The 144,179-nt window shown below is 38.8% G+C and overlaps 5 protein-coding genes across 13 annotated transcripts in view; 3 read left to right on the forward strand and 2 right to left on the reverse strand.

The window, feature by feature from the left end:
- The first annotated feature begins 4,205 nt into the window (after window positions 1-4,205).
- LOC306854588 (rab5 GDP/GTP exchange factor-like) lies at window positions 4,206-52,327 on the forward strand. Of its 3 annotated transcripts, none has more exons than XM_079392731.1 (17): window positions 4,206-4,362; window positions 14,192-14,266; window positions 15,268-15,367; window positions 18,674-18,748; window positions 19,396-19,478; window positions 19,573-19,681; window positions 21,197-21,270; window positions 22,388-22,519; window positions 36,728-36,838; window positions 45,102-45,286; window positions 45,375-45,511; window positions 47,205-47,383; window positions 47,525-47,609; window positions 48,194-48,326; window positions 48,412-48,503; window positions 48,895-49,151; window positions 50,611-52,327. In XM_079392731.1, the coding sequence occupies exons 1-17, from the start codon at window positions 4,333-4,335 to the stop codon at window positions 50,986-50,988; spliced, it is 2,235 nt and encodes a 744-aa protein (XP_079248857.1). In that variant the 5' UTR covers window positions 4,206-4,332; the 3' UTR covers window positions 50,989-52,327. The 3 variants fall into 3 exon arrangements, with proteins under 3 accessions (XP_079248857.1, XP_079248858.1, XP_079248859.1); XM_079392732.1 differs by having other exon boundaries at window positions 47,208-47,383; XM_079392733.1 differs by lacking the exon at window positions 4,206-4,362 and adding an exon at window positions 5,125-5,172.
- Window positions 10,752-11,910, forward strand: LOC306853747 (uncharacterized protein; the record flags this gene model as incomplete). The annotated part of the gene is made up of 3 exons (XM_079391394.1): window positions 10,752-11,013; window positions 11,269-11,394; window positions 11,651-11,910. The coding sequence occupies exons 1-3, from the start codon at window positions 10,920-10,922 to the stop codon at window positions 11,908-11,910; spliced, it is 480 nt and encodes a 159-aa protein (XP_079247520.1). The 5' UTR covers window positions 10,752-10,919.
- Window positions 52,328-56,236: 3,909 nt separating the features above from the next.
- On the reverse strand, window positions 56,237-60,112 carry LOC306854153 (uncharacterized protein; the record flags this gene model as incomplete). The annotated part of the gene is made up of 4 exons (XM_079391972.1): window positions 56,237-57,120; window positions 57,200-57,271; window positions 57,376-57,465; window positions 59,713-60,112. 4 exons carry the CDS (start codon window positions 60,110-60,112, stop codon window positions 56,237-56,239), a joined length of 1,446 nt encoding a protein of 481 aa, XP_079248098.1.
- Window positions 60,113-93,618: 33,506 nt separating this feature from the next.
- LOC306854605 (60S ribosomal export protein NMD3-like) lies at window positions 93,619-107,760 on the reverse strand. 6 transcript variants are annotated; one of them, XR_013782856.1, is made up of 17 exons: window positions 107,656-107,760; window positions 107,066-107,111; window positions 106,800-106,934; window positions 105,923-106,019; window positions 105,762-105,842; window positions 105,552-105,680; window positions 105,223-105,313; window positions 105,042-105,120; window positions 104,587-104,683; window positions 103,403-103,520; window positions 100,651-100,796; window positions 99,492-99,604; window positions 99,335-99,407; window positions 97,660-97,766; window positions 95,763-95,833; window positions 94,169-94,409; window positions 93,625-93,915 (listed from the first exon to the last, which is right to left on the reverse strand). XR_013782856.1 is itself a non-coding variant. In XM_079392767.1 (17 exons), the coding sequence occupies exons 2-16, from the start codon at window positions 107,107-107,109 to the stop codon at window positions 94,273-94,275; spliced, it is 1,518 nt and encodes a 505-aa protein (XP_079248893.1). In that variant the 5' UTR covers window positions 107,110-107,111; window positions 107,656-107,760; the 3' UTR covers window positions 93,625-93,915; window positions 94,251-94,272. The 6 variants fall into 6 exon arrangements, 4 of the variants coding, with proteins under 4 accessions (XP_079248891.1, XP_079248892.1, XP_079248893.1 ...); XM_079392767.1 differs by having other exon boundaries at window positions 94,251-94,409; XM_079392768.1 differs by having other exon boundaries at window positions 94,251-94,409; window positions 107,601-107,750.
- A 19,117-nt stretch (window positions 107,761-126,877) lies between these two features.
- LOC306854181 (protein phosphatase 1L-like) overlaps window positions 126,878-144,179 on the forward strand; it is a 24,236-nt gene continuing 6,934 nt past the window's right edge. The window contains exon 1 of one of the 2 annotated variants that reach the window (XM_079392001.1): window positions 126,878-127,558. In XM_079392001.1, the coding sequence (XP_079248127.1) occupies window positions 127,211-127,558 (348 nt within the window). In that variant the 5' untranslated portion in view covers window positions 126,878-127,210. The remainder of the gene's footprint in view (window positions 127,559-144,179) is intronic. The other variant, XM_079392002.1, reaches the window with a different exon arrangement.

Raw genomic sequence — 144,179 nt, forward strand, 5'->3', positions numbered from 1 at the left:
GCAGACTCACACAGACATCAAGAATCAGTTTGTGAACCTAAACAATGGTGACAAATTAAGTAAAAAGTTTAATTTTTTCATTCTTGCCTGAACTAAATTAATGTAGAAATTACATTTATGTAGTATTTACTTCACCAAAAAATCATTGTTATGTGTTTTGCCGTTTCATCAGTTGCTTGTGTTGGTTTCCTGTGATGTTCCTGCCTGAGGATATGTTATTAAAGGACATTAGTTGCTTTTCTACTTCTGCGTCGTGTGATTTATGTAACCAGCACATGACATAAAATGTTTTACAAACGATTACAAAGGGGGTTACATATTAATCTTTTCACACACACAGATTTGTATGATTTCTTTCCCAAATTGCATTGACTGCTTTAAAATATGAGACACCAATGTTTCAGGAGTTTAGGACACAGAATAGGACACATGCTTATTCGATAACTGTTTTATTTCCTATTTTGGATGTATGTATATGCTTTTTTCCCCCTCAAAGAATTGTTAGATGCCAGTGTTTCCTGACATAGCTATGATACTGTTTTTGAAATCAAATCTTTGCAGAGCTATTTCATTTTATGATTTACAGGTGCATCTCAATAAATTACAATGTTGTGAAAAAGTTCATTTTTTCTTGTAAGTTATTTCAAAAAGTGAAACTTTCATATATTTTACATTCATTGCATGTAAAGTAAAACATTTAAAAAGTTTTTTTTGTTTTAATTTTGATGATTAGAGCTTACAGCTCATGAAAGTCAAAAATCAGTTTCTCAAAATATTAGAATATTTACATTTGAGTTTCAATTAATGACCATCCCTACAGTATAAATTCAGCGTATCTCTCGTTCTTTGAAACCACAATAATGGAGAAAACTGCTGACTTGGCAATGATCCAGAAGACGAACATTGACGTCCTCCACAAAGAGTGTAAGTCACAGAGGGTCATTACTGAAAGATGTGGCTGTTCACAGAGTGCTGTATCGAAGCATATTAAATGCAAAGTTGACTGGAAGGAAGAATTTGGGTAGGAAAAGGTGCACAAGCAACAGGGATGACCGCAAGCTTGAGAATACTGTCAAGCAAAGCTGATTCAAACACTTGTGAGAGCTTCACAAGGAGTGGACTGAAGCTGGAGTCAGTGCATCAAGAGTCTCCACGCTCAGACGTCTTCAGGAAAAGGGCTACCAAGCCACTTCTGAACCAGAGACAACGTCAGAAGCGTCTTACCTGGGCTGTGGAGAAAAAGAACTGGACTGTTGCTCAGTGCTCCAAAGTCAGAGCTCTGTAGCGTCGACCAGACAGTAACAGTTCAAAGAAGGAGTGTGCTGGATGTGAGGGGTCCAGAGTGATTTTACCACCCCTTTTGCTCACTCTGGATGAGTACAGTTCTTGGAGAGTGGGGAGGGTTCGATCAATGATTCGCTCAGCAGTCCGGACTACCCTCCGTAGTCTTCTGAGGTCAGATTTGATAGCTGAGCTGAACCAGACAGTTATTGAGGTGCAGAGGATGGATTCAATGATGGCAGAGTAGAACTGTTTCAGCAGCTCCTGTGGCAGGTTGAACTTCCTCAGCTGGTGAAGAAAGTACAACCTCTGCTGATGTGAATGTCCCACTTCAGGACCTGAGAGATGGAATCTGAATGTCTCCACTGTTGTTGCGGTACTGTTCATGATGGTGAGTGGGGGGAGAGCAGGGGGGTTTCTCCTGAAGTCCATGATCATCTCCACTGTTTTGAGCGTGTTAAGCTCCAGGTTAAGACTACACCAGACAGCCAGCTCTTTAACCTCCCTGCAAACAAGCCTGCACTGGCCCTTTACGGGCTGCCAGCGCAGGGCCCCTGAGAATTTGCTCATTGGCAAAACGTTGGGCCCTTAACACTGGCCCTGCACGGGCAGCCCTCACTTAGCCTCCAGGAAGCGCTGTTTTATTGAAAATAATACAGTTTGAAGTCACCGTTATGGAGGAAAGCACTTGCTTTAGTTTGGCTCTTGACCCTTGACTTCTTAACTTTAATGTTTCTCTGGCTGCTGTAACTGTGTGTTTCTGAAGCACATTTGTTATAAAAACAGTTGCAAATAGATAAACTGATTTGATGATTCAGTCATCACGTAGTGGCCTAATTCCCTGATCTTACCCAGAGTTTGATCTCTGAGGTGATTATTAAGATTAAGGCCCAGGACCTAAATATATTGCTGATATGCTCACTGAATATAAACCGAACAGACCACTCAGATCATTAGGATCGAGTCAGTTAGAAACACCAAGGGTTCACACAAAACAAGGGGAGTCTGCTTTTAGCTATTATGCGGCCCGCAGTATAACCAGCTTCCAGAAGAGATCAGATGTGCTAAAACATTAGCCACATTTAAATCAAGACTCAAAACTCATCTGTTTAACTGTGTTACGTCTGAACTGATTGCACTTTGTATAATCATTTTCTATTCTTAACTGTTTTAAATTAATTTTAAATCAATGTTTATATCATTTTGTTTTTATTGTTGTGATTCATATTATTTTAATTCTTTGTTTTTATTATTATTTTTAATGACTATTTCACTTCCTTTTATGTAAAGCACTTTGAATTACCACTGTGTATGAAATGTGCTATATAAATAAACTTGCCTTGCCTTGCCTATTACATTTTAATTAGGGTAAATTGTAATCTGTAACCTATTCCTTATTATTTCCAAACTAACCTTCCCAACACTGGAGATTACCAAATAAAACTGTAAGAGAAATGGAGAAAGACTTTTTTGAATCTAATCTTTTCCAAACTCTTCAACAACAATTATCATTTTGATGGTTCTTTGCGATAATTTCACTATTTCTTTCATTTAGAGGGAACAAACGAATGGCGTTTTTCGTCTTTCAGCATCTCTTTCTTGAACGAACAACACAAGTTATGTAATGAATTTAGGTGTCTGAGGTGACTTTGTCACACAGATGCACTAACTTATGCATTTCTTTTTAAGACACTAATATATTGCCAGAGTTGCTAGATTACTTACAAATTGTAATCGCTTACCGATTCCAAATTACATGACCAAAATTGTAGTTAGTAACGTAATCCATTACATTACACATTCTAGGTAATGTAATCAGACTACTTTTAGATTACTTTTGACCTCTCTTGTTTATTGCATTGATTTAAATAGGATAATCTTGTACCATATTGATATTAAAATAGATATAAAATAAGAGTAAGAAAGTATATTCCATTTGTTGCTTTCAACAACAAGAAGTGAATTAAACATTATATTATGTCAAGGTTTCCCAAACTGAGTTCATGAGGGAACTGCAGGGGATTTGTAAGTTTATTGAAAAGCTATTTTTTTTATATAATAAAAATGTTACATCAAAACAATTTTAAAATGAATCAAAATAAAACACTGAAAAAATGAAATATTTTATCTGCATGTCATGTGACCATGAACGTCACAGAAGCATGAACATGCAAATGTGATATTTCATTGTTAAAATATTTATTTTCCAATCTCGGGGGTACTTCAAATAAAATATAGATGATCAGGTGACAAAAAAAATGGTGAATTTGTGCATTTTAATTTGTTTGAAAGACAAACGCCTTCCAAATTAATACATGGTAAAATAACCGACTGAGCGATAATTTAAATAAAATGATTGTGTTCATCAGTAGTTGATGCAATGAAACTCTTATTAAACCTGAAATGATTTTTGTAAATGCAGTGGTCAAATACAATGTAGCACCTGACTGATCTCTGTGTGAATGTCCAAGCAGTAGACTATTTTAGAAAGGAACATTTAAAAGATGGAAAAGAGGAATTATTATAATAATAATAATGCGTTACATTTATATAGCGCTTTTCTGGGCATTCAAAGCGCTTATTATGGAATTATGGATAATCAATAAATTATTACTATTGTGTAAATAATATGTAATCATGTAATCCATAAAAGTAACTGTAGTCTGATTACGAGTATTTTAAAATGTAGTTAATTTAATCTAATAAATACTTAATTTTCGGAATCTAATTACATTACTGAGACTACATGTAATCAGTTAGACTACTGTGTAAACATACCTGGCCAATAAAGTTCATTCTGGTTCTGATGCTTCTCTGGATATTGATTATTGAACCTGGTGATGCAACAATTGAACTTTTTTATACTTCGCTTCGGGATCACTGGAGAACACACAGGCAGGCGTGCTGAAGCAGTAAATAAAGGTTGCAGGACTCCTGCTGATGATCTCTGTCCGTGTGTGTGTGTGTGTGTGTGTGTGTGGTGTGGAGTGAGCGCGTGCGTCACAGACTTTCTCCGCGAGCGGTGAACGCGTCGGACTGACTAAATGAAACATGAAGGACCGCACACAAGAGCTCAAACATGTAAGTATTCAGTCAGGCTGAACTTTATATTGATGCTCGAGGAGGGACAGAAAAGAATAATTCATACTGACGACAACGAGCATGTTTTTTCTTTCTTTGATGATTTGGTATTGATTTCTGTTCAGAATCACTCAGATCGGCAGTGTTGATGGCTCATGTTTGCTGTGCAGCAGCTGTATTTAATGTGTGAATATGAGATGAGCACGGAAACGAGTTGTTTTATCACTTAGTTACACTCACTTTTGGATAGACTATCATTTCCTTGATTTGAGTTGAATAGATTGAAAGAGACTGGCGGTGATTGACAGGAGCAGAAATCATCCTTCATGAGTTTACCTGCTCGTAAGAAGAGCTGTTAACATGTGAGACTGAAACTATTCAAATAAAAAGGGTTTTGTGTTCGTGTAGATGACCAAAGTACAGGCTCGTTTGCATATACAGCAAAAGTAATGATTGTGTCATAGAGCAGAAAACTGATTTATCATCATAAAGTTCACTGAGCAGATGTGATCGACTGGATCTTTATATGATAAATGATGCTTTAACTCTGTGATTTTCTAAATGGAGTGATCTGAGTTGAGCACAGTAATCATTAACCAGCTATCACTGAACAAACAGAGGACATGAGAGGGATTCTGTCCTGTTGTGTGTCATGTATTGACATGGCTTTAGCTTTTAGTTCACTTCAGGTTCAAACCAGCATCAACGCACTGCTCCACTGTTAGTATCCAGTTATTTGTGACACATTGCAGGTGTCCAGTGTGTGAATGAACACATCACTCATCCCGTGCTGACACAGTCATGATGAAGGTGAGCTGAACTGCCTGAGGGGTAAAACTGACCCTCTGTAGTCTGTCAGACGCTGTGATGCTACAGTGTGTTGACAAGTGAAATGAAAAAGCCTTATTGTTTACATCGACCCAAGTTTCATTTCTGAATCAGAATCAGAAAGAGCTTTATTATGCTTGCGCATTCAAGGAATTTGTTTTAGTGTCACAAGCTTCCAGTACACAGACACTACACACAGACAATAAAAATAAGATGAGAATAAAAAATACACACATGTGAATATAAATAAACAAAAATAGAATAATAAATTAAAAGTCAAATAAATTAAAATAATAATATTAAAAATAAATTAAAAAGTAAAATAAATTGTATGTACAGTTGTGCTATAGATAGAACAGAACAGAACAGAATAGAATAAGATGTAGGGATGTACTATGATGGAGGTGGTAACGAATAAATATAAGGTTATTGCACATATTTTTATTGTACAATGGGGGGGAACATTTAACTGTTGATCATAAGGTAGATTGCCTGAGGGAAGAAACTGTTCCTGGCTGTCCTGGTATTTGGTGCTCTGTAGCATCGGATAGACGGCAAACGTTCAAAAAGGGGATGGCTTGGATGTGAGGGATCCAGAATGATTTTCTGAGCTTATTCTGGATGTATACAGTTCTTGGAGGGTGGGCAGGGGAGCACCAATAATCCATTTAGCAGTTCGAACCGTTCTCTGTAGTCTTCTGATCCCTGATTTTTGACATCATACATCAGAAGACTACTGATTATTGATTCTGATTTCTCTGTCAATATAGGGGTGTATGATATTGACAAAGGAAAAATGTTTTAATATTCTCTGTGATTTTGTTGATACTGATAATTAGAGTTTTTTTTGTAGTGGTATCTTGGCTGGTTTCCCAAAGTTTTTCATATTCTGTGCAGTGGTCTGTTTAGTGACTTTTTCATCAAGGGGCAACACATGCCAAGTATAAGTATTTACTGGGGCATTTTTACCTTTATAAGGGCAACTTTCTTACCTTCTCAGGTGAAAAACAAGTGCACTTCCATAATGTACTTAAAGTGCTCTATTTTCTATTTACTTGAACCCATCTTTCATACACTAGTACACTCAAGTGTACTACAAGTGGTAGCTAAATGCATTTTTTAAATACAAAAATAGTATGTTAAAAGTGCATTTTAGTTCATATTCATGGTGTTTGAGTACACTTAGATGATCTTACGTTTATCTTAAGAAGTACTAAAGGGTTATTTTTAGTATATTAAGTACAAAATTAGTGCGCGAAAATAGAGCACTTTAAGTACATTATGGAAGTGCACTTGTTTTTCACCTGGGATTATAATATATGCATCATCTTTTGTGAAATTCTTACATTCAGTCAATAAATTCAGTTAGAATAATAAGACACTGTTATCAATTAAATTAAATCAATAACAAAATCTATTTTTTGTAAGTGGCACAGAAGCTGCATCTAAATCAGCATTTACATGCACTGCAATTAAGATTGCATAAATAATGCTATGAGATGATTGTTTTAAAAAATAATATTTTGAACATTGAAATATATATTTTTTTAAATTAAATGATAAATACGAAACTAAAATTGCCAGTAGGTGGCAGCAAGTCACTGTCTTAATGTTTGAGCCATTGAATCATTTATTCAACCGATTAATTTAAATGGCTGATTACAACTATGTCGTTCAGATAAATGAAACACTTCTGTTGCGACGTGTTTGGAACTATTTTAATTGGTGATATAGAGCAAAAACAGATAATATTAACAATATTGTGTCTAAAAAGTAACTCACAGTATTAACTTCTTGTTTATTGAACAAATTAGTTTATTACAAATACATACAGTTGCTTTGACTATATCATGTAGAAATATATGACAAAAACTCAGAAGCGCATATTTGCTCCCATGTCTTGAATTTCAGGGTCATTTGAAATGCAGTGTACTTGGCTACATTAGTGAAAGTGTGCTCTTAAGGTGTTCTTGTTTGTTTTTGCAAAGTTAGTGACATACTTGATAATGTCAGATTCCATATCTTTGAAACAACAATTACGATATTATCATAGACTATATTACCATAATGAGACACACTGTGTGAAGCCGTCTTTCCTGAGGGTTGTTTTTATGTGTTTTCAGGGCATATGGAGGTTGTGCTCTAAATAAAGACTCATCTGGCTGTGAGAATTAAATTTCCGTTCATTTACTGTGCTCTGGTTATTCTCAAACACATGCTGAAAATGAGCCCTCTCAGTTACCAAGTATTACAGCAATTAATTATAATGAGTAGTCTTTTATATTTTAATTTCTTCTGTTTAAATATATATATACACACATACACATACATACATACATATGAAATTAATTAATTTGAATTTCACTCTTAAAAGTTTGTACAAACCCTGTTTAAAATATTTAATATTTATGATCCTTACAAATCCTTATAAGGATCCTTATCCATAACGAACCGAAGCCTCTAATGAAATTGATGAAGATGAGGTTAGATGTTGGTAAAGCGTAGGGACTGTTGTAATTTCTTGATGGTGTTTGGTGTGGTCCACTTGAGTACTGCATAAACCTTATTCTTATCCATCATCACGCCTTGAAAACACTCCAAATCCACTGGACCGTACAGCCCGTGATGTCATTAGCAGAGTGCCGGGAAGTATAAGAGGGCACCTGTAAAGCACGTTAGGGGTGGTATGGACTAGCCTTGAAGAGATGGGGCAGACTATGTCTAAACAAGACCTCAGAGTGGAGCAGAAAATGTCAGTAGTACTTTTAGCATTATGTGTTGAGAACTGTTTAGGGGGAGGAAGCTAAGATGAAACCATAGCAGATAGCTCAGAGAGTGCGTGTAGGTTATGTCGAAAGGTGACATGTGGAGGAGTACGTGCTGTGTCAGGAACCATGTTGAGGGTAAGAGTGAGGAGGAAGTCATCTGTGGTGTGCATTAGAGCAGCACATGATCAGTTGAGCAGTGATGTGTGTAAATAAGGTCCAGTTGGTTACTTGATTTGTGAGTACCCACAGTCAACTCACGTTTGAGATCAAAAGAAGCAAGCAGAGTTTGAAAGCCTGCAGCCTGAGGTTCTAGGTGGATGTTGATGTCTCCAAACATAACCAGAGGAGTACCATCCTCACGGAAGGTTGAGAGCAACACAACCATCTCCTTCACAAAGTTTCCTAGCGGACCTTGGGGTTGAAAAACAACTACAAAATGGATTTTAAAGAGCAGGTCATATGGTTTTTAAAGTTAAGTTTTTAAAGTGTCCTACAACAGGTTTAAATGCATCGAAGGGTGAAAGGGCCGAGGGCTGAGTCTGGGACTCAGAGGCTGCAGGCGGAGACAAGGGATACTCCAGCCATGACACCGACTGGCAGAAACTTTGCGATCCCACAACACAGATGACACAGTGTTGAGGCTCACGTTGTAGAACGATCAGAGCGCATCGTCCGGGAGGCTGGCGTGATGAGCCACTTCCAGAAACAGTCTGGTATGGTCCTCGAGAGATCGCTTCCCCTGCTCCAGCAGGAGGAGGAGGAGGAAGGTTGGATTGTCCATGAATAAATAAAAAAGAAAAACTTTCAACAAACAGAAACAAAACGCGGGGACACAGGGGTCTTTTGTCATGTATCGGTGTGTCAAATGAATACGCACAAAGATGAAGATGATGGTAAACAGTCATTAATAAATCTACATAGGTTAATCCACACAACAAGGGCTGGAAACACACGTATACAATAGACGAGACCCGACAAACTAAAACTGAACAAAATGAAAAAACTTAAATACACAAGCAAATGAGGGTAATGACTGAATAAACTAGACACAGGTGAACAGAATGACACAATATAAGAGACAGGAACTAGGTCAAGGGACACATGGGATGAATGAAAACAAAGTCCAAGTGATGGTGACACATATTTGCACAAAAAATCAATATAAAAAACTTGATATTTTGAGCACTCAATTGAAAACATAACGTATCAATTGTACTTACAGGTTGTGGTTCCGTCGCGATCCATCCAGGGCACTTTTCCATCGGCGATGAAAGGGCAAGGCCCAACTGCTCAACACCACCCCCCAACACCCGTGCATGCCACTGCTTTTTTATCAACAATACAAACTTGCTTACACAGTGCAGAGCACAACGTCTTCTCGACATGATGTAAACACACTAACTAGCGGATGTGTTTGTGGGCAGATCAGAGTGTTCGTATTTCGTGGGCAGGTGGGATTATGCAAATATAGGGCCTAGTGACATATACCGGTAACAGGCAGAAGATTCTAAAATATGACGACTCGTTAAGGTGGTTCAGAGTCGACTCTTTCTTTTGAGAGACAATATCTTTATTTATCATGCACGTTTTTCATTAATAACTTTGCAGACTGTTTACATTGAAGGATAGCTACGTTACAAACTGCAAAACAGATTATTTTTTGAAAACCCACATGACCTGCTCTTTAAGAGGGTGGGTGACACTTTAAGTAAGTGAATGTGATTCAAAGGAGCTGTTGATACCCAGAGATGGTAAAGGATGAAATTTCCAATCATTAGGGATAAGCAGACCAGAACCTCCACATCTTCCAGACTGACGGGGGATGTGAGAAAATGAAAAATTATTGGAGAGGGCTGCAAGCATGGCAGTGTCCTCTGGTTTGATGCAGTTCTCTGTTAGGGCCATGAGGTCGAATTTAGAGTGACTAGTAATAGATGTAATGAAATCTGCTTTATTTTCCACAGACTGACAATTCCAGAGACCAATAGGAAAAGAAGTAGTGATTTAGCAGACATAGGCAAAATGCACATATTGTCAGGATTGTGCTGCCTGTTGTAATAGACTTGGTTCTTCTCAATGCACTTTAGGTCTGTTTTGTTCCAATGTCTATTGTTTTCAGTATGAGTGCATTTATGTTTGCTATGAGGCTATGTTTGCTAATGTTAGTCATCCTTTGTATTTATAGAAAAAAGGACTTCTTGATACATATTATTGACTGCTTTCTGGGTTATTCGTGAAATGGGAGATCAAATGGATTTCTATTCATGAACTTTGTTGGCATCGCTTGTGGATCCTATTGGATTTGGTGCACAAGTATTAAGAACAAACTTTGGTGTAAATCTTGGATGGACTATTTTGGATTAGTGTTTTTCTCTCTCTTATATTTCTCTGCATGCAAGGATTACAAGGATCTCTTTCATTCATCAATGGACAATTTCAAGGGTTTTTTGTAACTATCTTACATACATTTAAATTTCATTATTTGAATTGTTTTTTTTTATTTACATAAAGATACAAATCCAACAAGTGTTATTATACCTGTAACAAATTAGCTCAAAGTGAGATGAACATAATTAATCATAACGGGTTATCAATTATATATTCATTCAGACCCGCTAGATTTAAATCAGCACAGTCAGCGAAGGATTGAACGCAACTTTTTTGTTTGAAGAAACGCACCTTTTTGTATCAACCAAAAATGGCTGTTTCATGGTCTATTGAGGAAGTACAGACGTTCCTCTCGTTGATAGCCGAGGAGCGGATCCAGCGAGAGCTTGATGGGGCGACGCGGAATGAAAAAGTTTTTCAGGAGGTCGCTAAGCTCTTGGCCGCACACGGCTACCACCGGACTTACAAACAGTGTAGGGACAAGTTAAAAAACTGAAGAGCGACTACAGAAGCATAAAGGACCACAACAGCCGGAGTGGTTCAAACAGACGATCATGGAAGTGGTTCGACCAAATGGACGCAATCTACGGAGGTAGCCCAACGAGCAATGGGAGGGAGCGTGCCCTGGACTCGGCCACGCCGTTGTTGGAGGACACGATTGAGGATGGTACGTTGTGTTATGTTATCTAAATATAACGCTTGAAATCTTAATTTACTGATTTTATTGACCGTCGATTCCTATTTTATTTCTCAATTTCACTGTAAAATCATAGCGTAATGAAGCACAAAGTCCTAGTAGCTAACAGTTATCAGCGGTTATCATGCTATTGTTCATGATGTTCATGTTTTTTTTTTTGTTTTTTTTTGGTGTGTTGCAGTAATTTGTGCATTCCCAACTAATTAGACAAACTTTGCGTTTCAGACTCATTGTCCACGATTGATTCACTTGCACTTTCTCCATCGGTGCTAGCAGCGTCTCCACCACGCCCGCCAACACCATCACCATCAACCTCCAGATGCATGACGACACCGCAGCGTGTGGTAACAGGTATAATACAAATTTGATATTTCATATATCATAATATGTACAAATAGGATATATATCATTATATACCGTGTCTCATGAATTCCTGTTGCTTACCATAAATACATTATTGGTAGCTACTGTAAATGTGATAAGGTAGATATTTTAAGGATGTTACTGTACAGTTACTGTACAGTTCTTTCATAAATTAATTTATACAAAATCACATTTCAAAATAATTACTCCCAATTTTAACTCTATTTTCTTCATTTTGGTCCAGGCAGGAGGAAACGGAGCCTGCACCATCAGGAACATCTTGCGGTATTAAGAGAGATGCAGGTGGCAGACATTCAGCAGCAGGAGCTGAACCGTGCCCAGAGGGAGTGCCACTTGCAGATGGCACTTGAAGAGTCCAGACAAGCGAGGGAGCAGGAAGCGGCCTTGAGGGCAGAGGAACACTCTCAGACGGCTGCTTTCAATCAAGCATTCCTCAATGTTATGGGGATGCTTGTACAGGCAATGAGTGGCCGACGGGAATAGAACTCTCTTGCCGACTAATGCCATAGGCTTTTGTGTTTTTGTGTTTGTTTTTTTGATAATGTTTGCACTACATGTCTGCACACTGTTAACAGTTTCTTCTGTTTACTTTAAAATTTATTTTTGTTCTATTTGTCTTTTGTAAATCCGTTGTGCACTACATACATGTGCACATTGTTTAAAGTTTGCTGTTTACATTTTCACTAATTTAATTTATATCAGCCAATTGTGCAGGTCTTGCACAAGGTACACTTGCACACTTGCATTTTTAGAGTGGTTTCTGTTTATATTTTTACCTTTTGTATTTGTGTTTTGCTTCAATAAAATCTGATCGAATACATGTACCCCCAGACTATATTAAAGATTTATATAAAGATCATTTTGATATCAAGAAAGAAACATCTAACATATATTAAACCGGAGATCCATTCATACACTTGAAAATTAGTGTTTACAGCTTACTAATACAAATAACGAGTGGTCACTAGGCTAATATAATAAGGAAACATACAAACAACACATGCCTATACCAGATACCTTTGTAGCTGATTAAGTATGGTCTAAATAAAGGAAATGTCTCTATGAGTGTGTTATGTGTGTTGTACTCATGGAGGTAGTCCACTGGTCAGCCAGGCCTGGTACCGAGGGTCATTTAGTTCCCTTGGAATGTGTTTGAAGTCCGATGGAGAGAACAGATAGTCAATTCTGCTTAGCATCTTTTTGACAGTGGGGGGACAACCACTGGAAATTTAGCACCCATATAAAGGTAGAATGTGGGGCCAGGCTGTGAATTATATGCAAATGTAAAAAGGCTAAAAGGGTCTCTTAAGACATGAAGTCCTAATGACCATCAAGGATCATAAGCAGATGCTACATACCAAACAATAGCAATGGGAAATTACTGCTTTACAATATCATCCTGTGACATTAAAAACTTTGAAAAGAAGACATTCTCTTATCTCTTACTCACGAAGACAAATAGCCCTTGAAGCCACACATAAGAAGACTAAATAACAATGGAAAAATAGTATAAAAAAATACATAATAAAATTATTAAAAGATAAATGAATGAATAATAAATTAATATAAAAGAAAGAAAGTAAAACAATATAAATGTATGGTTGCTCTCTTAAAGCAAAACACAGTTAGCATTTGAGGATCCTTAGATCCTTCAGAGCTGTTTCTTACATTTACATTTATTCATTTAGCTGACGCTTTTATCCAAAGCGACTTACAATTGCTATATATGTCAGAGGTCGCACGCCTCTGGAGCAACTAGGGGTTAAGTGTCTTGCTCAGGGACACATTGGTGTCTCACAGTGGATTCGAACCCGGGTCTCTCACACCAAAGGCATGTGTCTTATCCACTGCGCCATCACCACCCATTGGCAGTTGGGTGGTGATGGCGCAGTGGATAAAACAGTGGATAAAACTTGCATTGGCAGTTTTATTTTAGGCAGTTTTACAAAGAATAGTGAGTCACAAACAACCCAATTTGCATGCCAGGAATGATACTAATGACAGTAAACTGAAGCTTCTGTTAAGTTATGAAGTTAATTCAATTATGTGCTGACTGACTGATATTTATATTGTTGTTTTAGGAAGATACTCACAGAACTTAACAAATACAAGTGTACAACTTGCTGCCTACATTCTCCTGGATAGGCTTGAAAATTATGTTGACCTTTTCGGGCAGGTATTAGCATGGTATGGGTCTTACCTATACAGTTGCTATCAGTTTCTTTGTGTTACTGACAATGTCTGTCACAAGTTAAGTATGGAGTGCCACAGGGCTCAATATTAGGCATTCTACTTTTCTCCTTGTGTATTCTTCCCTTATTGTGGTCCCATGAATGCAAGTTCAGTCTAGCATGTATTACACATGGCAGGATTGTTTGTTTTATAATTTTGTAAAACTTTTGCACACTTTACTGTATCATCTCTATCATGACTTTCTCATGTTCTTCTACCCGGCTCTATACATGGCTCTGGTACTCATGTGGTCAAAATGTTTCGTTGCCAGATCAAAAGACTATTTGCAAAGTAAAATATCAGTGGACAATTTTTTGTTGTTGACATAGTTGAGTGATTTGGCCCTAGTGATTGTATGGACACTAACAAATAGCTTGAATGCACTTTTCTTGATGTCAAGTTTGATAAAAGCGCTTGCTAAATAAATACATTTGAAATTACATTACATCTGTTCATGCAATTATTACAATGACAAGTTAATTTATTTAACGATAATGAATCACCTAAAAACTATTGTATTTCCATTCATCAGGGAAAAGACCCAGAAGAGGTGGAGGAGGTGGCTGTCAGCATTGAAAAGGGTTTCTTGGACGAGTTCTTTGAGCAGGTTTGATATTAACATTGCTTTTTCACTAGTGAAATCTCCTCTGGGATTGCTGTTTCCTAATCAGCCACACACAGAAAGATGCTGCTGCATAATGCTCTATAATGACAGAAGATGAACACGTCATGTTCAAGACTGCCATAAAACAGATTCACAGAAGGACAGAGTCAGCACTAAACATTGCTGTTGCGCTCTATTTATCAAGTAACACTGATTTCTTCTTTTAACCTGTTATATAAGATACATATGCAAACATACACAATACATACTGTATATAAATCAGTATTCGACATATGCACAGGAAAACAAATGTGACCCTGGAGCACAAAACCAGTCTTAAGTCGCTGGGGTAAATTTGTAGCAATAGCCAAAAATACATTGTATGGGTCAAAATTATTGATTGTTGATTATTTCTTTTATGCCAAAAATCATTAGGATATTAAGTAAAGATCATGTTCCATGAAGATATTTTGTAAATTTCCTACTGTAAATATGTAAAACTTAATTTTTTATTAGTAATATTCATTGCTAAGAACTTCATTTGAACAACTTTAAAGACAGTTTTCTCAATATTTTTAATTTTTTTGCACCCTCAGATTCCAGATTTTCAAATAGTTGTATCTCGGCCAAACATTGTCCTATCCTAACAAACCATACATCAATGGAAAGATTATTTATTCAACTTTCAGATGATGTATAAATCTCAATTTCGAAAAATTTACCCTTATGACTGGTTTTGTGGTCCAGGGTCACAAATGACTGCTGATCAGATTTGTGTTTGAAATATGAAAACATATTGATAAATATTAAATTATTACATTTTTGTAAAAACTCTCTATATTGTTGTGACTCTTAATCCATTTATTTGTGAATCAACTATCCGTGTGTGAATTTATTTGAAAATGTGAGTCAGGTCTATCCCTACAGAGATGTGTGAAAGAACATCAGATGTGTTAATGATCAACATGTATTCGATCCATTCTGATCTTCCTCTTCTCTCTCAGGTAGAGGAGATTCGAGGGTTCATTGAGTCTCTGGCAGAGAAAGTAGAAGACGTGAAAATAAAGCACAGCGCCATCCTGGCCGCTCCAAACCCAGACGAGAGTAAGACCCTGCGACACATAAAGCCTTCATAAACTCACAAAAGCAAATAAAAAAAAGATTATAGTCTGTTGATCAGCTTTACCATAATATAAATATTTGTGAGTAAGAACTTAAGTGAACATTTAACTAGATTTCAGGCATAACAACAGGTCTTATCCATGTGTTTGAAAATGCACAGTGTTTAGTGTATTTTAATGCCAACAGTATATTACTGCATTGGTTGCATCATTATTAATTTTTAATTTTATTGTCATTCACTGGCCTTTTTCATATTGTGATATATTTGCAAGACAGCCGCATTTAAATCAACATAAAAATCAAAACTGACCAAAATGTAAGATTAAAATTCTTAATACACAATCCCTTTCTCTGCACTCACACAGCTACAGAATATGTTGGTCAGTCCTGGTTCAGATGTTCAATACACTTCTGTTTACACTTGCTTCACTTATTAAAAAAGAATGACTACTTCATCCAAGAACCGAAGTGACTCCATAAACCCTCAGAGATTTACAAGCCATTTTACCATTTAGGTTAATCCTAAGGTTAGTGTTGTTACATCCAAACCACCATGGGTGATTATCGCTGACCCTTACCCAAAATTATATATGACTGCTGTCTGGTTACACTTCATCTTTTTCTTATTTTATTATTGTTTCTGTAGCTTGTGGGTTTGATTCTGAGAGAATGAACTGAGCTAATAAAATGTATACCTTGAATGCAGTGTAAGCTGCTTTGGATAGAAGCATTTGCCAAATGCAAGCAAAGTACAATATATTTCAGTCGGCCTGTGATCTCTTTGTCTCTCATGTTTCTGTATAAAGCACAAACACACTCTGCTCCTGCTGATTGCAATGTCAGTCTTCACCGCTCTGGCCATGTTTGACATCATGAAATATAACATTAGAAGGTGAATGTTAGCCCCGGATCTGGTACAGATTTTTATAGCCACAACTGCACCAAAACATTGCCGGGACTCTGATGGAGTGAGTCACAAAAGAGAAGCAGATGTGGTCCAACTGTAAGACATCACACTGACTTCTTGTCCGGTTGGGTTGTGTTAAAGCCTGATGATGCTCATGAGTCATGACTGACTAAAAGCCAGTGTTCTCCCACAATGACAGCAGGTCTCTGTTCTTTAATTTACTCACAGTAAATGACTGTACTCTGTACTGACACAGGAAGTATTAATGGATTGATAGATCTTGTGGGTAGTGGCGCACGAGATGGCTAAAACAGTTCCTGAGGACAGGAAGAGCAGCACAGGACTTCAGCCTCAGGAAAAGACTCTAATGTGAGCTGGGAGTCACATCTTTCAACACAAAGCCAGTGGCGATCACAGCCCAGCAGATAGGCTATTTTAGGTGCAAAAAGGTTTTGGTGCAAATTTCGAGAAATCAAGATTAATAAAAGCACAACATGAAATACATATAGAAATACCAAAAAAAAACATTCCGGGGAGGAACGAGAAATATGAGACATGGAGTAAACTCAAATTAAACAGTCTTTAATACAAACAAGGCAGGGCAGACACACAGGAACAGTGAAGTGACATTCAGCCAAGTATGGTGACCCATACTCGGAATTCGTGCTCTGCATTTAACCCATCCAACGTGCACACACACAGCAGTGAACACACACACACACACACAGCAGTGAACACACACACAGCAGTGAACACACACACACACACACACACACAGCAGTGAACACACACACACACCGTGAACATACACCCGGAGCAGTGGGCAGCCAATGCTGCGGCGCCCGGGGAGCAGTTGGGGGTTCGGTGCCTTGCTCAAGGGCACCTCAGTCGTGGTATTGAGGGTGGAGAGAGCGCTGGACATTCACTCCCCCCACCTACAATCCCTGCCGGCCGGAGACTCAAACCCGCAACCTTTGGATTACAAGTCCGACTCTCTAACCATTAGGCCATGACTTCCCCACCGGGAGTAACGAGTTTGTTAGTTTTTAACAAGAACTTACTAGTTAGAATTCCATAAACAATAATGAAGGTTTTTTGACAGCACATTGAAGCTTTGAAAATAACTATATATCAATCGCTGCATTTTTTTCCCCCAGAAAGGTGCAGTGTTAACCCTAACATTTTATTTTAAGATTTAACATTTGTTGATTGTCTAAAGCAAAAGAGTTGTAAAAATTATGAATTTACAACTCTTATGATTTGTTTTAAAAAAAAGACAGCATTAATGAATAAATCAGTATATATATAAAATTATTTATTATTTTTAATGTTTGTGATTTGTTTTTCATGTAAGCTATAGCTTCTATCCTTTAAATCAAAACATACTCATAATTTTATGACATCAATTACTGCTTATTTGCCGATTATTTAATCAGAAACACAGTCTAAATGTTATTTGTGTAGGCTATTTTACTTTTAATCTAATTAGAAGTAGGCCAACAGCGCCCCCTACAGATTAAAACTGCTTAACGAGCGGGTGTTAGGACCCGGGGGAGGCTGTCACTGCTGCCGCTGCACGTGCTATTACTGTTTACTCTATCACACACCAAAGGCTTCATTCTGTACGTGCTTTCACACATGAAATGCAGCGATCCATAACATTCAATCTTTGTTCCAAGAATGAGCCACACTGCTGACGTGATCTAATCACTAGCACACCATGTGAGTTAACATATTCCTCTTATCGGCGAGACATATCGGCATAATTTCTCATATCGGGCCAATGCCGATATTTACATTTAAAGCCGATATCAGTCCGATAATATCGCGTATCCCTACTATAATGCATTATAATTATTCATAATGTGCATTATAGATTATATCTTGTGATAAATATTTATAATCAAATTTAAAATAGTGTAACAATGAATTTATAAGTGTTATAATGTATTAACTGTGGTTACAATTATTCATGAGAATGTACACTGCGTTGTAAGGTGCATTACAAGGCATAATTAATGTATTATAACTACTTTAATAATGCATTATACATAAAGGCTTTAAGTAAAATGTTTCCCCTACCACTTTCAGAGGAACGGACCATAAATCAAAATACAGACAGTCAAAACACTGTAACTCTCTATTATGACAAATAAGTTAATTCAAAGACTGCAGAAAATTTCTAAAAATGCATTGCATTAAATGAAGCACGTCTTATTCCTTATACCATGTTTTAAGGGGATAGTTGGAAAATAATAATATGTATATTCTGATATTCTGAATATGCTGAATACATTACATACAGGAATATTTCAGTAGCTGGAGATCAGAAATTATGTTCATGTAAACGTTCTGTGTCTTTCTCTTCAATTTTATAACAGAAACAAAAGCGGATTTGGAGGAGTTGATGACAGAAATCAAGAAGTTGGCTAATAAAGTGCGCTCCAAGTTACAAAGTGAGTCCAACCAGTTACATGTTGAAGCATTAGAGAATCCTCTAAGGCTCTCAGTCACACTTCAATCAATGCCCTACAGACCTGCTTACTTCAGTTTAGACTTAAACTGATAGAGTGTGTCTGGATCCCAAACAATGCTAGGCAAGGCTATTCCTGAGTTTCTACAGCAGATTTTCTGATATTCTGGGTATTATCTGGCAGGAATCGTGCTATTGCAAAGACTGTGATGGACTGTAGTGAGATAGGAGCTCACTTAAAGCTTTATAAGCCATTAGCAGAATGTGTATGAAATGTAATCAATCTAATGACAATAAAATCGTCTGATATGAGCACTCAGGCTTCAGCTGGTTCAAAATGCAGCAGCTAAATGTATAACCGTCCTCCCAGTACTGCATTACAATAATCTAGTCTTGAGGTCATGAATGCATGAATAAGCTTTTTGGCGTTAGAAATAGAGAGCAGTCCATATCATTTGGATTTACTCTCATTCACTAATGTTCCATAAGATGATGAAGTGATGAAGTTACTCACCGTAACATCATAACACTGATTCCAGAGGGATTTGGAATAACTTTGGTTTTTATTTGTTTATCATTACCCTCTTTAGCATTAATAAGTGATTAACCACAGGGATTACTTTTTTTTAGATATCCAGCAGACCATAGTGCAGGAAGAGACACTAAACCATTCAAAAAATCCATCAGCTGAGTTGAGGATACGGAAAACACAGGTGAGAGACGACTCTATTAAAACCTGTTACTCACTGATGACTGGTGGATATGTTGTTGTGTGTACATTAATGTAAGAGGTTTCTGTTTTTCTAGCACTCCACCCTGTCACGTAAATTTGTGGAGGTGATGACGGAATATAATGCAACGCAATCAGATTACAGGGAGCGCTGTAAAGGACGGATACAGAGACAGCTGGAGATCAGTGAGTAAACACACACACTGGTAACACTTTAGTTTAGGGACCAGTTCTCACTATTAACTAGTTGCTTATTATCATAAGAGTAAATTTTTTATTTCCAGTAGGAAATTTACAAAATATCTTCATGGAACATGATCTTAATATCCTAATGATTTTTGTCATAAAAGAGAAATGTATAATTTTGATCCATACAATGTATTGTTGGCTATTGCTACAAATATACCTGTGTTACTCATGACTGCTTTTGTGCTGCAGGCAGGGTCACATATTACTATCACATTGGCTGTTTATTAGTACTTATAAAGCACATATTAATGTCTTATTCTGCATGACCATCTTTTAGATCTCTTAATCCACCCCATACCTAAACTTAACAACTACCTTACTAACTATTAATAAGCAGCTAGTTAGGAGTTTATTGAGGCTAAAGTCATAGTTATTAGTTAGTTAATAGTGAGAATCGGTCCCCAAACTAAAGTGTGACTGATATATGCTTTACCAACATCTGGATTAAGTTTGAGGATGATTTTCACAGGGAAGAACAGATGACCCCCATCCATCTGCCATAGGCTTGAAGCTGGAACCATAATAATCATCCTGCCAGCTTGGATGAAAGACTGCTAGTGTTTGCAATCTGTTACTGACTACCAGGAAAATGTAGTAAAGCTGCCCTGCCGGGTCACGCCACACTGCGTCCGCAGGATAGCTCTGGATTCAGTGTGTAATCAAGTCTGAGTCACGATACATACAGATCACAGATGTGTGATCACTCCACACAGTTCATTATTAACTTAATGAGCCACTAATTACAGACTGTCAGGGGGGGACAATGGTGTATGTCACCTCATTGTTTCAGGCTATTCTCTATTCTCATTTCAGAAAGTGCAGTACGCTTTTTTGTGTAATTAGACTTTTAGAGAAACATTTCCTCCATAATTAATTTCCTCGTAACTTTTACAATTTTGGTAAAAAAAAGAAGGTAGACTATTACTAGCAGTAATGTTAACAGGTTTTGATTTGGGCTCAGTCAGACTGTCCTTTCATCACAGTTGTTGCATATTTCTGTTGTTTGGTGAAAAACATGGTAACACTTTAGATTAAGGAGCACATATTCACTAACTTTTCCCTCAATAAACTCCTGTGTTGCTTATTGGTAGTAAGGAAGTTGTTGTAGTTAAGTTTAGGTATGGGGTCTTGCAGAATAAGGCATTAATATGTATTTTATTAAGTACTAATAAAGAGAGTAAAATGTATAAAGAGCTAGTACTATGTATGCTAATAAGCAATAGTTAATAGTGAATAGTGTTCCCTATAATCTTACTCGCCAACCCCTACGTCATAGATGTGACACTAAACCTCTCAGATTTAACAAGTCACCTGACATTGAAATGTATGCATATATCAAATATGCAATGTATATGTTTGTTATTTTACTTCAGAGATTTTAACCCATGCTACCTTGTGCTATAACACTAGCAAGCTATTAAAATGTTGTTGTGTTTTTTCCCCTCTTTGTAGCGGGAAGAAATACAACAAATGAGGAGTTGGAGACCATGTTAGAAAGTAACAACCCCTCCGTCTTCACTTCAGGGGTGAGTGGATGTATACAGCATCATATATTAGTACAGTAAATATCTGCATTCTATAAAGAAATACAATTAATGAAACTCAAACATTAAGCAAAGTTATAGTTTTTGAGTGTAATGTACGTTTGGAATAGAATTGTATTTGTACTGTTTACACTCCACTATTTAAAAATACTATGTGAACCACTATGCAACAATAAACATTCTAAACTATTATGTTGTTACAATGGTTACATGCAATATGGTGATTTGGCATTTTTACTGCATGTTGAATCAAATGCACCCTATGATGTCATGACATTTTGAATTTTCTGAAAAATTCAAGTGTTTCTGAAAAACACTTAGTTGTCCTAGTTTTTCTGATTTTGTCCTTTCGGTTTTCCCATGTCGGACATTTTGGGACACAGCCCTCTTTGAAATTTGGTTTCAAAAGTTGTATTTTATGAACACAGTATCTTATGAAACTTTATTAGGGCCGGCGCATGAATATAACAAAATTTACAAATATGCTTACAGTCTTTGTGAATTTCATCTGATAGCCATGAATCTGCCACTACTTTTTATTCCTTGGGTCATACAAAATCAATACTTTTTGTGACAGTCTGCTTTTTTTTTTTTTTCTGTCCACCATATCCAGGCCAAAACTTTCTATTTTAAACTCCTCCTAGACTGTTTGTCCAATACTTACCAAATTTCACTCAGACCATGCTGGAAATGGTTCATTTAAAAAAAATTAAAAAAATAAAATAAAATAAAAAATAAAAATCTACTTGAAAGAGGCTTTGAGAAATGATGACTAGGGGATGGCAATGGCAATTTTATTTATATAGCACTATTTACTAAAACCAGAGTTGACCAATGTGTTTTACAATAGAATAACTAAAAACAGCAATAACAATGAAAAATAGGGAGAAAAAAATAAATAAAAATACATCATAACATGCAACAAAAACATAGGACAAGGATAAAGAGTGCTTCAACCAGAATTAAAAGCCTTATCAAACAGATAGATTTTTTTGTGATGTGGCGCTAACGCATGTTTTTTGAGCTTTAAAGAATTCGATGTTGGAAAACTCCCTCATTCTCATTCTCACTTTCTAATATCTATTATTTTTTGCTCCAGATCCAGTGCAACATCAGTGAACAGGCCATGAATGAGATTGAGACGAGACACAATGAAATCATCAAACTGGAGAACAGCATCCGTGAGCTGCATGATATGTTCATGGATATGGCCATGCTGGTGGAGAGCCAGGTGAGAGCAGAGATGGCTTCACTGTTAGAGCAAGTGATTAAACATGGCAGCTATCAGAACGGTCTTGTTTACAGAGATGAACTGACAGCATAGAAGCTCTTTCCTGAGATTTGAATTCTGTTGCACGAGGTCGCTGTTGTAATGAGGGGTTAGAAGCATGTGGATCCATTTGCAGATATCTTTAATAATCAAAGTCAGGGTCAAACAGGCAGTGTTCAAAACAACAGTGGCAGGAATATCAGAGGCAGAGCAGAGACATAAACGATACCGGGCTTGAGTCAGGGCAGGACCACAAAGCAGTCAGAGTGATGATGGGAGGGGTCCTCTCGTCAGCGACCTCTTCCTGGTCCCTCTCTCCTCTGGGACCACCGGCAGGCTTAAGCAGGGAGACATGAAAGGTGGGTGAGATACGATAATTGGCAGGTAAAGCTAAACGATATGAAACTGGAGTGATTTGTCGGAGTATTTTGAATGGACCTACGTACCTGGGACTTAATTTCTTGCTGGGCAGTTGTAGTCGTAGGCCTCTAGTGGAGAGCCAGACCCATTGTCCAGGGGCATATTCTGGTCCCTCCCTTCTCTGGCGATCAGCTTGTTCCCTAGTTCGCCATACAGCTCGTTATAGATGCGCATGGGCTGCGGATTGTGGATGGTAACCTGAAGTGAGACTGACGTTGATGTTGAGTTGTTGACAGAAGGATTTCCAAACTCGTGGCGTGAATTGTGGACCCCGGTCTGAAACAATGTCCTCGGGGAGTCCATAGAATCGGAAGACCTGCTCTAATAGTACCTCTGCTGTCTCGAAGGCTGTAGGTAGTTTTGGTAAGGGTATGAGTCGGCATGCCTTGGAGAATCGATCGATTACGGTTAGAATGGTTGTGATTTCTGGAGTTGGGAAGGTCAGTAACAAAGTCCATGGCAATATGAGACCATGGGCGTTGAGGAACGGGCAGAGGCTGTAACAATCCAGCGGGGCGTTGATGTGACGATTTGGACATATTACAAGTTGGGCATTGTTGGACGAATGCGATGGTGTCATGAAGTTGAAATTGCAGGCATTCCTTTTGACAGGGTTCTGACCATTGTTGAATCTGTTTAGTGATCCAGGAAATGCGAGGGTTGTGTTTCTCCAGCCAGGGTAAGCAGAGAATTACCGGATTTTGTGGTGAATCAATAGCGAAGAGACGAATGATTTCAGTGTGGAAGGATCCAACTTTAAGAATGAGGTCCTGGGTAGTGAATTTGACCAGTCCTGTGCCTAAAGGGCGACCGTCTAGCACTGCCACTGCACATGGAAGGAGAGGAAGTTTGTGAGAATTAGCAAAGTTGAATACAATGAAGTTCCCCGCTGCCCCAGAGTCAATTAAAGCCATCGTCTCAACCGTAACATTCATGTGGGTTAGAGAGATGGGTACATTTAAACTATTAGAAGATGAACTCACCGCCGTGGTATCCTTGGTGGATGGTCGAGTGGGACAGTTGGCTCGTAGGTGACCCGCAATATAGACAGAGGTGGTTTCGTACTCTGCGTTCCCTCTCCTCCGCAGACAGATGAGTAACTCCTACTTGCATGGGTTCAGGTTCTGGAGTGAAAGTGAAGGTTGGCGTTTGAGTGGGTGAGTGTCGTGAACGTAGCAGATTATCGAGGCGGATGGCTAGATCGATAAACTGTTCCAGCGTCCTTCCTTCATCGCGACCAGCCAGTTCAGTTTGAAGTTCAATCGATAGACCCTTTCGATATAGCAGTTTCAAGGAACCATTACCCCAACCTGTCTGAGCTGCGAGTGTGCGAAAAGTGAGAGAGTAGTCAGTTGCCGTGTCTCTCCCTTGGCGGAGCGCGAGCAGTTGTTCACCTGCCTCTTTGCCACCAGCCGTGTGTTTCTAAGACTTCTCGAAATTGCCTGAGAAAGTTGGTGTATGAGGGGAATGCCATGCTTCCACCCTCCCATACTGCAGTAGCTCAGGCGAGAGCTCGGCCAGTTAATAGGGAACAGATAAATGATACGCGGCTCTTGTCAGTGGCGTATAACAATGGCTGCTGGGCCATAAACAGAGAGCATTGCAACAAAAATCCCTTACACTTGTCCGGAGAGCCATCAAGTTTCTCAGGGAAGGATAGTCGCGGATTCGCTGTGGAGAGGTTCATATTAGGGCTCATGGGCTAAGGCTCAGGTACTGGCGGGCTCGGCGGTGGTGTGGTTAGCTGCAGTGCTTGCAGAGTCCTCACCAGTTCCTCCGTGACAGACGTAAAGCGGTGGAGTTGTTGTTGGTGGGATGTTAACATGGCAGCCTGAGCTGAAACCTCGGAGGTGAGTTGATACACGGCTGCTGGAGCCGTATATTGCGAAGCCTTCTGTAATGAGGGGTCATAAGCGTGTGGATCCATTTGCAGATATCTTTAATAATCAAAGTCAGGGTCAAACAGCCAGTGTTCAAAACAACAGTGGCAGGAATATTAGAGGTAGAGCAGAGACATAAACGATACTGGGCTTGAGTCAGGGCAGGCAGCAAAGCAGTCAGAGTTCCAGAAAGCAAGATCACAAGGGCAGGCAGCAGAGAATCAACAGTAGTCAAACAATCCAAAGTCATGCACAGAAGGGTCACAGAATCACAAGGTAAACACTTAGACATGTCAGCCAGGGCAAAACACAACTTCGCAATGAGAGTGAGAGTGAATGCTGTTTAAGTAGTGTGGATAATGGGGAACACCTCTGCAGGTGATTAGTCTCTGAACGGGGTGTATGGGAAATGGAGTCCGGGAAAGTCAATACTTAGGAGAGGGTGCCCTCCGGTGGCCATCGGAGAGAGCCACAGAGGTCTGATTCATGACAGCTGTAATACGACCTCATAATAATTTGTAAGTCGCTTTGGACAAAAGCGTCTGCTAAATGACAAAAGTAAAAAGTAAAGATTGTAAAGACCATCAACTCTACCGTGCGACTCCACCGGGCAGGGACACCGGCAAGGGATAGAAGTATCGCTTTTTATTTTAGTTTTTTTCATTTATATGTTTATTATTGAAATGTTGTTATATGCATGTGTCAATTTTATTTAATTTATTTATTTTCTTAAATATGTGGATATATAGTATTTATAGAGTTGTAACTTTTAGTTTTAGTTACTTTTTCGTATTTGCAAGTCGCTTTGGACAAAAGCGTCTGCTAAAGGACAAAAGTAAAAGTAAGTAAAGTAATACAGAGCAGTGATTGGATTGGATGACTTAATTTCTCAGTAATACTGAGAAAAGCTCAGAAAACTGATGACGTAGACACGTACTCTCCAGCCACAGCAGTCAATCACTACTCTGAATTAACGCATATACGTCACTTTTCGTGACGTGGGTTCAACTTTGCTTTTTGAACATGAAGAATGGAATAGCTCCAAAAAATAAAAATAAAACACTTTTCCCTTAATAATAGACATAATGAGTGCTATTGTTAGTTTCACTGTTGTGCAATCTGTTCAAATATGTTAACATTTAAAAATAATAATAATAATAACCTTAATGATCAGGGGGAATTCCTATTTTTTTTTTCAGGGAAACATGTAAATATATCTTGTAGCTGCTGAAGGACAGTAGTAAATAAACAAAATAAGATCTTTAAATAAAATTAGAAGTTTATACCAGTTATCAAAGGGAAATTAACTAAACTAGACACAGGTGAACATGATGGGTAACCAAGGAAACAAGAACACAGGAACATAAGAACAATGGAACAAAATCAACTTCAAAACCCATGACCACTCCATTGGATCCCATTTCTTCTTGTTTTTCAAAGACCTGTTTAATACTCTAGGATTGGGGTTATCAACTCTGGCCTTCGAGGTCTATTTTCCTGCAGAGTTCAGCTCCAACTCTTATCAAACACACCTGAACAAGCTAATCAAGGTCTTCTGGATCATTAGAAAGTTACAGGCAGGTGCGTTTTCATCAAGGTTGGAGCAAATCTCTGCAGCAAAGTATACCTCGTCGGCCAGAACCCCTGCTCTTGGACCTATTGCTCAGTCTGTTATCAATTGTGCATTATTAATGCAGTAATATTCTGCCCTGTCTTGAACAATCAGTGGCTCAGAAACAAAATAAAAAAAATTAAATCTCTCCAAAAACTGAAATCAAGTCCCGTCTTACATTTTTTTTTTCTAATTCAAGAAACTCACTCATCTATTCATACTAGATAAGGAAAGACAATTGCAATTTCCGAGTTCGAGTCTTGCTGATTTAAACATTCAAGCGAATTGAGCTCTCTTTTGTGTCTTATTGTAACGAGGAGGCTGAGGCTGAGTTAGAATCAATGTGTGAAGGTTTATTGACAGCAGACTTCAATAACAACAATGTGAAGACAGGCAGTGAGTCAAATCCAGAGTAGCAGTCCAGTCCATCGACATACACAGGGGTAATCCAAAAAAGGCTAGTGTGAGTAGGCAGGCAAAAGGTCAAACACAAACATCGGTCCAATGAGGCAACCAAAACAAGAGGGATAATCCAGGCAATCAGGAAACAGGTAAACAGGCAGAATCATACACTAGACAGTCAGGCAGATAAATAGGGAAACCGCGCAGTAAGGCAGTGGAACTGGCAATACTTTGCAGTGAGCACAAGAACAGTCTCTGGCTACAAAGTAACCAAACAGAAAATGAATGTAAGCAAACAGAGGGAGCGGAACACAGTCAGTACTCAGGTGAGGGCTCCCTCTGCTGGATTGGCATTACACTTATTAAGATTGAACAGACAAATACACAGAAAATTCTATCAAAATTACCATTTTGGCACATGTCCTCATAAGTGTAGTCAGTTATGTCTTAAAGGAACGCTCCACTTTTTTTGAAAATAGGCTCATTTTACAACTCCCCTAGAGTTAAACAGTTGAGTTTTACCGTTTTTGAATCCATTCAGCTGATCTCCGGGTCTGGCGGTAGCGATCATTGAATCGGATTAGACCGCATCTCGCTCAAAAATGACCAAAGACTTTCGATAACTTTATTATTTAAAACTTTACTTTTATATAGTTACATCGTGTACAAAGACCGACGGAAAATGAAAAGCTGCGATTTTATAGGCTGAAATGGCTAGGAACTATACTTTCATTTCGGCGTAATAATCAAGGAACTTTGCTGCCGTACCATGGGTGCAGCAGGCGCAATGATATGACGCAGCGCCTGAAAGTAGTCCCCAGCTATATCATAATTAGTTACCTAGCTGGGGACTACTTTCAGGCGCTGCGTCATATCATTGCGCCTGCTGCACCCATGATTTTCATTTTCCGTCGGTGTAACTACAGAGAAGTCAAGTTTTAAATAGAAAAATTCTCAAAACTGTTTGGTCATTTTTGAGCGAGATGCTAATGGTCTAATCCGATTCAATGATCTATGCTAAACTAAGCTAAAAGCGCTACCGCCAGACCCGGAGATCGGCTGGATGGATTCAAAAACGGTAAAACTCTACTGTTTAACTCTAGGGGATTTGTAAAGTGAGCTTATTTTTTAAAAAAGTGGAGTGTTCCTTTAAGTGGATGTAAACAGTTAGGAGAAACTCGATTGTGTCTGTATATTAGAGCCGTGCATGAGGTGTTAAAGTGCAACTATTATTAGACATCAAAGGAGCTTGAGCACATGGCCTTTTTTTTTCCTCGAGAGAAAGTGCCCTTTTTTTCTGGCCGACGGGGAGGATCCGGAGAGCCAAGGCGGAACAGATGGCTGTGGTGAAGCCGGAGCATCTGAAAACCAAGGTGAAGCCGGAGGGAAGGAGGAGCCTGACAGAGCCGGAGGAACGAGGCGCAGCCGGAGGAGTGGAGTACCGAGGAGGTGGATGGTCGACGACTGACTAAGGTGGAGCTGGAGGGACGAGGGAGCCCGGCAGAGCTGGTGGCCTGATGGGTCATGGTGGAGATGAGTGAGCTAGGAACCATGGTGGAGCCGCTGGGTCGAGGGGCCAAGGCGGAGTCTGGGACTCAGCGGCCGGAAGCAGAGACAAGGGATCCTCCAGCCACAACGCTGATGGAGACTGGCAGATCCGCGGTGATCCCACCGCACAGACGGTGCGCTGAGGGTGACCAGAGGGGTTGACAGGCAACAGTGGTGGCGGAGCTGAAGATGCAGGGATGACAGGAGGAGGCAGGAGAGGGAGGTTGAGTGGGAATTTGTGAGCATCCAAAATTGAGTAAATAAAGTCCTCAGGGTCTAGTACCAGCTCACCCTCAGCGGTGGCGCAGTGGGCGGGCCTTTTCTCCAAGCCCTTGCACTCCCTTGCTTCATCCACTGGCACACGCTCAGTTGCTGGCTCTCGCACCTGGTCAGACAGGTCAGGCTCTGGCTCCAGGGTGATTCTCGGCTCTGTCACTCTCTCTGGCGATTGCTCGTCTATTGCGGCGGGCTTTGACTCTCTGTCTGTGGTGGGCTCAGTCTCTGCGCAGCGGGGTGATGGTGGGCTGGGCTCTGGGTCGAGCGATGTTCTGGATCGGGGACAGACACTCTCCATACACCGGATGATCTCCTCCCTCCAGCTCAGTCCTTTGGTGTCTGGGAGTTTAACAGCATGGCGATGACAATTTGCCCCGATCCAGAACAGGGACTTCAGCATCTCATCATCGAAAGTCAAGTCAATATTATTTGTGTAGCGCTTTTAACAATGCAAATTGTGTCGAAGCAGCTTTACATCGGCTTGATATAAAGCTGGGTGGCTTTATATCAGCTTTACAGTATTTAGACGGGGAAATAGTTTGTCGAAATAGTGTCATTCTCCTCTGGCCAGACAAAATCAGCAGTTTAAATCTAGGCTAAAGCAGAATCAGATTGTGCAAAGGACTCATATGGTCCCTGTGGTCTTGTCCCGATGGCCGTCTTGGAGACAGGGTCTTCACTGGGGATCAGTCTCTGAGGCTCATCTAGGTATCCTGGCTGTAGAGGTCATCTCTAGATGCTGATCCACCATCTGATCTGGATACAGTCTGGATCTGGGTGACTACGGTGACCTCGGAATAAGAAAGAAACAGACTAATATTAGCATAGATGCCATTCTTCTAACAATGTAACAAGTACATCAGGTGTTTTGGGAAGTCTTCCCGGTTCTGGTTGACCTAATTAATGCAGCCTAACAATCCTTTAACGGATTTAACGGACGTGAAGGACTATAATGCGATAAGAGCTCACTCAAATACTGAGGTGCCAAACCATTCAGGGCTTTATAGGTAATTAGCAAGATCTTAAAATGTATACAATGTTTAATAGGGAGCCAGTGCAGTGTTGACAGAACCGGGCTAATGTGGTCATACTTCCTGGTTCTAGTAAGAACTCTAGCTGCTGTATTTTGAACCAGCTGGAGTTTTTTTATTAAATGTGCAGCGCAACCTCCCAATAAAGCATTACAATAATCTAGCCTTGAGGTGTTATTCATGAATTAATGTTTCTGCATTTGACATTGAGAGCATTGGTCGAAATTTAGATATATTTTTAAGATGGAAAAATGCCGTTTTACAAATGCTAGAAATATTTTTTGTCTAAGGAAAGCTTGCTATCAAAAAGTATGCCTAGGTTCCTAACTGATGACGAAGAATTTACAGAGCAGCCATCAAGTATTAGACAGTGACCTAGGTTATTACATGCAAAAGTTTTTGGTCCAGTAATTAACACCTCTGTTTTTTCAGAATTTAGCAGTAAGAAATTGCTACTCCTCCAGTTTTTTATATCAACTATACATTCCGTTAGTTTTGCAAATTGGTAAGTTTCATCAGGTCGCTAAAGAAATATAGAGCTGGGTATCATCAGCATAACAGTGAAAGCCAACACTGAGCCTTGAGGTACTCCATACTGCACTTGTGATTGGTCTGATACCTCTTCATTTACTGTCACAAATTGATGGCAGTCAGATAAGTACGATTTGAACCATGCCAGTGCACGTCCTCTAATGCCAGCATAATTTTCTAGTCTATTTAAAAGAATGTTGTGGTCGATAGTGTCAAACGCGGCGCTAAGATCCAGTAGCACTAATATAGAGGTACAACCACGATCAGATGATAAGAGCTGGTCGTTTGTAACTCAAATGAGAGCAGTCTCAGTACTATGATATGGTCTAAAACCGGATTGGAAATCCTCACATATATAATTTTTCTCTAAGAAGGAACATACAGTCAGGTCCATAAATATTGGGACATCGACACAATTCTAACATTTTTGGCTCTAGACACCACCACAATGAATTTCAAATGAAACGAACAAGATGTGCTTTAACTGCAGACTGTCAGCTTTAATTTGAGGGTATTTACATCCAAATCAGGTGAATGGTGTAGGAATTACAACAGTTTGAATATGTGCCTCCCACTTGTTAAGGGACCAAAAGTAATGGGACAGAATAATAATCATAAATCAAACTTTCACTTTTTAATACTTGGTTGCAAATCCTTTGCAGTCATTTACAGCCTGAAGTCTGGAACGCATAGACATCACCAGACGCTGGGTTTCATCCCTGGTGATGCTCTGCCAGGCCTCTACTGCAACTGTCTTCGGTTCCTGCTTGTTCTTGGGGGAATTTTCCCTTCAGTTTTGTCTTCAGCAAGTGAAATGCATGCTCAATCGGATTCAGGCCGGTGATTGACTTGGCCATTGCATAACAGTCCACTTCTTTCCCTTCAAAAACTCTTTGGTTGCTTTTGCAGTATGCTTTGGGTCATTGTCCATCTGCACTGTGAAGCGCCATCCAGTGAGTTCTGAAGCATTTGGCTGAATATGAGCAGATAATATTGCCCGAAACACTTCAGAATGCATCCTGCTGCTTATGTCAGCTGTCACATCATCAATAAATACAAGAAAACCAGTTCCACTGGCAGCCATACATGCCCACGCCATGACACAACCACCACCATGCTTCACTGATGAGGTGGTATGCTTAGGATCATGACCAGTTCCTTTCCTTCTCCATACTCTTCTCTTCCCATCACTCTGGTACAAGTTGATCTTGGTCTCATCTGTCCATAGGATGTTGTTCCAGAACTGTGAAGGCTTTTTTAGATGTCGTTTGGCAAACTCTAATCTGGCCTTCCTGTTTTTGAGGCTCACCAATGGTTTACATCTTGTGGTGAACCCTCTGTATTCACTCTGGTGAAGTCTTCTCTTGATTGTTGACTTTGACACACATACACCTACCTCCTGGAGAGTGTTCTTGATCTGGCCAACTGTTGTGAAGGGTGTTTTCTTCACCAGGGAAAGAATTCTTTGGTCATCCACCACAGTTGTTTTCCGTGGTCTTCCGGGTCTTTTGGTGTTGCTGAGCTCACCGGTGCTTTCCTTCTTTTTAAAAATGTTCCAAACAGTTGTTTTGGCCACGCCTAATGTTTTTGCTATCTCTCTGTTGGGTTTGTTTTGTTTTTTCAGCCTAATGACGGCTTGCTTCACTGATAGTGACAGCTCTTTGGATCTCATCTTGACAGTTGACAGCAACAGATTCCAAATGCAAATAGCACACTTGAAGTGAACTCTGGACCTTTTATCTGCTCATTGTAATTGGGATAATGAGGGAATAACACACACCTGGCCATGGAACAGCTGAGAAGCCAATTGTCCCATTACTTTTGGTCCCTTAACAAGTGGGAGGCACATATGCAAACTGTTGTAATTCCTACACCGTTCACCTGATTTGGATGTAAATACCCTCAAATTAAAGCTGACAGTCTGCAGTTAAAGCACATCTTGTTCGTTTCATTTGAAATCCATTGTGGTGGTGTATAGAGTCAAAAAGTTTAGAATTGTGTCGATGTCCCAATATTTATGGACCTGACTGTAGTTGTGATGATACTGTGAGGCGTGGCCCGAGCACCTATCAGCGTCGCCCTGGCAACAGAGGAGAAACACCTGCTCCCAATCACCACGGGCTGATCGGTCCCAGCTGAGAGGACTTCACACACGGCTACAAAAGCCGTGTGGATGCACACATGGGTGAGCAATGTCTCCCGACGCAAGGAAACTAACAAACCTATCTTCTGTCCCGCAGAGAGCTCGGAGTGACCGATCAGCCCGACACCTCCCGCACTGTCTCCCGAAGCACCGAGCACAGCAGCACGAGGAGGAACGCGACACTCTGCACGCCCCACGGACACGGGAGTTGTTAGCACCTGCGCCTTTTCTGTTTGAGCACAATAAATACACCCTCCGGGGCATTTATTGCACTTTCGCCTGTCGTGTGATCCTTCAGCCCGCTACACTGGTGGATCTGTGGGCATTGGCTCATCCTGGGCGCCGGGAACCGCTGGCCTGCCAACTGCGCGCTGGGTGCCCTCCGGCGTGCGTCGCTCCGGGAACACCCTCTGGGGAAAAGGCGGTGCTCGCTCCCCAGCCTCCCGGCGTTGCGTTGCCTCCGCCAGCTCGATGGCCTCCACTAATTCCCCGATGGTTTGCGGGTTCCGCATACCCGCCGCCTGCCGAAGAGGACGGGGAAGTGCTCGAAGGAACCGGTCCACCACGACTCGTTCGGCGACCTGGGCGGCGCTGGGTTCTCCAGTCAATAGCCAGTGTTGGGAGAGACGCGATAGTTCGGCAGCTTGGGCACGGGCTGGCAACCGGCTGTTGTACTCCCATGTGTGAAACAGCTGGGCGGCCGAAATGGGGGAGAGGCCGACGCGGGCCAGACTTTCCTTCCGCAACTCATCGTATGACTCCATTAGGGAGGTGGGAAGTGAGAAATACACCTGCTGCGGTTCTCCGGTGAGAAGCGGTGCCAGTACCCGTGCCCATTCTTCCCGCGGCCACGCCTCCCGCGTCGCGATGGCCTCGAACATCTTCAGATAGTTCTCGATGTCATCGTGTGCCGTCATCTTCGGCAAAAGTTGGGCGGCTTGTACGCAGGGGTCGGGCAGCGGAACCCGCTGGGCAGTGGAAAGGCGGAGGGCAGCGATCTCTCTCTCCGTCTCTCCCTGGCGAGCGGCCATGTGCTCCACTATTTGCTGCTGGCGAATGCTTACTTCTGTTAGATGCTTTAACAGTTCCTCCATGGCTGGGGAGCGGCGGCCGCCGATACCTGTCTGAAACAGAGTGAAGAGCAAGAGGGGGAAAAACCAAAAAAAATTACTTGGGGCTGTTATGAAAGTCAGCGATCCTTCAGCAATCTGCTCGCATTCTCCACCAGTGTAGCGGGCTGAAGGATCACACGACAGGCGAAAGTGCAATAAATGCCCCGGAGGGTGTATTTATTGTGCTCAAACAGAAAAGGTGCAGGTGCTAACAACTCCCGTGTCCGTGGGGCGTGCAGAGTGTCGCGTTCCTCCTCGTGCTGCTGTGCTCGGTGCTTCGGGAGACAGTGCGGGAGGTGTCGGGCTGATCGGTCACTCCGAGCTCTCTGCGGGACAGAAGATAGGTTTGTTAGTTTCCTTGCGTCGGGAGCCATTGCTCACCCATGTGTGCATCCACACGGCTTTTGTAGCCGTGTGTGAAGTCCTCTCAGCTGGGACCGATCAGCCCGTGGTGATTGGGAGCAGGTGTTTCTCCTCTGTTGCCAGGGCGACGCTGATAGGTGCTCGGGCCACGCCTCACAATACTACCTTTTCTAATATCTTTGACAGAAAATGAGATTCGAGATCGGTCTGTAATTAATTAATTCTTTGGGGTCAAGTTGTGTTTTTTTAATGAGAGGCTTAATAACAGCCAGTTTGAAGGTTTTTGGGACATATCCTAATGACAACGATGAGTTAATAATATTCAGAAGAGGATCTATTACTTCTGGAATCACCTCTTTTAGGAGCTTAGATGGAACAGGGTCTAAAATACAGGTTGTTGGTTTAGATGATTTAACAAGTTTATACAATTCTTCATTTCCAATAGAAGAGAATGAGTGGAATTGTTCCTCAGGGGATCTAAAGTGCACTATCTGATGCGATACTGTGGCTGACAGCTGCATGGTTACAATTGTATCTCTAATAGTTTCGATCTTGGAAGTAAAGTAGTTCATAAAGTCATTACTACTGTGCTGCTGGTTAATGTCTGCACCTGCTGATGTTATATTTTTTGTTAATTTAGCCACTGTATTAAATAAATACTTGGGGTTGTGTTTGTTTTCTTCTAAAAGATATGTAAAGTAATCAGATCTAGCTGTTTTAATGCTTTTCTGTAGGATAGGGTACTTTCCCATCAAGCAATATGAAATAATTCTAATTTTGTTTTTCTCCAGCTGCGCTCCATTTTCCGGGCTGCTCTCTTTAGGTCCCGAGTGTGCTCATTATACCACGGTGTTGGACTCTTTTCCTGAATCTTCCTTAAGCATAAAGGAGCAACCGTACCTAAAGTGCTAGAAAAGAGAGAGTCAATATTTTCTGTTACATCAAGTTGTTCTGAGCTACTGGATATCCTGAGGAATTGAGATAAATCAGGAAGATTATTTATAAAGTAGTCTTTTGTGGTAGAAGTGATGGTTCTACCATATTTGTAACAAGGAGTTGGCTTTACAGCTTTAGCTATATGGAATATACACACGAAACTAGATAATGATCTGAGATATCATCACTCTGCTGCAATATTTCAACGCCACTGACATCAATTTCATATGACAGTATTAAATCTAGAGTATGATCTCGACAATGAGTAGGTCCTTAAACGTGTTGTTTAACACCAATGGAGTTTAGAATGTCTATAAATGCTGAAGTGAAGGTGGAGACGGCTGAAGTGTTGTTTTTATGAGTTTACAGAAAATTCAAACTGATTTAAGAATGTTTCATTATCAATAAACAAAGCTGTTGCCTTGAAAATAAAAGCAGTGCGGTTGTATTGAGTACACAATTACACCTATTTGCTACAGTTCATTGAGGGAACCATGAATGCCAAAATGTACTGTGACATAATGACGCAGAGACTGGGCCGCAGCACAATATTCCAACATTATAACGACCCCAAACACACCTCCAAGATGACCACTGCCTTGCTAAAGAAACTGAGGGTAAAGGTGATGGACTGGCCAAGCATGTCTCCAGACCTAAACCCTATTGAGCATCTGTGGGGCATCCTCAAACGGAAGGTGGAGGAGCGCAAAGTCTCTAACATCCACCAGCTCCGTGATGTCATCATGGAGTGGAAGAGGACCCCAGTGGACACCTGTGAAGCTCTGTTGAACTCCATGCCCAAGAGGGTTAAGGCAGTGCTGGAAAATAATGGTGGCCACACAAAATATTGACACTTTGGGCCCAATTTGGACATTTTCACTTAGGGGTGTACTAACTTTTGTGGCCAGCGGTTTATACATTAATGTCTGTGTGTTGAGTTATTTTGAGGGGACAGCAAATTTACACTGTTATACAAGCTGTACACTCACTACTTTACATTGTAGCAAAGTGTCATTTCTTCAGTGTTGTCACATGAAAATGTATAATAAAATATTTACAAAAATGTGAGTGGTAGTTTTGTAGGCAAACATTAATGCCTTGAATTTTATGCGAGCAGCTATTGGTTGGTATAACATGCTTTCTTTTCGGCTCATTAAAAATTAATCTTACATCCACATTCTGTATTAATTGTAAAGGTTTGATAGAACCGATTCCACCCCCCTCGCTCTACCACTTCACTTCCAGTCTGTCTATACTGTCCTGTCGCAATAAATGCAAAACTGCCAAAAAATAAAAGAGGATTGGAAAAACATTGGATTGGCTTTCCTGAGATGGTACCTATACACTACACATTTTCGATTGGCCATCATTGGAGATGTAATTTTGTTAATTACAGCATCTACCAGCAGGGGTTAAAACTTTGACCTCCTGTACACCTTCTGTCATGGAATACCAGGAGAAGGCAAAATTGGATCCAAGTGCAGTTTAATTAAATACAAACAATAATCCAGAACAAAGCAGCAAGCAAAACCGTGGCCAATGTAATCCAACAACACAGGGTAACTGATTCAATACTGCAGCAACAAAAGTCACGAGTGAGCATGGTATACATAGTGATGGGATAATGAGTAAATGACCTACAGGTGATGATAATCAGAACAGAAAAGACTAGGCAAAGGACTATGGGAAATAGAGTTCATAGCATGTAACAGTGAAAGGGGAGAGCGCCATCAAGTGGCCATTCCAGGGCACAACAATCAGACACTGTGACACCTTGAGCCCTATTATGAACACATCTTCTGAAAAGGCTAAATATACTTACCACAGTGTACCGATACTACCCAACATATTCTCAATGAAAACGTTCATTCAGTAAATAGTATTTGGTGAGCTGTACTTTCCTGTTTTCTTTCAGGGAGAGTTAATAAACAATATAGAGAAGAATGTCTGCAGTGCTCAGGAATATGTGGAAAAGGCCAAAGAGGAAACCAAAGCAGCTGTCAAAGTCCGGAAGACTAGCAGGACGGTGAGATAGACAACGAATCCAGTATACTCCTCTGAAATCACCTTTCTCTTTTTCTTTCCTCTTTCTCTGGTGCCGTCCGTCTCCTGCTCTGGTCAGGGAGATATGATAGACCGTATAGAGTATAATGTGGATCATACAGTGGATTACATTAAGGATGCCTTGTTAAACACCAAGACGGCTGTAAAGTACCAGAGTAAAGCGCGAAGGGTGAGTGAAGGATAAGTCAGTGCCTGCTGTCTGTCCTGCATGAGCTCCTTTCTCCCCTTTTTCCATTCCCACTCCTTGTTATGGGAAGCTTTGTCTGTGTGCTGTCAACATTAATCTAATGCTGATGGGTCAGATTGTTTTCTCAATCGTTGAAGTGTTGAATTCACTGACAGATAAAAACTAGCCACCAGTAGTTCACCCAAATATGAACATTTGTTGAAAATGTGCTTGCTCTCAGTTCATCAAAGATTAGGATGAGTTTGTTTCTTCATCAGGTTTGTAGAGATGTGTCTCTGCATCAGTGTCTCAGCAATGGATGCTCTGCAGTGAATGGGTGCCGTCAGAATGAGAGTCCAAACAGCTGATAAAAACATCACAATAATCCACACCACTCCAGTCCATCAGTTAACATCTGGAGAAGACAAAAGATGAAATAAATCCATCACTAAGACGTTTTTAACTTCAAACCATTGCTTTCGGCTAAAATAGGAGTAATTTTATTCATAATATAACTTTCTCCATGGAAAAGAGCAGTGCAGCTGAGCTCCATTCTCACTTGTGTTTTACTGTAGGGTTTGTAACGGGAGGAATAACCTAGTTGTTGAGGTTTGTAATACTTTTAGCACTGAGATGTCATGAACTGATGGCCTGAAGTGAAAATCCCTCATTTTCTGTCCATATCGCCCACAGAAGTTGATCCTGATAGGCGGCTGTGTGTCCGTGTGTCTTCTCATCCTCATCATCTCTCTAGCCATTGGATTGAGCTAAACAAGACACTGCTGTCTGTGTGCTGCTTGTGACACACAGGAACTCAGGACCATCTATTTGTGATATAGCCGATAGATTCAGTAGATTTAGTTAAAAACAAAAAGTCACAGACGTGCTGGGAAATTACATACAGACTGAGTGTTACATGTACTGAAAGATAAATGAGATGGTACGTGAAATTATGTGCGATGTACAGTGTTTAGAACAAGTATTCACTGTCTGGAAAGTTGTGTTATTGTTTTACAGTAACTTTATGACTTTTTTTTAATTGATCAAGAAAATACTCAAAGAAGGCACAAATTATTCTGTTTACAGAAGCAGACATGAACTTAGTAACTGAGTAGCTAAACATTTCATATTTGACAACCCAGAATTATGAAATATTAGATGACCGACAGGAAGCTGTTCTCAGCATATTAAATTTAAGATTAAGAGTAAAAATGAAAATGTTATGTTCTATATCCTATTCAAATTGTGTCATTCCAGGCCCAAATGCTTTTTTTCATTAAATTAGTTCTTTGTTTTTTCCCCACTGACACAGAGGACAATGAAAAAGGCTGACATGGTTTAAAGCTACTGTTGTCCCATTTTTGCCTTCTCAACGTCTTAAAATGCACATATGTAGATCAGGGAAATCTAAACGTTTCCCAGGGCATATGCCTGCCAAACCCCTCATGAACACTCAGCTTTTAGACCTTTAAAACTTGTTCAGCCACGAATGCCATCTGAGCTTTTTTGCAGTGTTAAGTATCCTCATGGTGTTTTGCCTCAATGCTGAACATACCTTCCAGACAGAGGAGAATCTACTTTGATTACACGCATATGATTTTCATTTAGCTATATATGTGTCACTAATATGAAATAGATTTCTTGCACCAGTGATATTTTAGGTGCTCCATACTACTGAGGGTGACTACTTTATGCACGTTTTATTTCTTTGCCTCTGTTAGTGTTGTTATGTACCACTGTGTGTCACATGTCTGCTCAGCTCATTGTGGCATGATTGTAAACAGTAAACAGTGTTATGCGTTTGCTACGCTCCTTACCTTCAACATAACGCCATCATGGAGAGCAGCGTTGAGCTGATAGTCGTTTACTCTTAGAACATAAACTCTGACATTAGACATCACTGGCCCAAACAGTTTACAGCAGTATATACGGTTTATAAATTCATCTGTAATATGATGTGTCATACTCAGTGTTGGGCAGCAACTAGTTACTAGTAACTTAGTTACTGTAATAATATTACTTTTTGCTGTAACTAATTACTAATAAGATTCCAGTAATAATATTCCAGTTAGTATCCATAAAACAGCTTAGTTACTTAGCTACTATTGATGCCTCAACCCCACTGATTTAAAATCCAACAATCATATAATTCCTAGATGTATTTTCATAATTTTCACGACTCGCACATGCATGTGATGTCTCCAGTGCAGCAGGCAAGCTTGGAATATGGAAAAGCTTACATTCAGCAGATAGAAATATTGCATTATATTGATTTTGTCAGGAAAAAAGATGATCTGAACACTGTTGTGTAAGTTGTGGCTTTACTTTACTTTGGCATTACATCCCACCCACATCCCTCTGATCAGCATATGCGACATTATATTACTATAATTAAAAGTCTTTTTGAAAAATTAAACAATTTCTTAAAAAAAAATGTGATTTGATCAAATACATAACGAAATATAATCGTATGGGTAACAGAGAAATTACAATTAGCTTCAAGCTACACATGACAATTAATAACATTGGAATGTCACTATCAATCACTATTGAGTGTTTGTAATAACTTCTGACTGCGATCCAAAGTGGATTTTGGTCAAATGATGAGGCAGAAATATGTTGTTAGTTACGTTCTAGAAGAATTTGATGTGGAAGATACACAGTTACAACTTTTGTGGGGCGTGAAGAAAAAGTAATGTAACTAGTAGCGTAACTAATTACTGTTGCCAGAAAGTAATAAGTAACGTAATTACTTTTGAAAGGAGTAACTAGTAATGAGTAATATATTCCATTCTTTGAGTAACTAGCCCAACACTGAATGAAAAGCCCAGCATCCTCAAACTGCTCTCCACGAATCTTTGGCATGCAGTGATATTTCTGCCTGGGTAATAATCTCTTCTTTTCTACTTTTCATGCTGCCCGGAATGGTTTTTTTTTTTCATTTTCATCTTTGATTTTTTTCTTAAACTTGTCCAAATACAGAAGAAAAGCGTTGTTATTCTCTGTTGTGTGCTGCTTGGAATCGTTGTTGCTTCTGTCGTTGGTGGTGTGTTGTCTTGAATGACACACGCAGAGCATGATGTGTTTAGAGCAGATAATAAGGAGAATAGTTGTTTCAGGTCATCTTCTGTTCTGTGTGAGTTTTTGCGGTGTGTTAAGGCTGGAATATACTACACGACTCACACTCTGTATCATCACACGTAGTGATTTTGTAAAGGTTTACAGAAAAACTGAGCATCATACATTAAACGACTGAGGATCACACGCTACCTTTCGAGTCGTTCCGAACACAGTAAACTCACACAGTCGTGCGCTTCATTGCTATGCCATGCAATGCATGTTCTAAGTGATTTTCTGTGAAATCGGTCAACTCGCTGTCCAACATCTGCAGACTGGCTATGACTTTCATCAAGTAGTGTTGACTCATCAACCTGAGCAAAAGTCATGCAGTGTATTCTAGCCTTTATTCTGGCTATTGTATAATTTACTTTTTTTAAAGATTCTGAACAAAACATAATGTATCGTCTGTCGTTGTGAGGCTCTTTGAAGCAAACAGATTCTCTTAAACAAAAAGTGTGAGAGTGTTTACCCGGATAGCAAGAGAGCAGGTGAAAACCATTGAATCAATGTTAAAAATAGTTGATTTTCCAGTGTTAATGGCATTGAATTAATATCACTTTTGCACCCGCAATTAATGTTGAAAAAATTGACATTTCAACAAACCACCATTATTGTGATCAGCTTGCTTTAGTTGGGCTATTGACTCTTGCTTTTCATTAAGTTAAAGGGATAGTTCACCCAAAAATGAACATTTGATGTTTGTCTGCTTACCCCAAGAGCATCCAAGATGTAGGGGACGTTGTTTCTTCAGTAGAACACAAACAAAGATTTTTAACTGCAGTCTGTCAGTCATATAATGGCAGTCAATGGGACCCACAGCTTTGAGAGAGAAAAAAACATACACAGACAAAACCAAATTATACCCTGCTGCTCGTGACGATACATTGAGGTCTAAAGACACGAAACGATCTGTCTGTGCAAGAAACTGAACAGTATTTATATTGTTTTTTACCTCTGATGCGCTGCCTGGTCCAACTGTCCTGAGCGCGTTCACACAACAGCCGGCGCATGACGTGTCTTCCTCTTCTTGCTTTACGGTGGATAAACATCAAATTGTCATTTTTGGGTGAACAGTCCCTTTAATAAAGAAAGAGATGTTTTAAATTGAAGTAGACTACTTTTTGTGATGGGTCTCAAGCTGTAATAAAGTTGAATAATAATACTAAAAGTGTTGAAGTTGTGTGTTTAGTCTTTCATTACTGATGTAAATGTTCTGTTTCATAAATGTAAAAATACTGTGGGAAAATATAAAGGAAGATTTAGACATCAACACTCATCATACAAACCTCAGCAATGGTGACAGTCATCAAACTAATTCAGATAAACAGATCAACTGCAGTGCATGCTGGGAGTCATGAATGAGTTCTGTACTATGTTGATACCCAGCATGCATTTCAATATAAAAGTTTATTTTGTTGATTGTCACCATTGTTGGGTCTCATACGCTGATTCTTGATGTCTAATTTTTTAGTATTTTATGTTAATTCATATAAGTATGATAGCTGTGCCACTGCTTTAATCTCGCACTGTAGTATCACACATTATTCACACATAATAACACAACACACCTGTGAGCAATTATTTAAATAACCTCCCAATGATTAGACATCATAACCTGATCCCAATGAATCTTAGTTTCCATTGTTTCAACAAATGTATTTTAGCACATTGTTACAAGTGAAAGTGAAAACCCTAACATTAAAGTACAAGAGTCAAGAGCCCAACTAAAGCAAACACTGATCACAATAATGGTGCTTTGTAGAAATGTCAACATTGCAGATGCAAAAGTGATCCAATCGCAACTATTTTATCATTGATTCAGTGGTTGATTGCTATCGTTGACGAACTTTAAACTGCAAATAAACGTGTTTGTTGAAAATAACCTGATTGTTGCAAGTAAAGTTCCAGTTTATTCACACCTCAGATTGTTTCCAGATGTTTGTGTGCTTTATATACACATGTGAATGTCTAAAGAAAACATTACTAGGTTTTAAAGACCTCTAATTCATTCACACAATTCACACAAAGCAAATATCTTTCAAATAATTTCTGTGTGGAGCATGCCCCGGATCCGCGCAGTGCCCCCCCCCCCCCCCCCCCCCCCCTTGCCTGTTTGCATCTCTGTTCATTACAAGCAAAGTGCTGTATATACATGTATAGTCTGCTGTCCGCTTTCATACGACGCCCTCTTCATCTGCCCTGTGAGTAACTGAGTTTGTATATTAACATGCACAATCTTGACTGCATTTTAAATGACTTATGACAAAAAAGAAATGTGGCACTAATGATAACAGTCAAAACAAGACTCTGCCTCCATGCTAGCAATAAATGAACTGATGATTCGATTAAGAACGTCCAGTTATGTCTTGCAGTACAGAGCACAAAGCTTGTATACTAGCTCACCCTTTAAACTTGGCATTACTGATGTTCCTCAAGTCGCTTTGAATAACAGTCTGAATGATGTAACGAATAAATGTAATTGTAAGTACACCATATCCACATTTTCAAATTCATTCACACTTTGAATTTTAAATCACAGACTGGTAGAAACAGAAGCAAAATGCTGCAAACATTTGGAGAACATATGAAGTCATACACCATGAAGTACTACAACACCAGACTGGATGCACTGTCAGTCTCATGTTGTAGAGCTCCTCAGGGTACATCTATGAGCAATGCATGGATCAGCAGTTCCCATAATCAACATTTTTGGAGTCAACTTTAATGATTTAAGCAGATGACAGAAAAGTGAACAAATCAAGAGCTATTATCAGGACAGGTAACTGAAAATATGTGAAACATATTAGCTAAGCTAGTCCTAAAGTTTGCATTTGTGCTGCATAATGACTAAAGATACAGCCATGCTCTTCAGCATTTTAGATATTGTGTTTCTATTTGTATTCTTCAGTGTTGAGGTACAGGCATGAGAGCTTAAACACAAGTACAAATACAGCTGGGGCTGATCAAACCGAGGCCAAGATTAACTCCTTTTTCTTGTCCAAGACACAAGAAATGTAAGAGTGCAGTAGTTTTCAATAGCCCACTGTTATATGAAATATCCCCTCAAAGTCCCACAAAGACATAGGTTCAACATCAACATCTAGATTACTTGTTTGAGACCGGATGTTATTCTAGCAGCTGGCCAATCAGCCTTTCTCAGGCCAAAATGAGTGCTCTGGCCCATAACAAAACATATTTCCTAATATATGAATTATCAATATTTTAAATGTCATAAGTAGAAATTATACAGAATAATATATTGTGTAAATGTATTGAATAATACATAAGGAATTGCCGCTTTCGTATATTGAAAAAAAAGTGACAGTATATTTAGTTATCACAATATGTAATTTTATATGCATTAATACACCTTATAATAGATGTACATGTGATAAGAGATGGTACTGCGTGTGTAAAAATATACTGAACATATATTTACTCGTGCAGTATATACATTCATATATTGACATATATATTTCTTATGTTTAACAATCATTTATGATATACATGTTTCGTATTTTAAAATATAGCAATAGTTTACTATAGGATAAGCATGCCTGCTCATATTTAGCCATTACTTTTTAAATAAGTAATATATAATTTAACAGTGTTTGGCCAATCATCTTCCTGACCACAGACTCTACTCTTCTGCACGATGATAACCCCACAAACTTACACATTTCAATATAATACAACATTAAAGACGAACAGATCTCCCTCTATATTAATATTGAGCAAAAACACATGAAATAACATTTAATTTTAAAATCTTTACTCTCTTATAACAGTCAGAAGCAAAGCATGCTGGGAACTAGAATCTGCTTTAACTCATTCTGTGAATGTGTGTATATTTGTGTGTGTATACATTCACATTTATATGGGAGCATCTATGAGCAATATATACTCAATAAAGGAGCAAACGTTATGAATATTAGATTTATCTTGTAAAGCTGATAGGTGCCTATTGTATCCGCTGGCGTTCTTCTTCTTCCGTTTCTTCCGCTCGAAAGTCAATGACAGGACACATCTTGTACTTATTTACCTATAGTTGCAAAATAAGGTGGATAATATTTTACAACATATGAGTAGATTAACTTTTATTTTATAAAATACCTTTATTTTGACGAGTGGCGCGCAGGAAATGCGTCATATTCGCTGGCATCGCTTCCTGTGGTGAAGGGATTTCCGTCAACAACAGATCAATTTGATCAAAACAAGCGGAAACGATCTTTTAAGCTCTTGGGATCTAATCAAAGCTGATATCTGTTCAAACACGTAAGACAGAACGCTATTATTATTATTATTAATACTTTGAAGATCTCGTTTATGAACTTATGTATTTCCCTGAGTACAGTTTTCTTTTCATGATATAGAGATAAAGCAGTAATATACCGTGCTACTGAATAATTGCTTCTTTTATATGTACCATCCCACATTAAAATACTGTAGTGTTTTTGAACCATACTATAGTAAAGTTCTTGAATTAATTTGTTGCTGTGGTAATATAACAACTATAGTAATCTAAACAGATGACTTTACCCGGTACTGTACTAATATCTCTACAACTATAGGGTATATTATACTACAATACACTACAGTTTACCTCAGTAAGAACTACAGTATTTATCAGTTCAGTATAGTTAATACTACAGTATGCTGTATGTGTTGTAAATACTATAGTATACAGTATAATACACTTTACTATAGTATGGTTTAAAAACACTATAGTATTTTTTCATGTGGGATGTTTTTATGCAACTGATGGGACATTATAATAATAAAATGGTAAGTGTCACTGTATTGTATGAATGACAGCGTCGTCTGGATCACGTAACAGCACTCACTGACTGATCTGTTTGTAGAGAGATCATTTGAATGTGGGTCGGCTGAATATTTGTTGTGCAGCTTGCCATGTTGAATGGGCTGGGGTTTGTTTCAGCGCAGGATGAACTCTCAGGTGGTGCGCAGGGGCATCAGCGTCCAGCAGTCTGAGCTGACCTGTAAGAGAGGATGCGGTTTCTACGGTAACGCCGTCTGGCAGGGCCTCTGCTCCAAATGCTGGAGAGAGGAGAACCGGTGCACCAAAGCCAAGCAGATAGAGGACGACAGAGCGCTGGCCGAGAGGTGAGAGACTGGACGATGAGCGAAGCTTCATCCTCTGCATTATTCTGCTCTCCTGTGGTCAGCTGCTGTGGTGCTGTGTGTCTGACAGGCTACAGAGAGAGGAGGAAGCGGCGTATGCCAGCAGCCGCGAGGAGCCGCCTTCACGACCAGAGTCCTCCAAAACACACAGCGTGCCCATGGTGAAGAGGCTTTTCACCTCCGCTCCCAAAACACCTGCAAGGAGAGGTACGACAGTGAGTCACACACAGGGTTCTTTTGGTCATGGAAGCAAGTAGAGAGAATAAACCTTAAACATTCATTACAATTTCTGTTGTGAATATACAGTGTATATGTGACCACAAAATAATCTTTCCATTGATGAATGGTTTGTTATGATCGGACAATATTTGTCTGAGATACAACTATTTGAAAATCTGGAATCTGAGGGAGCAAAAAAATCTAAATATTGAGAAAATCTCCTTTAAAGTTGTTCAAATGAAGTCCTTAGCAATGCATATTACTAATCAATAATGAAGTTTTGATATATTTACAGTAGGAAATTTACTAAATATCTTCATGGAACACGATCTTTACTTAATATCCTCATGATTTTTGGCATAAAAGAAAAATTGATAATTTTGACCCATATTTTTGTCTATTGCTACAATATATATATATATATATATATGTGTGTGTGTGTGTGTGTGTGTGTGTGTGTGTGTGTGTGTGTTTAGTCATTATGCAGATGCTTTTAGCCAGTGACAATAGAAGCAATCAAAATCAACAAAAGAGCAATGATATGTAAGAGCTGTGATAAGTCTCAGTGAGCCTAATGCAGTACGCACTTTTTTTAATATAATAAATAAAAAGAAAAGATAGAATAGAAAAATAATAGGGAACGCTAGTGTTAGAGGGTCTTTCTTTTTTATTAAAATAAAACAAGTCAAAAGAATAGCGAATGCTAGTGTTAGAGGGTCATTTTTATAATAAATAAAAAGAAAACAAGTAGAATGAATAGAAACAGAATAGAGAATGCTAGTGTCAGAGGGTCAAGTGTTGTTGTTTTCTGGTAATGCTCAGCTCTAAAGTATTTAGTTGTGAGTGCAATCCCTAACAGGGTTTCTGAGGGTTTTAAAAAGGTCTTAAAAAGTCTTAATTCGTCCTTTCAGAAATTTAAGACCATAAAAGGGTCTTAAATCAGAGCAGAAAGTCTTAAATTCATACAGTCGTGGCATTAAATGTTGCATCCTTCACAGTGTTTTTCTCTTATTTTCCAATACAAATATCTAAACATCTTTAGATCAAGATATATTTACTTAAGATGCAAATATAAAGTCTTGTTTTCTGGGAAAATTGAACAAAAGGAAGTGAGTTTTTACTTAAAACTAGAATAAATATCCATCAGTGGGGAATGAAAACTTGTTTTCCCTTTGAAATTAAGCTGATGTTTCTGAGCCCATTGGCAGATATTTATTCTTGTTTTAATCATAAACTCATTTGATTTTGATTAACATGCCTTCTTTTCTTATGTCGTCATTTTGCTTTTCAAGGAAATGTACCTTGATTTAAGAATCTTTAGACATTTTGTTCCACAAAACTGAGAAAGAACATTACATTTTTTGATCAAGTTTGATCAGGGGGTGCAATAAAAATGATTCCCATATTCTAGTGGTTTAAAGGAGAGATAATAAAACATTCTTTTTTTTCTTTTTTGGAAATAACAAATTATGAGACGTGGGTGTGAATAGAGTTAATTTTTGAAAGAAATAGAAGAAGTATGCAGTGAAATGCAACATTAGCGAGTTTTAGTCTTTTCTGGGTATAATGCAGTAATATTTTATAAACTTAGCCACAGAAAAAGAGACTTTCAGAAATTCCAGACCTTGAAGTCATGTGACATGGAGTTTACACGCATGACCGTCTCGCTCTTGTTCTCAAGCAGATGCAGGAGCTCCAAAGACTGCCGTGAGCCAGAGCGCCTCGCTCAGCCGTCAGCCCTGTGCAGAACGTGACCATGTGACACAGCACTTCATCGACTTCCTCAAGACCTTCCAGAGACCTGGATATGACATTTTTAAACAGTGCCATGCCTTCGTTGAAAATATTGCACACAAAAAGGTGAGAAACAAGTATGCTGATGTTTTCCAGCATCCATGCTTTGGAAGCAATAAAAGCAGAATTTTGTATTAGATCACAATTTGCACAACAATGTTTATTAAAAATTAATAACTAAATGTTTTCTTTCTGTTTGCGCTGCAGGTGGCTGTAGGTGGTGAAGATTTCTCAGACTCTGTGCAGGATTTCTATCAAAACATGTCTGAATACCTACAGACCAACTTAAAAGGTACAACATGCAAAGCCACATTGTTTGTTGTTTTCATGGAAATAATAAATCAGAGAGAAATTTAGATTTATTTTATAAGATTTATTGAATTAACTATATAAGGGGTTGGCAACCTTTTGTCATGAAGTGCCATTTATTTATTTTTTGTTACAAAGTATCATTTTCAGAATTAAATGTGCCATCAATCACAAAGTTGTTTATTTGATTAGTGACATTATAGAAATCCAAAACAGTGCTTGAGCATCACCCTCATTGTGATATGTGTGTGGAAGGTGCGGGAGTCTGTATGCTGAGATATAAACCCATGCAGTCACATAGTATGGTTTATTTGACCTGCACGCTTGTTAACTTGAACAGTTTAATTTTCTCACTTCAGTTGTACCTATAGCTGCAAAATTAATGAAACGGACGATGTGGAATGATATAGATTGTTATGCATGTGCAGGGGACTTTGTTTAAATGAAATACATACACATCTCTCTATTGACACATGCCAGTGATTATGTGTCCCATCTGCGTTTATTTGTCTCATAAGAACAGATAATTTGCCACGTTTCTGACGGTTATATGTAAATGTGTGTCAGGGTCTCCAGATGTGATGGAGACGGTGATGGATGAGGTGGAGCGGTATGTGATGGGCCGTCTGTATAAGCAGCTCTTCTGCCCTGACAACACAGATGATGAGAAGAAAGACCTGGCCATGCAGAAGAGAATCAGGTGTGCTGAAAGCATTTGTCTAGTCAAGTGATTTGAAATGTGAAGAGTAAAAACAGCATAACACTTTGTGTGTGTGTATTTTCAGGGCTTTGCACTGGGTGTCCATTGCAATGCTGTGTGCTCCTGTAGACGAGCAGATCCCTAAAGTATCAGACAGTGTGGAGAGAGCCATAACAGGTACAGACACATGCGTGCATCATTATACACTCACAGCTGAGACAAGCAGATTGTATAGTGAACTTAGGATAAAACTTGCTTCATAAAACACACAATATTGGTTGATTTGGTGAGACATTTGCAGCTGTCATACAATAATCCATATGCACACACATGTTGCTACCTTATTCAAAACATTAAAGCAATAATTAGCCTGTGCTGTGCCTTTTTGCTTTGAGATATATACATATACATATATATATATATACTCATTTGCAATGCATTTCACTTACATAATTCACCGTTTCTGAGTAAAACTAAACACTTAATGTCATTTAAGAGGAGAGAAATGCATTACGCTTTGATTAAAAGTTTATAAAATCATAAAATCAATTTTGTTGTTTTTTAATAGACCTGATTGACTTGGACTCTAAAAAGGTTCCCAAGGAGAAGTTGGCGTGTGTCACCAGGTGTAGTAAACACATCATGACGGCCGTCCAGGGTAGTAAGAAGGCCGCCGCCTCAGCTGATGACTTTCTGCCCACTCTCGTCTACATCGTGCTGAAGGCCAATCTGCCTCGATTACAGTCCAACATCCAGTACATCACCCGCTACTGCAACCCCAGCCGCCTCATGAGCGGAGAGGACGGCTATTACTTCACTAACCTGGTAAGGATTCACTTTCACCTCGTTCTTATCGTGTGTTATTAGCAAAAACACAAAGTACAGTACTTTCAGATTTGGTAACTATATTATTTAACAGGAGCCTGGATTAAATTCACATGTTAGCCATTTTAGTCATCCCTATGTCAGTCATACTAGTACTCTTAGTGATCTGATGAAACCTCTAGGTGTTAAACTTCAGTTTGTGTCCTCCTGCAGCATTTGTGCTCCAGACATAAATGATTCCTCAGATAATATGTGTTTTTGAGGTGAAGTGTGCTGGTATTTTAGTAAGTGATCAGACGCAGCATTTTCACCTGCTAGACTAAAAAACAGGTAAACAAAATCCCACAAGTGAACATTTACAGAGGGACCCGAGCCACATTTGCAGACCAGAAGAGCAAAGAGATGTGAGAAGGGACTCTTTTCATGCCAGACAGGACAAAACCACTCTAGTGCGTTAAGTATGGTCTTCAGAAATAAAAATCGACTATATCTGTCACTATGGGGTGCATGCAAGACTTTTTATACACTTTAGTTGTGTAGTTCTTCATAGGGTGCACCAGATTATTTAGTGACTTCTTGCTTGTTTTATTCCGGGGCATCAGCTAAGGAATTGTTGAATAAATAAAAACTATGTTAAATGGAGGGAGTTTGTCAGATGATGAGGATTTGTGAGATATTGTTAACTTGTAGCCTCTATTACCAACACAAGGAAGACACAAATGTGATGTTTTTTTCTTTTAACAAAAAAAACTAACAACTACTAAATTTTTGTCTCAAGAAAATAGTTTCTTATAGACTTTATGCATCAGTGAAATAAGTGTTGTGTTTGAACTTCTGTTTTTGTGGTAGCTCTGTATACTTCTATTAGCTGGTGAAGTGGATTTACTTATTGTAGAGTTAACAAGTTATCTTGTGCATTGTAATGTTTGAAGCCAATGTTATGACAAATGTCCTTAGATCAGGAATTTTATAAAATAAGTGGTTTATGCATAAATTCATACTTTCACGCTGTAGAAATACAATCCAGAAGACAATGAACGCAGTGCTAAAAAGAAGCAGGGCTATATAAAATCTATAGGATTTAGCCTCCTTTCTCATGTTGACTTATGACTTAATTGATTTAATGTTTAAAGAAAGTTAAAAAATGGAAAATGATTAGCTTTCCGGTTGGCGTTCTTTATTTTAAAAGTAAGGTGGTGGGCATGACCTTCCTTCTTTTTTGTTCTTGGATGATCACATGCCTGAGGTATCTTGAAGTGCAGGTCTGCTCACCTGAGCACAAGGAATTTTAATGGCAGTCCCAACCTGATCCCTAGCAATGGGTGAAGAGCAATGAGAAGTCCTCTTCTTTCCCTCTTAGAGGTGTCTGGCAGTTGCTTTGGAAAAAAAGTGTCTGCTAAATGAATAAATGTAATGTAGGATCTTGACTGGCTCATCTCTGAACTTGTTCCTGTTGCAGTGCTGCGCCGTGGCCTTCATCGAGAAGCTTGATGCGCAGTCGCTGAACCTGAGTCATGAAGACTTTGAGCTTTACATGTCCGGTGCATCGTCTCCGCCGGGTCCCAAGGCCGTTTCATCCGGCCACAGCTCACAGAACGGCTTCAGAGGTCAGAACCACACGGCAGAACCAGAGCTGGAGCCGAGGAGAGCGGAGGAGACGCGGCCGCTGGAGACAGACCTCATCGAATGGAGCGAAGGCCAGGAGCTCTCAATGCTGGGCATGTTGGAAGGGCCTGCTGTAAGGACACACACCTCCACCACCTTCACTATTGACTCGGACAACATAGGCGGCGACAGCCTGCCTCCTCCATTACAGCCGCAGAAGTTCGCTGGATAGCTCCCATCTTAACTGGGCACAGACTGACAACAACTGATTCTCCCCGCCACAGTTCTTCCGTCTGCAGGTTAGTGATGGTCTCTGTACCTGTAATGGGACTGAATGCATTCACACTTCGGTTCTTTATAGGGTGACCAGCAGTCATAGGTTTATATTTTACTCTGAAATTAAAACAAATAATAAGAAAAGAATTTGAAGTCTAGTTTTAGGACCGTTACGATTTTTCTCGGTATTGTGAAAAAAAGCATACAAACAATACTTGATATTATAAAGAATTTATATGTCATGGTGGTGTCCTGCATTACTGAGAATCCAGTGAGAATCACTACTGAGAATGAGAATTACAAAGAAAAAGAGAAATGTTTTATGCTGTTTTGAAAATAATGTTACAATGCCAAAAAAAAGCATAATTTCTATTGCTTTTGGGGTGAAATATGGCCTGGGAATGTTTTCATGAGATTCACTTGTGATGTAATAATATAGATTCTCTTCTTGGCCTCCTTTCAAAATTTTCCGTTCATTTGGACAAGAAGAGTGTGAATTTAGACAGATGGTGGGTATTAATTATAAATTGTTTAAATTTATTGTTTCTTGCACTGATTTTATTGCTTTATGCAACTCACTGAAATATGAGAATACATCACTTATTAGTACATATAATGTTTCAGTTTTTCCTTAACTTTGGAACTTAAGTCAACTTATGCTTCAACTCGACTTCCTTAAGTTTTCTGGCCATTATTATTGGCATTAGTGTTCCTTTGAATTGAGAATGAAAAATAAGTACAGCACTGGTGTGGGTGAACTTTATATACAGGTAGCTGCCCTATTAATAGTATAGTTGAGTGAATCCGGTGTGAAGTGACCTTGTGGTCATTGTTATGCTAGGATTTGTTAAGGCATGCTGTGATGAACAGTAGTTATGCTTCAGGTGTGGTTTAACGGACACCAGCGCATTAGTAAACAAGAATTCACTCAGTATAACAAATTAATCCTTAACATAGTACTATTTAAAAATGTGTAATCATATATTTATTTTCTGCATATTTATATTGAAGAAATGCTGTTACAGTATGAAAGAAAAACTGATTTAGTGAGTTAATTATTTTAAATATACCTTTTGTCCTTTGAAAAATATTGTTTATGCATGCAAAGATACAATTTTGCTGTGGTATGTGGTATCCATTACGAACCGTTTGTAACCTCACTTAGTTATCTAAATGATCTGGGTATAAAGCCAGAAATATGCTATTTAAACAGTTATAAATAAAATGATCTACTGAAGGAATAGAAAACACTGGTGTTTTAATTTGTTTCCACCAAATATTAAAATGAGTTTTGGGACAAAAAAGGCACAAAAATAAATTGAAATGAAACAAAGCAAAAAAATAAAAACACACAGAAAGTGCACCATTTCTCCCAAACCTCATTAAAATCTAAACACATGTGATTTTTTTTTTCTTGTCCTTTTTTTTTTTTTTTTTTTAAGCACAATTGTCAGGTTTTTTTAAATGGAGTGCCTATAATAATTGAACTTCAAATGAGCATCACACGATGTGACAGGTTGAAGAAGTGTGTATGAATGTGCTTCTCCAGCTGTTTCAGATTATTTAACGCTTCATGTAATTCTCACAGTTTAACCCCTTGTTTCAGTGCAGCGTTTGATGAGTGTTTGCACTACAAATGGTCATTTCATTTTCAACCACCTCCTAATATAGTTGGACAAGCTCAAAACATTTTGGATCTGGTATGTAGTGCTGTCTACCAGTGACCGGATTGACCAAAATGTGTGATAAAGCAACATACAGGAAAGACCAGATGAAGACATTAGCCGCTTTCACACATTAAACTTGGTAAGTTACTGTAAAATTGCCAGGTTGACTCTTTCTGGTAAATGTACCACATCTGCTGTTCACACAAGCAGCAGCTTTCCGTCCATCTGTCAAACTATTAAGATACTATTAATACATCGGCTCCAAAATACCAAAAATATATGAAAAATAAAAGTCTATTTTCTTTACTGATTTAAAGAGACGTGTCTCCTTTAAGACTTAAATGTACACAGCCACTGCTATGATTGGGTAACATTTTTGCGTATGAAATCAGTGTTACAAGTAGGAGTTTTGGAAAACTTTTACTGCTTATTCACTACTACAGCTGGCCAGATGAAAAGATTATATTTAATATATTTAACACTATGCAAACGAGAGATTCACCGGTAGTAAACTCGCACTGTAAAGTGGAAACATTATTTGCTTGCTTTCTGTGCATACTTTCATTTTGCAATTTAGAAAGATGGTTTTCATCCGAATAACAGGTGATATGAATTTGTCCCACAGCCCGGCATTACCACAGCAGAGCAGGTTTATTACTCCAAATTGTGATTTGTAGTTTCTATTATAGTACGCTGATTATATGTGACCCAGGACCACAAAACCAGTCATAAGGGTCAATTATATTTTGAGAAATTGAGATTTATGTATGTATGGTTTGTTATGATAGGACAATATTTGTCTGAGATACAACTATTTGAAAATCTGGAATCTGAGGGAGCAAAAAAATCTAAATATTGAGAAAATCTCCTTTAAAGTTGTTCAAATGAAGTTCTTAGCAATGCATATTACTCATCAAAAATGAAGTTTTGATATATTTACGGAAGGATATTTACTAAATATCTTCATGGAACATGATCTTTACTTAATATCTTAATGAATTTTGGCATAACAAATTGCTAATTTTGAGCCACACAATGCATTGTTGTCTATTGCTACAAATGTACCTGTGCTACTCATGACTGCTTTTGTGCTGCAGGGTCACAAATGTAATTTGTAAAACATGTAACTTGGACACTCTGTTCCTTTTATAATTCATTTTTGAGCTACTTCTTTCCTTGTTTTTTCTGTTTCAGCCATTTTATCTTTACAGACAAACATAATGTAAGGTATAGACTATGGAGTTATTTGCTTTGAAAAGATATAAAAATCAAGACTGTGTGATCAATTAGCTTGAGAACAGAGTGCAATATTTTGTTTGACAAATATTAGGATTTTTATTTCCAGAACCCAAATTAATAGACATATGAGAACTGTTTTCATGAAGGCAGAACATTGTAACATTAAAACCTTCCTAAATGGTGCTTCTGTTGATGTGAAATCAAACTTGATCCATTTAAATTGGCCTGGTTTAATGCATACACCTAATTCAGAATCCTCCTTGTCAGCTACTGACGTTCAGTTAATTGAAAATACACATACTTTTTTTTTTTTTTTTTTTTTTTTTTACTTCAAAAATAGTCGTTTTTATAAAAGACAGTTTTTGTAAAAGAAACTGTATGATTCTTTCTCTTTTGAAATATTGTTGTAATTTCACAGGCAGAATTTCAGTTTTAGGCGAACTATTTCTTCAATCAAGTTTGTAATGAAATAGTGTGGGGAGATTAACAGTGTCTTACCTTTGGACAGTTATCCCAGCGTTCATGAGGGCGAGTCATTCTTACACCGCATAGGCCACAGCTGTCTAGTTCATATTTTCTTATGCATTTAATATATGTGCTAAAAGCTGAATTTCTTTGTTGTACTGGTTTTTTTCCCAGGAGGATGGGTGCTCTTGTGGACACCAGCTACACCTTCAGTGACAGAACATACAATCATACTGACATGTCACTTTCAAAACAGTCCTGTTGCAATAGAGGTTAGCTTTCAGCGTCGTAGTCGTAAGCAGTTGGATTTAGTTATTTTGACTCTTGAGATGGTGGCGTTTACCTCAGGGATGCAAGGTCATAAATTGCACTCTGCTCAGTTTATTCCAACTCATGTGACTGTTTCTGAGGTAAGACCTCAAGAGTGGGTAAAATGAAAATGTCTTATTTCTGCTTTTACATAATTGGTAAGACAAACCATCTCGATTTACACTGAGTGTAACAATTAAATGTTTTATATCAGGTGAACTGAACACTCCCCAGTTGGAGACTGTGCCTGGGCAGGTCATTGTTTTGTAGGATGTAACACCCAGCTGCATGTAAATGAGAAAGGCCTTATTATAGGATGCTACATCATGAAAACACCACTTGGCTGGCACCTACCTCGTCCTCCAACACACACACATAACATCAGGTTTGAAAAAAAGATGCTGGGACATATACTATACTTTACCTGCAAAGGCAAAGTGAGAATTCTGGATCTGGACCTGAGGCTGGTGTTGACCTCATAATGTAAGTGGCTACGATATTTAATTTTTATTCCTGTTTCAAAAATCAAATGAGCTTCCTTGTTTTGCCTTAAATAGCCCATTAGCCTTTGGAACAGGACTTAAAATTGGGACATATCACACTTCATTTCTGTCTTTGTAAAAAGCATCGTTTTTAGGTCATTTTTGATTCTTATGAATCCATCAGCCAGTTTCTTGATGCTGCTGCATTAAAGCAAGATTCAGAGTTAAATGTGGTTTTGGTCACACTTTATTTTAAGGTCCAGTTCTCACTATTAACTAATAGTGTTCGAGCCTCCATTAAGGACAGCAAGCCAAGATCGTTTACCATTAACCAACAGGACTGGATGGGCAGGCGAACTTGTGAAAAGTACCGGTACTAATAAGTAGCCAAAATGCTAGTATTCTTGTTAATAGTGAGAATTGGTCCTTAAAGTGCTACCATAATTTTGTTTCCTGACATTGTAGTGAGGAAAGTGAAGCATTAATCAAAGTGATATTTTTTGCTTGATTTTATTACTTTAGTGCTCAGAAACCCATCAACCCAAAGCCTACATTGTGATTTGTATTTCATACATATAATTTGTTTATTTTTTGACCCTCTGAGTAATGAACTGTTTATGGAATGATGCCTCTTTGAAAAATAATGTGTTCAGTGGAAAATTCAATATACCGGTCTATATGTCGTAGAGGCTCATTGATGTAACCAATCAACAAGAAGCTTAAATGGCACATGACGAAAACATCGTCAGAATCATTCAAATCACACATGATTCAAACCATGCACTGTATGACAATTTTGAGAATATGTAGTTTCGATGTTTGTTTGTTTGTTTGTTTTTTTTCTGTTCAGATTTAATGTTGAAATCAAATTAGCCTATCTGATGTGGTTAACAAAATGGGATACTCGTTTTAATACTCATTTAAACGGTACACTTCTGTCTTTCTATGATAAAAAACACTACATCTACTGTAATTGGTCATAAATTTCTACCATGTCCATGTCATGTAAAGTTCAGTTCAAGATCTAGCCATGAAGAAGGTGTTAGTCAGGATAGAGCAAGAACCCAGAGAAGGTGCTGTCATCCTCGCTGCTGGAGTAGACACCGTTCCAGTCTCTCAGTGTCTCTACCCACACCTGGTCTCCTACATCCAGCTTCAGGATCACTAGACTGGATGCCTGGTCAATGTCTTGACCCTGTAGGGTATCTCTCGAACGTACCTTACGCACCCCATTCACCACCAGAGAAGCACGCAGTGGCTTGTTTCTCACCGTGATCTGGTAGGAGAACACATAAACTCCTGAGTAGGTGCAGTTGAATTTGCTCGTGACTATGTCGTAATGGTTTTCTCCATTGTATAAAACCTTGTCGAAGCGAACTGGAAATCCCGATGGGGGAAAAGACTTGCTTGGATATAAGCCGACGCTGAAAGCAGACCGTACTCTCGATTCACTTTGACCCATTGAGCCCTTCAGTCCCCGTAGGCCTTGGTCTCCACGTTTCCCTTGGGGGCCGCGGTCACCCTTCATTCCCCTCAGACCTCTCATACCTTTGACTCCTAGTGGTCCCCGTGCTCCTGGCTCGCCCTTTGCTCCGGGAATTCCTGGTTCCCCGCGCTCTCCGGCGATTCCTGGAGTCCCGTGCATGCCGTGTTGCCCAGATGGACCAGGGTCTCCACGCACACCTGGTGGTCCAGGATCACCTGGCTCACCTTTCTGGCCCCTCTCTCCAAGTAAACCACACTCTCCTCTATCACCCTTTTCACCTTTTTCACCAGACATGCCTTGGGGTCCTGGTGGTCCATCTTTGCCTGGCTCTCCCTGATCACCTTTTGACGCATTCAAATTCAAATCTCCTTTTTCTCCTTTCGAACCTTTGGATCCTGGCAGTCCAGCTGCACCCTTCTCACCTTTTATACCCATCTCACCTGTTTAGTACAAATATATTGCATTTATTCATCTTTATTGGGTATAATGTGCAGCGACCTAATGGATAACAGTGTTCACCTTTCATTCCAGCCTTTCCCTGGATGCCTGGAGATCCAGTCAGTCCTATGTTTCCGTGATCACCTTTCTCTCCTGTTGAAAACAATAGGAAATCTCAAACATGCATGTTATCACCAAGATTACAGTTAAAATAACCAGGATAATGTCCATATATACTCTACTGCTCAAGCATGTACCTTTATCCCCTTTAGATCCTGAAAAGCCCTTTGGCCCTATTGGGCCCGGCATACCTTTGGGTCCAGGTGCTCCTTTTTCTCCAGGTGGGCCTACAATATGGCATTAAACAACATGACAGAAGCCAGGTTTTCCCCCACATACCTACGGTAAAAAACATTCTAAGGGCCAGATTTACCAACAACCTGTACCAAAGCAAACCCTCTTTTATAATTAAAAGTCTACTGTTTGGATTTTCTAAAGACATGCAGTGAATCATTAGCGATGTTAAGACATGGGCATGGTTACTTTTGCGGCTGACCTTTATAGAATACCGAGATAGTAACATAATTGATAAACACACCATCAAAGCAGCCAGCAAAGACAAACTTATTGTAAAAAAAGTTATGATACAATACACTTATCACCATTATGGTGACTTCAAATGAAACAAATGTTGGATTTAAAGGGGTCATATGACGTTGCTAAAAAGAACATTATTTTGTGTATTTGGTGTAATGCAATGTGTTTGTGGTTTAAGGTTCAAAAATCACATTATTTTCCACATACTGTACATTATTGTTGCTGCTCTATGCTCCGCCTTTCTGAAACGCATCGATCTTTACGAAGCTCATCGTTCTGAGAAGCGAGGCGTGCTCTGATTGGCCAGCTATCAGGTGCGTTGTGATTGGCCGAATACCTCAAGCGTGAGACGGAAATGTTACGCCCCTTACCTTGTTGTGATGCCGTGTCCCAGCGAGATGACACAAAAACAATAAAACCCATTATAAACGAGGCATTTGCTGCATCCAGTGGGGACTTCTGCTGAGATCTTCAGAGATTTAATGTCTTATCTTCAGCTGATTTCATCTAAGGCTGTGGCTGCAGTCAGTTGTTGTTGTTGATTTTCTGGTCATCTCTTTTTACTGTTCTCTTCTTTCCTTCAGTGATTCTGCTTGTTAATAGTAGTAGTAACCCTTTATTGTCACTAGTCACAAGTACCAGCGAAATTAGCCATCAATGGGCTTAAGACTGACATGACTCCATATTTAATATACAAAGATTCTGTGACTCGGATAAGGTCCAGTTGTGGTTTATTTCTTTGCTCTCGGCTGGCATGTGGCATTGCTATGGCCTGCTTTTGGGCCAGATCTGGCTAACAGGAGCGGTCCGCCCAAGTGCCATCATTCCACGCTACATGTGGGCCAGATCATCATTCCACATGTGCCAGATGTGGGCCGGATCTGGGCCGACACTATGTTGCTATCTGGGTATTCATTTGTAGGAGTTTCCCTTTCAGATGCAACGCTTATGGGAGAAAAATATTTAACCTTTTAACTGCCCCTCCCCCATTCTTCAGATTAATGAAGTATATAAATGTTATAGATGTTTAAGCTTAATGTAAAGGAAATGTACTGTACTAAAAAAAATTATTTTATATAAAATAAATATTTCATAAAATATTTTGAAATCTACAGCTCTTGCTATAAAATCAAAACCATATGTTTAAATAAGTTATATTCCAAATTTGAAGTTGGTATAAAAAGTTCCTGTGAGGTTTTATTTAGGCGTTATACCAAAAATAGCCACTGGCTGACACCCAAACTCCATTTAATTTTTTTGAAGCATTTTCCCGTCATAAATGTATACATCTCTATCACAAGAATAATTCTATCACAAAATAACCACCAAAGATGACCCTTACGAATCATACCTTTCCAACGATATGTTTTGTCAAATTATAAAAAGCTTTGATTATAGATTATTGTAGTAAATTGACATTGCCCTCTAGGGGGATGAGCCCACTAAAAGTTTTTTTAAAAATACAATAAAAAGTGCATTAAGTCGACCGTGACAATTAAGGGGTTAATGGAATCATGCAAGGTGCAAAACTAACATACTGGTATTTGTGCCTTTTATTTATCACCCAAAAAACAACCCATTGTCTTAACCCATTGTGCACGTGTTGTTGGTACATTACAAGCACCCAATTATCATAGTCTCTGCTTGTTTTGTGACCCTACACTAATTTGCGATGTTCTTGGTAGATTGCTTTGGTCAATATGGATATGAGCTCACTGAATCAATGATGTACTGACTTTAACTGAAAATTGAATGTTTACTTTTGTCCTTTTGCATTATGACACACTATTTTCCTGTTCAATACTGTAAAGCTGCTTTGACACAATCTGTGTTGTTAAAAGCACTATATAAATAAAGGTGACTTGACATGAGCTCACGGCATCTATTAGTAGCTCACCCGCAGAACCTTAATGGCTCACACTAATATGCCCTGTTTAGTAAATCTGGCCCGGTTTTGTTAAAAAAACGTACAGAATGTATGACTTCGCTTGGCTGACCTGGGAGTCCTATGTCTCCTTTGAAGCCTTGCGGGCCTTTCTCTTGTAGACAGCACTCACAGACGTTGAAGTAGCATTCATTGTAGTCTAGTGTGTAATTGTCTTTGGCCGTGGTGGGAGATGCGGTGGTGTCTGTAGGGTAGTCGATATAGCTGTCAGCAGGAACTGTAGTGCTCTCTGTGACGTGCACAGGGAAGCGCTCTCTTGTTTTGGTGTAGTCCACAATCCGTGCGGTGACCGTAGGCTTGCCTGCATAAACAGTGGTTTGGACCAGCTCTCGAGGGGGTTTCTTGGTGTACTGGTACTTTGGCCTCTGAGTGGGCTTGATGGTGTCACACAGGGTTATAAAGGTCAGTACTATTACAGTTATGAAAATAGTGCGTTCAAAGATCATCCCCATTTTCTGTCTGTAGAGAAAGAGTGAATAAGAATTTACAAGCCTGACTGGACCAAACATCACCTTGTAATTTGTTAAACATTAATGTATAAAAGGTGGTGAAAGAAGGATTTGTTTAATTGCAATTGATCAACTCTTTCCCCGCCAAACACAGAATTTTCCGGGCATCCATGTTCTCGCTGTTATACACTCGGGGGTGCTATTACGCATCTCCTGAATGAGTCCAGAATGTCCCGATCAAAAACCCAGACAAGGAAGACACAGAAACGACTGATCGCGTATGTAAGCAGATGCATATGAAAAGTAATGCGATCATCAACACTAACCCCATATAAATGAAAAGTGCCTAATGCTACCGAGTGAAATATTGATCCAGGAAGAGGTAAAGGACTGATGGAAGCCATCTACGGCATCTTTGCTTTGATCATTGTAATTAATATGATTCAGATGTAGTATTTGATAAATTTTCACAGCCTTTTGCTTAAAATGTTGCATTTTTATGAAACCTACCTACATTCAAGTGTTGATTAAAAAAGAATGGATGAAGCTAGAATAAAACAGATTTTTTTAGTAGTGGCTTTCCTCTTTATTTTCATGTATTGCATGTTTAGATATTCATACAACAAAATTCCAGGGGCCATGAAATTTTTATGAAAATCATTAAAAATACTGGCGTTGGCTGGCAACTTTTTTCAAAAACAGGGAAAGAGTTAAGTTGCATGCGAAATAAACATTAATGAAACAACAGTATTGACAAGAAAAAGAGAGACACTCAAATCAAATAAAAAAAACTCATGTATAGATCCAAATTAGATATGGCGATACGTCAACTAACATTAAATGCCATTGGTGCTTGAAGTCAAGTGACGTGCAAGAACCAATGAGGTTTGATGTTACTGGTTTGTCACCATATTTGATTTTGTCTCTTTATACATGAATTGATCAATGTTTTAATATGATTTGAGAGTAAATAATTACTTAATATCAGTCTATTCATCATATAAAGTGATTGTATCACTTCAGAAAACATTGATTAATTTGATTAATCAGTTATTAGTCAAGACTTGATCAAGATGCTGTAACATCATTTTTAATTCAGTTTGGACAGAAATTTCTTCCAGGGGTAATTGGGTGAAAATAGGAAGTTAATCCCATAAATTGGTTTAATGTATATGTAGGCCAATATGTTTGACTTTCAATTTACATCAAATCAACATCATGACAAGTTTTTGAGGTCAATTTTGATGTCAGTTTGATGTCTTTTCAACATCAATTGCCCACTGGGAGATCCCTTGGATCCCTTTATGCTACCTTTTTAAAACTTCTTGAACACTAATTACAAAAGCTAATCTTAAAAAGGAAAATAAAACAAAAATGTTCCAAACAACAAAAATTATAAAACTAACCTGGAACTAAATAAAACCCAGCCTTTTTTCCAGAAGACCCCATTTTAAAGTTCAGTTTTAAAGTTCCCATTTTAAATTCTCATAAATGTGCAATAAAAAACATGCAAGTTTGTTTTCACCAAACCCTATCATATATGCCTTTAGGTCACTTATAATATACAGTAAGAGTTTCATGGGATCATTTAATGATACATTTTTAGATCTTGAAAGGAAGGTAACAAATTCATAGTGCACATACAGTACGGCTTCCAGATGTCTGTTAAAGAGCACTTTATCATTTAATCATCAGTTGTGTACAAACATATTTTAAAAAGCAGTTTTACTTTCATTCTAAATCAAAAAATCTTTCAACGCGGCAGACTTGCGTTGGTCACGGATGGCGCCGTTAATTTCCCCGCGGACGTCGGCATAGAGTTCCCAGCGGACTGATAGCTTTACGCGATGCAGCAAACGTGAACAATGCGACAGAAACAGTCAGGTTTCTTTTTGTACAAAAGTATTGGAACAGTAAGGCCAATTCCTTTATTTTTGCTGTAGACTGAAAACATTTAGGTTTGACATCACAAGATGAATATGAGATGAGAGATTAACATTTCAGCTTTTATTTACAGGTATTTTCATCTGGATCTGATACACAACTTAGAAGATAGCACCTTTTGTTTGAACCCACCCATTTTTCATGTTACCAAAAGTATTGGAACATGTGACTGACAGGTGTGTTTTGTTGCCCTGGTGTGTCCTATTAATTGATTATTCAAACAATAAATAGCACTGAATGTCTGCGCTCAGTTTCAGATCCGTGCAGACTGCATTTATAGTTAGTTAGACGTGTAACCAACATGAAAACCAGAGAGGTGTCTATGGGTGAAAAACGAGCAATTGTGAAGCTGAGAGAAGATGAAAAATCAATCAAACCATTGCACAAACACTGGCAATAGCAAGTACAACCATCTCCTGAGGAAGAAAGAAACCTCTGGTGTACTAATGCACCTCAAACGGGTAGATCAAGGAAAACATCTGCAGTTGATGACAGAAACATTGTGACAGCTGTAAAGAAAGACTCTAAAACAACTGTTAGTGACATCAGCAACAACCTCCAGAGGGCAGGAGTGAAGGTATACTGTTCGCAGAAGACTTCATGAACACAAGTACAGAGGCTACACCAGAAGATGCAAACCACTCATTAGCAAGAAGAATAGGAGACGAGCCTCAAAAATTCTGGGACAAGGTTTTATGGACTGATTTTATGGACCAAAGTGATGGAAAGGCTAAAGTTTGGAGAAAGAAAGGATCTGCTCATGATCCCAAACATACAAGCTCATCTGAAACACAGTGTACACAGGTGTACATTATAGTACACATTACACAAGTAATGTAATGGCTTGGGCTTTCATCGCTGCTTCTGGGACAGGCTCATTAATCTTCATTAATGATGAAACATGATAGCAGCAGCAAAATTAACTCAGAAGTCTACAGAAACATTTTGTCTGACAATTTACAGAAAGATGCAACCAAACTGATTGGGAGATCCTTCATCATGCAGCAAGATAATGACCCGAAACATAGTGCCACAACAACACAGGAGTTCATCAGGGGCAAGAAGTGGAAGGTTTTAGACTGGCCAAGTCAATCTCCACACTTAAACCCTGTAGAGGATGCATTTTACCTGCTAAAGAAGAGACTGAAGGGAGTAACCCCCCAAAACTGAAAGAGGCTGCGGTGATGTCAATGGGTCACAGGCTTGATGCAAAGGATTTGCAACTAAATATTAAGTATTTTTCACTTTAATCTGTTAATTCTATCTGTTCCAATACTTTTGGTAACATGAAAAATGGGTGGGTTCAAACAAAAGGTGCTATCTTCTAAGTTGTGTATCAGATCCAGATGAAAATACCTGTAAATAAAAGCTGAAATGTTAATCTCTCATCTCATATTCATCGTGTGATGTCAAACCCAAATGTTTTCAGTCTACAGCAAAAATAAAGGAATTGGCCTTACTGTCCCAATACTTTTGGAGGGCACTGTATGTATGCGATGTAACAAAAACAGTCAGATGTGAATCCAAATCCCGATCAAGCAGAACTTAGTGGTCTTACAACTCCAGGACTCAGGCCCAAATGGCAGCACACAATCACGCACAGCTGAGGTGACTCGACACACACCTGTCTGCAGGTGCAATACGCTGAATCCCCATAGAGCACGAGCTGGCCGCAGCTCACTAATTAAACACGGCGTCGACAGCTGGATCGTTTCAAATAAAGAAGATTATTTTCTTTTTTATTCTTTAAATTCAACACCGCATTTTATGGTGTCAATAGTCCACTTAAAACACAAAAATCTAAATAAACAAAGACAGATACTAACACTAGCAAACTAACGAGCTGCCATCTTGGATTTTGCCACACATCTCATAAACCAAGCCATCTAACCAAGAGCAAACAGGACAGAAAAAATCCTGGTCTGGCAGCTGGACGGATAGACCAGGGGCAACGTGACACATGATCGAGGATGCATTTGGATGGACAGGTGCCAAGCTCACAGCTTTCATCTCTATAACACCACCTTATAGACCGATTACCTGGATCAAAACTCCTCACGCTTTCATTCTCTGAATAGCTAGTGGCAGGTGATGCTGGATTCTAGAGCGTTCGCTGAGACCACAACCTGCCAGCTGAATATAACCGCCTCGGTCAGGAAATCAGAGTCTCATTCCAATCTGTTTGGTGTCACTCCAAAAAAGCTTTTGTCTAAAAGAGCAGCGATAATCTCAGGAGCTCACTTCAGCCTCAACTGTTTTCTGGAGGGAAATGGCTTATCTAAGGAAGCTGCTTTTGAGGTAAAATGAAGGCTACTGGCAGCCAGCGACCATGACCGGCTTAGTTCTGTGAGAGTGTGTGAGATGTGTTAGGGGTCGTTCACAGAGACGGCTTCGTAACTTAGCAGAGTGTCTTCAAAAGTGAGGCGCTTATGTGCAAGATGTGGCACAACGGTCAACGCTGTCAGTCTAGCGCATGTTGTTTATGTTTACATAGAACAACTGTTAAAAAGTAGCATAGTGGAACACAAAAATACATTGTGATCTGACACTAAACTGTGCAATGCTTCAATACAGTGCCTCCAAATAAAGTACATTAGCAGTCAAAAGTTTTTAATGTTTTTTAAAGAAGTCTGTTCTGCTCAGCAAGCCTGCATTTATTTGATCTAAAGTACAGTAAAATTGTGAAATATGTTTACTATTTAAAATAACTGTTTTCTATTTGAATATGTTTTAAAATGTAATTTATTCCTGTGATTTCAAAGCTGAATTTTTAGCATCGTTACTTCAGTCGCACGATCCTTCAGAAATCATTCTGATTTACTGCTCAAGAAACATTTCTGATTATAACTATTATTATTATTATTATGCTGAAAACAGCAGAGTAGAATTAATTTTCAGGTTTCTTTGATGAATAGAAAGTTCAGAAGAACAGCATTTATCTGAAATAGAAATGTTTGGTAACATGATGTCTTTATCATCACTTTTGACCAATTTAAAGCATCAAGGCTAAATAAAAGTATTAATTTATATAGTCTTTCCCCCCAAAATAGGTTTGACTGACTCCAAGCGTTTGATTGGTATAGAGTATAATGTTACAAAAGCTTTTTATTTCAGATAAATGCTGATCTTTGGATCTTTCTATTCATCAAAGAATCCTGAAAAAAGTACTCAACTGTGTTCAACATTGATAATAATCAGAAATGTTTGTTGAGCAGTAAATCAGTATATTATAATGATTTCTGAAGATCATGTGACACTGAAGACTGGAGTAATGATGCTGAAAATACAGCTGCAGATCACAGAAATAAATGACAGTTTAACACATATTCACACAGAAAACAGTGATTTTAAATAGTAAAACTATTTTACTGTTTTTGCTGTACTTCGGATCAAATAAATGCAGGCTTGGTGAGCAGAAGAGACTTCTTTAAACTGTTGATTGGTAGTGTATGTGGACACTTGAGTCAGAGTAAGGCAAACATGAATATGTCTGAATGTTTTTGCATTCCTATAACTACCCAGCTAACACAGAACATTCCCACAACTTTCATTAACATTTAAAGGTTATATAAATGTTAGGATGAAACATTCTTAAAACAATATTTATGGAACTATATTACAACTTTATTAATATTTGATATGCGTTCTCATAATGTTGAGAGAATATGTTCTGAGATCAGAATTCTTGGAATGTCTTTATGATGTTATTTGTACTTGATGAATATTCTTATTACATTGAGAGAACAATATTTTCAAAACGTTCTTATGATATTATTTGTACTTTGTAACCTTTAAATAATGTTCTAATCACTACAAGAACAGATTTGAACATTCTTAGAATATTAAAAACGTTCAAATAACATAATATTTTGGGTGAAATTAGTAGAATGTTTTAAGAAACTGTTTGTAACCTTTAAATAACATTGTAATCACAAGAAAACATTTTAATATTTTGGGAACATTTCAAAACAATGTTCCCACAAGTGTTTAGGTCCCACTTTGTATTAGGTGGCCTTAACTGCTATGTATTTACATCAATAAATAAGTACAATGTACTTATTGTGTTCATATTGTATTGCAAAACACTTTTGCTGCTATTGAGGTGGGATACAGGTAAGGTCAGGGACAGGCTTGGTGGTACGGGTAGGTTTAAGGGTGGGTTAAGGTGTAAAGTGTAAATATAAATGTAATTACAGACATTAATTACAGATGTAATTACATGCAGGCGTTTTTAAAATATAAAAACATGTACACAATAAGTGCATTGTGTCAAATGATTAATTTAAATCAGTGCTGTCAAACGATTAATCGTGATTAATCGCATCCAAAATAAAAGTTTTTGTCTACATAATGTGTGTGTGTACTGTGTATATTGTATTATGCATATGTAAATACACACACATACAGAATATATTTGAAAAATATTTACATGCATATATTATATCAAATATATTTAATATATAAACACAACATATATTTCTTAAATATATGCATGCATGTGTGTGTATATATACATAATAAATAGGCCTATACACAGTACACACACACACACATATATTATGTAAACAAAAACTTTTATTTTGGATGTGATTAATCGTTTGACAGCACTAATTTTAATGTACATAGTTAAGGCCACCTAATATAAAGTAGGACCCTTTTTATAACCTAAATTTGCTACCTGGAAAAGTATATAGTGTCATTTATCGTAAAGAACGAGAGCAAAAATACATTCATATACTTTTTGGAGCTCCTGTACACCTCTCTCTCTCTTCTCCTACCCAAGAACCTCTGGAATCAGTGAAGCTGAAAAAGGCATAAAGAAAATTCATTCTGTCTTATGTTTCAGACTGAACATAGGCTATAGACTGAGGTATGCGGAGCACAGCAAGGCCAGGGGGTGATACCCATCTGAAACATGAGAGGAAGGGCTGCTTTAGGAGGGTAATACTCCACTTTGACCTGCTGGTGTCACTCCACTATTCAAGACAAACCCAGCCATAGTGCTCACTTTCCTCCTGCCCATGCAAAGAGAGGCTCTGCTGAACACCGACCCCCCTCGTTCCTGAAAAGCCTTATGGGAGCGAGACAGGGTAAACCATAGGACACGGAGCCGGTATCACAATACAACCCCAGAGCCCCTGGTGCACTGCTCCACAATCAGGAGCAACAGAGCGCACAGAAATAGATGCTCTTGAGTTATAATGCTCCTCGAATCCAGAGGTTTAAAATTGCAAATAAAGAGACGTGCATTGATGTTGATGATGAATGCATCGTATCTGTAAAGCATGTTTGCTCCTGTTTAAGGGGATTTGAGGAGCATGGGGCTCGTGTGTCACCTGAGCTGGAGGTGTCTTTGGTAACGGTTGAGGCTGTGCTCTGCTGGTAAGCCTTTAATGGAGATCACTATGACCTTGTCAGGAATAGAGAGGCTTTTGGACTATTCACCTTCTGCTTTTTTTCCTCTTCAAATTCCCAAGATAGACTGGAAGGCTTTTTGATTCACAGGGTTATAGAAAATGATGGTTATGTAAAAAGCCAGGAAAAATAGACACAAGGTTTGTGCTTACTGTTCACCGTTTTACCTTTAAAAAAATATTGCATGCACTCTTTGCATCTTTAATGACTATAAAGTCATTAAAGCGTGTATAAATTAAGTATGTTTAAAAAGGTTTAACGTCACACTGCAAAATACAAAGTACTTTATCTACCAAAATATTTACATTTAATTTAGCGATTAATCGCATCCAAAATAAGTTTTTGTTTATATGTGTGTTTGTTCTGTGTATATTTATTATGTATATATAAATACACACATATGCATGTATATTTTTAAGAAAAATGTTACGTTTATATATTAAATATATTTATATATTAATTATATGATTACAAATATATACATGAAAATATTTTCAAAATATATACTGTATGTGTGAGTATTTATATATACATCATAAATACACACAGTACACGCACATATATTATGTAAACAAAAACTTTTATTTTGGATGCGATTAATCGTTTGACAGAACTACTTAAAACACATGATAAAATGCATGTACATAAAACATCCAAAACCATGCAAATTACGTTTTGGCCAAAGCACTTGGAAAATAGTATTTACAATCTCCTGAAGTCAGCAAACATTTTTTACACTTTTGAAATTTTGCTTAAGGTTCACAAAAGATTTTAGAAATGCACCTAGATTTACCAAAGCAGAAGTAAATGATATATTATATATTATACAGCCGAACTGCCAGTACATCCAAGAGAAAAGATCAGAGATTATCTTTTAACTTTTTTAAAAGATGTTCAAATTTTGATATTAAAATTGAAAATGGATAAATAACTGAAACTGAACTGTGATCAAATGTAATGTTTGTTCCATCACCACTGCATCCTCAGACAGAGCTGAGCTCAAGTCAATGAAAAGCATCAGTAAATGTGTTTACCAGACAGCAGGCTTGTCTCGTGTCCAGTGGCTTCAGCCGTCTCCCTCTGATCGAGCTCTAAACACTGAAGACTGAAGGCAGCAGATCTGTGGATTTTAGAGTAGATCAGGGGGTGTGTACTGGTTCTGTCCCAGTGCTTCACAGTTACAGTCACCCAGACTGAACCTTGACAAAGTGCTGGGCAGCGGTGTTACCAGAACTGACCCAGAAACCTGACCCAAGCCTGCAGAACACTATGCACTCTATTCACCTTCTCATCCTTCCCATTCCCTCTGATTTCCTCCCTCTTTCTCACTCCCCCCCCCCTAGACTCTCGTGTAGGGCTCTGCCATTTATACTAGCACTGCGGAGGGAAATAACAGTGCTGTCTCCTTCCATTAGGAAATCATATTCTCACACCTCAGACTCAAATAGCCATAACCACAGCTACCCCTTATGTTTTTCAAAGGCCGTTTCTGCAGATTCCAATTCTAAATACGTACTTATTTATTGTTACTAAACTCAGGCGAAAAACTAAAGGCACCTTCCTGTTCTAAAAGTGTCACATTAAGTTTGGAACTGATGTAATTAAGAGAGTAAACAAAAGCTGTATCACACAAATCTATATGATAATTTGACTAAATTCACTATTCTGTTAATAGTCATGAGGACACCTCTTGAGAAAGGTGGACTTGTAAATATCATGAATTCCTATAAAATCACATATCAAATCACATTTAAGCAAGTGTGTCAATGTGAACCGCAGAGTTTCAGAGTTTCTGTGCAATGCCCCATGCTTTATATTTCACCACTAGAGGGAAGTGTGCACTACATTGAGAAGTTCATGAGCGGTCTGAAGGGGTCTGTGAGGGCTTGAGATGCTTGCTTAAATCCTATTTAAATACACTGTTTAATGGCAGAAAGATTAAAAACTACTGTTATCACTCTTAACAGTTTTCATGAATCCTAGTGAAAATGAAGTACACTTAAGAATGTGCACTTGATGTGACTTAATCCTATATGTTTAGGTTTTATTATAAATACATAGTTTAAATTATTAGTATTGATACTCAGTGTAATATAAGTGTGTGTCTGTGTGTGACAGATATAAATGGACATACATCTTCTGTACTATCTTCTGTTCCTGCTCAAGATATACTCAGATTATTATTGAGCCATCTGACTGGCATGAAACATGACTGCAGTAGGGTTACTAAATCTGAAAAAGATGATACCGTAGATAAGTTGGAACACAATAAAAGTATCATGTTCACTTGTTACTAAATGCAGCAAACAACACAGAATAACCTTTAAAAAATTATACCATGAATGTCCCATGTTAACTCCCATGTCTAGTATACTTACATGAATGTGTGTGTATATAAAAAGAATTAAACACACTCACACATATATGCAAATAAGGATATTAGGCTACAGCACTGTGATATATTGAGATGCAAGACCATTTTCACTGTCAAAATAACATTTTAACTGTTAAATTAAGTCAGATTGAAATAGTTCATTATAAACACGGATTTAATAAAATATACATTATAAATAAGGACGAAAATTATCTCCTTTTTCCCAAAAACAAACTCAAGACCCATAATACAGGTCCTTTTAAAAAAATTAGCATATTGTGATAAAGTTCATTATTTTCTGTAATGTACTGATAAACATTAGACTTTCATATATTTTAGATTCATTACAACACAACTGAAGAAGTTCAAGCCTTTTATTGTTTTAATATTGATGATTTTGGCATACAGCTCATGAAAACCCAAAATTCCTATCTCAAAAAATTAGCATATCATGAAAAGGTTCTCTAAACGAGCTATTAACCTAATCATCTGAATCAACTAATTAACTCTAAACACCTGCAAAAGATTCCTGAGGCTTTTAAAAACTCCCAGCCTGGTTCATTACTCAAAACCGCAATCATGGGTAAGACTGCCGACCTGACTGCTGTCCAGAAGGCCATCATTGACACCCTCAAGCAAGAGGGTAAGACACAGAAAGACATTTCTGAACGAATAGGCTGTTCCCAGAGTGCTGTATCAAGGCACCTCAGTGGGAAGTCTGTGGGAAGGAAAAAGTGTGGCAGAAAACGCAGCACAACGAGAAGAGGTGACCGGACCCTGAGGAAGATTGTGGAGAAGGACCGATTCCAGACCTTGGGGGACCTGCGGAAGCAGTGGACTGAGTCTGGAGTAGAAACATCCAGAGCCACCGTGTACAGGCGTGTGCAGGAAATGGGCTACAGGTGCCGCATTCCCCAGGTCAAGCCACTTTTGAACCAGAAACAGCGGCAGAAGCGCCTGACCTGGGCTACAGAGAAGCAGCACTGGACTGTTGCTCCGTGGTCCAAAGTACTTTTTTCGGATGAAAGCAAATTTTGCATGTCATTCGGAAATCAAGGTGCCAGAGTCTGGAGGAAGACTGGGGAGAGGGAAATGCCAAAATGCCTGAAGTCCAGTGTCAAGTACCCACAGTCAGTGATGCTGGTGTTGGTCCACTGTGTTTTATCAAGGGCAGGGTCAATGCAGCTAGCTATCAGGAGATTTTGGAGCACTTCATGCTTCCATCTGCTGAAAAGCTTTATGGAGATGAAGATTTCATTTTTCAGCACGACCTGGCACCTGCTCACAGTGCCAAAACCACTGGTAAATGGTTTACTGACCATGATATTACTGTGCTCAATTGGCCTGCCAACTCTCCTGACCTGAACCCCATAGAGAATCTGTGGGATATTGTGAAGAGAAAGTTGAGAGACGCAAGACCCAACACTCTGGATGAGCTTAAGGCCACTATCGAAGCATCCTGGGCCTCCATAACACCTCAGCAGTGCCACAGGCTGATTGCCTCCATGCCACGCCGCATTGAAGCAGTCATTTCTGCAAAAGGATTCCCGACCAAGTATTGAGTGCATAACTGAACATAATTATTTGAAGGTTGACTTTTTTTTGTATTAATAACAGTTTTCTTTTATTGGTCGGATGAAATATGCTAATTTTTTGAGATAGGAATTTTGGGTTTTCATGAGCTGTATGCCAAAATCATCAATATTAAAACAATAAAAGGCTTGAACTACTTCAGTTGTGTTGTAATGAATCTAAAATATATGAAAGTCTAATGTTTATCAGTACATTACAGAAAATAATGAACTTTATCACAATATGCTAATTTTTTGAAAAGGACCTGTATTTGGATAGTAGAGGTATTATCGTAAAGCAGGAAAGCAGCCAGACCGGTTTTCCAAGTCCAAAGATATTGGTGCCTAGAAGGCTTATCTAATACCGCTCCAACAATCCGGTTTCCCCACCTGGCTTTCTAAAGACTTCAGCACACCTGACAGCCGGATCTGAATTCTTTCCAAAGCATTCTTTCTCACAAGAATGATATTTTAAAGATCTTGCCTGTGTGAGTCAGCGAGCATCATATATCCACGACACCCTTGTGAGAAACTGAGGATGAATTATTAGAAAGTTTTGTCAAATAGTAATGGTAACTTTTTAGGACCGGCTATACTGTATGAGACTATATGACTATAATGACTATAATCTCTTCACTTCTACACTTCTGCATCTGTTTTTATTTCAAGCTGTTGCAATAGAATAGTCTTGTTTCTAACAGAGCTGGGGCCTGTACCATGAAGCCGGTTTAGCTGGCTAGCCAGGTAAGTTTCAGTTTAATTTGCGCCAACTCTGGGTTTAAGGTACCATGAAAGTGGTTTGGCTTTTAGCAGTGTTCACTGCCATAGTGACCTATGCTCCACAGCTAACCGAAATTTGACCAATCAGCTTCAAGCAAAGTGACACATCTCTGATGCAATAAAGCCACTCCTCCAATTTCTCTAACTCCAAATGAAAGGGCGCTACATAGTAAAACATTTTTTAAGGTAAAATCATCTGACTTTTAGAGATGATTATTTTTATAAGTATTTTATACAATTATTATACCCTTAATCCATTACACAAACCAGCTTATTAATTGTTTATTAATTCTAATTATTAAGCTTTTATTTTAAATTAATATAAACATATAGGTAATATTCAATATAAATACATTTTAGAATCAATAGCTTACATGACTACATATGAGCTTGGATTTTTAAGTGTTTTTATACCTGTACATATCAGAATCAGCTTTATTCGCCAAGTATGTTTACACATACGAGGAATTTGTTTTAGAGTGAGGAAGAGATACAGCATGACATTTTTTTGAGCAACAAATCAGTATATTAGAATGATTTCTAAAGGATCATGTGACACTGAAGACTGGAGTAATGATGTTAAAAATTCAGCTTTTATGACTGGAATAAATTACATTTTAAAATATATTCAAATAGAAAACATTTATTTTAAATAGTAAAAATATTTCAACATTTTACTGTTTTGCTGTACTTTGGATCAAATAAATGCAGAGACTTCTTTAAAAACATTAAAAACCTTACTGTTCAAAACCTTTTGACTGGTAGTGTTAATAAAATGAAATAATACAGTAAAAATGAGTTTGTGTTGTTGTGTTAAATTTCAGTCATTTTGACCGTCAAAGTTGACAAGCTCTCCGATGAGAAACAGCAGGATGGGATTCAGGCAGATCCTTTTCCCTTGCACCCTCTTTCCAGAATTCCAGCTGATCTGTGACTTTCAAAGAATTTGGTGCCACAAAGATTTAGTGTCTGAATGAACCTGCAAGCACAAGAAAAAAAAAAAAACATAATTTTTTTTTAAAGCAGTGTTTATAGAATTTGCCTCAACTGTCAAACTTGGTGCTGTATGCACTTTGATGTTAATAAAAACGTTATATACTACATCTGAACGCACCTACAAGGGGAAGTACATAATTAGTTGATAATCCATCACATTCAAATTATTAAAGCTCCATTTTTTTACAATGCATTCTCAATCAGTAGAGCAAAGTACTAGAATGCTGAATTAATGGGTTTGATTCCAGGGGCGGTTCTAGGGTTAGCCCAGAGACTTTAATTTATGTATCAGCAAACACGGGATACAAGTCAAATAAAAGTACAAGCAAGCCACTGTCTTAATGACTGAGCCATTTATTCAATCAGTTCATTAAAATCTACTGACTCATTCAGGAACGAAGAAACTGTTTTTATGAATGGATCAACGAATCACTGATTCAAGACATTCAAAAAAAGGTCAATTCTTTCAGTAATGAAACACTGTTGTGTGAAGAGACGCACAACAGGGCTTTGTTTAGAACCGTTTTTGCGAAATAGAGCAAAAAATACTATTTTCTTCACAATTTAAATCACTTAATATTAACTTCTTGTTTATTGTATTTTGTTGCCCTGACACTTAGTAAAGTCTGCCACAGACCATATTAAATGCTAACCTAAATGTGTGTGTGTGTCCTAGAAAATCCGTGCTTATAATACCATGATTAAAAACGTATTTGTTGCTATACGGTAACAGTAATCTAATTTTGTCAGATGGGGATATCGGTATTATGAATTTATAGGCTACAGTAAGTTAAAGATACCTGAAGCAGCTGCATTTTGCTGTTCAAGTGCTGGTTTAATAGAAATAATTTTAATGCGCATGAAAACTCAATCTTTATGCGCACAAGGCATGGTAATAAAAACATTCAGGGCTTCAGCTCCCTTAGCCCACCCCTAGCGCCGCCCCTGTTTGATTCCCAGGGAATGAATAACTTCATAAAATGTGTCGGGGAGCGCAGGGCACAAACTTACATTGATTAGTTGTAACACACATGGTTTCAATATTTCCACACATGCTAGCATAACCAAATTTACAGTATTTACTAGCTGCCATATCAACACTATAAAGAGAATAATGTGCACCAAAATTAAAAAATCTTTTGAAGATGTCGCTGAATATTTACCGTTACAGTAAATTAACTACCGTTAATGTTAACTAATGAACCTTGTTGTAAAGTGTTACCACATTTTTAATATTTATAAGCAAAACTTACTATATTAATATATTGCTAGCCTGCTCCTCTGTTCTGGAGTTAGTGGAGAAAAGCAGCCCGTGGCTAATTATGGCTACTTTAGTAACATTAAAGTTGATGAAAGCTCACCTGTTGTTTCGACGGCAATCACAGGAAAAGACTCCAGTACTCCTCCGATGCAGATGACAAGACCACAAACTGGAAAATAAAATACAAAAGATGTACTTTACAGTGGTAGTTCTTAACTCAGTTTTCCTCAGTATTTCATGTTAGCTCGCGGTTTTATTTGACATCTCTCACTGAATTTAGGGACCGTCTCTAAAGTTACATACAACACTGGTACACACGTTTCTAACTTAAATAGCATTTGAACAGAATTGCACTTGCGATAAAGAGGCAGTGTACAAAATATATTATGCTTCTCTGTGTTCGTTAACTTCGGCTAACTGACATTATTAACTTACCAGTTGATGTTATCATCGATGGCATTCACAAGAAGAGGCTCCAAAATACACCTCCGACGTGGAGACGAAATCTAGACTAGAAACTTGAAAAGAACAAACAAAAGAAGTACTTGAAAATACTGTTTAAAATCTCGACTGAAACAGTGTTGTTGCCTACGCACTTTACCTCAGTAACGTTATTTCATGTTAGTAAGTTAAGTAAGGATTTGCCAGATTAACTAACTTGCATTAAAGGGGTAGCATAACCTACAAACGTGTTTCTCGGTTTAACTAAGGTTTATTTCGACTAATATAGGTGACCTTAGTTTACTCACCAGTCGATGTTCTCACCGTTATGGCGGCGTTAATCCGGCCGTCAGTCAGAAAAAAAGGCCCCAACTCCGATATGAAAAAGGACACAATGAATAATCTTAGTTTGTTGTTAACCAGTTAAAACATCTTAACATATCTCAGTTTTGTATAAAACAGAAGTAATATACTTACCTTTTTGTCTGGTTAACAGTGTAACCTTTCTCTTTTGTCCTTTTACCGCTGCTTCCACCAAAGAGTAAATAAAAGAAATCTCCCTTGCCATTGGTCAGTTTTTCGCGGGCAAGTTCACTACTGTAAATTTACAGTAGTTTACTGTAAAAATCCTTTGCAGTTTACAGTAAAATACTGTATATACATTTTACAGTATCTTACTGGACATATTACAGTAAAATACTGTTCAAATTACAGAAATCGGTTACAGTGTAGTTAGGCTCCACTGTAAAACACATTTTAAGGAATTACTCCCCCCAATTTTTTTTTATTTTGTTTTGTGGCTCAAAAACGTTACATTTTGGTATGCAACTTGTTTGTTTGTGAATTTAGTAAAATTTGGGAATGAGCCGACTGCTGTAAAACATCCATGCGGCAGATGACATCACAGAGTACCGTACTGCGGCTGCAGCATCATCACCGCAGAGAGAGAGAGAGAGAGAGAGCGAGAGAGACAGAGAGAGAGCGAGAGAGACAGAGAGAGAGCGAGAGAGACAGAGAGCGAGAGAGACAGAGAGAGAGAGAGAGAGACAGAGAGCGAGAGAGACAGAGAGAGAGAGAGAGAAATCAGTAATAGAACCCATCCCACTCTACGGGTGTGAAGTCTGGGGCCCACTCACAAACCAAGAGTTCCCTAAATGGGACAAACACCCAATAGAGACTCTGCAGACCGAACTATGCAAAGTTTTGCTCCGAGTACAGCGCAAAACCCCAAATAATGCCTGCAGAGCAGAATTAGGATTATACCCACTTATAATCACAATTCAAAAAAGGGCCATTAAATTCCATGCCCACCTAAAAAAGTGATAAACAGACCCTCCATCACAAAGCCCTGAACTACCAAGAGCTGACACCAGAAAGAAACGGCCTCAGCCAATTGGTCTTAGAGCTGACTACACAAACCACAACATGTCTGACTGAGAATAAAAACTTAGCCAGACCAAACCAAATAATTAAAACACAAAAAGAAAAATACCTACAGCATTGGAGAGACGCAACAGCCCTACAAAGTAAACTGGAATGCTATTTGGCCCTAAATAGAGAATATGAATTGGCAGGATACCTGAGTACAGTGAGTGACCCTAAACTGAGGAAAGTCCTGAGCATGTACAGACTCAGTCAACACAATCTCACCATAGAGACCGGCAGACACAGACAGACCTGGCTACCAGAAGAAGACCGGCTGTGTCCCCACTGCACAGGAAATGATGTGGAAACAGAACTGCACTTCCTGACATCCTGCCCTAAATATGCACTAATTAGGGACACTTTCTATCCCCATTTCACAACTCACCACAAAGACTTCCTTCAGAAACCAAATATGGACAAACTCCCATACCTGCTAGCAGAAAGCCCAGCAAGCTCAAACCTGGCCGCCAGGTGTGTGAGGTCCTGTCACGACCAGAGAGCCTCCAGCGGGACAGAACTACAACACACTCACTATATGCCTAGAGCCACTTCTATAAAACATTATTATTATTTTTTTCATTATTTTATTATTATTATTATTTTATTGTATAGTGTTATTAAAGCTTTGGCAATGTAACGATTTCTTTCACCATGCCACTAAAGCTATTTGAATCTTGAATCTTGAGAGAGAGACAGAGAGAGAGATGAGAGAGAGAGAGAGAGAGAGACAGAGAGATGAGAGAGAGACAGAGAGAGAGATGAGAGAGAGAGAGACAGAGAGATGAGAGAGAGAGAGAGACAGAGAGATGAGAGAGAGACAGAGAGAGAGAGAGAGAGAGAGAGAGAGAGACAGAGAGATGAGAGACAGAGAGAGAGAGATGAGAGAGAGACAGAGAGAGAGAGATGAGAGAGAGACAGAGAGATGTGTGCATGTAGAGAAAAAACAAGGAGTTTTAAAATACGTTTGATCTTTTCTTTTGCCATTCTAGACATTTACACACACACACACACACACACACACACACAGGTGAGAGTGAATCGGAGAAGTGGGAGTGGTGTGTGTGTTTAACAGGTAGAGCAGCTTCGCATCGATCCACATTCACTACACACACACACACACACACACATCCACTCTTCACTGCAGCGTGACGGAGGTGAGTGGCTTTACACGACTCCCATCACATTACTGCACTGTTTCTCTGATGCATGCTGCTTTTGACGATCAATATCAACAATATTTGCAATGGCCATAACAACACTAGAATTACGCCACTTATTATCACTAACTGCAGTCATAACAGAGTACAACGAAACATTATGAATATTTATCTGTCATGCACATTTGAACTGTTATCATGCATGTGCACATTCACATCCTCTACTTGAGGGTGTTTTTATATAGTGCATCACAAATCAAAGGATCCAGGTGAAATATGTTTAATGTTTCTACTGTTACCTGGAAATGGAATTATGATGTGACATTTTGACATGATGTCTGTTGTTATGTATGCTATAATCAGGTTTGTTTATGCTTTCTTGGAGTCATCTTGACTTCAGACCACAGAAACTTATATCTAGCTGCAGGGATGATTTACTGGTCAACCTAATGTTGTAATATCTCAGTTAACCAGTTTTATTTAAATCAGAAATAGGGTTGAATATGACTGAAACTGAGTTTAAAATAATTATTTGTAAACTACCTATGTTCACTTTATGCAGAGAGATTAATAATTTGCCATAATAGTGCCATTTTTAGTCCAAATATGCAACCCAGTTGTTGTATTAGAGTGTAAATGTTTCCTTATTGCTGACGTTAGTTCTCAGAGAGCGAGCAGACGTGTTCCTGCAGGGTTTTGCACCTGCATGCATGTGCTGCAGCTAAGATGTGGATCGCTCCTGCAGGGCTTTACACATGACAGAGGTTCATCTTTAACTGCCCTTGAGCTTCACATCAGCAACTAGCACATTTAAACATGGGTCGTTTCATCCCGGCACTCTCTTCATGCACAGTTTGGTCCCTGGTGTGATTACTGCTGGGGAAAAATAAACTACCAGTAATGTAATATTACCACAACACTCACTAAAAGACTTAGATTTCGTTCTCTCTAGTTGGGTTTACATCCAAAGCTGCGAATTTAACTTGAAAATATTGCATAAAACGAACAAGTACTGCGAACAAGTACTGTTTCCATCCAGCGAGTCAAAGAGAACAAAATAGTCACCTCCTGATAAACTAGCACTAAATATCACTAAGAAAAGTAGGAGAATATAATAATTTTCATATATAATAAATTACTTGCGCCTCAGAGCAAGCAGACAAAATAAAATAAATGCAGTCATTGATGCTGCTGTTTGGGAACACAGTCGTGGAACAGTTCTGGGAGGCAGTTATACAGAAATCAGGCATAAAACCACCTGCGTGAAACCTTTTTGCAAATTAAGGGATTTTTACTCAAAATTTGGCGTTTCCATCACTCATTTCTGATGCGATATTTCAAACATAGCTACTGAATGTCCAGTTGTCATTACAAGACATGTTTTCATGCTTTTAGAACGTCAGTGTGTATCATTAATGTTTATTTTGATTCACATGATGAAATTGTTATCAGTAGTAACAGACGACGGCCCTAAAAATAAATAATGGAATACACAAGCCTTCTGAATGCCACAGCATTACTCATTCACGTCATAAATTCATGTGGCATTGTTTAAAGACATATACCACTCCTAAGCACCATTATTACACACGGTCGTTTCATCTGTTGTGATTGTGTCCATTGTGCTCTGTCAGTATGTAAGGAAGCACCTCACCCTGTTGTCTTCCCTAGCAGCTCGTAGCGCGGCTGTGTCGGTCTTCCGCATGGATATGAAGAATATGAGAGAATATGTGGGCTGGCTGTACTATCAGTACCTGCTCATCACTGGCATCTATGTGTTGGAGCCCTGGGAACAGTCCATCTTCAACACGGTCCTCTTTACTATGGTGGCCATGGTCATTTACACCTCCTATGTGTTTGGTCCCATTCACGTGAAGCTGGCGCTGGAGTTCTTCTCTGAGCTGATCCGAGGGCAACTAGTACAGTGGCCCTCATGAACTAACGATGAAGGAAAGACGTTTTTATCAATCTGCTGTGTGATTATTGGCTTGAAAACTCTTGTTTATTTTCTACTCAGGAACAAACAATCCAGGTGAAATGAGGTGTTGTCAAAAGCCATGTCCAAGCCCTTCAAGCCTTCCACGTTTGCCTGGATTCCTGCCCCGTCGTGGACTTTTGTATGCAAAGATTTGGATGGATTCCCACGGGAGGTTTTGCACGATATCACATGTGGACACTACTTTGCGATTAACATCCTCGTCATCACTGGTTGATAATAAGGAAATCATGATTCGGAGTCCATGATCAGACTGAGATATTATTTGATAAAGTTGTTTTTTATTATTGCATACTGAATTTTTATATTCTGGAATTTTTGTAATCAATTATGCAATGTGACTGCTCTACATGATTATTTTTGAATACAGATTGCTGCACTTGATCACAAATCAGTAGGCTGTCAACGGAGCCCATTTTAAACGTTGATTCTGGTGGTGCTGGGATTGTCTTCCATCATTTCTTTAGTCACTGCTGCTGATATGGAATTGCATGCACACAAATGTTCGCATGGAATCTGTGCCCTGCATATCTGGAACAAGCATCATTCACAAATATATAGGCACTTGAATATTTATTTATGAAATACCTATGGTTAATGTTGCAGCCTCTAAAAGAATGTAGTTCTCACAGCTCAGCTGATCACAGGTTTATATCAATTCCACACATTTGGATTTCCTTTGGCCTTATGGAATTATGGCTGGACATACCAAAATAATTTTTTCTTAATTTGTGTCTGGTTATCTTGATGCCACATTTCTGTATTTTTAACTGTCCGTGCGATGTGATGTCAAAACTTGTCTCCTGGAATAACAACACAATGGCAAGCAGTGTAGAGTGACACTTTTCATGTGTGTATAATAGTGTATTTTTCATAAATAAATACATTTCACAAAATACCTGTCCTATTTTCTGTACTTTCTATAACTTTTAGAATGTAAAACTTCTGTGGCCTAAAAGGATATTTTGAAAATGTTGTAGGACTTTCATCTACAAGAGATTTGTTTACATGTATTTGAAATCGTAAAGCAGGAAAGCAGCCAGACCGGTTTTCCAAGTCCAAAGATATTGGTGCCTAGAAGGCTTATCTAATACCGCTCCAACAATCCGGTTTCCCCACCTGGCTTTCTAAAGACTTCAGCACACCTGACAGCCGGATCTGAATTCTTTCCAAAGCATTCTTTCTCACAAGACATGCTTTTTTTAAAAAAGATCTTGCCTGTGTGAGTCAGCGAGCATCATATATCCACGACACCCTTGTGAGAAACTGAGGATGAATTATTAGAAAGTTTGACAATTATGTCAAATGGTTATTGTAACTTTTTAGAACAGACAGCAGTAAATATATAACAATTATGACTAGTTTACCTTCCTCTTTTAAACCCCTTTTTTCTTCTTCACTTCACTGCTTCTACACCTGCATCTGCTTTTTGCCCAGTTTGTTGCAATAGAATAGTTTTTTTCTAACAGAGCTGGTGTCACAAATCACCCATCGCCATTTCACATCAAAAACATGATTAATACCAAAACAATGTTATGATTACAGTCACAACTCATTTGTTCCATCATGTTGCATTTGATGGGCAGTTTGTGTGTAAATATATGTTTTTGACCAACTTTTTCCCCTTTTGATGACATTTCTAGCACAAAATTAGTGTTGTAGTAATTAAACATTCACTTAGTTATCATCAAAGCTCTCTATATTTTGTTCAAGGCAAGTCACTATTATTTGTATAGCGCTTCTTACAATGCAAATTGTGTCAAAGAAACTTTACTTCAGCTTGATATAAAGCTGGGTGGCTTTATATCAACTTTACAGTATTTAGACGGGAAATAGTTTGTTGAAATAGTGTCATTCTCCTCTGGCCAGACAAAATCAGCAGTTTAAATCTAGGCTAAAGCAGAATCAGATTGTGTAAAGGACTCATCTGGTCCCTGTGGTCTTGTCCCGATGGCCGTCTTGGAGACAGGGTCTTCACTGGGGATCAGTCTCTGGGGCTCATCTAGGTGTCCTGGCTGTAGAGGTCATCTCTAGATGCTGATCCACCATCTGATCTGGATACAGTCTGGATCTGGGTGGCTACGCTGACCTCGGAATAAGAAAGAAACAGACTAATATTAACGTAGATGCCATTCTTCTTGTTTTGTGAACAATTATTTTTATTGAGAAAAAGATGAAAAAAAAGAAAAATGTTCCCACCCACCCACCAGGCAGACCCACACCATACATAAATTAAAAATAAATTCTGCATCAAAAAGAACAAACAAAAGATTCAACAATGTCAAAAGTGGCATGGATACGAGCTGTAGATAGTTCCATAGAAACAATGTCCAGCAAAGATAAGCCCCATACACGTCTGGTCATTGAATGGGGAGGAACCCAGCGACTAACTAACATTTTCTTTGCAGCAGTGAGAGCAGCTAAAAGTAAGTTTCTCTGTTGCTGAGACAGAGCCAATCCAGAAAAATCATTTAAGAAAAAGCTGCTGCGCTGCTTTGTGGAGTCTGTCTCTTGGGCTTGTGTACTGCCATTCCGCTGGAAGAGGATGATTTTCCATTTTCAATCAACCTGTACGTCTGCTGTTGTCAAAGACCAATGTGAAAACAACCCATGATTTTAAGCAGCAAACACGCAGAGTTGTAAATGTGAACTGGTGGATCAACAAGAAGGTAATGTGTTGTAAAAGGTAAACAATTATGGCAGTAAAATATATTTATATACAGTGGGTACGGAAAGTATTCAGACCCCCTTAAATTTTTCACTCTGTTATACTGATTAAAAAGTCAACTTTAGAGCACATATTCTGGATTGTAGTCATGTGAGAGGCGAATTCGGTGTGCATTGCTGCTAATTCAGTTTTCAAAATGTCCTCAAATCACTTTATAGTGACCGCCATATTATCCTCCATGTCTACTCGGCCCGCTGTGACGGCTGGTTTAGTTTTCTTCTTAATTGGCGAGGATGATGGTGAAAGATAAGCGAGTTTCCGACTGTGTGACATCTACAGACCAACGACCAACGAAAAAACTACCCCAAATGTAAAAAAAAACAAGTCGAACAACGATAAAAAACGGGCTACATACGCGGAGCTCAGCTAATGTGCGTCTCAGCTCATGAAAGCGTCACGTGATCCTCCGCGTAGATGCTATTCTTCTAACGATGTAACAAGTACATCAGGTGTTTTGGGAAGTGTTCCCGGTTCCGGTTGACCTGATTAATGCAGCCTAACAATCCTTTAATGGATTTGAATAATAATGCAATAGTGTATTATGTGTAAGCCAGGTTAAAGAAATGTGTCTTTAATCTAGATTTAAACTGGCAGTGTGTCTGCTTCCCGAACAGTGTTAGGTAGATTGTTCCAGAGTTTGGGCGCTAAATAGGAAAACGATCTCCCGCCGGCAGTTGATTTTGATATTCTAGGTATTATCAAATGGCCAGAGTTTTCAGATCGTGGCGGACGTGAAGGACTATAATGAGATAAGAGCTCACTCAAATACTGAGGTGCCAAACCATTCAGGGCTTTATAGGTAATTAGCATGATCTTAAAATGTATACAATGTTTAATAGGGAGCCAGTGCAGTATTGACAGAACCGGGCTAATGTGGTCATACTTCCTGGTTCTAGTAAGAACTCTAGCTGCTGCATTTTGAACCAGCTGGAGTTTGTTTATTAAACATGCAGAGCAACCACCCAATAAAGCATTACAATAATCTAGCCTCGAGGTCATGAACGCATGAATTAATGTTTCTGCATTTGCCATGGAGAGCATAGGTCGTAATTTAGATATATTTCTAAGATGGAAAAATGCAGTTTTACAAATGCTAGAAACATGTTTTTCGAAGGAAAGATTGCGATCAAAAAGTATGCCTAGGTTCCTCGCTGATGACGAAGAATTTACAGAGCAGCCATCAAGTATTAGACAGTGATCTAGGTTATTACATTCAAAAGGTTTTGGTCCAATAATTAACACCCATGTTTTTTCAGAATTTAGCAGTAAGAAATTGCTAGTCATCCAGTTTTTGATATCAACTATGCATTCCGTTAGTTTCACAAAATGGTAAGTTTCATCAGGTCGCTAAAGAAATATAGAGCTGGGTATCATCAGCATAACAGTGAAAGCTAACACCATGTTTCCTAATGATATCTCCCCAGGGGAACATTGTAAAGCGTGAAAAGTAAGAGGCCTAGTACTGAGCCTTGAGGTACTCCATACTGCACTTGTGATTGGTATGATACCTTTTCATTTACTGCCATGAATTGATGGCGGTCAGATTTGAACCATGCTAATGCACTTCCTCTAATGCCAACATAATTTTCTAGTCTATTTAAAAGAATATTGTGGTCGATAGTGTCAAACTCGGCGCTAAGATCCAGTAGCACTAATATAGAGATACAACCACGATCAGATGATAAAAGCAGGTCGTTTGTAACTCTAATGAGAGCAGTCTCAGTACTATGATATGGTCTAAAACCTGACTGGAAATCCTCACATATATAATTTCTCTAAGAAGGAACATAGTTGTGATGATACTACCTTTTCTAATATCTTTGACAGAAAAGGCAGATTCGAGATTGGTCTGTAATTAATTAATTCTTTGGGGTCAAGTTGTGTTTTTTTAATGAGAGGCTTAATAACAGCCAGTTTGAAGGTTTTTTGAAGGTTGAACGAAAAATCACTCACAACAAAGGTCAAATTCGGCCTGACTCAAGAAACAGTTGTACGACTCAACAATGGATGGAAATTGCACAGTGTATGCCCCGGCTTTAAAAGTTCCCAAAACATAAAAATTCAGCCATATGCATTTGCATAATTTACTGATCTAATCTGAGTTTCGGGTGTGCTGAAACTATGAGTGCGAGGTGAGAATTAACAATATTTTAACACTGAAACATGAATCTTTATACATTATTTTTGGTTATAATGAATTATTTCCAAAATAATTATTTTAGAATGTAATGTATGGTGATGTTCATTTGGCCTGGAACAAAACTCATTCACAAAGTGTCGGGTATGGCACTTTCGCCTGAAAAATGATTAGCAGCTGCAGTGAATGACTGAACAAATATGAACCCCACTGGGTTAAACACACCCAAACATATATGCTGTAATATCCAGTTCTTTCCTGTTGTAAATGAAATTACAAGCTGAATTCAGACATGCCCTGAACTCTGTCTATTCATCTCACCGACTACAGGGAATAAACACATAGCATTACCGCCCACTCTGTGTTCCTCTTTCAATGTTTACTCAAGGCAAGCTTTTGAAGGAATGTGTTTAATGAGTAAAACACTGAAGGGTATGGAGCGGACCAGAATAACAAAAAGGTGCTTTAAGGCCAATTTATCTGTATTTAACTGAACTTCATTATCCATAAAATTGACATTCATCTGAGGTGCTTCAGTTGATAAAAAATTAATAATGAAAACAAACCTTCATACTGAAGCAGACTGGAACAAGTGTAACAGTCATCAATTACATGTCCTTAATGTAATAAATAACCCTGTGAAAGCCATCAAAGAAAGGTGTTTATTGCCAAAGATAAATTTCTGCAATTAATTAGGTCCTGGAGCGACGGAATTTGAATATGAATAGGTGAATAAGTGGTGTTACTCACAGGGAACTAAAACCTGGTTAATAAATCCATATATGCATGAGAACATGCTTCAATGCAGCCGAGTCACTGCAGTTTGCCTGCCAGCTATCTGCATGTCAACATTATCAGAGCCGAACAGAGGGCAAATAAATCAGTGTGTCACATAGATCCCATTACATAGACACGTTGTTCCCTGAATTACCAAAAACAAAGGTCTATTTGTGTCTAATTGTTAATGAATTGTATTTGTTTAAAAATATGTATTTTGAAGTAAAAAATAAAATGACACACTTGGGGAAAGGTGGCCCCCATTTGGCACAGAAGGAGTAAGTGGGATAATAAGATTTCTAATGTTTCTGTTTATCAGATCTGATGACACTACAGTACAACCTCTCCTGCACACAGGTGTGCTATGAGTAACCAGCCAAATGAATGAGAACTGACACTGAGAATGTCCTACATATACACCTTAATGAATGAGGCCTCTGCTTATACATTTCTATACTCCTTGCTAATTTTTCATTGCAGACCTTACAGAACTTATAATATAGGTGATCAGCTGGCTTCTTATATTTGGGTTTCAATCTTTCTGACTGTAATGTTGCCAGGTTTGACAGTTTGTCACGTAAGGTGCAGAACTTGTAACATCTGTACATTTTAGTTCTTAGATAAGAGAATCATGGAGAAACAGTCATTAGCCTGGGATGCATGGATCCTGGAATCCATACCTGATAAAAAGTATGAGGGTGTAGGTGAACTATAGAGTAAATTATATTTATTTAGGGTGTACTAGCTTCTCACAAATGGTTCGTTTTGTAGAGACATTTAAACATTCTCCAGTTAGGAAACAAGTGATTGTGACTCAGTTTCACTGGCTTTGGTGTAAAAAAAGTGACAAAAGGTGCTGAGAGGTTTGTGATTGTAGCTCCATGTAGCTTCGCTTTCTGCTGAATTTTACTATCACTCTCTGTTGTTTACAGTGATAAAATATAACTTAATTCCCTCCATATTTCTGATATTATCTATCAAACTAATCTGACTAATTTGATCGTTTGCTTTTAATCTAAAACCGCCTGTGTGCCATGCATTAGCATTAGTTAGCCGGTTAGCTTGTCATTCGCGTTTTCACTCGCGTTTCTATTCACGTCTATTATTGTTTTCTTTTTCCTCGCTCCTTTTCATCTCTCTCTCACTCCGTTTGAGCTCACGAGTTCATCAAACAACAGTGGTAAGTAAATCATTCCTCTATCACAGTCAGTAATGGCTCCTGCTATTGTTATTTGCACTTCATGTCACATGTATAGTTTATCTCTTTCTGTCGGCGATGAGGGATTCACATGTGATAAATGCAGGGATATAGTTAGGCTGACAGAGAAGATTTCAGAATTAGAGACACGCATCCAAACTTTAGTTGAGGACAGTAAGAATGTGAGGGCTGTAGATACTGCTTTGGATGTGACCAGCTCAGGGAGTCCTGTACATTGTTCGGTTCCGGTATTAGAGCCCATGCAGCAGGGCAACTGGGTGACTGTTGTACAAGAGTTTTATTAATCAAAATACAAATTAATCATATGTAATCAATGTGAATATAGCCATTTATGTATCAAGTTATTCTACTATTATAAAGTTGTATCTGCCTGCATGTGTAGAGGCCTGCAGGAGAATGGAACGTGCAGACGTATGGTTTAAGGTGAAGCTGCACATCCTGTTTTGACATGATAGGGTCTCTTCCTTTAACATAACATAAATTGGGGCCTATTGTCTGCTCTAGGAAACAGATGGAGACATAGCCAAAAAAAGGTAAATAATAACGATATAGAAAACGTATTGAACACGCCTTAGGGGAAAAAACTGTATATAATAGGGTACGAACACAGATTCGGGAGATTCTCTGCAGGGTCTCTCGGTTTTATTGTCTCTGATAATAAAATCTAAATTCTGGCATCAAAACCCCAAGACTCTGAGAATGATTCCTCATAGCACTGGCAGAAGCCACCACACTGTGAGGCGGCCTAGTCGTGGGTCAAAACATCACTCTTCCGTTCCGATCAGAACATCAAACAGGTTCTCCCCACCCACTGAGAAACCTGATAAAAGTGCTCCAGTTATTGGCGATTCTATTGTACGGAACGTAAAAATAGAGACACCAGCCACCATAGTCCAATGTTTACCGGGAGCCAGAGCGCCTGACATCTTGGCAAATTTAAAAGTGCTGGCTAATGCTAAACTTAAATTCAGTAAGATTGTTATCCACGTCGGCGCTAATGATGTTCGACTTCGCCAGTCGGAGATCACTAAAATAATGTTCAAGAGGTGTGTGAACTTGCAAGTATGATGTCAGACACTGTAGTATGCTCTGGTCCGCTCCCTGCTTACCGGGGTGATGAGATACATAGCAGACTGTCGTCACTCAATGGCTGGATGTCTAAGTGGTGCCCGCAGAATAACATAGGTTTCATAGACAATTGGACAAGTTTTTGGGGCAGACCTGACCTGTGGAAGAGATGGTCTTCATCCCTCTTAGGGTGGTGCCGCTCTTCTCTCTAGAAATATGGCACATAGTCTTAGAGTTCGTACTTGACTAACTGGGGCCCAGGTCAGGAAGCAGACAGACTGGCTAAACCGACCGTCTGCTAGCCACCTCACGTCACAGAAGTCTCAGCACATAGAGACTCCTTCACCTAGATATCACACTATAGAGACTGTGTCTGTTCCCCGAACTAGAAAATACAGAAAACATCCAAACCAAAGTAAGAGTAACAATTTAACTGATGTTCAACAAATAAAAGATGCTTACAATACAGAGAAACAATTGATTAGATTAGATTAGATTAGATTCAACTTTATTGTCATTGCACATGTAAGGTACAGGGCAACGAAATGCAGTTAGCATCTAACCAGAAGTGCAATAAGCAGAGGTACAGGATATACAGTGTCTACAATAGTTACATATGTACAGAATATACAGATAAGGCAGTAGTACTATGGACATAATTTACAAATTTTTAAATACTATCAGTATGATATACAGATGGGTGATATGAACATACTATACAGATGGATTGTACAGTAAATGTATGTACACTATGAGCAAAAACTATGAATATAATTACAAATGGATATGAATAGCTATACATTAAGATATATAAATACTAGTGCAATGAACATTGAAAGTGCATAGAAATAAAAATTTCCAGTGCATAGTACTCAGTGTGTGGATGTTTTTTTTTTTTGTTTTTGTTTTTTTAACCGATTTTAATGATGGGGAGGGGTGAAGAGTTTGTGGTGGTGTGTGAGGGGGGTATCATTGGGCAGAGTTTAGTAGGGAAACAGCTGTAGGGAAAAAGCTGTTCCTGAGTCTGCTTGTCCTTGATCGGAGGCTCCTGAAGCGCCTCCCAGAGGGCAGTAATTTAAACAGTCTATGGTCAGGGTGAGAGGAGTCCTTAAGAATGCCGCGAGCTCGACGTAAACAGCGTTTTCTCTGGACGTCCTCAATGGCAGGAAGTGGTGTCCCTGTGATGCGTTGGGCGGTTTTCACCACCCTCTGCAGTGCCTTGCGGTCAGCAACTGTGCAGTTCCCATACCAGACTGTGATGCAGTTGGTCAGGATGCTTTCAATTGCACACCGGTAGAAGTGCCGCTGGATGATTGGAGACAGGTGGTTCTTCTTCAGTGTCCTAAGGGAGAAGAGGCGTTGGTGAGCCTTCTTGACTAGGCTGGATGTGTTGGTGGTCCAGGTCAGGTCCTCCGAGATGTGCGTTCCCAGGAACTTGAAGCTGGAGACACGTTCAACAACCATCCCGTTAATGTGGATGGGGTCATGCGTTCCACTTTTCTTCTTCCTGAAGTCCACAATAAGTTCCTTTGTCTTGCTGGTGTTGAGGAGCAGGTTATTGTCAGCGCACCATGCAGCCAGGTGCTGTACCTCCTCCCTGTAGGCAGTCTCATCGTTGTCTCTGATGAGGCCAATCACTGTGGTGTCGTCAGCAAACTTGATGATGGAGTTGGATCCATGCACAGGCCTGCAGTCATGGGTGTAGAGGGAGTAGAGGAATGGGCTCAGCACACAGCCCTGTGGTACGCCGGTGTTGAGTGTGATGGTGGTGGAGCAGGTGTGGCCTGACCTAACATGCTGAGGTCTGTTGGTCAGAAAGTCCATAATCCAGCTACAGAGGGGGGTGTTAACACCCAAGTCTCCAAGTTTAGTGATCAGCTTGGAGGGAATGACGGTGTTGAATGCTGAGCTGAAATCAACAAACAAAATCCGTGCATAAGTGTTGTTATTATCCAGGTGTGTGAGTACCGAGTGCAGTACTGTGCATACTGCATCCTCAGTGCTCCTATTGCTACGGTAGGCAAATTGGTGTGGGTCCAGTGTGGGTGGGAGGCAGTTCTTGAGGTGTGCCAGGACCAGTCGCTCAAAGCACTTCATTACAATGGGTGTGAGTGCTACGGGGCGGTAGTCATTCAGGCACGTCGGGGAGGAGTGTTTCGGCACTGGCACAATGGATGTGGCCTTAAGGCATGTTGGCACAGTTGCTTGGGTGAGGGACAGGTTGAAAATGTCTGTGAAGACCTCTGCGAGCTGCTCTGCACATATCCTGAGCACACGTCCAGGAATGCCGTCAGGGCCAGCGGCCTTGCATGCATTGATCCGGCTCAATGCTGTGCAGACATCTGTGGAGGTGAGTTTGAGGGTCTGATGGTCTCCTGAGAGTGTTATCTTGGTGGCTGTCTCCTTGTTGTTATTCTCAAAGCGAGCATAAAAGTCATTTAGCTCATCAAGGAAGGAGACGTCTGTGACCGTTGGAGTGGAGTTGCATGGCTTGTAGTCACTGATGATAAAGCTTGGCTTACTGAATATATCAGGTCCCTTTCTACAAAAGCACTTTTTCTAAATGATTTGATCACTGATAATAATCTAGATTTGCTTGTTTGACAGAAACCTGGCTAAAACCAGATGAATACATTGATTTTCTATCTGAGGTAGTGCTTGCTGCAGATAAAGTCTTAATTGTTGGCGATTTTAATATCCATGTCGATAATGAAAAAGATGCATTAGGGTCAGCATTCATAGACATTCTGAACTCTATTGGGGTTAGACAACACGTTTCAGGACCTACTCATTGTCGAGATCATACTCTAGGTTTAATACTGTCACATGGAATTGATGTCAGTGGTGTTGAAATTCTGCAGCAAAGCGATGATATCTCAGATCATTATCTAGTCTTGTGTAAACTCCATAGAGCTAAAACTGTAAATTCTACTCCTTGTTACAAATATGGTAGAACCATCACCTCTACCACAAAAGACTGCTTTGTAAGTAATCTTCCTGATTCATCTCAATTCCTCAGCATATCCAATAGCTCAGAAAAACTTGATGATGTAACAGAAACTATGGACTCTCTCTTTTCTAGCACTTTAGATACAGTTGCCCGCATTTGTGAGAAAATCAAGCCAAGTTTCCTCACAAAAAGGCAAATGAGTCTAACAGCTGTAACACACAATACATATATTTGTCCATACCTCTGCATTTTCTCTCAAATAGAGTTTTGTATTTGAAAATCACTTCGCGTTTGTTTGAAACTCGAGTTTTTCTTTTTAAAGCAGATTGTGTTTATTTGCAAAACTATTGTTTATTAATAAAACTATTGTTTATGAATATTGGCACAAAATTCGCTCCATACAGTTGCTCCTTTACGCTTAAGGAAGATCAAAGAAAACAGTCTGACTCCGTGGTATAATGAGCACATTCGCAGCCTAAAGAGAGCAGCCCGGAAAATGGAGCGCAGCTGGAGGAAAACAAAACTAGAGGTATTTCGTATAGCTTGGTGGGAAAGTACCCTATCCTACAGAAAAGCATTACAAACTGCTAGATCTGCTTACTTTTCATCTCTTCTAGAAGAAAACAAACATAACCCCCGGTATTTATTCAATATAGTGGCTAAATTAACGAAAAATAAAGCATCAACAGGTGTTGGTATTCCCCAAGAGCACAGCAGTAATGACTTTATGAACTACTTTACTTCCAAGATCGATTCTATCAGAGATAAAATTGTAAGCATGCAGCCGTCAGCTACAGTATCGCATCAGGAGAGGAAGAATTGTATAAACTTGTTAAATTGGTTATTTCTCTGCGGCCCGGTGAAACACCAAATTGAGAAACTAACGGAATGCAGTCGATATAAAAAACTGGATGACGAGTAACTTCTTACTGCTAAATTCTGAAAAAACAGAAGTGTTAATTATATCAGACCTAAAACCCCCACATGTAATAATAACCTAGAACACTATCTAACACTCGACGGCTGCTCTGTCAATTCTTCTTCATCAGTTAGGAACCTAGGTGTGCTGTTTGATAGCAGTCTTTAATTTGAAAACCATGTTTCTAGCATCTGTAAAACTGCGTTTTTCCATCTCAAAAACATATCTAAATTGCGACCTATGCTCTCAACGTCAAATGAAGGAATACTAATTCATGTGTTTATGACCTCAAGGTTAGACTATTGTAATGCTTTACTGGGTGGTTGTTCTGCACGCTTGATCAACAAACTACAGCTGGTCCAAAATGTACTGGTCCTCAGTACCTGAGCGAGCTCTTATCACATTATAGTCCTTCACGTCTGCTGCGTTCTCAAAACTCTGGCCGTTTGATAATACCTAGAATATCAAAATCAACTGCGGGCGGCAGATCCTTTTCCTATTTAGCACCCAAACTCTGGAACAATCTACCTAACACTGTTCGGGAGGCAGACACACTCTGTCAGTTTAAATCTAGATTAAAGACACATCTCTTTAACCTGGCTTACACATAACACACTAATACATTTCTATTATTCAAATCCATTAAAGGATTGTTAGGCTGCATTAATTAGATCAAGCGGAACCGGGAACACTCCCATTAACACACGATGCACTCGTTACATCATAAGAAGAATGGCATCTACACTAATATTTGTCTGTTTCTTTCTTATTCTGTTTCTCAGTCCGTGTCCGGATCAGATGGTGGATCGGTGCCGGGAGATGATGTCTCCCTGATCGTCGGCGGAGGTCGGGACACCTGGATGAGCCCCGGGACATATCCCCAGTGAAGACCTCGACTTAAATGCAATAAAACTAAAACTAAAAGAAAAGAAAATAACTAAAAATATAATAAAATACCCAACTACATAATACCATTATTGTTAGAAATTGCAACAATAGAAAATAGAAATAAATACATTTATACATTTAAAATTTTAATTAAAACAATAAATAAACAATTATCTCCTGGCCAGAGGAGAACTGGCCCCCGACTGAGCCTGGTTTCTCCCAAGGTTTTTTCCTCCTTTCTGTCTCAGAGGGAGTTCTGGTTCCTTGCCGCTGTCGCCTCTGGCTGCTCAGCTGGGGACACTTAATTTCTAGCGATTATTGTCAATTTGATTTAGCAGATACTATTTAAACTAAACTGATCTAGACAATGACATCTCTGAACTCAATAATGAAATGCCTTTAACTGAAAATTGAGTGTTTAATCTTATTTTTATACATTACTGACACTCTATCCTCCAGCTTCATACTGTTAAGTGCTTTGACACAATCTGTATTGTTAAGAGCGCTGTATAAATAAAGCTGACTTGACTCGACTAGAGACATCAGCAGGACAACACCCTAAAAAGGGAATGTTTTGTTTTAGCACACTAAAATCCATGCCAATGTTCATATTTAGAAAAATGGTCTTTGACATGGAAAAGTGCTTAACGCCACAACAGAATGAGTTTTCACACATCGTCACATCACTCACCTGTATCGCTTCTATGAATGGAGAAAAACAGAATAATATTTTATATATGATTATATTTATATAATTAACAGTATATAGTATTTATAGTATTCAAATAAATAGGCTTACACTAACTATGCTTCACTTAAGGCGAAAGAAAAAAAAGTAAAAGGAAACCAAGATGGCTGAAAGTGGATTTTTCAAAAGCATATTATTTTGTATTTATTGATTGTACACAAATACAAGTTAACCCTTTATGGTTTCGATTTTTTTTCGACTGATATGATAAGGTACTTCAACCTTATTGATTCTTCATTAACAATTTTTATTTTAAAAGTGTCATTTTCTAGTGATTTTGTTGTGTTGGTGTATTGGCACTAAAATAAGCAAAATAAAAGAAAATCTGTAATCTGTCTTACTCAACTATGTTCCTATCCTGTAACTGTTATAGGCAAGGTTGGCATAGCCCTTATGAGATATGCTATTAAAACAAAGCATTAAACCAATCAAGTTCTGATACACTGAATCACTATTAAACGTGTTGTGTTTTTTGGTTGAATATTAGCATTTAAATTTGTTTAAATTAGAGTTTAAATTTGACTAGTGGGGAAAAATACATTTCCTAAATGGACAATGAAACTTTCATAGAGGTCATGAAAATTGACTACATTCAATACAGCTGCTGAAGGCATCCACGCCTATTTTTGGAACTAATTTTGGATCAAGACGTGAGGATAAAAAGTGCAGCAGCCATTGTTGATGACTAATGGTGAATCAAGAGAACGTCAAAACAAAAGTTAATCTTTTCAATTTTTATAGAAGTGTTGTACACTGTTGCACACACAAGAGGCAGAATATTCAAGAAAGCTTTAAAACCACACCATTGGGACTGTTGTTGGCCCAATGAATGCCTCTTACACCCCTACCAAGCAGCAGCAGAGTCGTGGGAACTATGTCCAGATCTGACCCAATCCTGTCACTTCTGAAGCAGACTAGTGAGTCTGTATATGATGAGATCCATGCTGTCCTTGTTCCAGTGGGTGACCAACAGACTACGCTTCCAAATGAAGGCATGATCCAGAAGTCTGCACTAAAATTTACAAAATTCAACCCAAGTCATTCACTATGTACTGCCACTGTAATGAATTCAAATTCAAATGAATTAAAACAATCTTATTTTCTGTTCGGCAGAATAAAGGAAGTCATTAGGTTTTTAATCATATGAGGATGAGTAAATGACAGCATTTCATCTGTGGGTCAACCACCCCTCTTATTTTTCAAACACCCGTCATATAGTGACAGGGTTTAAATCTTTAATTTATTATAGTACTGCATTACCGCACCAGCATATTAGGAAATGAGCAATGAACATGAGAATGAATCAGGTGTGTCTGGCTAGTTTTCTCCTTCACAAACGTCTGACACCTGCTCTGATCTGTGCTGCGGTTCATTCATCAGTCATCATATCGGCTCCTTCTCCACCGGTGGCGTCACTCAGGCTCAGATCCTCCAACATCTCCGCCAGAGAGATCCTGGGAGCGCCGTCGTCATCCGTGTCACTTTCCACTGGGATCTTTGAAGCATCTGTACAGGGAAATGATTCAGAAGTCAGAATCAGAACGAGCTTTACTGCCAAGTATGTCTGCACATGCAAGGGATTTGTTTTAGTGTCACAAGCTTCCAGTGCACAGAGACAACAACTACACACAGATAAGAACAAGATGTGAATAATGTGCACAGTATAAATAATGGTAGGGGTGTGCGATACTGACAAAAAATAATCTCTAAATATCTTCTGGGATTTTATCGATAACGATAATTAGACGATATTCTGCTGAGTGTGTTATTCTGCTGATATTTTAAGGACTATACTGTGGACAGCTGACTCCTGAAGTATTCTTCATATTCTGTGCTGGGCAGTTCACTCTGATAGAAATTAATCTTTTCCAATAAGTTTAAATTGATTTTTATATTTTAAGGGCATTTTTACCTTTATAAAGCCTTTTTTTTTTTAAGTGTCCATTATATTTTGAGTCAAATTCTTACATTTAATCAGTGAATTAGAATGAGTCATTTGGGCTGTTACCAAGCAAATTAAATCAGTATCAACTAAATTGATCTTTGCAAAGCAGAGGAAACACAGAAGCTGCATCTGAAGAGGCATTTAGATGGATTTACACACTGCAAAACATGAATGAATAACCCATTACACATGCATAAACAATGTTTTGATATATTAAACATAAAATGTTGAATACTGATATTTGAACTTCAACACAAGATACTTTAAATGTGAATTTAAAACGGCCAGTAGGTGGCAGCAAGTCACTGTTAATAAGTGAGTCATTGCCATTGAACCGAATCATTTAAACGGTTGATTCATTCAGGAACGAATCACCGTCATGTTGCTCAGAGACTCAAAACAGGGCTGTGGCTGTGTTTGGGATTATTTTTGTTGTCGAAATAAGAGCAAAAACAGTAGGATACATATGGAGCCTAAAACGCAAGTTTCTTAATTAACTTCTTGTTTATCGAACTGTTGTAAAAAAATCTATATCACATTTGTAATGATGGTAATCTTTGGAGAAAAACGTCACTCTTGGTGTGAAACTGATTAACTATATGAAGTGGTATAAATATATACCCATTATGCCCCCATGTCTTGAATTTGTGATCATTATAAATGTATTGTAATAGACTGAATCATGCAGTGAAAGAACACTCTGTAAATGCTCACTAGTCTAGACTTCATCACATAATGTATGCATGCGCTCTGCAGGGGTGTTTTGAATGATTTTTGCAAGATACTTGATAATGTCTAACCACACATCATTAAAACAGCAATTACGATGCTATCGCAGATGATATACATCACACCCCTAAACTCTGGTATGAGTACAGTGGGAATATTAATTATCAGTGGTGGTGTTTCTTTACCTCTGAAGATGTTGACGTTCTTCCTCAGCATCTCATCTTCCTCCAGGTCCTCCAGGAACTCATTGTATTGTCTACAAGAAAAAATTGGCATCATCAAACAGGCAACAAAAGCTAAATCAGAAAGGATAATGATTGACGTTTTAATTTTAATTAAAGTTGTCTTATGCTAAAAGTACATAAATAGAATTTCAGTAATCTGTTCCAATACCACAGGAAAAGCTCATTTGCTTTCAACACTCCTTTATTCTATTGAACAAGTATTTGATTAAAATATTAAAGCTAATAATAATTTAAGGCTGCATGGCATTTTAGGTTAATATTCATAAAGACAAGAGCCAGTAATAAAATGAAAAACAAAGCAACACAAAGAGAGCTTCAAGTCTGTCATCTTATTAAAGCTACTGAAGTTATTCAGACAGGCGCGGTGATGTTTTACTCTTAAATGCTAGCAAGGTCTCATTTGTCAGTATGTGTTAATGCATTAGCAAACATGAACTAACACGGACAACGTTTACATGCACGTTCTTGTTTTTAACTCAAGCTGGCAATGAGTGTGTCATATTTACTCCAGATACAGGAGAAACATTACCATTTCATGAGTTTAGGGCCTCAGTACATTTGTTTTTACCTAAATTCTGTGTTTCCATTCTGTGTTTTAGGATTAAAGTGCTGTGGCCTTTATTTGTGTGGTGTGATCGTTATATTTGATATAGAGTAAACATGTCCAGAGCATATCATCATTATCGACAAAATTGATTGCAATCTTGATATGATATTGCTTATTGCCCAGCCCTACCGTAACATGTCAAGTCTGATTATTGATGTCTGGCTACATGACAGGGAAGCAGTCTTCCTGTGGATTTAAGCGCATCCGGCAAGTGTTTCGCAGGTAAAAAAGTGAAATGATAAATATATGTTTTCATCTCTTGCAGAGTTAGACGTGATACAGTGAAAATGCTGCATCTGTCAGATACACAAAATTGTACGTTTGGTGTCACTACCATGATATATAATTTTGTAAAATAAGGTCTTTAATAAAGTTAGCATGGTTTCTGTACTGCCAGTACAGCAGAAAAATGGTATTGCAACACATTTACAATTGTAGTATCAGCTCGTGACAGAAACATCACTAAACAAAAGTATGCGATTATCACCAAAAATGGAGAAAACTAATGCTGTAGACATTCAAAGGCATTTTGATCCTTATTCTTCATACGTTTATCCACACTATATCTGAACAGTCAATTTCATGTAAAGTCAAGTCAGCTTTATTTATATAGCGCTTTTAAGCCAGAGGCGACAGCGGCAAGGATCCAGAACTCCCTCTGAGACAGAATGGAGGAAACCTTGGGAGAAACCAGGCTCAGTCGGGGGCAGTTCTCCTCTGGACAGGATATTAGTGTTTATTTATTGTTTAATTAAAATTTTAAATGTATAAATGTATTTATTTCTATTTTATATTGTTGCCATTTCTAACAATAATAGCATTATGTAGTTATGTATTTTATTATATATTTAGTTATTTATCATGTAAGCATGTCTGTCATATTTCACCCCGAAATCATGAAGGAAGAAAAAACTTGAATAAAGCTTATTTTTAGGACCATTACAGCTCTTTACATCAGACCATTCTTTTATGACAAGCCATAAATCATCATTAATGTAGAAGTCTCGTTCTCATTACTGTAATACTTCCAAGTTCTTATGGTTTTATAATAGTCATTTTTCTCAATAATTCCAATTAAATTGCAATTTTTATCTGTTGTGGTTAAAAAAAGCTTTTTGTATTTTATTTTTTCAGATTAGCATTCAACAAATACAGCTCTGATTTATTAATTGTTTTGCATTATAATAATATGAATTTGAGGGGTAAACGTGAGCTCTCAGATCTCCTCACCTCTCATCATCAGTGTCTGTGGCGTCTCTCTCTCGCTCCAGCTCCCTCAGCTTCCACGCTCGGCTCTTCACCCGCTTCATGCGGTCATAACTCTTCTTTATCAGCACCTGAACAGAAGCAGCACGTGTTATTATTATTAACATCATTATTAAACTTCAACATATTCCTGTAGCTAGCAATGCCACAGTCATAGGTTTGATTTCCAGAAAAAACAAGAATTGATTTGTATCTTGAATACAGTAGGGCTGTCAATTTTTTTTCCGAATTTTGAATATGGTTGAATTTAAAATAAAAATCCACATTTGAATGCAAAAACGTTTCATTCTAATTTTAGGAGTGTGTCAGGCAGCGTTATCAGTGGCACACGAGATGTGATGAAGATGTAGGTGTTGTTTCATTTGAATGTTTTTCACAGATAATCCAGCTGAAGACACTGGATACGGTGCTGCTGCGTTCTTCATTCAATATATTGCAGTAAAAGAGAACATCGATGCAGAGAAGATGCTGTTTACATCAGAACTGTTCACACTGAACTCATATTTATAGCATTTTCTAGAGGGACATCTATCAGCGTTGCACTCGTGTCTCACACAAGAGAGCCGCATGTTTAGAAAACCATCTAAAATTAATGTAAGGTCAACTTTTAAAAACATGTCTCCAGACTTTATGGTGGTTTCCCATCCCACTGCATCTCATGTGTTTAAATGAAGAAAGTACTCTTGGTGATTGGCTTTCGGTCCTTTGTATTAAACTCTACATACATGATGCTGTTGTGTTTCTAATTGTTTAAGCAACTTTATTAATTATATTTGGTTTATAAACATTATTTTAAATATTACGCACTTTTTTCAAAGATAGTCGTGCTATTTTATTGCTTTGAAGAAACGGTCATTAGTAATATTTTGCTCGATGCACTCTCTTGTGGCGTTTTTCCCCCCTAACGGAAATTATGCCCGTTACATTCAAATATAATTCAAATATTTAATTAACATTGAATTTCTTTCAGCCATTTTGACAGCCCTAAAATGCAATGTAAGTCACTTTCAATAAAAGTGTAGTTCTGCCAAATTCTGCCATCATGTAAATGTTATGTTCACATATCAAATTAAAAAATATTTTTATATTTTTTTTATAACTCACTATCATTAAAATGTTTGGGGTCGATAAGATTTTTTAAAATAGGTAGTTTTCTATTGTAACATTGCATTTTTTCCCTGTGATGGCAGAGCTGAATTTTCAGCATCGTTACTCTAGTCTTCTATATTTTATTTAGTCTTCTATTTATTGATGCATACAACAGAACATTTGAAACAGATTTTTTGGCAACCATTTAAATGTCTTTACTGTCACTATTGATCAATGAAATACATCCTTGCTGCTTCAGAATAATCATTTCTGACCCCAAACTTTTAAACAGTAGCAGGCATTAAAAATTAAACGCATAAAAACATTTCCATTTAAACACATTAAAAATTGATTACAAAAAGCACTGCAGAACTGCCTCTGAAAGTGAGTTTAGAAAAGCTTATGCAGTGCTCCTTTTTCCATATTATATTTGTATCTAATCCAACGGCATGCAGAATTGTTTGAGTGTCTAAACACTTTTTGGGGCCACTGTATTTGCACAGGCCCTGCACATCATTACATGCATATGAGTTGTAGTGATGAGTCTTACCACATCAGGAAGATGGTGAGGGTTCATCTTATTGAGGAACTCATCATTGATGTTGGCATTGGCAAAATCAAAACTGAGGTAAAAAAGAAGCATGTTACAATCAACATATTTCCATGTCTTCTGCATGAAATCACTGAAGTGAGGCGTGTGAACTGACCCCAGCACCAGATCTCCGATGTTCAGCAGGTGACCCAGGAACGTCCTGCAGTGATACTGATGACCGGAGTCCATCTCTGACGTCTTCTGAACCCAAACCTCAGCCAACATGTGCTGCAAACACAGACACGCACACATTTGCAAAAGTACAATCAGATGATGCACCAAATCCATTTGTCCTGCTAGAGCAAGAGTGTGTAGTACATGAGAAACAGAGCAGGGCAGATGCGCTGCGAAACACATTCAGTGTTCACGACAATCCAGAGAGACTCCAAGCGCTCCGGTAACACTGAAGCACATCGTTCTGTGTTCGGATGAGCCCAAGTCCTTCTGTGCCTCTATATACTGAAAGGTCTCTTAGATCAGGAACGTTTAAGGAGATGTATCCATATGAATTGCATCTGTTTGGGTTACGGGGAACATGATGAACAAAGTCTAGCAGACTAATCATTTAAAGAACTGTGAAGTCTGTTAAGTCTTTGGGTTGGAACAAAATTAACCCGTTACTGCCATTTAAAAATAACACTTTGACTCTAGAAAGAATACAAATCATTTTCTATTACGTTGTGCAAAAACATTTCTCATGTTTCGTTTTCACAACCAGAATACAATAACTAGACTTTGAATAAATGAGGAACACTAAGACTACGATAAATCATATATTACCTGTGATCATTTTTGCTTCTCTTGATTTACGTATTAAGCATAGTTGTCTGCAATATTTGCCCGCTGCTCATTTATCCTGAAAGCGTTTCATTTTAGTTTGCCATTTTGGCCCAGGCTTTCATGGTTGTGGTTTCCAGACATCAAGAGCTTAAATCCCCGTTAGAGCTGTTCTCTTAAATAGATCGTTTTCTGCCACATGGTTTGCTTAAGCTTCCCAACCTGGCAACCATCTAAACAATACGGAAAACGCACAAATGAGCTGTAAACAATAGCTAAGTTAAAGTTTATCCGTCTCTATTGAGATATTCTGCCCAACAGTCTTTCACAGGGTCGTTAGCTGTGACTAAATCTGCAGGCAAACCATGCGAGTTGACGTTGTTTTGATTTGTATTTTGCAACAAAACAATCATGATGAACTCTTTATCCTTTATCGTGCAGCCCTGTAGGAACAGTACTCATCACTTGTTGTTTATTGGAGTATGTAGGAGTTTTACCTTATTGGATATGAGACCGGCGCCGGCTCCTAACCTCTGATCTCTGATAACGTCGACGTCCATGACCATGAACTCCTCCAGCTGACGCGGGCCGCACAGACTGCTGAACGGGTGACGCCAGTATGTGTTCCCATCCACCTCAGCAACTGAAATCAAACACACGCTACAATAAATCAAACACTATGCTACCCCATCCTCTAAAGACCTGGGCTTTATGTTTGCAGCAGTTTAAAAAAAAAACATATTTCAGCAAAAGTTAATGGAGAAGCAGGATAATGGATATGACAATATTAATGTATTTGATCTTGCCAGACTAAATGTGTCCCTGGAGCACAAAACCAATCTTAAGTAGCACAGGTATATTTGTAGCAATAGCCAACAAAGTGTCAAAATGATTGATTTTTATGCCAAAAATCATCAGGATATTAAGTAAAGATCATGTTCCATAAAGATATTTTGTAAATTTCCTACCATAAATATATCAAAACTGAATTTTTAATGAGTAATGTGCATTGCTTGTATTTTCACAATATTTAGATTTTTATTTGCACTAGCAGGGGAATTACAAGACTTCTTTCCTAATTTCTACACTTGAGAGAGATATTTTGAATTTGGACTGCATTTAAACCGCTAGCTGTCAGCAATTCATACTGCAGCTTTTATTTTGACAGAAATGGCTATTTTATTTCGAAAGAAAACTCCAGCTTCAGTGAAAAAAGGCAAACAAAAAAGCATCTCACTACAAATCTAGTGATGCTGTAATCATCTGCCATGATAATAAAGCATAACTGGTGGCCGTTGCGTTCCCAAATGCGTGCTAAACCCACAGCATGTGTAATAAACGAGATCACTGCATTCATTCAGTGTGAACGGATCCATTCTGTGGCGCAGAAAACACCGGATCATGAGCTGATCGCTGCAGTGAAAACAGACTTGATGAAGGGATTAAGCCATATTGTGCTCTCAGTATTAGTTCATTTGACAGATACTGTGCCCAAATAATGGCCCAAAATAAATATAGTTTAAGAACTACACTTTTTGCCCGGATTGTTTCATATCTTCGTGTGACCACGATAGTATGGACACAGTTTTTCTATCATGATATTGCGATTAGGGATGCACGATATTTGATTTTTGAAATCCGATATGGCGATAATCTTCAACTCATTTGGTGATTTTTTTCCCCATGTAAGCTATAGTTCCTGACCGTTCAATCAAAACATACTCATAATTTTATGCCATCAATTACTGCTTTATTTAATCAGAAATACAGTCTAAATACTATGTGTATTTTGCTTTCATTTTAATAGAAGTAGGCCAACAGCACCCCCTACGGAAATAAAACTCTTGCTGAGCGGGCATTAGGACCCGGGGGAGGCTGCCGCTGCACGTGCTATTACTGTTTACTCTATCATACATCAAACTTCATTCTGTACATGCTTTCACAGATTAAATGCAGCGATCTAAACCACCAATCACCATTCAGGCAAATCTTTGAGCCACACTGCTGACGTGATCTAATCACTAGCAAACCCTGAGCGCATGTGAGTTCATGTATTCCTCTTATCGGCGAGACATATCGGCATAATTGTTAATAATAATAAGTTAAAATTGCGTTCGTTTAGATTGCTTTTTCTGTCAAGCAGGAAACGTTATTGTTGCTAACATAGCGACTCATTGAAAAATACATTGACAACATCTGTATTAAAGAGAAAAAGATCACTTCATCCGATGTTTAGGTGAAAAAAATAGCCTTGACAGCCTTACTTACTGGAGTTCCACAACTATTGACTTTGTTCTCTCTCACCGGACGTGTGTGTGTGTAGGTGTGTGTGTGCAGGTGTGTGTGTGTGTGTGTGTGTAGGTGAAGTAAAAGAGGAAAGCAGGCATATGGACCAAAGCACTAGGAGGCAAGGGAAGGGAAGACTCAATGTTTCTAAACTTAAAACTCATTTTTTGCCCCGTTTGTGTTGTTTTACTACTGACACAATTATTTAAAGTATAAAACATTGTTATTTACAATACACGGCGTGGTTTTAATCATATTTTTAGGGGGGGACAGCCTTCAGATAGGGGGGTCCTGTCCCCCTGGGACTTCCACCTATGCATATACTGAATAAATCTATATATATCAAATTATTCATTGTCATGTTTGTGATTTTTTATTCAAGTAAGCTATAGCTTCTGACCTTTAAATCAAAACAGACTTGTGAATTTATGACATCGATACCACTTTATTAATTCAGAAACAAGTATCTTAATGATATTTGAGCATTTTACTTTTATTATAGTAGAAGTAGGTAAAGTAAATAAAAATCTGTGCCGGATGGGCATTAGGACCCGGGGGAGCCTGAGCACACTGATGAGGTGATCTTATTACTATCACACTCTGAGCACATGTGAGATAGCCCTCTTATCAGCAAGGCATATCGGCATATTATTATGGTTTTCACACCATAAGTAAAGTAAAAGACCGCTTCTTAAACCAGAGGTGGCGAACATGCTGGTATTCTTGTGGAAAAAAACCATGCAAGCACCATCAACGACAGCATGTTTAGTTGTACTTTTCCTTTTGTTTTCGTTTTGAAAAGCTTGTTATCTTTGCTGTTTACCTCATGTTACACTATGGAGGCTCTTTTTAATTTTTTCACTTTAAATGTGACCAACTGAGAAGGTCAGTGGCAACAGAGCGTCCAGTAGGAAGAGCGAGTCTGGAGCCGTGTTGAGTTAGTGTAAGTGTGCAGTAACTCACTCTGCAGGGTGTTGGGGTCGATCAGGTGTATAGAGCTGGTGACCCGGATGCAGACACACACCTGACCCATGTTTCCCAGACTCTGGGCGAGACGTGGAGACAGACACACCACGTTATCCTGCAAGACAGCGAGGACAGATAAAAAAAACAAGACATATGGGATTTTTATTTTCTAAAGCTATGCATTACATGTGAAATCAATCCATGAGTGTGTGAGCAGAGCTGAATATACAGGACAGAATAAGACATCCCGCTCTTTAATGCTAATGATTATACTGCTCTTCAATCTTGATGGTACAACATAACAGGGCTGTCAAAGTAGCTGAAAAACTAAACATTTAAAAAGCATCATTTCAGTTGGGGGGGGGGAGCTTTTGTCTTCTCCTGAGGCCACAAGAGGGCGCAAATAAATAAAATATTACTAATGACCGTTTCTTCAAAGCAATAAAATAGCACGACTATCTTTGAAAAAAATGCATGTTTAAAATTATGTTTATAAACCATATAATTAATTTGCTTAAACAATTAGAAACACAACAGCATCATGTATGTAGAGTTTAATACAAAGGACCGAAAGCCAATCACCAAGAGTACTTTCTTCATTTAAACACATGAGATGCAGTGGGATGGGAAAACACCATAAAGTCTGGAGACATGTTTTTAAAAGTTGAGCTTACATTAATTTTAGATGGTTTTCTAAACATGCGGCTCTCTTGTGTGAGACACGAGTGCAACGCTGATAGATGTCCCTCTAGAAAATGCTATAAATATGAGTTCAGTGTGAACAGTTCTGATGTAAACAGCATCTTCTCTGCATCGATGTTCTCTTTTACTGCAATATATTGAATGAAGAACGCAGCAGCACCGTATCCAGTGTCTTCAGCTGGATTAGCTGTGAAAAACATTCAAATGAAACAACACCTACATCTTCATCACATCTCGTGTGCCACTGATAACGCTGCCTGACGCACTCCTAAAATTAGAATTAAACGTTTTTGCATTCGAATGTGGATTATTTTAAATTCGATGAATATTTGAAATTAAAAAAATTGACAGCCCTACTACATACATCAACAGAGAAGCAGTAAAACGGTGAATGAAAAGCATTCACCCAGCATGAACGCACACGAGAAATGTAGTGCAAATCATTCCAGGTTTATTCAGAATGAATAAATGATGTTTACCTTACACACAGGAACGATCTCCATTGAGAAGGTGCTTTTGTAGTTGTAGGTATTGGAGTGAATATCATGAGAGATCAACCGCTGAGACGTCTTCGACCTGTACAAACAACATTCACTATTAGTTTAATAGATGCAACATAAAAACTCAAGGGACTGGATTAGATACAAGCCATCAGCTCTCTCTCATATCCCTTAATGCTTCCCTTCAATGATACACTGAACTAAACAAAGCAAAGCTTACATTTAGCAAAGTATGGTATGTTTGGAATATCATTTGTGTGAATTCAAACTCAACATATGAGTGAACGCATGTAAAATTGCTTATGATTACATTTCAGTGCTTATAAACTGAAAACTTTTCTTTTGTGTTCAATCCAACAGAACAGGTGCACAGACAAAATTAACGTTTTGTTTCATAAGACATGCTGAACATTTATTGAATATGATTTTCAGACCTGCAGGGAACTGTGCACTGCAAGAAGTCCACCATCTTCTGAGCGTGCTGCTTAGAGGCGTAGTAAAAATCAATGCCCTCTGAAGACACACAGACATTCACATTACAAAGCAAGAACAATATAGATGGGCAGGCTATGACTATAACACAGCATCAGAGGAGGAGGATGATGGGAAATATACCATGAATCTCTTTGATGCGCACGGTGTTCTGATGCAGCTTGTGCTTCAAAATCAGCTGCTCCAGGTAGTAAAAGGTCTTTTTGTGGACAGTCTGAAGAAAGAAAAAGCCCATAATACAATGCTGACGGCACAGAGAAACAGTAATACTTTCAATAATAAACACAGAAGATAAATGTGAATGATGCTGTCTGAAAGCAATAGGGTTCAGCAGAAGTAGGTCAATGGTACAATAAATGACAAATAATGTTAGCTCTTGCCATGCATTTAATTCAGTGCGTCTTAAATATTAGACCAGCGCTCTGCTCTAGGCATGTGTCTCCTGCGTGTACCTTCTGTCGGACTTGCACGACTGCTTTCCAGAAGTCTTTGGCCTCCACCCGATGGCAATCCTCACACATCTGAGGATGAATGACAAACTCCACCACGAACACCTGCTGCAGAATGGCTCCATTCATGACCTACAGACACATCAGTCTCACTGAAACACAGCTCTGACTGCAAATCTGGAGTCGTCTCAGTCTAGAAATCAGCTGCAGTACCTCTTTCTGGATGGTCAGCTTCATCTTGATTCTTTTAGAGTGGGGCTCCGTCCATAAGAAGCCAGCATCGATAAGTCTCACCTTGATGGTAATAAAAGAAAGACGCTGTGAACTCAGCATCAGCTGCAGGCGATGTGCTGGTGGTTCTGTGAGTTACCAACCTTTGCCATGGAGGCCTTGAGTTTCTTAAGACACAGAGCCAGAAGCTCCCTGGACTCCAGAGCGCACTGGACCCACGTGCCCGGAGGCTGCAGGTACCTACAGAAACACAGGAAAACACTTATCTAGACGTGACTGCACACTTAAACAACAGAGGGAGATCTTTCGCTCTGTGTTTCGGGGATCTGTACTATCATCTTTTTCTATATCCATATTCTAGTCCTTTATTTCAGCTCTAAAAAAGGTGCTGACATGCTTTAGAGCAGTGCAATATTCTGAAAGCTGAATAAATCATCTTTCCATTGATGTATGGTTTGTTAGGATAGAACAATATCTGAAAATCTGGAATCTGAGGGTGCAAAAAAATCTAAATATTGAGAAAATCTCCTTTAAATTTGTTCAAATGAAGTTCTTAGCAATGCATATTACTAATCAAAAATGAAGTTTTGATATATTTACAGTAGGAAATTTACTAAATATCTTCATGATACATGATTTTTACTTAATATCCTAATGATTTTTGGCATACATTTTTTTTATAATTTTGATCCATACAATGTATTGTTGGCTATTGCTACAAATATACCTGTGTTACTGATGACTGCTTTTGTGCTGCAGGGACACATCATGTTCTTGACAAGAGAACATAAACATCAACAGGTAGTTAATAAGAGTGGTATGATGCTTTTGTCTGCATTTTATGATTTAAAGGCATAGTTCACCCCCCAAAACTGAGAATTCTGGCATTATATACTCCTCATAAGCCATGTATCAGTTATGAGTTACTCTCTCGGGATGTTTCTCAGTTGTGCTCCACTCTCCATTGTCAGCAGACATGGTCATAGCCTGTGTTCTCGAGCTGACTGCAGCAGACCGTACCGTTCACACTGCCTGCAGAACTGGATGGTGACTTGTTTGGGAATGCCTTCTGAGATGTCCACTTTATTCCTCAAGCAGGAGACGCACATGTTGGCTGGGTTCGGAGGAACGGGAATGCCACACATACAGCACAGACTGCAAGCCCAGAGAAAAGCAGAAGGATTCAGAAACGATCCAAACATCTCCATCAAAAGCTGAAGGTTTGAAAACACTCGTAGAAGCTGTCACTATCACAATACTCTCAGAAATCACACTGTAATACTCACATATGGCCTTGGCTGCTTGATGGCGGGGCTTGCATGTACTCCATGACTACAACAACAAAACAAAGATAATAACTCATTATCTATCACACGATTAATCGCATCCCAAATAAGTGTGTTTGCATACTACATGTGTGTGTGCGGTGTCTGTTTATTAGGTATATAACACACACGTGTATGTATTTAAGACGTATGTGTTACGTTTATATATTAAATATGTTTATGTATAATACAGATTATATTCATATAAATGTATACATGTAAATATTTTCGAAATATATGTGTGTATTTATATGCATAATAAATATACACAGCACAAACACACATATATGAAAACAAAAATGCGATTAATCGTCTGACAGCGCTGTATTTTAATAACCAAGACCTGAAGAGATCAGTCATAAATTAAGTTTAAAATAATGAAAGCATTCTTGGATGCTTGTGCTTTATATTACTAGCGTTATTGCTGAATATAGGGATGCCTGTGGGAATGCAGCGGGTGTTACCGCCTGACACATCACCGTAGCACGATACTAACCTGACCTCAGCGCAGTTTAAGTGTCAGTGCATAGAAACACTAAACCAACACTCACTGTGTCGGAGAATCGGCGATAACCAGTTCAAGTAGATCAATAACCTCAGGAGAACATCACATGAACACAGCACATGTGTCTGCGACTAGACCGACGCCCGCTGATGACCTCACGACGCGATGTCGGAATGACAAGACCCCGGCAGCTACCCGACATGCGCCTGACTGTAAATGCGAGTAATACCGGCACCCCTGCATCAGAGTGTTTATTTTAATCATGTTGTAGTGAACTCACTTAGATGCACCGATAGAGCTCACATTCAACCCGAGTAAAGCAGTAGCAATGCTAATTATCCGATAATGTCATTTAATCCTGCCTGGAATGGTCTTTGGGATGCAGAGATATGAAGGAATGATGCAATTATACTAAATACAGATGTAAATATTAATAATAAAACCCTACACAATCCCCAGCTTTTTGTAAGTGGCCTCTCCTGTTTTCACAAACGTTTTGATAGAAACTGCTTTAATGTTGGATCCAATCCTCTGTAAATCAGAATGGATTACACCTCATTGGCACAGCATTTGGACTTTTTCATATAAATACTTGACAGAATTATTAGCAGATTATATATATATATATATATAGTGTTTGTGATAAATGCACCTTTTGTAACATATCAGCTGAAGATATTGAACATTTATTTGTCTATTGCTTGGGTTGACTTTAAAATAGACATAACAAAAATAAATAAAGCCCTTAATTTAGAACCTCGTGATATTTTACTTTGTTTTCAAAACCCATATTATTCTGAATAACAAAATTACATCATTAATATGTTAATCATCTTAGCAAAGTTTTATATTCATAAGTTAAAAATAATTAAAAAGAAACCATCACCTTTCGTAACACTGATCTTAAAATATACTCTGAAACCCTTTCTAATATGAGATCACCAAATAAGAAACTTATAAAAACAATACAAATTCTAAAGCTTTTCAAATTTATGTAACTTACTGCCCTAAAATTATATAGCACTTTTTGGGCCTGTTTTTTTTTATTATTATTATCAATAAACAGCTGTAGTAACCCCATAAGGTGTGTGGACTGGAGGTGGGGGTAAGTGAGGGTAAGTAATGGGTGTGGTGTAGTTTTGTAAACCCCAACCAGGCATGTGTGGGATGGAGTAAGCAGTAACCGAGTTCAGTGTGGGGGTCTAGGGGTGGATAGCAGGTTGGCCCAACATGTCATACGTATAAATCTGCCTCGGTCTCCTCTCCCTAGCTGACCTTCTAACACTGGTCTCTTCTTCCATTCCCAGAGCCTCAGCTCTGTCAACAAAATCAGGCTCACTTTCTGTATTTGTTCCGTCTCCTTCGCCAGCGTCAACTGGATGTACTGCCTCAAGGTAAGTAGCTGCCCTTCTCTCTACTGGACTCTCACTTGTTCTTTGCACTTCTCTGTCCTGAATCTGCCCTGAGCTTTCCCTTTCCGGCATAACCTCCCCAAGGTTCCTGACCAACACTCGATCTCCTGCCTTCAGCACAACCCCCCTCACTTTCCTGTCATACTGTGCTTTCCCTCGCGCACTTGACTGTCGACTGTAGCTCTCCGCGATCTGGTATGCTTCACTCATTCTGTGTGCCCACTGCTTTGCATACCCCTTCGGTGTGACTTCTTCTGTTGGTTCCACCAGGCCAAAGATCAGGTCAACTGGAAGGCAAGGATGCCGAGTCCGTACAAGTGGAAAAAGGGTGAGTATCCTGTCGACTACTTCATCTTCATACACAGATCTTCAACAGATCACTGGAGCTGTGCAAAGTCCCCTCATGCTTCAAACGCTCCACCATCATCCCCATCCCAAAGGAACCCAAAATTACTGGACTTAATGACTACAGACCTGTGGCTCTAACGTCTGTGGCCATGAAATAATTCGAAAGACTGGTTCTGGCTCATCTGAAGGACATCACTGGACCCTTACTGGACCCCCTGCAGTTTGCCTACAGAGCAAACAGGTCTGTGGATGATGCAGTCAACATGGGACTGCACTTCATCCTGCAGCATCTGGACAGACCAGGGACTTATGTGAGGATCCTGTTTGTGGATTCAGCTCCGCTTTTAACCATCATCACGGAAACCCTTCAAAATAAACTAACTCAGCTCTCCGTCCCCACCTCCGTCTGTCAGTGGATCACCAGCTTCCTGACAGACAGACAGCAGTTAGTAAAGCTTGGTAAATTCACACCCAGCACTCGTACCATCAGCACTGGAGCTCCTCAGGGCTGCATTCTCGATACCACACTGATCGGCCTCATTCAGGATGGTGACGAGTCTGTTTACAGACAGGAGGTTAAGGAGCTGGCTGTCTGGTGCAGTCTTAACAACCTGGAGCTTAACACGCTCAAAACTGTGGAGATGATTGTGGACTTCAGGAGAAACCTGCACTCCCCCCACTCACCATCATGAACAGCACTGTAACAACAGTGGAGTCATTCAGATTCCTGGGCACCACCATCTCTCAGGACCTAAAGTGGGATATTCACATTGACTCCATTGTCAGGAAGGCCCAGCAGAGGTTATACTTTCTTCGCCAGCTGAGGAAGTTCAACCTGCCACAGGACTTACTGAAACAGTTCTACTCCGCCATCACTGAATCCATCCTCCGCACTTCAATAACTGTCTGGTTCAGCTCAGCTACCAAATCTGGCCTCAGAAGACTACGGAGAGTAGTCCGGACTGCTGAGTGAATCATTGTTGTTGTGACTCATCCACTGTAGAAATATACAAAGCAGCAACCCAGGCCACGTCCTTTCTCTCTGATACATGACTGCCCTCCCATGCCGCTTGTATCGCCCCCATGGGTAGTTCTTCTGTGCACTCCGATTCATAAACTTCAATGTCCAGAGGAAGACGAGACAAGGTGTCTGGGTAGATGTTGACCTACTCTGGCCGGTACTTGATGTCAAATTGGAAGTCAGACAACTCCCCAACCCACCGATGGCCTACTGCGTTGCGCTTGGCTGTGCTCATCATGTACGTGAGGGGGTTGTTGTCGGTATACACAGTGAAGTGTGGGGCGTAGAATAAGTAGTCTCTGAATTTTTCACATACCGCCCACTACAGTGCCAGGAACTCGAGTTTACCACTGTGTAACCTGTAGTTATTCTCTGTTGCCGTCAATGTCCTGGACCCATACCCAATGACCCTCAACTTCCCTTCTTGTCGCTGATATAGGATAGCCCCTAGGCCCCTTTCCGATGCGTCTGTGTGGAGCGAGAAGGGTAAGTTGAAGTTTGGATATGCCAGCACAGGTGGGTTTACTAACATTTCAATTAGTCTTTCCAGGGTCTGTTGGTGGTTCCTGGTCCATTCTACTGGAGTCCTGGAGGGTACTTGCGGACCTTTAACTTTGCTCCTGCATTGTGGACCCTTTGCTGTCTCAGGCTTTGCTTGCAGCAACTCATACAAGGGTTTCGCGACCACCTCCAAAGATCTTTAGATGCTCATTTCACGCATTGACTATGATCTTCACAGGCTCTCAGTGAGCATCTCCTGTTGTGTTTCACAGATGAAATCAAGTGAATAAACGATAACAGAATGAACTCATAATGAAGTGATGATAAGAGTTCCTCTGGGTCTTCTGAAGGTTAAAGAGCATCCCGTCTATACGGTGATTTCAGTCCTCCAGGCCAAAACTGTTCATATTTTATTAAACACAAATCTCTCTGTTGTTGTATAATTCATTGTTCTCAGACTCTGCATCTAGTGCATTATTATCAGTCCGCTCTCATTTAAAAACATTAAAAAAAGCAATGACTGATATATACAGCACTTTATGCAATATAGATGGTTTTATAGCAGCTTCACAACAATCAATGATGCAAAATTCATCAGATATCCAACAAATCCAAATTCTGCTGTAAAGCAGCTCTAAAAAGACAAGTGTCATTATTCAGATCAAACCTGTTATGATTTATGAAATGCATATTGATTACTAATCTAAACTAGAACCCATATGACAACAAAATTAGTTTAATATACAAAAATGGCCAACAATTATACACACACACACATATATATATATATATATATATATATATATATATATATTTCCCCCAGAATATATTTACATAAATATATTTTTGTACCAAGATTCAAGATTCAAGCTTTTTATTTGTCACATACACAATTATACAGAGTATAGCCAGCAGTGAAATGTAGGACCAGCAGTGAAATGTAGGTGAAATGTACCAATATATTTTTGTAGATTTTTAAAAAAATTATATTTTAAAAGTATAAATAAAAATAGCCTATATATACACTGAACAAAATGATAAACGCAACACTTTTGTTTTTGCCCCCATTTTTCATGAGCTGAACTCAAAGATCTAAGACTTTTTCTATGTACACAAAAGGCCTATTTCTCTCAAATATTATTCACAAATCTGTCTAAATCTGTGTTAGTGAGCACTTCTCCTTTGCCGAGATAATCCATCCACCTCACAGGTGTGGCATATCAAGATGCTGATTAGACAGCATGATTATTGCACAGGTGTGCCTTAGGCTGGCCACAATAAAAGGCCACTCTAAAATGTGCCATTGGTTGCATTAGTAATAACAGCCACAAAATAAGTTATCTCTATATGTAGTAATACAATCTGAGACCTTCCTCTCATAATGCGATTACAGGAGGTTAATATGATCTACCTGACCACTAGCAATCTAATCACCTGAGTACCTAAATACAGGGAAACTGACTGTTGTTCCAGGTTAGTGATTCCTCAACAGCTGTTTCATATCTCTTGTATTTTCACCCCTTTCTCATGTAATTAAATAATTACAAATCGTCTGTACTCCCCCCACTTCACTTCCTGTCTAAATCAGGCTACTGTCCTGTTCTAATACAAGGCAATAAATGCCAAAAATATATTTTAAAAAATAACTACAAATCAAAACAATATTTCATGTCAGTTTTTATTTATTTATTTGGTCAAAACAAACATTCAACAATCCATCTGATTACACTGCAGAGGTAGCCTATATTACCAGATACTTTTTTTCTATTAAAAACAGGAAACTCTGACTCACAATTTTGTGGTTCCTATTTTTATTAATCATCCCCTACTCCAGCGCAGAGCTGGGACTTTTATTTTGACAGGTCGTTTGGTTTCTTGTTTTCAGAATTAAGATAATCAAATGTGAGACCATGGTCTTGTGTGTGTAAGTGTGAGACTGACTGTCTCCATCATCTGATTCTGTCAAACATCAGCACACAGGGTTGCCAGGTCTTCACAACAAAACCCAATGGTGCCCAATGGTGTTTCGAGGGGGTCCCCAGTAAAAATCACATTCATACATTTGAATATTTACACACATCCACATACAGATTTAATTGATTTCTTTAATTGATCATAAAAACTGAATTCCTATAACGTGGATATGTGTCACGGAATATGCCACATTTTGGATGAATAAATCAAATGTAGGTCAGTACACTTGAATCAAAACTCGATATGGACTATATTAAGCCTCAGTATATGAGCATAATCTCTAGAACTGCTTTGTTTTTTTTTGTTAGATGCCAGTGTTTCCTGTAGTTATGCAAACTAGATTTGGTTTCAAAAACAGTATCAGTAAACTATTTCTTATCATTTTAAATCTGCATTTAACTTCTGATCAATCTCAAAGTAAAAGGTGGCACTAAAGTCTGATTTTGTGGTGGATGTGCTCAATTATTATAATCTTAATGACGGATTGTGAAACTCTGACAGTAATCAGTGTTGAGTTGTACTGTAAGGTTAACCCTGCATGCTTGAAAATTATTAACAGCTGAAAACATTCATTCGAAATTTAGAAAAGTAATCAAAAAGTAAACAAAACCTTTGCTTAATCGCAAGATATAACCATTGCAGTTAATAGCAGGGCCGGCGCTAGCCATTTGGGTGCCCTAAGCACAAACGCTTGGCGGTGCCCCCCCCCCCCACCACCACCAAAGAAATAACTACCATTCAGAATTTCTTAGTTAGGTTCTCTTTACTTCCAAAATAACTGCTGCAAATAAATAATTGGAACAGAACAATGTAAACACAGAAAGTTAAAAGCGCAAAAAAAGTTTAAAGTGCAAATAACAGTATAAGTGTATGAATTTTATGAAGTATGAATTTTAAAGTGCACATTTTAAACTGCAAATAACCATACATAACTGCACAGTAGAATTTACTCAACAGAGGGACTACATCTCTATAAAGAGACCATTCTGCTATTCTATAGAACTATATTAAACATTTTCACTACCATCAGTTGTCAGAGGCCCTACAGAGGCACACGCCTACATTTCCTAGCTGCAAAATCAGCTATCAGGTCATCATATGACAGTTTCTGAGCCACGTCCCCATTGATGCTGATGACAGCCAGACCACTTAAACGTTCCTGCCCCATTGATGAACGCAGGTACGTTTTGATGAGTTTGAGCTTTGAAAAGCTTCGCTCAGCAGAGGCAACTGTGACAGGGAGAGTCAGTGCAATACGAAGAGCAATCCACAGATTGGGATATACCTCTTGAAGCCGATTGTTATGCAGAAATGTCAGCATTTCCCAGGCAGATGTCTGTGGTGAAAGCTGAGGAAGGTTGATGATTTCCTGCATCATCTCAGGTCCATCAATGTCAGCCAGTCCCTTATCCGTCATTGTCTTGTGTACTTCATTGCAGTGTCTCTTCAAGTCCTCCTTGGACATTCCGTTCACTTTGCTGAAGTCAAGCAGCACTCCATATTTTTCTTTGACTTGATTCATGGTCTCAAACCTCTCCTGTAGTGACATCAAAGCAGAGTCCACAACACAATTGAAAAATGTGACTTCAAGCTTTTTAAGGGCATCATTGAGGGGCTCATCAGCAGCTTCGTATGCAAAGTGCCTTTTTGTGCTCCTGAGCCTTTTCTCCTTAAGCTGTTTCTATATTCAGGGCCTCACAGAGTTCCTTGGCAGTTGACACAGCCTCATCAAACTCAGATTGTCTGTATTTGGAGAGGTTGATTTTGGTACTGTCAATGAGCCTGACAGCAATATCAAGCTGCATGGAACTGGATTGCAGAAGCTTGTTCACCTGGTTTGTAATGGTAAGTAGTTCACACCACACAACAGAGCAAATCACAAAACGAAATGAGGCTACTTCCTCAGCAAGAGCTTGAGCCTCCACTTTTGCCACTGGATCATTAACAGCCTCCCTTGCCTCAAGGAGAGCATCTCTCACTTCCTTTGTTTGATTTCGGACAGCTGTTACACTCTGAAGCCTACTCTCCCATCTAACGTCACTCCAAGATTTCAGAGTGAGTTTAACATGTTTTGTTAAAATGGACCATCGCTGGGTGGCACCGGAGAAGAAATTGAACAGCTTCTGCAAATACCCAAAGTAGCCAGTGGCATCTTGTGAGGACTTGGCAGCATCAGCTATGACAAGATTCATAGTGTGAGCTCCACAAGGGACAAACAATGCTCTTGGGTTCAACTGTAGCAGTCTAGCCTGAACACCTTGCTTCTTCCCTCTCATGTTGGCTCCATTGTCATAGGCCTGTCCTCGACAATTTTCAAAAGGAATGCCAAGCTCCTTCAATTTCTCAAGGACAACATTGGACAGGTTAAGGCCAGTAGTTTGCTCCACATCAATATATCCTAGAAAGTATTCTTTAATGTCTGGTTGCAGTTGGAAACAGACAATGCGCACTATGACTGACATCTGTTCCCTGTGACTCACATCTGGAGTACAGTCAAGAATGATAGAGAAATATTTGGCCAAATGGATGTGTCTCACAATGGTGCGTAGTGTCTCTGAAGAGATGATCTGAATTAGTTCGTTTTGTATCTCATGGCTGAGGTAATGTGTGTGGGAACTGTCATCTTTTATTCTGGCCAAATGATTTTCCATTACAGGGTCATATGTTGCCATAAGCTCAACTTCCTTCAAGAAGTTGCCATTGTCTGGCTCATAAAGACGGTCAGAAGAGCCTCTAAAAGACAAATTTCTTGAGGCCAGTGAGAGAGTGATTGAGAGCAAGCGTTTGAGAATCTCTCGCCACCTTTTCCTTTCTGCCTCCAGTAGTTTCAACTCCTGCTGATCTATTGCCATGCCCATCTTTAGCCGTGTGTCCAGTTCTCTCCACTTGAGCATGCACTGTGTGTGATCTTGGCTACACTCATGACCCCTCAAACTGGTGTTGATGTTAGACCAATCACTGTGGCCCTCTGCAGTCAGCTTTATATCTTTTGTGCTAAAAAGCTTGCATGCAAAGCAGAACACAGCATTGTTCTGTGGAGAGTACACTACCCAGCTCCTGTGCACCTCTTCTCCATTAGGGAGAACTTTGAACTGGAGGCTAGTATGAAATGCTCTTCCATCCGGTCCCTTAGGGAAATTAAAATCAGAGCTGACTTTAAAAGGCCCTCTCCGCACAATTTCCACACGATCAGCATCTAAAATGTGAGCTGACCATAGAGCAGGATCAGTTGGAGGGGGCACATATAGCTCTGCAGTATCACTTGGCCCCTCAGATGGCCCCTCACTGACAGGACTCACTCTGCCTTGAGAAGCGGATGCAGTTGTGTGCTGACTTGTATCTGTACCTGGGCTAGGTGCTGTTGCAGAGTCTGAGCTGGTTGGTGGCTGCTGTTGTTGGCTACAACTGCTGGTTGATGGTTCTTCCTCCTGGCCTTGAGTTGCTCCTTGCATGTATTTTAGCATTGACCCTGCATTCAGAAATACAAGACAAAATATTCAGGGATTCTACTGAAATGCATTTTTGATTGAACCATCAACCATCATACAAAAATATTGCACACATTAGTCTTTTATATAGGCCTATGTGTCACTGGAACATTTAAAATTCAAAACTCTATTTTACCTTTAAAAGAGGTCTGATGAGGCACAATATAATAATTCTGTACATAATTTGTAGGGCTGGGAAAAGATTAATCGCGATTAATCGCATCCAAAATAAAAGTTTGTGTCTACATGATATATGTGCGTGTACTGTGTATAATTATTTTGTATATATAATTTATATAATTTGTATAATTATTTTGTATATATAATTTTGTATAATTATTTTGTATATATAATTTATATAATTTGTATAATTATTTTGTATATATAATTTTGAATAATTATTTTGTATATATAATTTGTATAATTATTTTGTATATATAATTTTGTATAATTATTTTGTATATATAATTTCTATATACAAAATAATTATACACAGTACACGCACATATATCATGTAGACACAAACTTTTATTTTGGATGTGATTAATCGCGATTAATCTTTTCCCAGCCCTAATAATTTGACAACTCTGTGAATATGAAAATATACAAACACTGAGATTGTGGTTTTTTTTTTTTCTAATTTCAGTTTCACCAACAGATGTCGCCCTTGGCCGAACCTCTTGAAAATGACCGCATAGAACAACGAAAAAACTTTATCTAAGCGGTCTAATTTGGCAAAATCACATCACGTTCAGTTGCAGGGTTTTTCTAAAGTTCACCTTACCAAGAGGCAGATAGGCATTATATTGAAGCGAAGAAATTACAATAGGGAACGTTCTGCACTAATAGCTATATGCACACACATCTGTAACGTATAGCCTACCTAGGGGGAAAATTAGCTTTATTTGTCATTCAAATATGACGATGAGGACCCCAACGATTGGCCTTCCTTTCCTTCTCAAACAAACTGCATCTTTAACAGCCCAAGTTTCAAAATTTCCCGGGGGAGAAACCCCCGGACCCCGTTAAAATAAAAGACTCAACATGCAGGGCTAAAGCCCCGGATCTTTTGCACTACTAGCGACGCGGACGCGCCGACGCCCCTGGACATGCATACTACACGCACAAAACTAACATTTTTATTTAAAACATTGTCTTACCTGCAAGCGACGCGCGAGCATCATCCCGCTGTCTCTTCTTTTTTCTTTTTTCCGCCCCCGACTCTTGGTGCCTTTTCGAGGCCATGTCTGAGGTCGGTGTCGGCCAAATTTGAAATTGATTGAAGCATAATTGAACAGACCACTGGGAGGTGGGGAAGGGGGGGCACCAGAGGGAGACTGGCACAGAGATTCACCTTTTTCTCGACTAATTTGGTCTAGGCCTATATTACTTTTGTATTGCTTTTCTATATTAACATGCTAGAAATATTTTATTTGTTATTTATACTAGTAGCCTATATTGTGATGATATTTTCACGACCCAGATTTTTTGGTGCCCCCCCCAAGCACTTGGTGCCCTACGCGCAGTGCGTGATGTGCGTGTGCGGAGCGCCGGTGTTATGGATCAACTGGGGATCGTGTTAACTGGGGGTGTGCGCGTGCACGCTAAAATGTTTACCTGGATTTCCAGCAGATGTTAGACGGCGACAGATTCGTCACTGAGATATTCTACGGATCATAGACTAAAAAACGTTTTTCACCAGTTGTATACATTGGCATCAAGCATAATAAAGCGTTTTGATTCCGCGATGTCCGTACCTGTGTATGTCCCGCGGTTTTTGGGAAGTTTACCATGCTCCGGAGTCACGCTCACAACCACGCCCACTTTAACATGGGACATTAGTTTCAATGGATGATCAAACTCTACTACGAACTGAAATACAAATGGAAGTATTTTCTTTTCAATATTACTGGATCACATTGTGTCTGTAGTGTGTTGCATGTGTTATAATGAACAGATATGGGCCTAGATTAAGTTAAAATTAGCAGTAGACCTAAAACAAACATGAATTGCAAAGTCAATATTTTTTTTTTTATTGACAAGCCTGTTCATTGAGTTTACGATTGTTCTTAATCAAATTATTTCTTTTCTGAGTGATTATATAGAGAGGGGGGAGGGGTGTGAAGAAAAAAACAGAGATAAGCTACTTTGGCTTGAGTTTGTGTGATTTTGCTCTGCTGATTTTATTATCTGAGATCTCTTTACAGTCAGCTCTGGTGCCTCTGTATACTCTTCCCTGGACATAAAGTTTCATCATGGATTTGTGACTGATCTGAAATCAACATTTTGCATTGGCTTAGAACTCTTTTCAGAACAATGCTGTATTCAGTTTCTTATAGTAATATAATCAATTAAATTAACTTCATTTTATATACGTTTGTCTGTATTGTACTGTATATTATGCTCAGTTAGGTGTTTGAATATAAATGTTGTGACTCTGTTTCATTGAACATGTAGAGAACACTTTGTCTAAAGTTAATTCTAAGTTCACGACTCCTGCTTTTCATTTTACATACAGGCCTGGTCTCTTGCCAGACTATGCTTGTGTTTCCGACCGTAGAGAAAACATGTTATGAGCAGAGCAGGATTCAAGCCAACTCTTTAATACTGTATGTGTGATGAACACAGGAAGGCATTTTTCCACAATATGTGTGAGCGATATGTCACATGTATGGAATGTTTACATTTTTAAGGTGACAAAGTGATTGACAGGCGTCTAATAAAAGTGAGCCATGCTGTAGGATCTTTCTTACTGCCTCATATCTTATTTTTCTACTTTCCATACTGTCTTTTTTATGAAAGTCCTGTGACAATCACTCAACAGCCACAACTTTTTCATGACTGACAGGCAGAGCATGATACTCTGATGATGAATAATTACATATATGGCTAATATTGCAAAAGACAGTATACATCACTAACCTCATAATCATTTGGCATCGTACACAAATATGATACCTCTCTCCCAAACATTATTTAGAATAGGAAAACCAATATTTACTTTATTGCAGACTTCTTGAACTAAAAATATGACAAAGAAGTCTGTCAGTTTCATAAATAATGAGTGTGGGCCTCTTTATATATATATATATATATATAGATAATTTTGAATTATGCCAGTTATCTTCATTTCAGTGGTAAGAACCTCACTAACATTTGGATTCAGCCTTTCTGAAGATTTTAGATGACACTAACACCTGTGAAGAGATAACAACCCCTGCAAAAAAACTTATGATCCCAACTCCGAATCAACATGCAAAACTGCTAAATTATCCTTATATTGCAATCATTATGATCACAATCATTGCCTAAACATGTTTGTGCTTAACTGAATGATGTTCACTACCCAGATCCAGCCCGTTTCCAGTCCAGATGGTGGATCAGCTCCTAGAGAAGACCACGACATCTCTGAATGTCAGTGGAGACCATGTCAACTAGATGTGCCCTACAGACAGATCCCCTGCGAAGACCTCTTCACCTCGACAGTCATCAGCACAACTAAACTGAGCACTGAATCAACGATGAACTGACTTTAACTGAGAAACTGACTGTTTACTATTGTCCTCATATTAGAGCTGCTTTAGCTGAATTGAACTTTCTTTGCATTGACACACTATTTCAGTATTTAACACTGTTAAGCTCCTTTGACACGATATGTATTGTATAAAGTGCTATATAAATAAAGGTGACCTCACTTGACTTGACAGACCTCTATTATAAAACTGTACATTTCTGCAATATGGACATTACATCAACAGTCATTTCTGACAGCAGATTTCTCTTCATAGTAAAAAAAAAGAAAAAGCATTTTATGTAAAGATGCTTTAAGCTATGTATTATTAAAAGTGGGGTGGTGATGGATATATAGCAATTGTAAGTCGCTTTGGATAAAAGCACCAGCTAAATGAATAAATGTAAAAGTGTGTGTGTGTGTTTGCCTCAACACCTAACTATGTATATACGTTTGTTGAACATTCCCTATTCAGCATAATTCACTGCATTTTTATCTGTCACTAATTCGAAATTATATGCATAATGCAAAACTATAGCTTGTTTATCGCTCATTCTTTAGCAATATAAAAAGAAAGAAAATGAAATGCTTGACATTCTTTTGACCACAGCAATATTGATGCTCGAATTCATTTACACAAATTAAGTAATATTTTTGAACAACTGCCTACACACGCGTTGCAAAGAAACAAAGTAACACCTTATTTAATGAATGTACAATTGTCATTAGAATATATATATATATATACACTGTATATATATATATTGAAACGAATTTAAGATAGCCTAAACAAATTAATCTGGGCGTGGTCTGAGACGTGACCTGAAAACGCATTAAGACTTCCCTTAAACCGCGTCAGATACATTTGAACATGGACAGGGGAACATAATACAATAATACAAAGTCCATACATAAGTCCAATAATACAAAACATTCACAAATAATGTGGAAAGCTTTGAAATCTGTTCCGTTGAAAATTCCCTGTGACGAATCTGTGGAGGTCCAACGTCTGCTGGAAACTCAGGTAAAACTATTAGCGTGCACGCGCATGTCCCCAGTTAACACGATCCCCAGTTGATCCATAACACCGGCACCCCTGCATCAGAGTGTTTATTTTAATCATGTTGTAGTGAACTCACTTAGATGCACCGATAGAGCTCACATTCAACCCGAGTAAAGCAGAAGCAATGCTAATTATCCGATAATGTCATTTAATCCTGCCTGGAATGATCTTTGGGATACAGAGATATGAAGGAATGATGCAATTATACTAAATACAGATGTAAATATTAATAATAAAACCCTACACAATCCCCAGCTTTTTGTAAGTGGCCTCTCCTGTTTTCACAAACGTTTTGATAGAAACTGCTTTAATGTTGGATCCAATCCTCTGTAAATCAGAATGGATTACACCTCATTGGCACAGCATTTGGACTTTTTCATATAAATACTTGACAGAATTATTAGCAGATTATATATATATATATATATAGTGTTTGTGATAAATGCACCTTTTGTAACATATCAGCTGAAGATATTGAACATTTATTTGTCTATTGCTTGGGTTGACTTTAAAATAGACATAACAAAAATAAATAAAGCCCTTAATTTAGAACCTCGTGATATTTTACTTTGTTTTCAAAACCCATATTATTCTGAATAACAAAATTACATCATTAATATGTTAATCATCTTAGCAAAGTTTTATATTCATAAGTTAAAAATAATTAAAAAGAAACCATCACCTTTCGTAACACTGATCTTAAAATATACTCTGAAACCCTTTCTAATATGAGATCACCAAATAAGAAACTTATAAAAACAATACAAATTCTAAAGCTTTTCAAATTTATGTAACTTACTGCCCTAAAATTATATAGCACTTTTTGGGCCTGTTTTTTTTTATTATTATTATCAATAAACAGCTGTAGTAACCCCATAAGGTGTGTGGACTGGAGGTGGGGGTAAGTGAGGGTAAGTAATGGGTGTGGTGTAGTTTTGTAAACCCCAACCAGGCATGTGTGGGATGGAGTAAGCAGTAACCGAGTTCAGTGTGGGGGTCTAGGGGTGGATAGCAGGTTGGCCCAACATGTCATACGTATAAATCTGCCTCGGTCTCCTCTCCCTAGCTGACCTTCTAACACTGGTCTCTTCTTCCATTCCCAGAGCCTCAGCTCTGTCAACAAAATCAGGCTCACTTTCTGTATTTGTTCCGTCTCCTTCGCCAGCGTCAACTGGATGTACTGCCTCAAGGTAAGTAGCTGCCCTTCTCTCTACTGGACTCTCACTTGTTCTTTGCACTTCTCTGTCCTGAATCTGCCCTGAGCTTTCCCTTTCCGGCATAACCTCCCCAAGGTTCCTGACCAACACTCGATCTCCTGCCTTCAGCACAACCCCCCTCACTTTCCTGTCATACTGTGCTTTCCCTCGCGCACTTGACTGTCGACTGTAGCTCTCCGCGATCTGGTATGCTTCACTCATTCTGTGTGCCCACTGCTTTGCATACCCCTTCGGTGTGACTTCTTCTGTTGGTTCCACCAGGCCAAAGATCAGGTCAACTGGAAGGCAAGGATGCCGAGTCCGTACAAGTGGAAAAAGGGTGAGTATCCTGTCGACTACTTCATCTTCATACACAGATCTTCAACAGATCACTGGAGCTGTGCAAAGTCCCCTCATGCTTCAAACGCTCCACCATCATCCCCATCCCAAAGGAACCCAAAATTACTGGACTTAATGACTACAGACCTGTGGCTCTAACGTCTGTGGCCATGAAATAATTCGAAAGACTGGTTCTGGCTCATCTGAAGGACATCACTGGACCCTTACTGGACCCCCTGCAGTTTGCCTACAGAGCAAACAGGTCTGTGGATGATGCAGTCAACATGGGACTGCACTTCATCCTGCAGCATCTGGACAGACCAGGGACTTATGTGAGGATCCTGTTTGTGGATTCAGCTCCGCTTTTAACCATCATCACGGAAACCCTTCAAAATAAACTAACTCAGCTCTCCGTCCCCACCTCCGTCTGTCAGTGGATCACCAGCTTCCTGACAGACAGACAGCAGTTAGTAAAGCTTGGTAAATTCACACCCAGCACTCGAACCATCAGCACTGGAGCTCCTCAGGGCTGCATTCTCGATACCACACTGATCGGCCTCATTCAGGATGGTGACGAGTCTGTTTACAGACAGGAGGTTAAGGAGCTGGCTGTCTGGTGCAGTCTTAACAACCTGGAGCTTAACACGCTCAAAACTGTGGAGATGATTGTGGACTTCAGGAGAAACCTGCACTCCCCCCACTCACCATCATGAACAGCACTGTAACAACAGTGGAGTCATTCAGATTCCTGGGCACCACCATCTCTCAGGACCTGAAGTGGGATATTCACATTGACTCCATTGTCAGGAAGGCCCAGCAGAGGTTATACTTTCTTCGCCAGCTGAGGAAGTTCAACCTGCCACAGGACTTACTGAAACAGTTCTACTCCGCCATCATTGAATCCATCCTCCGCACTTCAATAACTGTCTGGTTCAGCTCAGCTACCAAATCTGGCCTCAGAAGACTACGGAGAGTAGTCCGGACTGCTGAGTGAATCATTGTTGTTGTGACTCATCCACTGTAGAAATATACAAAGCAGCAACCCAGGCCACGTCCTTTCTCTCTGATACATGACTGCCCTCCCATGCCGCTTGTATCGCCCCCATGGGTAGTTCTTCTGTGCACTCCGATTCATAAACTTCAATGTCCAGAGGAAGACGAGACAAGGTGTCTGGGTAGATGTTGACCTACTCTGGCCGGTACTTGATGTCAAATTGGAAGTCAGACAACTCCCCAACCCACCGATGGCCTACTGCGTTGCGCTTGGCTGTGCTCATCATGTACGTGAGGGGGTTGTTGTCGGTATACACAGTGAAGTGTGGGGCGTAGAATAAGTAGTCTCTGAATTTTTCACATACCGCCCACTACAGTGCCAGGAACTCGAGTTTACCACTGTGTAACCTGTAGTTATTCTCTGTTGCCGTCAATGTCCTGGACCCATACCCAATGACCCTCAACTTCCCTTCTTGTCGTTGATATAGGATAGCCCCTAGGCCCCTTTCCGATGCGTCTGTGTGGAGCGAGAAGGGTAAGTTGAAGTTTGGATATGCCAGCACAGGTGGGTTTACTAACATTTCAATTAGTCTTTCCAGGGTCTGTTGGTGGTTCCTGGTCCATTCTACTGGAGTCCTGGAGGGTACTTGCGGACCTTTAACTTTGCTCCTGCATTGTGGACCCTTTGCTGTCTCAGGCTTTGCTTGCAGCAACTCATACAAGGGTTTCGCGACCACCTCCAAAGATCTTTAGATGCTCATTTCACGCATTGACTATGATCTTCACAGGCTCTCAGTGAGCATCTCCTGTTGTGTTTCACAGATGAAATCAAGTGAATAAACGATAACAGAATGAACTCATAATGAAGTGATGATAAGAGTTCCTCTGGGTCTTCTGAAGGTTAAAGAGCATCCCGTCTATACGGTGATTTCAGACCTCCAGGCCAAAACTGTTCATATTTTATTAAACACAAATCTCTCTGTTGTTGTATAATTCATTGTTCTCAGACTCTGCATCTAGTGCATTATTATCAGTCCGCTCTCATTTAAAAACATTAAAAAAAGCAATGACTGATATATACAGCACTTTATGCAATATAGATGGTTTTATAGCAGCTTCACAACAATCAATGATGCAAAATTCATCAGATATCCAACAAATCCAAATTCTGCTGTAAAGCAGCTCTAAAAAGACAAGTGTCATTATTCAGATCAAACCTGTTATGATTTATGAAATGCATATTGATTACTAATCTAAACTAGAACCCATATGACAACAAAATTAGTTTAATATACAAAAATGGCCAACAATTATACACACACACACACATATATATATATATATAAATATATTCAAGATTCAAGCTTTTTATTTGTCACATACACAATTATACAGAGTATAGCCAGCAGTGAAATGTAGGTGAAATGTACCAATATATTTTTGTAGATTTTTTAAAAAATTATATTTTAAAAGTATAAATAAAAATAGCCTATATATACACTGAACAAAATGATAAACGCAACACTTTTGTTTTTGCCCCCATTTTTCATGAGCTGAACTCAAAGATCTAAGACTTTTTCTATGTACACAAAAGGCCTATTTCTCTCAAATATTATTCACAAATCTGTCTAAATCTGTGTTAGTGAGCACTTCTCCTTTGCCGAGATAATCCATCCACCTCACAGGTGTGGCATATCAAGATGCTGATTAGACAGCATGATTATTGCACAGGTGTGCCTTAGGCTGGCCACAATAAAATGCCACTCTAAAATGTGCCATTGGTTGCATTAGTAATAACAGCCACAAAATAAGTTATCTCTATATGTAGTAATACAATCTGAGACCTTCCTCTCATAATGCGATTACAGGAGGTTAATATGATCTACCTGACCACTAGCAATCTAATCACCTGAGTACCTAAATACAGGGAAACTGACTGTTGTTCCAGGTTAGTGATTCCTCAACAGCTGTTTCATATCTCTTGTATTTTCACCCCTTTCTCATGTAATTAAATAATTACAAATCGTCTGTACTCCCCCCACTTCACTTCCTGTCTAAATCAGGCTACTGTCCTGTTCTAATACAAGGCAATAAATGCCAAACATATATTTTAAAAAATAACTACAAATCAAAACAATATTTCATGTCAGTTTTTATTTATTTATTTGGTCAAAACAAACATTCAACAATCCATCTGATTACACTGCAGAGGTAGCCTATATTACCAGATACTTTTTTTCTATTAAAAACAGGAAACTCTGACTCACAATTTTGTGGTTCCTATTTTTATTAATCATCCCCTACTCCAGCGCAGAGCTGGGACTTTTATTTTGACAGGTCGTTTGGTTTCTTGTTTTCAGAATTAAGATAATCAAATGTGAGACCATGGTCTTGTGTGTGTAAGTGTGAGACTGACTGTCTCCATCATCTGATTCTGTCAAACATCAGCACACAGGGTTGCCAGGTCTTCACAACAAAACCCAATGGTGCCCAATGGTGTTTCGAGGGGGTCCCCAGTAAAAATCACATTCATACATTTGAATATTTACACACATCCACATACAGATTTAATTGATTTTGTTTAATTGATCATAAAAACTGAATTCCTATAACGTGGATATGTGTCACGGAATATGTCACATTTTGGATGAATAAATCAAATGTAGGTCAGTACACTTGAATCAAAACTCGATATGGACTATATTAAGCCTCAGTATATGAGCATAATCTCTAGAACTGCTTTGTTTTTTTTTGTTAGATGCCAGTGTTTCCTGTAGTTATGCAAACTAGATTTGGTTTCAAAAACAGTATCAGTAAACTATTTCTTATCATTTTAAATCTGCATTTAACTTCTGATCAATCTCAAAGTAAAAGGTGGCACTAAAGTCTGATTTTGTGGTGGATGTGCTCAATTATTATAATCTTAATGACGGATTGTGAAACTCTGACAGTAATCAGTGTTGAGTTGTACTGTAAGGTTAACCCTGCATGCTTGAAAATTATTAACAGCTGAAAACATTCATTCGAAATTTAGAAAAGTAATCAAAAAGTAAACAAAACATTTGCTTAATCGCAAGATATAACCATTGCAGTTAATAGTGTTCACCGTCTGTTTGATTGCATGTAAGTAACTAATTTCATGATTTTTACTGTACATGTCTGCCATAGTCACCACTAATAACCTGCTCCTAAATATAATGTAGAAACTAAAAAATTCTGCAACGCTGCTTTGCAACAATTTGTATCGTGAAAAGCACTACACAAATAAACTTGAATTGAATTGAAAAAGTAAAATTTTAAATAGGGTAATTTGTAATCTGTAACCTCCAACATTGTCTATAGCACTTTCGCTTCAATTTGCAGCAACAATGTTAAAGTAGCTCAAAATCAACCGGAAAACCGCGGACTTGGCAACCCTGAGCACACACGAGCGCGCTGCACCCAGCCGCTAGCACGCGCAATGCGCGCACCCGCTACACAGAACACCTGCCATCGCTGCCGCGTCGGAGAACTAAACACAGCATTTATTTACCATTATTGAAGGCAAACAAGCGTTGCATCGGGTTATTATTTGAAAAAGAAAACAAACTGCATGCACTAATAGCTTTGGAAGGGAAAGTGTTGGCATGAACAGGGTTTTGATATGTGCACGCGCCACTAGCGCAGTGGAGGAGAGCATGCGCTGCTGTCATTAGTTCAGTGTGTGTGTGTGTGTGAGTGTGAGTGTGTGTGTGTGAGAGACTGGGTGTGTGAGCATGAGTCCGCTGGCTCGGATCGCGCGCTATGTGGTGCTGCGGCCGCAGACTCTGCTGCTCCTCGGCGGCAGTCTGGCTCTCTGGAGCTTCCTCGAGGTGAAGACCATCCTGCGCTCCAGCCGCGACGCCGTCAGCATGATGAAGGGTAGGGTGGCGGAGATGATGCACAGCGAGGTGATGCTGCATGAGGAGTTCTCCAAGACGTGGCAGTACAAGAGCAGCAGCGCAGCGGTGTACTCCATCCAGGGCAGGAGGGATCACATGGAGGACAGGTTCGACATCCTCACAGACGCACTCAACCAGAGCCAGACCAACATCTACGGCATCTTCGATGGGCATGGAGGAGAGGTGAACATCTGTCTGTCTGTCTAGTGACCGCAGGGAAAAAAAGGACACTTCTATAATGTACTTAAAGTGCTCTATTTTCACGCACTAGTTTTGTAGTCAATGTACTAAAAATTCTTCTTTAGGCCTAGTACTTCTTAAAATAATCTTAAAATCATCTAAGGGTACTCAACTGTGCTATTTTGGGACACCATGAATATGAACTAAAATATGCTTTTAACATTCTCTATATTTAATAAAATGATTTAGTCACCACTTATAGTACACTTGAGTGTACTAGTGTATGAAAGATGGTTCAAGTGTACTACAAGTGGTAACTAAATACATTTTTAAACTCAGAGATTGTATTAAAAGCACATTTTAGTTCATGCTGTCCCAAAATAGCGTAGTTGAGTACACTTAGATGATCTTAAGTTTATTTGAAGAAGTAGAAATGAATAATTTTTAGTTTATTAAAGGTGCAGTAGGATATCTCGGAAAATGCTAAATTTATCCTGATAACACTGAAAGCGAACGTCCCACCCTCCCTGCAATCGCCATCCAAAGCCACGCCCCCTGAACGCACATACGGTCAAAGAGCAGAATACCAGAGACAGCATTAAATTACTACAATAGACTACATCAGCAGTTCCCAATTACAGTCCTCGCGCCCTCCCCGCTCTGCACATTTTTTAGATTAGATTAGATTAGATTCAACTTTATTGTCATTGCACATGTAAGGTACAGGGCAACGAAATGCAGTTAGCATCTAACCAGAAGTGCAATAAGCAGAGGTACAGGATATACAGTGCCTACAATATGTTACATATGTACAGAATATACAGATAAGGCAGTACTACTATGGACATAGTTTACAAATTTTTAAATACTATCAGTATGATATACAGATGGGTGATATGAACATACTATACAGATGGATTGTGCAGTAAATGTATGTACACTATGAGCAAAAACTATGAATATAATTACAAATGGATATGAATAAGCTATACATTAAGATATATAAACACTAGTGCAATGAACATTGAAAGTGCATAGAAATAAAAATTTCAGTACATAGTACTCAGTGTGTAGATGGATTTTTTTTTTTTTAAACCGATTTAAAGCTGTTCCTGAGTCTGCTTGTCCTTGTTCAGAGGCTCCTGCAGCGCCTCCCAGAGGGCAGTAAGTTAAACAGTCTATGGTCAGGGTGAGAGTAGTCCTTAAAATGCCGCGAGCTCGATGTAAACAGCGTTTTCTCTGGACGTCCTCAATGGCAGGAAGTGGTGTCCCTGTGATGCGTTGGGCGGTTTTCACTAGGGCTGGGCGATAAAACGATAACGATATGTATCGCGATAGACACGTGAACGATATCAATAAAAAATGTGTTCGATAAAACGTTCGATATTTTTTATTCTTCGTCGGAAGAAAACAAAGGCTGCGAAGCAAGTTTGGTTGCATTAACAAAGGCACTCGCTCTCTGGTAACCTAGCAACGTAGGGAGTGACACGCTAACAGCCAATCATGTAACAGTATCATGTTTGGTTGCGCCATATCGTTGTCTCGTGTCTGTGCGCACGCGCAAAAAAAAAAAAAAAAAAAAAGTGCGCACGCGCGGCTGAGAGTGCACGTCTGCAGCCAGACCCTATTGGCTGGTCTGCTGGATTCCTCTTCATAAGCAGAAAATGAGTGCCGCAGCGAGCGAGGAAATTGTAAATAAAAGAGAAAGTCAGCTCCCAGTATGGCAGTTTTTGGATATTATAAGTCTGACCGTAGTCAGACCAAATGTCGTCTGCAAATTATGCAAGACCGTCGTCCCCGCCAAGATTGGTAATACCACGAACTTGATATACCACCTTAAAAAAAATATCAATAATTATCGATATCGACCGATATGAAACACTGATATCGTGATACAGTTTTCAGCCATATCGCCCAGCCCTAGTTTTCACCACCCTCTGCAGTGCCTTGCGGTCAGCAACTGAGCAGTTCCCATACCAGACTGTGATGCAGTTGGTCAGGATGCTTTCAATCGCACACCGGTAGAAGTTCACCAGGATGGCTGGAGACAGGTGGTTCTTCAGTGTCCTAAGGAAGAAGAGGCGTTGGTGAGCCTTCTTGACTAGGCTGGATGTGTTGGTGGTCCAGGTCAGGTCCTCCGAGATGTGGGTTCCCAGGAACTTGAAGCTGGAGACACGTTCAACAACCATCCCGTTAATGTGGATGGGGTCATGCGTTCCACTTTTCTTCTTCCTGAAGTCCACAATAAGTTCCTTTGTCTTGCTGGTGTTGAGGAGCAGGCTATTGTCAGCACACCATGCAGCCAGGTGCTGTACCTCCTCCCTGTAGACAGTCTCATCGTTGTCTCTGATGAGGCCAATCACTGTGGTGTCGTCAGCAAACTTGATGATGGAGTTGGATCCATGCACAGGCCTGCAGTCATGGGTGTAGAGGGAGTAGAGAAATGGGCTCAGCACACAGCCCTGTGGGATGCCGGTGTTGAGTGTGATGGTGGTGGAGCAGGTGTGGCCTGACCTAACATGCTGAGGTGTGTTGGTCAGAAAGTCCATAATCCAGCTGCAGAGGGAGGTGTTAACACCCAAGTCACCAAGTTTAGTGATCAGCTTGGAGGGAATGATGGTGTTGAATGCTGAGCTGAAATCAACAAACAACATCCGTACATATGTGTTGTTGTTATCCAGGTGTGTGAGTACCGAGTGCAGTACTGTGCATACTGCATCCCCAGTGCTCATATTGCTTCGATAGGCAAATTGGTGTGGGTCCAGTGTGGGTGGGAGGCAGTTCTTGAGGTGTGCCAGGACCAGTCGCTCAAAGCACTTCATAACAATGGGTGTGAGTGCTACGGGGCGGTAGTCATTCAGGCACGTTGGGGAGGAGTGTTTCGGCACTGGCACAACGGATGTGGACTTAAAGCATGTTGGCACCGTTGCTTGAGTGAGTGACAGGTTGAAAATGTCAGTGAAGACCCCTGCGAGCTGCTCTGCACATGTCCTGAGCACACGTCCAGGAATGCCATCGGGGCCAGCAGCCTTGCATGCATTGATCCGGCTCAATGCTGTGCAGACATCTGTGGAGGTTAGTTTGAGGGTCTGATGGTCTCCTGAGAGTGTGATCTTGGTGGCTGTCTCGTTGTTGTTGTTGTCAAAGCGAGCATAAAAGTCATTTAGCTCATTAAGGAATGAGACGTCTGTGACCGTCGGAGTGGAGTTGCATGGCTTGTAGTCACTGATGACCTGGATGCCCTGCCACCTGCGCCGGGGGTCAGAGTTGGAAAAATGCTCCTCTACTTTTAGCTTGTAGCAGTGCTTGGCCTTATTGATGCCCCTCTTCAGGTTAGCCCTGGATATGCTGTAGGCCTGAGCGTCATCTGATCTGAAAGCAGTGTTGTGGGCTTTCAGCAAGAGCCGCACTTCCTTGTTCATCCATGGTTTCTGATTAGGGTACGTTGTGATCTGTTTCTCTGTTGTAACACTGTCAATGGATGCACATTTCATATGTGTATCTTATTACGTCCGACGGTTGTTCTGTTCGACCGTAAGTCATAAGTGCCCTGCGAAGTGGACATCACCAGATATTCCGCCATGACTCCAGTTCAAAGCAAGTGTATATGTTCCATACAAAGGGCATTAAAGTGTGTGAGACGTGAATTTAAAAAGTATTTATTTACAGATGTATATTATGTCACACTTCTCTAGTAAGTTTTGTCTGTGTGTGAAGACGCTGCGCATCGCAAATCTGTGAGTGAATGTTCCAAAGTGGAATAAACAACGGATTTCCCTGCTCAGGGAGTAGGGAGCAATGAACACTGTGTAGGGAGCATGTCAATCAGAACACAGTTCATGCACGTAGCTCTCTTCTAACGAGCTGGTTATCTGAATCAAAACCGAGACCGAGCGTTTTGATTGGAACATTTCTTGGTCCTACACCTTCCACAGAATATATAAATACAGATAAATACATTTAGACCACTTAACTTAATGATTGCTATCAGGATGTGAAGAGACTTTCAACTAGAATAACAAAAACTGTTTCTGAAGACAATCACCTATTGCACCTTTAAAAACAAAATTAGTGCGCAAAAATAGAGCACTTTAAGTACATTATGGAACTGTACTTTTTTGTGACTCTGGACCACAAAACCAGTCATAAGGGTCATGCATCTGAAAGCTGAATAAATTATCTTTCCATTGATGTATGGTTTGTTAGGATAGGACAATATTTGGCTGAGATACAACTATTTGAAAATCTGGAATCTGAGGGAGCAAAAAAATCTAAATATTGAGAAAATCTCCTTTAAAGTTGTTCAAATGAAGTTCTTAGCAATGCATATTACTAATCAAAAATGAAGTTTTGATATATTTACAGTAGGACATTTACTAAATATCTTCATGGAACATAATCTTTACTTAATATCCTAATGATTTTTGGCATAAAAGAAAAATGTATAATTTTGACCCATACAATGTGTTTTTGTCTATTGCTGCAAATATACCTGTGTTACTCATGACTGCTTTTGTGCTCCAGGGTCACATGTAGTTTTTGTAAGCACCCACACTAACTAAAAACTGAAATAATATGGTTTATTACACAAAACAAATATCATATTATCATTACATGCCATCACTTTGCCATGGCATTTGTTTATAAGGGATTCCCTAACAGTTTAGTGCTGAATATTGCTGATTATTGACATATTAGGTTTCCATAAAATATAATGCTTGCATTGACATCAGCACAAGATCACCTGTTCGTGTGAACATAAGATAACAGCTTAAGAGTAAGAAAGTCCATTTTTTCCACAATATATTACAAAAAAGTACTAAATATTGTTCCTTTATTTGTTTGGAAATGTTTGGAAGTTATATTACATTAAGCATTGTGCTTGTGCTGTACAGATTTAAGACAAAAGGACAGCTGTTTTTGGATTTCAGTCACACACACACACACTCAGTTTTGTTATTATTTGGTCATTTTTTGTAGACGTTTCTGAATATTTCACACACAGAACTGATTTGGTGTCTGTCTCATTTGGTGCAGCATAGTTTACCGTAAGAACAATGTTATTCACCATATTCAAGTTCTAAAGGTTGTAAAATAATTTTCAACAAATGTTGTTTCAGATAAGTGTCTGCTGATGCTTAAAAATAAATACAATTGCCATTGTCATACTACTTCCTTTTTCCACACAGCTCTTAATGAGAATAACAAGTGTTGAGCTGCATGTATTATTAGGACGGCAGATTTCAGTGTTATTATGCATGAGTTTGAAAAACTGCCAATTTGAGTTTATTTTGACCATGGTAAATATAGTACTGTGATGAATAACTATGGTATCAGATCTCTATATGACACTCATCAGACATCAACAAACACTTGTCAACTGATAACCAACCAAACCAATAATAATGTGCATGGTCTAAACACATATTGCATATATCCAGTGCAGCAGATTAGAACAAACACATGAACTATAACATACTTTGTTGTAAAGTTCTCATAAGTGTGTGTATTATGTTTAGGCATGGGCAATTTAGTCTATTTGTCAGTTTTAGTACTTGATGGATAAAAGTCGAGTACTCAAGGGAATAATGCATGTATAAAAATGCAGTATTATTGATCATTATTATCGATTATATCCCCAGAGTGAATGCATCTTGTGTGAGAGCATTCTGCGTCCGCCTGCATCTTTCCAGAGTGATTATCAACTACTGTTGCTGGCACCAAGTACATTTGCATGCAATCAATGTAAGGGCTTATTCAAATGAAGATATTTACACGATGTGCAAACTACCTCAATCTGTGCATAATTAGTATTGTGGTGGATTTGACCACATTTATTAACTTTAAACTGAAATAAAATACTGTAAATAACAGAACTATTATAGACAGGAATAAGTTTGTCAAAAATCTGGTATAAATTAAACCCAGAATAGCTCAAAATTCACCAGTTATATAATCAGAAATAATGAAGTGTGTTTCTTTAACGTAACAAAACAGCACAAAAATATTTACAATTAAAAGTTTCTTAGACGTGTAATATAGGCAAAAACACTTCTCAAGCACAGTTTTGCAATGAATAGAAAAAAGACAAAAGAATAAAACAGTAAGTGTAAACTCCTGCACCTATTGTATTTTTTACAGCAGAGTTGGGAGGAGATTTCTCAACAAAAGTGGCAATATAAAAATAAACACAATTGTGATTATGAGCATAATTGAGCGTAATTGCCATTTGTAAACAATCACCATATTAAAAAAGGCCCCTTTTGGACACACTTCTGTATAGTATCTGTGTATAGTAACCAGATTTGACTTGTTCTTGTAGGAGATTTTTGAGTTTTCTCAAATTATTGTTGTATAAACTGAAAACAACAAGTTGAGAAAACTCTCAAATCTCCTGAAGCTGGTTGCCTTGAACTTTTGAGTTTTTTCACCTTTTTGAGTTTTTACAGTGTGGCTGGATTTCAAAGCCATGTGTAGCACATGTTCAGGGCTGCTGCTGCTGCAGGGAATGGATTTCACATGAAAGATTATAGTTTGCATGACAGTTTGGGAGTAAATTGAATTCTGCTTCACACAAAAGTGTATTATTTCCTACAACACCGGAAACTACACTGAATATACAGATGAGCGCAGGGATCTTAGACCTGCGGCCTCAAACAAGACATCTCTTTAAAAGATTTACTAGTGAGGTGCTGCACAATAAATGACCAACACTAGTACAGTTGTACAAAGGTACTATTTTAAGACAGGATGGACATAATCCCTCATGTATAATCCTTTATTTGATTATATAATCCAGGAAATACCTACCAAATTTAAATGTGAAGTTCGGTATCTGTAGGCAACATTAGATAAAAAAAGACCTTTGTCTTGTACTTTACTTGAAAAATTCTCCTGACCATTTATCTGAATTCCTGCAGTGAGCCTATTGTAATGATTTGAAATGTCAGGTGAATGTGTGTGTTTTGGGTTACTGAAGGTGTAAATGAAGTCATGAATGCACTCATTCAACACGCTTGTTGCAGCTAATCAATGTTTTTGGGCACATTGGGAGAGTTAAAGTGCGCAATCGTGCATGTAATTTCAGACCTCATGAGTATATGGATGAATGTGGGTGAGCGCAAGTGTGAACATTTGGATGAGTGCATGTGTTTAAAAGAGCACATGAGAGCTCTTGATGCTGTGTGGGCGAGCGTCTGGAGGAGCGTTAGAGAAGTGGTAATGTGTGGGTGTGTGAGAGTATGTGTGAGCGTTTAGTGAATGCCTGGGTGTGTGTTGGTAAACCAAGAGAGCAGAGTATTGTATGACATAATGCATTAGAGTGTACTCGTGTGTATCTGAGCATTTGTGTGACCTGTGGACAAGCGTCTGGATGTGAATATTTGGCTGAGGAAGTGTGTTGGTTAGGATGGATGTGTGGGTGACAGTCTTGCATGATATATTAATGTGACAGCCACCCAACAGATATTTTTCAAATGTGTATTGGGGATAATACAATATAATTTCCCCCCCCAGATTGTGTATGATACCCATACTTTAATTTTTGGTTCATTTTCATTTGTATTTTAAAAAATATTGGTTAGAGAAACCAAATTAATCATAAGTTGGCTTAATTTATTTAGTAAATAGCTGTTTAGATGTATAATATATTGCCAAAAGTATTGGCACCCCCTTCTAATGAACATGTTTGACTACTTTAGTAATCTCTATGAGTACAAATCTTAATGTTTAAGCATATAATGATATTCCAGGGAATTGTGTGCTTCTAATGTTACAGCAACAGTTTGGACAGAACCCTTTTCTATTCTAACATGACAGTGCCTCTGTGTATAAGACACGGTTCAGACATGATTGATTGAGTCAGTGTGGAAGAACTTGACTGGTCTGCAGAAACCTCTGCTGTGACTTTAAATGCAGACCTTGAGCCAAAAACTCATCACCAAACACCAATGACTTGTACGTATGGATACAGTTATTTTAGACACGTCCAGAGCTGTTGCAACAGAGATGGAAATACAGTTTTTAAATACATGAATTATGTTTCCATCTTTGTTGCCACAGTTTTGGAAGTGCCTTCTTCTGTTCTAAAGAGCGGGGTCCCAGTACTTGGTAATATAGTTGATTCATGCTTTATTTTGCCAGTTGAAATGTATTGGTGCAGGTATATGTTACTACTTTTACTGATCATTTTATTGTTTCATCGTATTTCATGTTTGATTTGATGCCAGAGCGCACAGAGAGTGGTTCAGAAATCACATGATGTTTTCCTGTAATAATGTATAAAACCTATTGCTATCCAGAAATCATGTAAGTGTTATAGTTCTGAATATTTAAGCCAAAAATTAAAATTTGCTGCTAATTTACTCACTCTCAGACCATCCAAGATGTAGGTGATGTTCTCTCTTCAGTAGAACAGTAACGATTTTTAGCTGACAATGTTGTGCTTGGTGAAGTCAACAGGTGCCGCCACTTTGAGAGTCAAAAAACCACAAAATGAATACCTGTGGCTCTTGACGATAAATTGATCAGGCCGATAAATGCATTTATCCATTTACACAAAATCCACAAACCAGATATAAATCTGATTGTTGATTCTGATGCTGTATGCAAGCAGGAGACATGGTTTATCAACTCCAGGGAGCGTCTGATTGCACTCGGCGACAGCCTCTGTTGTTAACAGCACTCTCTCTCCAACTTGCCCTGTCACTGTTACCTCTCGCTATTCTTTCAGTTTCCTCTTTTATTCACTGATTTCCACTCATGATTCTCCACACCAGTTTCTGTCTCTCCCCCGATCGGCTATTATATTTGTTGTCGTTAAAATTGTGCAGTTCATTCCTGAACCATCACAACCTGCTGGTTGCGTGCTGGTAACAGGTTGTTGACACCAAGTGGCATCAGACATCTGCTCTCAATCTAAGGTGTGTCCTTTTATGATGTTATTTTTCATCCACACATCTGTGTTCCTCTAAAGATGAAGGACGCTGCCGTCTGATGGACTTCTCCAGACTGCTGCAGATGGTTTAGGTCCATTTACTAAAACTCTCTCCAAATAAAACTTAAAAACAATCTGTGTGCAAGCTAAGTACAGTAAGATCTTGCTTACAGGGATTTTTGCAGAAGTCAGTGTGATGTGTGCAGCTAATGTTACACACTCCATACAGCACTGATGCACGCGTGTCCTGAAACACTGCATGTGTGTGTGTGTTTGTGTGTGTGTGTGTGTGTGTGTGTGTGTGTGTGTGTGTGTTTGCTGACTGCTTCTGATTACAGTTGTGCGGTCAGTTTTAAACAGATTGTCTGTGGATGAAAGGAAAGCCCTGGCAGGAATTACTTCAGTACATTTCAGGACTCTCATGTGCTAATAACCACAATCATATGGACATAATATTTTCAAGTCAGAGAGGTTTGATATCCTTTGATCAAAACCAATAACATATGAAGAGGGCTGAAGTGCTTTGTGATTTGAAACATTTCACCCAAAAATAGAAATTCTGTCCTCATTACTCTGTATGTTGTAATGAATGATTCACTAGTAATGAATGCTTTTGTCAGGTTAAAAAGAAGATGAATCAGTTGTGTTGACTTGTAGAACTTGAAAGTCTGTCAGATTCAGGATGCAAACTACAGGAATTCCTCTGTAAACCCGTGAATCAGAGACTAATGATCATACTAATGCTTTCATTAAACCTTTGTGTATTGGGTTTTCCATTAACGATGGGTTTTCCATAAACGAGTTAGCGCTGTAATATATACAATATGAATGGTTCAAATTTCATTTTTCGCCTTGAGCTGAAGTAAGACAATCTTTATAAGTGCATAATGCAAAAACTGAAACTTTAAAAGGTGCAGGCAACTGTGTGAATGAATGAATGGGAAGATATAGCAAGGCAAAACGTTTAAAGTACTTCACAGTAGAATACAGAATAAATACAATAATAACATTTATAATAACAAACTACACTGAAATACAAATTGGTGTAGGAGCTATTGTGACTCAGAAATCACTAGTAATTTAGTAATTACAAAGAAAAGGGAAGTAACGTTAAATTAAACGGGATTTTGAAGTAGAAAAACTGAAATAGTATTTTCTAGCAAAACACACTAATTGTCTTTACATTAAAAAAACTATAGTAATTTGTAGCCATACTATAGTAAAGTGTATTATACTGTATATATTATAGTATTTACAACACTGTTAATGAATGCTACAGCATACTGTAGTATTAACTATAGTAAACTGATAAATACTGTAGTATACTTTAATATTTGCTCCAGTAAACTCTAGTGTATTGTCATATAATATACTATTCATCCCTGCTGAAGAAAACAATACAAACATCACAGAAATTCTGATGCTTTCCACTAAATATACCATTAAAACATTACAAACTATCAGGGTTTAACCATTAAAACCATTAAAAGGTTTCCTGCAGTGTGTTTTGGGACATATTCCATTAGGATTTCGTGAATTTAACAAGCCACCAATAGAAGATGACCAGCAGAGACCCACAGGGACCATTACAGTTTCCATTAAACCAGTACAATTCCCATTATAACCAGTAAAACCATATCACTGAGATCTAAAACGTGTTAAGCGCAGTTCATTAAAGAAAATGGGGTGTGATGATGCACAGTTTAGGGTTCACGAGAACGAGGCGAGATGATATTGTAACACTGGGGGTGGGCTTTTTACAAAAATATTGTATTTGAATATTTGGGCTCATTAAAAAAAACGAATATTCGAATATTGGTTTCTTTAATGAGGAAGGCGTTATTTTTAATAATCAAGTTTTTGTCATGATTTCTGAACAAGCTTATAATTAGGCATTATACACAACAATGATCTACAACAAAGTTATGTCATATCTCAGTTTGGAAGTGTCTCTCTCTAATTGGCCTTTTACTGATCCCTACAAAAAATGGTTAGATCAAGCAGAATTCAGTAGTTGTACAATTTTATTTTTATGGTTAACTTAGTAATAGTATAGAAACAGTAATATAACTTTTAGTAGTAGTTTGTACTTAGAAGAAAATCCTTAATTAAATCAGTGTTTGCAGTGTCATTATGAACTCTTGCCATTTACACTTGTGACTCGCCAACATACATGTGTCTCAGCAAAACATAGTCTAATCTTCAGTTACCAAGCAATATGCAAAAAGTAATAGAATTGATTTTCATTATTACTGAAGTGGCAGGCAGTGTCTTCAATACCTCATTAGATTTGATGTATGCACTGGAACAGAAAAAGACATGAAAGGCTGCAGCTGTTATGTGCATCATTGAATCCATTCAGAAACCACTAGAAACGGCTTAGCAATGCTCACAGTACTCTAGCGTTGTGTTGGGGAGTTTTGCATGGGCAAACAGCACTATTCCTGAGGGGAGATTTTTCTCCACAAGCAGGAAAAGCAGATGTAAATAGACCGAGGCTCAGTGTCTCGCACACGCTGCTTTTCATCAGCCAAAGCTGCCAAGCCATGCGTGTTATTGAAATCACTGAGAACACAAATCATCTGGCTGTACATGTAAAGACATTTAGAGAAATGGGGAAAACACTGGTGACAAACGGATTTGCTTTAAACCTTCTGCTATGTGAGCAGACTGCCGGTGCAAGAAACAAATATATAACAAGATAAAGTAACAGAAAAATAGTTTTATACTTCATTTTTAACACAGATTCTGACTTCCAGCCTCAACTGTGGCATCATTTCCACTCCAGCCAACAATTGTGCCCCAATGAAGTCTTAGGAAAAGCTAGTGTGCTGTTCAGGAAAACAGTATTAGTGAAGAGCATGAGAGGTCTCTGGAATTGTCAGTCTGCTGTCAACAAAGCTGATTTCATTACTTCCATTACTAGTCATTCAACGTTAAACCTCATGGCCCTGACAGAGACCTGGATCAAACCAGAGGACAATGTTACACCTGCAGCACTCTCCAATAATTTCTCCTTTTCCCACACCCCCCGTTTGTCTGGAAGAGGTGGAGGTACTGGTCTGCTCATCTCTAATAATTGGACATTTACTCCTTTACCATCTCTGAGTATCAACAACTCTTTTGAATCACATTCGGTTACTATTACCTACCCTCTAAAAATCCATGTTGTAGTTGTTTATCGTCCTCCAGGATCACTAGGTAATTTTGTGGAAGAATTAGATTTATTGCTCTCAACCTTTCCTCAGGATGGTACTCCCTTTGTCTTACTTGGAGACTTCAACATCCACCTAGATAAACCTCAGGCTGCAGACTTCCACACTCTGCTTGCGTCTTTTGATCTCAAGAGAGTGCCAACTACGACTACTCACAAATCAGGCAACCTACTGGACCTTATTTACACACGACACTGCTCCACTGATCATGTGCTGGTTACTCCACTACACACCTCCGATCACTTCCTCCTCGCTCTTAACCTCAACATGATTCCAGACACATCACATATCCCTCCACATGTCCATTTTCGACGTAACTTGCGTTCACTCTCACCCTCCCGGCTATCTGCTATGGTTTCATCTTTGCTTCCTCCCCCTAAACAGTTATCCTCTCTTGATGCTAACAGTGCTACTGATACTTTCTGTTCCACTCTGACGTCTTGTTTAGATACTTTCTGCCCCTTTTCATCCAAGCCAGCCCGTAGTACCCCTTCTGCCCCTTGGCTATCTGATGTTCTCCAAAAACATCGTTCTAAACTCAGGGCTGCAGAAAGGGTATGGCGCAAATCACAAAATCCTACTGACCTTAATTTATATCGATCACTCTTCTCTGACTTCTCTGCTAATGTTTCCATTGCTAAAAGGACATACTATCATGACAAAATTAACAACTCACCTAACTCTCGCATGCTATTTAAAACATTTTCCTCCCTCCTTTGTCCTCCTCCTCCCCCTCCTTCATCATCTCTAACAGCTGACAGCTTTGCCACATTCTTCATTAATAAAATTACAAACATCACTGCACAATTTTCCACACCACAATCTATCAAGCATATCTTACCAGCAAACATACACTCGTTCACATCCTTCTCTCCACTCTCTGAGGCAGAAGTCTCTAAACTCATCCTTTCCAGTCATCCTACTACCTGTTCGCTTGATCCTATTCCATCTCATCTCCTTCAAGCCAGTTCTCCTGCAGTTGTACCTGCACTCACTCACATCGTTAACACATCCCTTCACACTGGAATTTTTCCCTCTGCATTTAAACAGGCTCGTATAACTCCACTTCTTAAAAAACCCACTCTTAACCCAACTCTTTTTGGGAACTATAGACCGGTTTCCCTTCTTCCTTTCATTGCAAAAACACTTGAATGAGTTGTTCTCACACAGAACAACCTCCTGGACAGTAACCAATCTGGATTCAGAAGTGGACATTCGACCGAAACTGCCTTGCTTTCTGTTGTTGAAGCCCTAAGACTTGCAAGAGCGGCTGACAAATCTTCTTTATTTATCTTGCTGGATCTGTCTGCTGCTTTTGATACAGTCAACCATCAGATCCTCTTGTCAACCCTATTGAGAAAGGGCATCTCAGGAACCGCACTCCAGTGGTTTGAGTCTTACCTCTCTCTGATAGGTCCTTCAAAGTATCTTGGAGAGGTGAGGTATCCAAGCCGCAACATCTAGCTACTGGGGTGCCTCAGGGCTCAGTTCTTGGACCAATTCTCTTTTCTGTCTACATGGCATCACTAGGTTCTGTCATTCAGAAACATGGCTTTTCATATCACTGCTATGCCGATGACACTCAACTCTACCTCTCATTCCATCCTGATGATCCGACGATAGCTGTTCACATCTCAGCGTGTCTAACAGACATTTCTTGCTGGATGATGGACCATCACCTTCAACTCAACCTAGCTAAGACAGAACTGCTTGTAATTTCAGCTAACCCATCGCTTCATCACAATCTCAGCTTCCAGTTAGGCTCATCTACCATAACTCCTTCAAAAACAGCCACAAACCTTGGAGTTGTGATTGATGATAAGCTCAATTTCTCAGACCACATTGTTAAAACTGCCCGGTCCTGCAGATTTGCATTATATAATATTAAGAAGATCAGGCCTTTTCTCTCAGAACATGCAACACAACTCCTTGTTCAAGCTCTTGTTCTGTCCAGACTTGACTATTGCAATGCTCTCTTGGCAGGTCTTCCAGCCAATTCTATTAAATCTCTACAATTAATCCAAAATGCCGCTGCAAGATTAATCTTTAATGAGCCGAAAAGAACGCACGTCACGCCTCTGTTCATCAATTTGCACTGGCTACCAATAGCTGCTCGCATTAAATTCAAGGCATTAATGTTTGCCTACAGAACCACCTCTGGCTCTGCTCCCCTTTACCTAAATTCATTACTTCAGACTTATGTGCCTCTAGAAGCTTGCGTTCTTCAAGTGAACAACGAATTATTGTACCATCCCAAAGACACAGAAAAACACTTTCAAGGACTTTTTCATTAACTGTTCCCATCTGGTGGAATGACCTGCCCAACTCAATCCGAGCTGCCGAATCCTTACCCATCTTCAAGAAACGGCTAAAAACTCATCTGTTCCATCTTTACTTGACCCTCTAACTCTAGCACTATCTATTCTAATTGTATTTTATCTATGTCTTTTTATTAAAAAATAACAATAATAATAATAATTATCTGTACTGCGTTAGGCTAACCAAGACTTGTAATAGTGCTTGCACGTTGTTGCTCTTTTGTTGGTTTTGATTGCTTCTTATGTCCTCATTTGTAAGTCGCTTTGGATAAAAGCGTCTGCTAAATGACTAAATAAATAAATAAATAAAATCAGAAAAGTAACAGAAATCAATTTTGTCAGTGCTGAATTGTTTGTTATATAATGTTGAGGCAGTTTAACTATTTGAGTTGTAAGTAGAATTTTCTGTGTAGAATTCAAATGGGTTGAATCTCCGACACGATGTTGAGGTATTGAGTCTGGTTGACCTGCCCTTAAAAATAGTTTATTTTATTAAGTATACTTAAGTAAAGTTCAAGTATATTTTTAAATATACTTTATGTATTAAGTAACAAATATCAGTGTACTAGTAGAATAGTTGTAAGTGTACTATTTCAATACTCCTTGGGACTAAATTGGCCTGCTTTAGTATATAAAAGTATACTTTTAAGTCTACTTTAAGTGTAACAGTATTAAACTTTGAGTACAACAATGTTTTTAGCTTGTACTGCAACTATACTAAAAGTAAACTTATAGGTATACTGATAGTTTACTAATTAAATACTTGTAGTAGCATTTTTAGTACACTTGGAAGTATAGTCTATAGTTTTATATTGCAAGTATACTCGTACGTTTTTTTTTTTTAAGTGAACTTTACATCATACTTTATGTCCCTATTTAGGTATTAATTTGTATATATTTTGTTATATCTATATCTGAACATCCAAAACATCCAAAGAAAGAACATATTGTAAACAAAAACATTTTATTCTAGCTTCATGCATTCTTTTTTAAACACTTGAATGTGCACTGTAAAAAAAAAAAGAAGAGTTGAGCCAACTTAAAATGTTAAGGCAACCCGCTTCAGCAGATTTTTGAGTTTCTCAACTTATTTTTGTATAAACTTAAAACAATGAGTTGAGAAACCTCAAAAATCTGCTGAAGCTGGTTGCCTTAACATTTTAAGTTGGCTCAACTTTTCTTTTTTACAGTGCTTAAATTTAAGCACTTCTTAAATAAAAAAATAAACAAATAAACAACATTTTGAACAAAAAGCTGAAAAAAGAATATGAATTGGATTCAGAATGAAAATCAAAACGTAGAGTTGATCAACACCTCAAAGTCATTATTACCTCTTCATTGGTCGACATTTTATTCCATAACGTTACACAGTTTTGATGCTGTTTTATGTCAGATGATGGTGTTAGATTACATGTGGAAGGTTTCTTCTTCACTTGTGTTGTTTTGGAAATTCTGTACAGAAGATGTGTACTAACGCCCCTACCGTATAACAATGAAAACACGGATTCTAGGAGCACATATTTCTAAGTATAAGTCAAGTATACTTAAATGTCATTTTAAGTATATTTCTGAGAAGTACACTATATTGCCAAAAGTATTGGCACCCCCTTCTAATGAACAGGTTTGACTACTTTAGTAATTTCTATGAGTACAAATCTTAATGTTTAAGCATATAATGATATTCTAGGGAATTGTGTGCTTCTAATTTTATAGCAACAGTTTGGACAGAACCCTTTTCTATTCTAACATGACAGTGTCTCTGTGTATAAGACACGGTTCAGACATGATTGATTGAGTCAGTGTGGAAGAACTTGACTGGTCTGCAGAAAGACAAGTCCTGATCCCAGCTGAACTCCTCTGGTGTGACTTTATATGCAGACCTTGAGCCAAAAACTCATCACCAGACACCAATGACTTGTACATAAGGGTTCTGTCAATTTAGACACGTCCAAAACTGTTACAACAGAGATGGAAATACAGTTTTTAAATACATGAATTATGCTTCCATCTTTGTGGCCACAGTTTTGGAAGTGCCTTCTTCTGTGGGGTGTCGCAATACTTTTGTCCATATAATGCATGTACAAATCATTGGTGTTTGGTGATGAGTTTTCGGCTTTTTTTATTTTTCTCCATATAGTGGACTTCAATGGTGGCCA

This window comes from Barbus barbus (genome assembly GCF_936440315.1).
Source record: "Barbus barbus genome assembly, chromosome: 34".
Classification (NCBI taxonomy): domain Eukaryota; kingdom Metazoa; phylum Chordata; class Actinopteri; order Cypriniformes; family Cyprinidae; genus Barbus; species Barbus barbus.

Bases quoted from the DNA above. Each gene is read 5' to 3' on its own strand.
- LOC306854605 (XM_079392765.1), bottom strand. From the start codon at position 107,109: ATGGAGTACATGCAAGCCCCGCCATCAAGCAGCCAAGGCCATAT. The intron at 105,843-105,922 runs GTTGGTAACTCA...ATTACCATCAAG, and splicing joins TCAAGGCCTCCATGGCAAAG to GTGAGACTTATCGATGCTGG. The intron at 99,605-100,650 runs GTAAAACTCCTA...CTGTGTTTGCAG, and splicing joins CCGGTCTCATATCCAATAAG to CACATGTTGGCTGAGGTTTG.
- LOC306854588 (XM_079392731.1), top strand. From the start codon at position 4,333: ATGAAGGACCGCACACAAGAGCTCAAACAT. The intron at 22,520-36,727 runs GTGAGAGCAGAG...GTTTTCTTTCAG, and splicing joins CCATGCTGGTGGAGAGCCAG to GGAGAGTTAATAAACAATAT. The intron at 36,839-45,101 runs GTGAGATAGACA...GGTTTGTTTCAG, and splicing joins TCCGGAAGACTAGCAGGACG to CGCAGGATGAACTCTCAGGT.